The sequence below is a fragment of the Mauremys reevesii genome, linkage group 20 (assembly GCF_016161935.1).
Source record: "Mauremys reevesii isolate NIE-2019 linkage group 20, ASM1616193v1, whole genome shotgun sequence".
Classification (NCBI taxonomy): domain Eukaryota; kingdom Metazoa; phylum Chordata; order Testudines; family Geoemydidae; genus Mauremys; species Mauremys reevesii.
The window spans coordinates 5,288,119-5,397,820 of record NC_052642.1 but is presented as its reverse complement, the minus strand read 5'-3'; the positions used below and the strand labels follow the sequence as shown (position 1 = coordinate 5,397,820).

General features: G+C 46.7%; 2 protein-coding genes across 9 annotated transcripts; one reads left to right on the top strand and one right to left on the bottom strand.

Annotated features, from left to right (window-relative positions):
* Positions 1–15,224: 15,224 nt before the first annotated feature.
* On the top strand, positions 15,225–75,755 carry RAD51D (RAD51 paralog D). 5 transcript variants are annotated; one of them, XM_039507288.1, is made up of 14 exons: positions 15,229–15,306; positions 16,575–16,732; positions 17,903–18,014; positions 18,375–18,527; positions 19,378–19,459; positions 20,115–20,249; positions 20,829–20,924; positions 21,213–21,303; positions 59,257–59,447; positions 67,986–68,390; positions 70,670–70,753; positions 71,214–71,421; positions 73,277–73,300; positions 73,653–75,755. In XM_039507288.1, the coding sequence occupies exons 2-14, from the start codon at positions 16,651–16,653 to the stop codon at positions 73,841–73,843; spliced, it is 1,854 nt and encodes a 617-aa protein (XP_039363222.1). In that variant the 5' UTR covers positions 15,229–15,306; positions 16,575–16,650; the 3' UTR covers positions 73,844–75,755. The 5 variants fall into 5 exon arrangements, with proteins under 5 accessions (XP_039363226.1, XP_039363222.1, XP_039363223.1 ...); XM_039507289.1 differs by having other exon boundaries at positions 15,230–15,306; positions 17,953–18,014; positions 18,409–18,527; XM_039507292.1 differs by lacking the exons at positions 59,257–59,447; positions 67,986–68,390; positions 70,670–70,753; ... (1 more) ...; positions 73,277–73,300; positions 73,653–75,755 and adding exons at positions 22,616–22,686; positions 24,156–24,323; positions 25,385–27,446 and having other exon boundaries at positions 15,225–15,306; positions 17,953–18,014; positions 18,409–18,527.
* A 3,932-nt stretch (positions 75,756–79,687) lies between these two features.
* LIG3 (DNA ligase 3) lies at positions 79,688–107,630 on the bottom strand. Of its 4 annotated transcripts, XM_039507285.1 has the most exons (21): positions 107,473–107,629; positions 106,036–106,201; positions 105,620–105,927; positions 103,887–104,030; positions 101,145–101,342; positions 100,495–100,646; positions 99,542–99,708; positions 96,756–96,833; positions 96,465–96,633; positions 95,635–95,790; positions 93,778–93,909; positions 92,816–92,895; positions 91,977–92,064; positions 90,024–90,101; positions 89,034–89,157; positions 88,483–88,625; positions 86,412–86,486; positions 84,989–85,135; positions 83,883–84,057; positions 83,393–83,487; positions 79,688–80,138 (listed from the first exon to the last, which is right to left on the bottom strand). In XM_039507285.1, the coding sequence occupies exons 2-21, from the start codon at positions 106,179–106,181 to the stop codon at positions 79,905–79,907; spliced, it is 2,889 nt and encodes a 962-aa protein (XP_039363219.1). In that variant the 5' UTR covers positions 106,182–106,201; positions 107,473–107,629; the 3' UTR covers positions 79,688–79,904. The 4 variants fall into 4 exon arrangements, with proteins under 4 accessions (XP_039363219.1, XP_039363218.1, XP_039363221.1 ...); XM_039507284.1 differs by having other exon boundaries at positions 105,620–106,201; positions 107,473–107,630; XM_039507287.1 differs by lacking the exon at positions 107,473–107,629 and having other exon boundaries at positions 106,023–106,153.
* Positions 107,631–109,702: the final 2,072 nt, after the last annotated feature.

The window sequence follows — 109,702 nt, the reverse complement described above, 5'->3', positions numbered from 1 at the left end:
TTCCAGCTGTGCTGGAAATACAACATTAAAAGAGAAGTGGAAATAACTCGGACACCAGAAAACTCAGCTCTGGTTCCTGGCTTCTGTCTCAGTCTCCACCCAGTAGGCCTGGCTGCCCATACCTCAGCCATGAGAGGTTTGCACAGATGCCCCTGGCCCCTTCATGACCAACGCCCAAGCAGGGAAATGGAGGGACAATGCACCCCGTTCCCTAGCGAACCCCATGGGGTCTCTGATCTGCAGAGAGCCATGCTCTGGGGACTCGGGTGACAGCTTCTGGCAGAGAACCAAACCCTCCATGAACAGGTAGCCCAGGCTTGGGCCATTGCCTCACCACCTGAACAGGGCTTGAACAGTTTGACAGGAACAGTCAAATTGAAGGGATTGTTTCATCAGTGCTGCCTATCTGTGCTCTGTCTCCAGGCCTATCCCACTGATCAAGCCAAGATGGACTGGTGATCAGCCTGTTAACTGGAGAAGCCTTGGACTGGGGCTTTGCTTTGCAGGGGCATGACAGCGGGACACTGGCAGACCGGAATGCTTTCCTCTGGGCAGTGGCCACAATTTTTGATCACCCCCTGACAGGGGGTGTTCACCCCACGCTTGCCCTGAAAGGGTTAATGTGCACTGAGAAGGGAGCTAATTAACCCAACAGGCCACAGCATCAGCAATCCCCTGATTGATTGAGGGAGGGAGGGAACCACCAGAGCTGGGTCTATAAAGGCAGGAATCTGGCACCAGAAGGGGGCTACTGGGAAAGTCTGTGGTCACTCCCTGGGAGAGGGGAGGTGCGTTTGGGCTGGCAAACCCAAGGGAGAGGGGACAAGCGCATGGCTCGGCTCAGGGAAAGGCAGTAAGGTCTAAGAGGGACCAGACCTTGACTGCTGGCAAGAGGGTCCCTGAGCTGGAACCCGGAGAAGAGAGCAGGCCCGGGTTCCCCTGCCAGCCACTGAGCGAGTGGCACTATGAGGCAGTGAATAGGAAGACTGCCTGAGCCTGTCTGTGGGGAAAAAAGTACGCTAGATGGACACTGAGCTAGAGGACGCCAGCTTTAAGTGTTTAGTCAAGTTACTTCGTAGGTTGAATCATGGTGAACATACAACCAGAAGCACTACAATGAACAAAGGATCCTGTACTGAGGCGGGGTGGCTCCCCGCCGCCCCAGAGGGTGCCAAGCCCATCCGGAGGCTGGAGTGGGCGGAGCTAGGGGGCTCTGAGCCTGCCCCTCAGCGGGTCAGGTGGCGACTCGGAAGTATAAAGGCTCGGCCTCAGAGCTCAGTAAAGCCCCAGCCGCCGGAGACACCAGATGTCTCCAGTCTAGCCCGCGACTGGGAAAACCCCACGGCCCAAGCTGCAGGCCAGGACTGGCCTGACTTGCCCTGTGCTCGCTACCCAGAGGAGTTGCTGGGCCTGCCGCTCCCCCACTACCCTGAGGAACCTATAGTGCTGGACCCCCCAGAGGACACCACCCTGACCCAGGTACGACCAGAGGGGGAGTCTGGAAGTAGCCCGGGGGCAGCTGACCCTAGTCTGGCTGCAGCACTGCCAGAGCCCATGTCAGCGTGTTGCGGCCAGGATCCCCACTTCTGCTGCTGCTAGGGCCCTGGGCTGGGACGCAGCGGAGTGGGAGGGCCTGCGTCGGTGGCTGTCTCCCCCGCCCTTTGGAGGCTTGGGCCTACTACTGTTGCTCAGCCTGGCCTGAGGGCCTGAATTCTGACTCTGCACTGCCCCGACCTGACCCAGGGCCTGGACTTACGGTGTTTGTTCCTGTACCGCAAGGGCTGCCGAGGGAGACCCTGCGAACAGACTAATTCCCCAAGCGTCAATTGCTGTTAGTGAGCCGGTGTGGCTCCCCGCCACCCCAGAGGGGGTCGAGCCCCGGCAAACCCTTGTACAGGTCCGAAGTCACAACGCGCATCACAGGTGTCCATATGGGAGGAGACGGCAGTCAGAGCAGGGAGCAGCGAGACTACAGTTGACACAGATGCACAGACTGCTGGACGAATTATCAGGTCACACTATGGACGAGCTATTGGAGAGTCTGGACCCAGAAGCAGTAGAGGCAGCTCAGACCGCAGCGGATGATCCAAGTGACGAGATGGGCCTAACAGAGGCAAAGACCTCAGACCTGTTACAAAAGATTTAGCCGTCTAGTAAATCTTCTAGCTAAGGATAATAGCTCACTTGAGAGAGCCAAAGGATCTCCAAAATGATATGATGGCGATCAAAGCTACGATGGCCAATCTCAATGAGCAATTAAGAATTGTTAGCACTACAACAGAAAGGCTCCTCCTGTTGTTCCAGTGAGATTGCCATCCATTGCAACAAACACACTCAGATTCCTCCAATGCCTGCACCAACAATCCCATCAGCGCCCATGATTCAACCTACACCTTGGCAATCAGTCATACCTCAACCTCTCATATCCTTTCCAAACATCCCTGTAGTCATTGGTCCTGCAATGGGGTCTTTCCCAACTGGACAAAATCCCTGTTTGTGGGAGGAGACTTTCCAACCCAGAAAGGGGAAACGCAAATAGTGACCTGGCCGGAAGGCCAAGTCACGAAGAGGCAGGAGCAGCTCGTGGAGCAAGAGAGGGGCTGCAGACCCAGATGGAGAACTGGAGAGACGGCTTGCCACCGCGGAAAGGGTGTTGACCTTGTGACCTGTTCTCCAGAACGACCAAGAGGCAGCACCATCTTGGGTGGTGAGCGGAGGACCCTGTCACACCCATTTGGCTGAAGCTCCCCTGCAGATGTGTCAACAGGTAGGGGTTGGTTGCAATGTTTACCGCATATTTGTTGTCTGACTGCAGATGTGGAGTGGAATGAGGTGGTCCAGCTGCACCAGTTCCAAGTAGGATTGAGCGAGGAGGTCTGAGAGCACCTGGGACTTAAATAAGGAAGCAAATTGAGGATGCCAGGTAGCAGGGGAACGGCCAGAACGTCCTGAGGCAGGATGGAACCAGAGAGGCCTGAGAGAACCAAGCCAAAGAGGCCCCTGCTATGGAAAATGGATGGGCAGTGAGGTAAAACCCATGGCAAGGTGGTTCCGGGCCTCTACTCCCAGTCGCAAGAGACACTTTCAACAGACAGAATGGCAAGTCTGAGCTCCTTCCTGGGACACCACGACTGGAGCCTTCATTAATACAACACGCTGACAACTCACAAACATCAGCCCTCATCACCCTGTAGTGAGTTTAGAGTGCGCCTTCATAATGGCTCATGGAGGAGTTCAGTTTAAACAGTTAATCTGTCATCTAAAACAAATCTGTAAAGGCCAAATAACTGAAGATATTGGTTTATGAGCAGTTTGGTTGACTAATGTCAATGGGGAAAGAGGGTGGTTTAGGACAAAAGGAATACAGAGTGACACTTTTCGTTATGGTTATACTGAGTTTGCAGACGAAATTTATGTTGTGAAAGTCGAAGGTGCAGAGAGAACACAACAGCGTAATAGTGGATTATATTCAGGAGGACTGGAGACGTGAAAGGGAATTTCAAGGAGATTTTAAAGCACTAGGTAACGGTCTTTCAGAGAAGAACTACTGGTAACTCCAGGAGTCAATCCCACCGCAAGTTCTGTCCATGTCTGTAGCATCCCAGCTTCAAAGTGGAGCGAGAGACATCCAGGTACCTAAGCAAAACACAGCACCCAACAGAAAAAAAAAAGTTATGCTACTTTTAAGAGAGAGAGCCTGGCCATTGTGAGCTGTCTTAATTTTCTTTTAAACCTAGCTGTAGGGCAGGAAGTTTACAGGTGTACAGACACTCACCTGATTGCATTAAATGAAAATGGAATGGAAAACTAACACTGGAGTCTGGCTGTCCCAGCTTCCTATGGGAGAATTCATCACATAAAGGGGATGAACAAAACAGCAGGTGCTGTATCAAGTAAGGATGTGAGCGCTTCCAAAACCTGCCCGCAAGCATCCACTTCTGCGGTTTAATGTTAAAAGTAGAGCTGGGACATATAAACCTCTGTCCTCCCCCAAACAATAAAGAGGCAAGAGAGAGTGTTTTGAGAGAGAAGCTGCGGTCCAACCGAACCAGGTACATGAGTTAACACCTTGATAGTTGAGGACTATCCTGAAACAGGAGTGACACCCAATTCAAATACTCAATATTCTACCCACTGTAAGTGGCAGGAAAAGCAAAGACGTCTACAGAGATGCCTTCCACCAGGTATAGGCAATGGAATGAAGAGCAAGAGAGAAACAAGCTGAATATGGGGGAGAACTTCCTAACTCCGGGATCTATCACAGACTAGGGAAAGGGAAGTAATGGAGGCCCGTGACTTGAAGCTGAGAGCTGCACCGAGGAAAGACCCCTGCCATTTCAGATGGCAGGAGACCAGATGGGAAGGTGATTAATATGTTCAATGGGGATGAAGTTTATCAGTTTAGTCTGCATCTTTCCATGTGGCTGGGGAAGCGTTTGGAGATGTGAGAGGAACAGAAAGTTACTGTGCTCAAACTTTTAACATTCATTTTGCCTCTTGTACCCAGGTGCTGCAATCCAATCCCACATAGGTTATCTAGGCCCCGTCCAAGCCAAATAGGTTTCTTCCATCTCTAACTTCTAAGACTCCATGACAGAGCAGGTGTCTGCTGGGACTCCAAGTTAAGGTGACCGGCCAGTTTTGCCTGTAATACCCTATAAACCTGCCATGCAAAATGCACCTCTTTCAGGGGAGCAATAGTAGAAATAAGATCAAGGCTCCTGACTCCCCCAGCCAATTGGCACGTGCTTTGAAGTGTGACTGAAGGTTATTGCTCAGGCATCTTCTCCCTGGCAGCCAATGAGCTGCAACGTTTTTAAAAAGTGGTCTGAGGCATGACTGGCCAACCTGTTCACTGTTAAAACCCCCAAACGTAAATATCACCGATTAAATAGCCACGCTGAAACACAGCAAGATTTCTTTGGATTCGGTAAGGTTTTGGAATGGACCAATACAAGGTTAGGTTGTGGACGGGGTTTCACTTTCCTTCCTGCAGCTACATTGCTACTATTCCTTCTTGTACAGCATTGAAAATCCTCCCTGTTAGCCATCGGCTCAGGTAAGCGAGAGGTGGTGGTGGTTGGAGGAACACTTCTGGCCCGGCACCATGGCATGGAGGTAGATCGTTTCATTTTCCTTTGGGAGTCAGTGCTGCTAAACAAACCTCATCCCCTCCCCCCCTCCGGGAATATTAGCCACTGGGGAGAGGGGGTGTTGGTGGGACCAAGTTGGTGGCAGTTGGTTGGCTGGGCACAGGGGCTGGGTGCAGAATGGTGAATAGCAGGGGGTACCAGCAGTCTTCCCACTACCACAGTAGTCAACCGGAACTTTGTTTGATGTTAAAAATATGTATTTCCCAGGGTGGCCCTTTCACATTTACTGTTTTACTGAAACATATTTAGTGTTAGAGAATGGCACTGAAATTGACTAATACTCATGCCAAATGGTGTCACCATCCCATGGTCAGAGTTGGTTGGCATTAAAATTTGTCCTAGCAAAGGACGATACACAGAGGTGACATGTGGGGGTGGGGGTGGGGGTGGGGGGGAGAAACACATGCGGGGCCAAGTGGAGAGGGGCTCTGTCCAGGGGCGGCTCTAGCCATTTCGCCGCCCCAAGCACGGCGTCACGCCGCGGGGGGCGCTCTGCCGGTCACCGGTCCCGCAGCTCCGGTGGACCTCCCGCAGACATGCCTGCGGATGCTCCACCGGAGCCGCGGGACCAGCGGACCCTCCGCAGGGATGCCTGCGGGAGGTCCACCGGAGCCGCCTGCTGCCCTCCTGGCAACCGGCAGAGTGCCCCCCGCAGCATGCCGTCCCAAGCATGCGCTTGGCGTGCTGGGGCCTGGAGCCGCCCCTGGCTCTGTCCTCCTGCTGCGCCTGCCCCATGACATGCTTGGCCCCGGTCCCTGGCAGCCGGGTCTGGGCTGGGAGCGGAGGGGACAGGACCAGCCACTTCTTGTGCCGACCGCTCTGGGTTGCTGCTCCGTGCAGTGCAGCGGCTGCCTGAGAGAGCCTGGCTAATGTGGTGGTGGTGGGTGAGTGGGAGTCCCTTTGCCCAGCATGTTTCTGGGGTGGGGGGGGCGCAGCGGGAGAAGGGCAGTGTCCCTACCCACACAGGTAACATAGGACAGGGAGAGTGCAGCAGACCTGGGCTGGGTGCAGGGTGGGAGGTGAGGGGGTCGCTGGGCAGAGGAGACATGTGGGGCGGTCACGTATGGAGAGGCATGAGTGGTGGTGGGGTGTGTTACTGTCCTAGAGTCCAATATTTGCAGGTTCTGTTTTTTGCTGCTACAATGGGTAAGAGAACAGCTTCTGGTTCCAGATCCTCAAGCAAACAGGCCAAGTCCAGACAAAGCTACTGCAAGCAGTGGCAGGAAGAAAAGGTCCTGAAAATGCATTATGCCCATCGTAGGAGATGTTGGTCTGACTCGCTGCCAAGCCTACAAATGGACACTTTGTGCCTGATGTGGACGCGGCTCTTGTGAAGCATGTGAAGGTGGAACAGCACAAGAGAAATGCTGGTCCCTCTTCCTCAGTGCACTGGACTGACTTTGGGGTTAGAGTTTCTCAGAAGGTCTGTTTCATTGCATCAGGGGGGCCTGAGTGGCTTGCTTTTCAGCGTGCCATGGAGCTGTACAGAACAGTGGGTGGTTTGGGGGACATCGTGAGCTCATTATTCGATAAGGACAGAATTGCACCGGCATCACGATCCCTGCTAAAATTAAGGGTGATTGGAGAGAAGTGGATGGTTGCGACTACGGTTAACTTACCGCTTGACAACGTACAGAGGAGAAGCCTGTCCTACAGTTCTGGGTAGAGGTGTGCAAACCCACTGATGCAAGCGTGGAGAAGTGCTTTGGGGAACCTGCGGAGTTTCGCTGTCTTTGTTGTCAATGCAGCTAAGCTATGTGGACATGGAGAGGATTCTCTCAGAGGAACATAGTCCGGCACTGAGTGTGTGGGGCACAGCTCCTCTGCCACGCCCAAGGGCTCTGATAGAACTGGCAGATCCAGCTCCATCCGAATGGTCTCCCTTGAGACCTCTGAGCCGTGGCTGGTCTCTTACCAGGACTTCCCCGGGAACTGTGGGCAGGTCTAGTCTGGCTGCCGAGGGGGACAACCTCCTTGCTGAACCCCCGCTACACAAGCAGCACCTTGTTGGGAAGATGGTAGAACCCCCTTGGTGCACCACGGCTGGTGACAGTGAGAGGAGGAACCTCCTGCACTACAGTTGGAGGATCTGGGTGTACCCTGTAGCGCTAGCCCGGCACATAGGGCTGCACACCCCTCGTGGCGCCTGCTGCCTGCTCCAGGAGGCCAGAGCAGCTTCACCAGCTGCTTCTCTCAAGCAGGTCCTAGTAGCAGGTGCATTTCAGAGTTTCACACTTGTGCATTCTGTGGCGAGATGGAAACCCTGGCGCACGTCTCCCTAGAGCATGCCAGCTTGCAGCCTCTGTTCTGGCTACTTCGGGGCTTCCTGGAGGATTATTTTAATAGGGCTCCATCTGGGAGCTGGAACCCCTGTTACTTATTCAATTGTTCCATGCTCTACTGGGCTGTATATTGGCCTTTGCTGGATAAACTCCACGGTCTTGTTGTTGCTCCTCACTTCCCTCCCCTCCCTTTTGTGTGTGTGCGCGTGTGCATCATGTCTTAAAATTAGTGTGTGAGCTCCTTGGGGAAGGGATCACCTCTCACACCGTGGGGTACTGTTAAACAGTAACTAAGCTGGCTGAGGGTCACGGCTCTCCGCCATATAACAGTACTCCGAGGTAGAGGGAACCAGTAGGGTCAAGGACAGGATATGACTTGAGGCCTCCCAGCACTGCAGGGCTGTTTGAGCTCCCCCAGGACTGGTTTGAGAAGCCAGTAATCAGTTTGGAGCTGGGGATGTGGGCCAGACGTTCCCCCTGGGCCCCAGGTCTGTTTCCTCCAATAGCAGGGAGGAATAAGCCAGAATGTGGTGCAGAGAGAAGATTTCCAGGCCAGGCTCAGAGGTCCCTGTTCCAGACCCAGATGGTCTTGCCTATTGCCTGATCTGCTCTACTCTCCCCTCTAGCAGCATCTGCACGTGGTGCTGTGATTTATTCCCTCTATAGCAGTTTGGGAAGCCCAAGTGCCTTTAAAAGCACCTGCATGTGCCTCTAGATGTGAGCCCATGCCCCCCAGAGCCATGGGAGGGCATTGGGGCATGCAGGTACCTATTGTCCAAGACTGGCTCATTTTCCTGCCCTCGTGGTGGAGGTCTGGAAAGATCCCTTAAGTTCTCCTGGCCCTAGGAAGGGGGTGGGTTTGGGACAATCTGGGGGGCCAGGATGACTCCAGTGTTTTGTAATATTTGAAATGGACTGGAGCGACCCACGCCAAGGCACTGTCATTGTAACTGAAGTAGGAGGAGGAAAAGAACCCTGCATGGATAGGGGAAGCTGCCAGAGGGTAGTTTAACCATCTTGTGCCAACCCTCCCCTTACTGACGGCATTTCACCCTGATGCCAGCTGTGCCTAGTTTAATGCAGCTCTGCTCATTTTAGATTTCCCCCTGCAAAATACATCTTCCCTCCCTGTGGCACCATGGCAGAGGTACCCTGTGTAGCAGGATGGACCACTCTGGAGCAGAGTGAATCCCCATCAACTCAAGAAAGAACAGGTGCGGGGGAGAGGGAGTGTGGCTACTGAGACAGGGTAATTGGTGGCCCTGAGCTTCCTGGATGGGGTGTTGTGTGTCTCTACTCCAGGAATATATATTTAGGGAGGGAGATGGGATCGTCCTGCCCTTGAAAGGGGCAGTTTCTGACAAAGGGAACAGCAAGTTCTGGAGGCTGAAGAGCCAGTGACTAGTTTGTTGAGATCAGGGGGCGGAGAGGGTAAAAAAAGGATTCTCTGCTCCAAAGCACCCTTGGCAGTTCTGGGTCTGAAGAACAAAGAACTGCCCGAGCAGATGAGACCAGTGGGTCCATCCAGTCCAGTATCCTGGCTGGAACGCTGGCACATACCTGATGCTTCAGAGGAAGGTGCAAGAACCCCCAAGTGGACAACCATGGAATAACCTGCCCTACGTCAGATTTACACAAATCAGTGTTTCCAAGTGAGAGAGAAGTGGCTCACTGTGGTTTGGGGGACTTGCCTGGACTCTGCAGTGTGGTTTACACACAAACAAACTCCATTGTTTTCTAAGCACTGGTTTTGTTTATAAGATTGTCCTTTGCCTTCACCTTAGCTCTGTCGCCTCCATGCCCAAGTGGTGCCAGGAGAAACTCTTGCACCTAGCGGAGAGCTAACAACGGAGGGCTGTTAAACCCCGATGATCAGTTCAAATGGAAGCACCCGTGGACTAAGAGCTGGCTATTGCCTGGCTAGATTTCCAAGTCTGACTCCAGAGGGGTGGTGACCAAGCAACAGATCATCTGATGAGGGGGCTGATGCTGATTTGGGGTGGTAGGGTGTCACCTGGCAAAGGAGACTGGAAGTCTAGCAAAGGATGTAAAAGGGGGGGGAAAAAACCACACCAAGGGAGATGTCATGGTAGGGGTCTACTACCCACCGCCTAACCAGGAAAAAGAGGTGGATGAGGCTTTTTTATTTAAAAAACTACTAACAATCATCCAAAGCCCAGGATTTGGTGGTGATGAGGGACTTCAACTACTCATACATCTGTTGGGGAAACAACTCAGCAGGGCACAGATTATCCAACAAGTTCTTGGAATATATTGGAGACCATTTTTTATTTCAGAAGGTGGAGAAAGCTACTAGGGGAGAGGCTGTTCCAGATCTGATTTTGACAAATAGGGAGTGTGACGGAGCGATTCTGGCGGGACCCAACTGAGTGCCAAATCAGGACCAATTGCTTAAACAGGGCAGTCACAGCCCTAGGCTGGGGTTTTTCCACCTCTAAGGCAAACCAAACCAGCCAGACAAAAAGGACTTTGGTCTCACCCCACTGGCTAACCACAAGTCACACAAGCAATTCCCTTAGACACTCCAGTCTCCCAGTATCACCACCAGTGCACTCGTCCTGGGGATAAATGGTTAAGAAAACCAACACCCCAATAAAAGGAAAAGGTTCTCTCGATCCCAAAGGACCAAGCCCCAGACCCAGGTCAATATACACATCAGATCTTACCCACAAATCACGCTGTTGCCAATCCTTTAGAATCTAAAATCTAAAGGTTTATTTACAAAGGGAAAAAGGTGGAAATGAGAGGTAGAATTGGTTAAATGGAATCAATTACATACAGTAATGGCAAAGTTCTTAGTTCAGGCTTGCAGCAGTGATGGAGTAAACTGCAGGTTCAAATTGAGTCTCTGGAATACATCCCCCACTGGGATGGGTCGTTCAGTCCCTTGTGTAAAGCTTCAGTTTGTAGCAAAGTCCCTCCAGAGGTCAGAAGCAGGATTGAAGACAAGATGGAGATGAAGCATCAGCCTTATATAGGCTTTTCCAGGTGTAAGAATCTCTTTGTCCACACTGTGGAAAATTACAGCAAAATGGAGTTTGCAGTCACATGGACAAGTCTCTGCATACTTTGCTGAGTCACAAGGCGTGTCTGCCTTCTCTCCATGGGTCAATTGTGTAGCTGATGGCCCTTAATGCGCCATCAAGCCAGCTAGGCAGGGCTAACACCAGCTTGTCTGGGATATTTCCCAGAATACAGACAGTACAGAGCCAATACTTATAACTTCAACCACAAAATGATACACAGACATACAGACAGCATAATCATAACCAGCAACCCAGAACCTGGTCTTAGACACCTTATATGACCCCCTTTACTTAAGATTTGGTGCCACTACAGGACCTTGGTTGCAACCCATGTTCTATATGGTCCCAGTTTATATCAATAACGTCACAGGGAGGAACAGGTTGAGAATTTGAAAGTGGAAGGCAGCTTGGGTGAAAGTGATCATGAAATGGTAGAGTTCATGATTCTAAGGAATGGTAGGAAGGAAAACAGCACAATAAAAAAGACAATGATTTCAAGAAGGCGACTTTAGCAAACTTAGGGAGTTGGTAGACTTGCTTCCCATGGGATCTTATTTAAGAGGAAAAACAATTGAAGACAGTTGGCAGTTTTTCAAAGAGACATTAAGGGCACAAGAGCAAACTATCCCACTCCATAGGAAATATAGGAAGTATGGCAAGAGACCATGCTGGCTTAACCAGGACATCTTCTATGAGCTAAAAATAAATAAATAAAAAGAGTCCTACAAAAAGTGGAAACTATAAATGCTGGAGGCAAAGCAGGGTTTGAGGTGGAGGCTGACAGCTCGTGATCCCCCTCCATAACCACCTCACGACCCCCAGTTTGAGAACCCCTGGTCCAGATAATACTTAGTTCTGCCATGAGTGCAGGGGACTGGACTAGATGACCTCTCAAGGTCCCTTCCAGTTCTATGATTCTCAGAACTTCTCACTGCTCATTTCAGAGGGGAAGAAGAGACCAAGAAGGAAAGGGTGAGGCGATCCTGGTCTCCCAGAACCAGCACTGATCAAGTCCCAAAGAACTCGAGTGGTGAAGAAACTGAGGCAGGGGCTCAGGTGTTTGCTTTTGCACAGGTCTGCATCTCTTGTACTCTCTGCAGAGCAGTGTGATTGTTCTAGAAATCCTTTTGCAAAGTCTCTTTACTTCAGCAGTCACGTATCGCTCAGAGAGGATGACTATCTACTAGAATGCCCACAAGGAGTGCCAAGAAGGGTGCGCTTAGGCTTGTGGGGTGTTCACCACTGGTCTGGGGGTTAAGGTTTGGAAGTGGGGACCCCACAGCCCACAAGGGATACCAGAAAGTCTGGAGTGTGCCAGAAGCAGAGACCGTGCACAGTAATCTGGTAAGCATCCAGGAGGGAGAGCCTGACCAGTTTAAACTCCACTTTTTCTGGCATGCATCAGAAAATGCCCATGTTTAGTCTCTCAGTGAGGTAGGCCTCAGATTTGCCATTTCTTCAGCTCAGGGCTACCAGTTTTAGAGGATCTGACAGAGTAGGGTGACCAGATGTCCCAATTTTATAGGGACAGTCCCGATTTTTGGGTCTTTTTCTTATACAGGCTCCTATTACCCCCCACCCTTATCTCAATTTTTCACACTTGCTGTCTGGTCAACATACGACGGAGACAGTCTGCGGTTTGTCAGCATTCTCTGTATGGGAGTTGGGATTCCAGTGAGTGTCTCACCTCTTGGTGACAAGACAGACTGCCTGAAGAAGAAAGCTAAAGGGGACTATGCTTATTTCTAGTCTTGCTACATAGTTTACAGCGCAGTTTTGCAGTATTCCCAGCTCTGAGTACCTTCGAAGAACAAGTTTGAATAGGGCTGTGTGTCGTAAGCAGGATCTGGGGAGAGCAGCGTTTAGCAAGGTAACTTACTAGCCCTTTGAGCGCATCACAGAATCTGAGAGTTGACTTCTTACTGTACAGCCAACACATTAAACAGAGTAGCAGAGCTAACCGCCAGCCATTTCCAAAGCCGCACTACGGAAATAACCCTGCTTTGTTATAGTCCATGTAGGATTTTATACCATGCATATTGCCATAGTATCTGAGCATCTTCCAGTCATGCATTAAGCAGAGGGACTCTCCTTCCCCCCCGGGGGAGAAGTGTGTGCAGGGGAGTGCTTTGTTTTGTATTATCACTAGTGTGCACAGTGCTGTGTTTGGTATTGGTAGAGAAAGCCAGGTCAAAAACTCCTTAGCCTTAGGGTGGAAGGTGGGGAAACTTTGAGATAGACCTTGGATCCTGTGGCAGTTTGTTCCACAGGTTGGGATCTGTTTCCAAGAAAGCAGTCAGTTCTTTAAGGCTACTTGTCCCCATGGAACTAGAAAGGGAGATTCATTCAGATTGTCATTCAGCAGCTAACTCAGACTGTAGTTAAGATAGCCATTAAACAGGTCTGAAATTGACACTTTGAAAAGCAGGCAGGCTTCTGTGATACGGGAGTGAAATGAAACAGAGAATCAGTCCTGGGTTAGTATGTCTCAGCCAGTTTGGCACAGGAAAAGTATCCCTTCCTTGCTTTGTGGATTACACACTCTAGCCCTAGTGGACTCGAGGATGGGGATATTAGATCAAGAATTTGTACCGAAGTACTTCAGCAGCAAGCGTTACTCATTCTGACACTGTGATAGTATTTAAAGTCTCTAGAGAACCTGCAATATTAGCTAGTGATCGCTGCATGTTTGTAGAGAACTATTAACTGAACTGAGCCCAGAAATCAAACATTGCTTCAATATACACCTGAAGAGCATTTTGGTTACTTCTGCCTCAGGATCCTTATCAAGGACTTTAGCTACTTTGCTTTCAGGTGGCTATTAAGGTGCAGTGCTCAGAGCTGAAACTCTGCAGACCCAGCCTTTTAGATTTGCTACCTCAAGCTGCTGGAGCAATTTTAACATGAACACTAACAGACCACAAACTTGTTTAAAGCTACAAGTCCTTATATGAAGGAGCAACATCAGTAAAAGTAACTTGCATTCTGATCACATTTGAGTTGCCTGCTCCCTTACAGTGACTATTTAAGAGGTTTCCTTTCTGCTGCCTTAGTATGCTGCTTGTATCTACTGCATTTCAAGAACTTCTCCTAGTTAGCAGTTTATGCAAGAGAAAAAAGAGCAAGAGCTCCAACTTGCAATCCTTGCTCACTTGATACAGGCCTCTAGAAGAATGAATCTTTGCTCCTAACATTCAGCAGGGATCAGTCCAGAAAGAGAGAGACAGAGCCTAGTAACACTCATCCAGAAAAAGCAGCAGCCTAGTATATCTTGCTTTTCAGTTCTAAGCCTGGCTCTATTTTCTAGCTAATCTCAATATTAGTTTGCTCTACTTCGTTAACATTTGCTGCTACTGCTACTTTTCAAAATTTCCCACTCTCAGCCCTAACCCTCTTCCCTAACTATCCCTTCCCCAAACATTAGCGGTATCTGCTATTTTAGCAATCAATCCACTCCACAACCACCCCCTTCCCACTATTTATAGATAGGGGGAGGCAGTGAATGGCAATCACCTGTGCTAAATCTGGCCGGCAAGAGAGCCACATCCGTCCACAAAGCAGCTGATTAGAAATGTGTCCCAGCTGGGAGTAGGCTTGGATTTTTCTCCCCCCCCCCTCCCTTCTGCAGTTGTCTTGTTGAGCCATAGTAAAGTTGTGGTGCTTTTAAGTCATATACCAGATTCAGAGCAGTTCTGGGTCATTGACAAGGGATTTCTACAGCAAGCTGGTTAGTGCACTGCGATCTGAAGATACCTATAGTGTTGTATGCATGCCCAGGGGTATTATTGTTAACCAGTGTTTGTTTCTAACAGGGGCCCTGGTGTCTTTTTAATTTTTTACAAATTGCTATTAAAAACAGTGAGGAAAGGTTTTTCTTTCTGCTTTCTCAGTGAGGGGCATTTCAGCAAGGAAGAAAGACCCAGCCTTTCAAAGATATTCAGGCTCCCAACTTCAGTTGAAATCAATGGGTGTTTAGGGGTCTACATTTCAATGGGAGTTAGGAGCCTAAATATCTCTGAGGGTCTGGGCTAAACAATTAAAGCCCTGCTCACACGTGCGCTGAGTTATAGGCACAAGTGTAGCCTCGTTGCACGTGACGGGGCTGCCCTCGTGAATGAAGTTAAACACATGCAGGGTGGGGGGGTTAACTCAGGTAGCCGACCTGCCTGTGTGCACAGAAGCTCGTTGCAGGCGTGGGGCCCAACTGACTATACAGAGAAGCAATGAAAAGGGCTGTACGAAGTGCTGCCAAAGTAAACAACTGACAAAAGAGAAAGGGGGCGGGGGATCTGTTGTGAACTTATTTCAGTTATGCTAGGCCTCGATCGTACTGTGAGATTCCCCCGTGTGGATCTGACTGTAGGGTGAAAGCCATTGTCACCTTAGGGGTTATCAGTTGCTCATAAGGTGACCAGCTGTCCCAATTTTATAGAGACCGTTCTGATTTTTGGGTGTTTTTCTTATATAAGCTCCTATTATCCCCCCCAACACCCATCCTGATTTTTCACACTTGCTGTCTGGTCACCCTATTCTAATATGATTGCTTTGAGAGCTGGGAAGGCAGGGGCTATAGATGTGCAAAACATTTGTTATTCTAGAATGATTTCAAAGTTGCGGCCAAGGGAGGGACCAGGAACGCACACGTGGGTAGTGTTTTCCTGCTTCTGCTGGCATGTCCCTCCTCCTCCTCCTCCCCAGGCAGCCAGCAGGTGGAGATAGACAGCCCCGGCTGGGCTGTTTGCTCTCTGAACCCGGCAGAGGAGCAGGAAGTGGAGGCAGAGGCAGCCTGGGGGAGCTGAGCTGTGTGGGGCATGGTGTTTGCGGGTGAGCTCTGCCTGCCTGGGGAGCACGGGGGGGTCAGACGGGGTCTGTTCTCCGCAGGGCTTCACTTGTAATGCAAGCGGTGCAGGGGCCCAAGCAAGGTTTTTACATTCATAACTGACGCAGCAAGCCCAGGGTGCCGGGGCTCAGCCCTGGCACAGATTACGCTCTGGTCCCCGGGGATGCGCAGAGAGCAAGTGGGACCAATTGGGACAGGGGTGGAGGAGGGGCAATAGGTGCCTATATAAGATAAAGCCCGATAACTGGGACCGGCTCTCTGAAATCAGGACCGCTGGTCGCTCTCCGCTCAGGGCCGAGCTTGTTAGTAGCCAGTTGCTCTGCAGCTGTTCCGGGGCTGAGCTGGTTCCCGTCTCCTTTCGCCGTGGGGCTGTCCTGTCCTCGGGATGGAGGGGTGCCAGGCTTGCTAGCCCTGCCGTACAGCTGTTGCTTATTCCGGGTCCTGCCCTGGAAGCGAGGTGGGACAGGCTGCCCCGTGTGTGTGTGTCGGGAGAGCGGCTGGACAGGAATGGAGCGATGCCCCTGTTCAGAGTCGTGTTCTTCTGCCTGCTCGGCTGGGTGCTCCGGGAAGGGGTCTCGGTGAACCGGGCTCTTCTGGGATTCTTCATTATTTGCATGCTGGTTAGTCCTACACACTAGGAATAAGGTTCCCCAGGACTGCTTGTTTCCCTGCAGCCAGGCCTGAGATCCCCCTGCAGTCACAACCATCCTGCAAACGGCTTGGAGGTGTCGTGCATGCATGTTCCTCGCTAGCAATGTCAGAGCTGGGCACAGGCGCTCTGATTTCTGCCCTGCCAAACTCCCAGCCATGACTGAGTTAAAGAAAAGATGCCGGGACCAGCGCAAAGGGCTTGGAGACCTCACTCCTCTTGAAAAGATGGAGCAGACCTGGCTTTTCATTGTCTGCGTCCAGCGCCTAGCACACTGGATCCCTCACGACCGCCTCCAGGTGCTGGCACAAGACGAGCGATAAATAATAATTGTGCATGACCCTGGTAGTGACCTGCAGCTGCAGGATCCAGGAACCGCTGTGAGCTAGTGGAGGGCTACACAAACTTGGAGACGCTCCCTGGTGCGCAGGGCAGCAGGGCGAGCCCTGCAGTGGTCCTCGCTCGCAGTGCTGGCCGCGGGACTTGGCCGTGGCTTCGTTCACGGAGCTGCCACCAAGACGCAGGTGGTGGTACAGAGAGTGAAGGACAGTGGTGTTTCCATACCCCCGGAATAACGGACCCGCCCTCTTTTCTCTTGCGCAGGGTGCAGGACTGCGTGGCGCTCAGCCTTCCCACATACAGATCCCGGCCCCTTCCCTGCAGGGGCTGTCACAGGGACATGGTGATACTCCGAGCAGGCCTCTGCCCCGGCCTCACGGCAGAGATGATCCAGCTTCTGAAAGCCAACGGCATCGTGACAGGTAAAGGGGCATCCCGGGGTCTCAGCACTAGGATCTGGGAGAACCCCGGAGAGTTGTCAGGGCAGGGCACAGAGCTCTCTTGCCTGCTGGCCTGTGCTGTGGGGCCATGCTTCTGCGCCGACGGGCGGGACTGGCTGGGAGCTCAGTATTGCGCTCAAGGAGCATTCCCAGATCCTCCTACTGGACTCTGCTCTGTCGCTGGAGCAGGGTAGGGTAGGAGATGGGGTTCATGCCTTCCTCAGCAGTGGGAGGGGGATGTACCTGAAGCCCCGGCCCGTTAAGGCAGCCAGATACATGGAGCTGTGTCTGGCTCATCTCTGTATCTAAGGCGACGTCTGCGCTGCAAGTGGGAATGCAGCACGCAGAGACATAGCTTTGACCTAGCCAGCTTGAGTAACACTAGCAGTGACGCCGTGGCCGCTCGAGAACATCCGCGGGGTCCCAAGCGGGTGTGTAAGGCCTGTGCAGTGTGTACAACGTGCCGTGGCTTCATTGCTACAGTGAGTGGAGCTGGCGAGCTCTGTGCTAGCTCAGGTGTGTCCACGCGTGCTGCAGTCACACATCGTATTGCTGTGGAGTTGTGCCCTAAGGCTGTGGCGCTGCGTCCAGCACTGCAGCATTTTGGCACTTGGCACAACTTGTATATTTTATGCCACGCGTTGTCCGCTGGGCCTCTCCACGCTCGGCAGGGACACTGAAATGCTGCACTTAGGCGCGATCTGCTAGTCCCGTCTTGGGCTTCCACGCCACTCTGCCAACGCACTGGGATCCTGCCGTGTCGCGCTCCCTGCTGTGGCAGTCCCACGCAGCTCCTGAGCAGCTGACGACGACAGTGCCGTGGTTTGCCAGCGGGTGATTGATAAGCCCCAAAGGCCGTTCCCTTTACACTCCGTGCTCCTTTGCACACCCAGGAGTGAACGGGTCTCAGGCTAGCCCTGCGACACCTTCAGTGAGCGTTTCTTTGATTCACCGCTGCTCAGGGAGTCCTGCTAGCCATGGGGCTGAGCTCCGATACCACAGCTCGGGGGGGGGTGTGTGTGTACGTGTGTACAGCGGCATGTTAGGTCTCACTGCCTAAAGCTGGATTTGGCTCTTGTCTTCTGGCTCGGGGAGGATATGGCAGAGTAGTGTCACCGTGTGTTATATCTGAGGAGTTCTCTGGCATTCCAGGGCTGTTAGATTTTGGCCTCCAGCTGCTTATCTCTGAACGTTACTTGCAGTGGTGGACCTCGTCTCCTCGGACCTGGAGGAAGTTGCTCGGAAGTGCTCCCTGTCCTACAAGGTGAGAAGAGATTCCTTGGTGTTGATGTTTAATCTGGGAGCTAAAGCTGTAGCCTGCCAGAGAGAGCCAGGTTTAACCAAATGCTTTGATGTGGGTCGTCTGTCTGCAGAGACCTCACCCTAATGCACAACTGGGCTGACGACGCGTCAGTCTGTCTGCTGGGCGCTGTAGATCTGACCCGATGTTCCTTAGGGCCTTCCGTCCGTCTGCAAAGGCTCCTTCTCTGGGGAAGTCGTCATTCTTTGTACTGAGGTAGTCCCCTAGCTGCCCCAGTCATGGCCCACAACCCATTGTACTAGGCGCAGGACAAACCCAGAACAAAGATGATCCATGCCACAAAGCTCTCTCCGAATTCCTCAGTGTCCCATCTGGGGATGGCCGTCTGTCCACACAGGCCCTGGTCGCCGTGAGACGTGTGTTGCTGGCACAGTTTTCAGCCTTTCCTGTCAACGGGGCGGATCTCTACGAGGAACTCAAGAGCTCCACGGCCATCCTGTCCACAGGGAGCAGGAGGTGAGGACGTCGCACGCGAAGGGTTAAAGCTGAATAGTTCTTCCCTTCCCCACCCTCTGTCGCTAGAAGCCAAGTTGGATTTTAAGCTTCAACGTGGAGACAGCTCCAGCCGCTAGGCTGAGATCTGAGCTGACACGGTGTCTGTCAGGATTCCCTTCCTGCAGGGACTGAGCTGGCAGCAGGGCTGCCTCTTGAGTGGATAGAGATTCTGCTTTGCCGGTCCACAGCATTAGCCTGTTAGCACTAGTCACCTATTTCAAGCCACCAGCCTACACTCCTGCAGGTGACCCTTGCTCTGACCCCCCCATTGTATTCATCTCCCCGTGCACTTGCACAGCTGCTGCATCCTTGCCAGAGATTTTTATCCCATTCGGTTGCAGAACATTATAAGCATTTGCACAGGTGGCAATTTGAGCCATTAAGGATGGTTACTGCTGCCAGAACAGCACTGAGTCGTGATGGCCCTGAGCGTGAGGACCAGGGATAGAAATGAACAGTTCGATACTTGGTATCAACCACTCTCCCTTTCTCCTTCCCTACTGGTTATAATAATCAAGTGCGACCTCTCAGAGAAGCCCACCTGTCGCCTTTGTGCTGCGTTCAAACCTCCAGAGCAACAAGGCAAAGGCATTCCCCGTTCAGGACTCCGTTCCTATGCCTGCCCTGCTGTCGTTTTTCCGCCCTTGCCAGAAACAGAAAGAGGAGTGAGAGGAAGGGGGGAGAGTCTGTGGGGATGTGGATGTGCTGGCTGGGTATATCTGAGACACAGATACCCAGAGGCTGCTGATTTCCAGCCTTCATTAGCTCAGGATTGATTCTCTTTGTTGTTGTTGTGTGTTTCTCCTTTTAGCTTGGATAGGCTGCTGGACTCTGGCCTGTACACTGGGGAAGTGACCGAGCTCACAGGAGCACCCGGCAGTGGCAAGACACAGGTAGGCCATTCTGGGGCCTAACAGAGAAGATGTTATAATTCCTCCTCCTCCTCCCCCAGTTATTTAAGGTGACAGCTCCCTACACCCCATCCCCTGTGGCACATTCTGCATCCACAGGGAAGAGGGAGCTCGGACCTCATTTGTTTCTCCATCTTTCATTGTTTGATGGTTGATACTGTGCTCATTGGGGTGCTAACTGGGGGGGGATATTTACAACAATTGAAGACCAATAAACAGCTGTTGCCGGACATCTGGCAAGAATCCAGACTCATCCTACCCCCTGTGGCCACTGATCTTCTTCAGCTACTAGCCCAAAGAAGGAGATGCGTTAAACTGACTCATCTTGCACCATGTGTGAAACGTGGGGCTGTGAACCAGGCTTTACCTAGAGCACATGGCAGGTGCCCTGGTGGAGTCAAAGGCCTGGATCTGTTTGCTGAGGTCTGTGTCAATCTCCCTGCTAGCAGAGGTGAAGGGCCCTGGTGGCTCCGCTGTCCCGTCACTGTGTGACTGCGTGATAGTGGTTTGCAGACAGCGAGCCCGCTCCCTAGCTTGAGTCAGGTGTAACGGGCTGGGTTCAGTATGAAAACAAGCCCCTCTGCTAGGAAGGACGGCTGCAATGGGGTGAGATCCAGCCACGCGCTCTCCCTCCTAGGTGTGCCTCAGCATAGCCGTGAGCACGTCCCACGACCTCAAGCAGAATGTCCTCTACGTCGACTCCACGGGCGGGTTCACGGCCTCTCGCTTGCTCCAGCTGGCTCAGACCAGGACAGGGGATGAAGAGGAGCAGGTCAGTGTGGCTGCATCACTGACCCCGACAGCTTCCAGCATCAAGAGCAGCGGAGTTAGTGACTCCTCGGCTGCTGTCACTGACAGTGGCCTGCCCCTGAACCAGCAGGGCGGATACCCAGGAATCCGATTTTTCCTCTGACAGACTTTCAGGCAATTCCGTGCTCCAGCCTTTGGTCGTCTTCGGCTTCCCCAGGCTCCCTCTAGGAGCACCAAACCTTCCTTTCTCTGGGTGCCTGGCACCTCCTGAGAATCAGGCCACTTATTCAGGTCCCTTGTTATAGATTTAAGCTGCCAAACATTGGCCTTAATTATTCTGTGCCTCAGTTTTCCCACCTGTAAAGTGGGGATAATGGCACTGCTACCTGGGGGCAGTGGGCAGGGTTGAGGACCCTGGGATGAAAGATGCTTGTAGACGTGTTGGCTGGGAATGCTGGGCATCAGGTTCAAACATATTGTAGCCACCTGGACTTTGAAAGGTCTTGTTTGGGTTTGGATGATGGTGCGGTTCGTGGAGAGGGTGAGGCTGGATCTGAATGAGCTGTCTCTGCGTGATGCTTCTGCTCTCCTTTCCCTGCAGGTGGAGGCTCTGCGGAAGATTCAGGTGGCCCGGGTGTTCGATGTCTATAAAATGCTGGATGTGTTACAGGAGCTCCGGTGCAGTGTGTCCCAGCAGGTGGGGCTCTGGCTCTCTCGCTGTGATTGTGTAAAGATCCACCCAGTCAGAGCGGTGGCCCGATCCTGGGAAGCCGTGGGGCTGCTCACTTGAGTCCGAACGTGCAGGATTGGGTGGACTGTTCTGTTGACATCAGGATTTCCAGGCTTCTTTAGGACTCTGATCTCTTCATCCCAGAGCTGCTGGTGGCCACACATCTTGTGCTGGCATAAGTTCTACTGGTGCCACTCTGCATGGCACTTGGTGCCCTGTGTGTTGCCCTCACACACTCTGTGCTTCGCTCCCCAGGTCCTGAGCTCCTCGGGGCCGGTGAAGGTGCTGGTGGTTGACTCCGTCTCAGCAGTGATTTGCCCGCTCCTCGGAGGCAGGCAGGCGGAGGGTGAGTGAGGGGCGCCGCGGAGCGAGCACGGTTCGAGGATTCGAAACTGGGTCTCTGCAGCAAAGAAACACTGAGCTACTCATGGTGGGGATAGACAGTTCCAGTATTTCTTCTGGATCTCGCTAATTACCTGCAACATTTCCGGCTGGTATTCTGTGCTGTCGATGATCCCCAGTATAGTTTGATCCCTGAGCCCCCATGACCCATGGAATGGGGAGAGGAAAATGTTGTTGTGTTTTATTCCAGGGTGGTGTGGGGTTATATAACAGTGCAGCAGATACAGTGCACTGGAGACCACCTAAAATGTACCATTCAGACACCCCCTTATTTACGCCCTCCCAGATAAGCTCGAACACCTAGCTGATTTGTTACTCGTCAGAATTTTGTGGGGCTGTTGGAACCTGGACAGATTTTTGTCACTGATTTCTAGTAAGCTGGGGGTGGCGGGGCTGGATGCTGCAGGTGATTGATCCTGGAAGTGGATGGCCATTGGTAAAACACTTCACATAGGTCAGAGCGTAACTTCTAGTCACTACTGACTTGGGCTGCATTTGATTGCGCCTAAGAATGAGGGATCCCATTGCCAGTCCTCTGAGCCATCTGGCCTGTAGTTATTGGAAGTCAGTGGGGAAAATGTCACCTAGTGGCTGTCTGGTGGCCTGAAACAAGCAGGAGACTCGCAGTCCGGTGTCTAGAGGACAAGTGTGCACGCTGGTCACCATCACAGTTAGGGCCGGGCGGCAGTCTCAGCAGAGAGGCAAAGGGTTGAATGGGTCATGGGAAGGCATTGTGGCCTAGTGGATAAAGCACTCGACTGGGATTCGGGGGAGTTCTATTCCTGGCTCTCCACTTGGCTTATGGGGTGACCTTGCACAAGTTGCTTTCCTTCTTAGTTTCCCCGTCTGTAAAATGGGGATATTACTACTGACCTCCTTTGTAACGCACTTTGAGATCTGTTCATGAGAAGCACCATCGAAGAGCTAGGTGGTGATGTTATTCTAGCTCTGGTCCTCCTGGTTCAGGGGTGGTGCCTGTTAATGGGGTGTATGGTGTGGGTGGAGGAGGGAAAGATGGAACTGCTGCTGCCTATGCTAGGTTTGTTCCCTGGATACGAGAACTATCCAGGGACTGACAAATAAGCATGTATTAACTGCACTAAGTTCACGTAATATATCAGGGTCACCTGCCTGGGTGGGAGTGCGGAGGACTGAGGGAACTGCGCCAGATTCATTCTCTCAGGAGAGGGTCCTAGGTCTCAAAGAAACTGCCGATGGAAGCAAGCCCTGAAATGCTATTGTATCGTCATCCCCAGGCTTGGCCCTCATGATGCAGCTGGCCAGGGAACTGAAGACACTCGCCAGAGAACTTAGCATGGCTGTGGTGGTGAGTTCGTTGACCTTCGCTTTGCTCTTCCTGGGCTGGGAGCAGGGGGACCCGGAGTTGAAAAGAATTTGGGGGCAGAGAATTATGACAGAGGTGAACCTGTTCAAAGCTGCACAGGAGCAGGCAACGGGACTCCTGCTACTCTGCAAGCATCATTGGCCTGGGACTGTTCTCTGAACTGCAGCTAAACTTCCACAAACTGCCTGGCGAGAACAGAGCTGAGCAAACTGTGGCTTTTATTAACTCTGCCAACAGGCTGTTTCTGCTCATGGATCCCGAAGGAGTTCAGGACAGGTTAGATGACAGGGCTATTTGCATTGCTCTCTGATGCAACAACTGATGTAGATTCCTATATAATCTAGGTGCCCGGCTAGTTACCAGAGTGGCCCTTGAGCCAGTCGTCTTTGGGTAGGTACGGGGCATTACAGCATTTATAAACGGATGGTGACTGGAAAGGCCTCTGTGCTCTGTCTTTCTTCGGTTCTGGGGCTGGGCGTTTGCACTGAGGATTTGACTCCTAGGAGGAAGGCCGTGACCCTGATCAATGTGCCGAATGGGGAGGTCCTGGAGGAGAAGCATCATGAATAGTCAATATACTGGAGCGGGCATTAAAATGTATTGGGAGAATCCGGCTCTGCTGTTGCTCTGATCACCCGTAAAGCAGCAAGCAAAGAAGCAGAGGGGAAGAACCACCACAGATTCAAGGTTAAACTCACCGCCTGGGAGGCACTGCAGTCCCCAGGAATGAGGGAGTCAGCTATACATTGGCCTCTCCTAGCTTCATTGCCCGTCTGGGGCCAGCAGTCATTTTAAGCCAATGCACAGGTCTTACCGGAGCAGTTTGTGTTACCCATGTGAACACACTGTGGCGCTTTGTCTCCCTCTGATGGCTAGAACATGTATAGTCAACTGAGCCCGTTTGAGCTAACAGACCTGGTAGAGGTTCGTGTTTCTAAAACATAAAGTGGTGGCCAGGCAGGGATTTGGACTGTGGTGGACTGGAGAACTGCCTGCCTGGGGAAGCTTGTCCAGCATTGCTTGAGCTAAAAGATAAGCTTGGAAGCAGTAACGTATTTGTAAACCTGTATACATGGCATAGCCACTGGAGAGGCACAAAGAGCCACAGCGGGTGATATTTCGAAGGGCACAGGGCTTAATTTGTGCCAGGCCTGAGCCCTGGCATCTCTAGGCTTGGCAGTTCATAGCCCCGGCACCTCCAGGCCTCCCGCGTCAGTTATTAAAGTAAAAAAACTTGCTTGAGCCCCAGCACCTCTTTCATTACAAATGAAGCACTGGAAGGGCAGCATGGACAGTCATGACAAGGGGCAAAGGAAGGAAAGGAACCAAAATCAGTGGAAGCAGCTGGTTGCATCCGTTAGCTCCCGAAGTGTCCCAGTGTTTCATGGCAAGAAGGAGCAGTTATTGCTGCTAACTGCCTGGAACTGATCAGCTGGTTTGTTGCATTCCAGGTGACTAACCACGTGACCAGAGACGGCAGCAGCGGTCACCTGAAACCAGCCCTAGGTCGCTCCTGGAGTTTTGTGCCCAGCACCCGGGTGCTGTTGGAGAGCAGAGAAGGCACTTGGGGGAAAGCTAGCACCCGCCGCATTGCTTCCTTAACAAAATCCTCCCGGCAGGTGAGACATCCCTGGAGAGCCCATCTGGGGATGGGGAGGGTGGCCGTGGAGAAGGTGGTTTGGAGTTAAGTCAGAGAGAGGTTGCCAGGCAAGGACTGAGTCCTTGGGGATGTAATGGAAGAACTCTGGCTTCATTCAGGAGTCACCGGCAGGACACTGTGATGAGCTTTGGGGACTTGAAGAAAATACAACCAAGCTATAAACTGTGGAAGTGCATGCATTTTTCCCCACTTCTAAATAGCCCATTTTATAATTCCCGACATAATAAATCAGTTGCTCCATTTCTGATTTGGGTCACACTGACTCAGTTGTTCCATCAAAACACTCCTGACTACGCATGGTCGTTAAAGATCCCATACAGCTACTTGCAAGAGGAAGAACATTGACTCAGATGTCCTGGTCAGTTACTAACATGCGTGACTATGTTGTATTGTTCTCACTGCAGCTTCAAATTAGATACTACATGCCAATTCCTCAGATGGTGTAAACCCTTCTAACTCCATTGAAATCACCGGATCTATGGTGATTTATACCACCTGAAGATCTGGCCCTATATTCTGTTTCCCTTCCTGAGCCAAATTGCTGTCTAATGTATTTGTATTGCAGTAGTGTTGAGAAGCCCAAATCAAAATCAGAGCCATATTGTACTGGACACTAAATAAAATAGTTAGAGACAATCCCTGTCCCCAAAGAGCTTACAGTGTGACGCTGATAGTAGGTACAGATGTGACCTTAATTATGGACTCTTAGGGCTTGTCTACATGGGGACATAGAGAAAAATTAATCTGAATTAACTAAACGTGTGAATTTGAACTGGATCAGTGAAACCACATTAAATCCCTGTGTGTATTTACTTATTTCACTTTGGAAGTGAATTAAAATAAACTGAATTAAAGCCACTTTAATTCTGAATGAGGGTGTTCACACTGGGATTTAATACAGTTTCAGTAATCCAGTTCAAATTCATGCCTTCAGTTAATCCGGATTAATTTCCCTGGATGCCTCGGTATAGACAAGCCCTTAGATATGCGAGCTTAATTTCCTCTTGGCTTCCCTTACAGCCAACTGGGATTGAGGTGGAGCTGGACATCGGAAGCTGTGGGGTATTGGAAGAGAGCCCAGCTGCATCCGGAGAGGGATGCTGATGGAGGGTGAAAAGTGAGCAGCAGATTACAAGGGCCTTTACTATGGGCACCTTTGCAGCTAATGTTACTGAAGACTGCAGAACCAGACCACGTTAGCCAAGCCATCTTGGGGGCCAGGAGAGATGCTTGGAGTCCCAGAAGAAAGGACTGTAGAAACAGGGCTGTTTCCTATTGTCTTCGCCAATTAAGGAACTCCCTCATCCTGGACAAGGGAGGTTTGGGGTTCCAAGGAGATCTCAGAGGAATGAGTTTGAGTCAGACAAGCACTGTGTGTGGCTGTAGCACTTTTCTGGAGTGCATTAAAACCACAGGCCCTTTCCTGAGGGTTCTGTGGATTATCAGCGGAATCTTTGTCTCAGGGTGTCATGGGTAAACACCAGACTGTTGGTAATGTGGCCAACTGCTACCTGATCCCAGAACCTCTAGCTCTCTAGTGAGGGTCCCTGGGAGGCCTCAAAGGATACCATCAAGACCTTCAGAAGTTGGAATTCCATCTACTGTAGCTGCCATTAGTTTTAGTCCTGTTATACCTCTATAGGATCATCACTACAGCAGCCTTCAGGCCTGGGTCCCGCTCTGCTTATTCTGTAGCAGCGCTAGGGTGGACACAGGCTGCTAAAGGGAAACCACATGATAAGTTCTCAGAGCTTTTTATGGTCACATCTTTTCTACCCAGAGTAATCATGGGTAGTTTGTAGGTGGGGGAGGTGGGATTTTAGTGTATATTGCATAAAGAGTTGCTGCTACCTCAGGGAAAAAGGTATGTGTCTTGGGCCAGAGCCTTAGCTGGTGCAAATTGGGTGTTGCTCGTGATTGACAGCACTGGAGGATCTGGTCCTGCGTTTACGCACTTTTTGGCTGATGTATTTGATATCACATCTTGTATTTCTGTTCCTTTGACTTTTTTTTAAAATATTATTATAAGGACTATTTTGCTTGGGAAACAGGAACTTTGTTTTAATGAGGTTATTCTACACCTGCTGCTGCGCCTGCAAATGATCCTGATTTCGAGTGAGGACAGATGGACTCTAAGGCCTTGCCTGAACTCGGGGAATTGTACAGAAAAACACCCACCTGATCTAGCCAACTCAGTGTTTGCACCAGTGAGAACATTAGTGTAGACAAGGCTCTGGTCTCCGGATCCATTTCTACCATCACATTGATTAGACTTGCTTTTCACTAACGCTGCAATGTAAACAGGTCCAGCTTCAGTCTACACCCTGGTTCCCATTCGTGCTGGCACTGCTGCAGTCAAACTGGTGTTTGACTCAGTAAGGAGTTTTTGTAAATTTCCCTAGAGTACACATGGGCTTAAGGTCTTCTATTTTTGTCTGTAGGCAAATGTCCCTGGTAATGAAAAGGGCAAAGAAACAACAAAACGGATCTGAGATCTCGATCTAATCGCCCTAAATTGCATGTTTTTCAGAATTTCCCAGGAGGCAGCAGCAGGTCTGGGTTTTGCTACCATTCGATTTTGTTTCACTCACCCGTGTGTTGCTACAGTGCTTGTGAGAACCCCAGATCTCTATTCTCTCAGGGATATAATTTAACAAGAAGGTCTACGCCACGTCCCATTAACTCAGCCAACCAACAATTTAATGCATATGCACTGCTGTGTAAGATAACAATAAGCACAGTCGCTAAGTCAACCCTGTAGCCTAGGAAAATAGCAAAGAACCATGTGATCAGATATAAATAAAATAGGTTTATCATCATCATCATCGGAAGCCATTTGTAATTATTGTTATTTGTATTGGTCAGGCACCAGGACCCACATTAAATGAACACAAAAAGAGAACCCCTGCCCCAAACAGCTTGCAAACCAACCTTTGTCTAACAATCTTTCGGTGCAAATAGTCGTCATGCGTGTCTGGTGGAGATACAGTGGGCCAAATTCTCTGCTGCTGTCAATTGCCACAGCTTCCTTGAAGTCGGTGGAGCTGTTCCAATTTACACCACTACCAAATCTGACCTGTTATGTCTTTTGTACCAGCTGTGTTTACACACCGATTTATAAAGATTTCTGGTAAACTCCTATCTGGCACGATTGCTTTATCCAGTTAGTTTGGGAGTCCTAGGTGGAGTACAAATTGGGAGATGTGGAGTAGGAAAGGAAACAAATCTAAAAATTTCCAGATGCTGTCATAGATCCATCAAGGTTAAGACTAGAAGGGACTATTAGATCATCTAGTCTGACCTCAACCTTATGTAACCTGCATTTAGCCAGAGATATTTAAAGCTACCTAAGCAATTTGGATGGGCATTGGGCATCCGGAGCCCTAATGTGGCTTTGAAAACCTCAGCATTATACCATGGACATGTGCCTGCAACTTTAACCTCATTGTAATGAAGTTTTGTGAGTGTTCTCAGATTCAGTGCCCTCTCGCATTTTCCAGGGAGGTCCAAGTCATTAGGGCAGAAATGGAAACGTCTCCAGGGGCAAAAACCAATTTGTTTCTTGGCAATTACTGTGCTCTTTCTAGCCACCACCAGTGCCAGTCAGAGGAAAGCTTCAGAGGTGAAGTGACTTGGTGGGAGGGAAGGAGGAGGGGTGGGAACTCCATCTAGCGGGAGCAAGTCCAGTGGAAGAAGGTTCCACAACTGGAGAGGGTGGACTGTGGGGAACAAGTGGGTTGGGAAGTAGGGGATGTGTGGTTGGAGGTGGGGGGAGAATGGAGGGTGGACATGAGGAACTATATGAAAGACCATCTCCAAATGTCAGGGTGACTATTTTGAGTGAGTGGGTAGGAAGTAGGCAGAACGGTAAGGAGAGATTGGAAGAGTTCTCTCCTTCCTTTCCTGTCTCCTCCTAAACACCCCAAGCCCTGTTGTGATATTTTGACTTGACTTCACAGCTTCCCCACACCATGTATAACAGTAAGTGACTCATCTCATGCACCCAACTGGGGTAGAACATATGGAAATATTTGAAAGCAAGGAAATGAAGAAACTCGACGCAACTGCTATTTCTCAGAGTATGTTTCACAATCATGGAGCGGTGATGCAAAAGGTTTGGAGCAAATTGCTAAGGAGAGAAGTCTTAAACCCCGTAAAGCCGAGCTATACTGTTACAAACTATCAATCCTTATACTTCAGGGAATAAGCTGCTCACCAGAAGGGGTCAGACAGAAATGTCCTTCCTGGATCAATGCGCTGAGTCTATTTGGTGTTTTCTGTCTTCCTCTGAAGCAACAGACACAGGCTACTGCTGACAGCAGAATACTGGACTAGATGGACCATTGCTTAGGATGGGGCAGTTCCTACCTTCCTGGTGTTGGCTGTAAGGTAAATGTTGGGGGAGGAGGGAGAGGGTGTTTCATGACAGAGATAATGTCCTGAATCTTCTGGCTGCATTTCAAGCACTTTGCACAGGAAAAGTGTGATTATAAGTGGCATGTATTGTTTTATCAGTGATGTTATGATGACAGGGTCTTGCCTTCAGCTGAAAGGTAGGGGCCAGTGCAAGAGGCAGGGTATTGGATTCAGCAGCCAGAGCCCCGTGGCAAAGCATGTCTTCCTACCAAAGTTGACTTTCTCAATATTTATGATGAAATCATGGTTGAACGTGGCTTGTGTCCTAAATATTATGAGAATCTGGCTAATCTTCATCTCCGTGCTCAGACCCAGCCCTGCTCTAATGCAAACTATGCACTGTGTTCCTTGTACAGAGTGAGATAAGGCAGCTTCGCTAGTTTTCCAAATGCAGGAGATTAAATTGAAAACAGAGGGAAAAATGCCTTCTGAGACATCCCTGTCAACAGAAACAAATCTGATGGGGGCTGCTTCTGCAAACAAGATGGTCAAATAGCTCCAAGAAGTGATCTTATCTTGCCTGTACTTAACAGTACCTTTCTGCAGGGAGGACTCAGTAGCAGTCACCACTGTGATTTGTGCATACAGCTGCAAGTTAGGGGAAAACCGCAAAGTGGCCAGGGATATTTAATATGCACCCAGAGCAGGCATGATCTCACTCTTTGCTCCCCAAAAGCCAGCAACAGTAATCTCAATGGAACTCCATTCAAAGAGAAGGAAGAGCAGCTGTGACTGCTCAGGGTCTGAACCCCCCCCACAGGGCTGGGCTTGGGTTCAGATTTATTCCCCCGGTTGAGTCCCATGCAGGGGTTCAAACCCCAAGCCAGCTCTTGCTTGGGGTAAAGGGTTGAACCCAGATCCATGCCCCACTGGTCAGGGGAGTCAGATCTTAGAGCCAGGTCCTGCTCTGGGGGGATGATCTTGTAGCCTGGGGGCATTCAGCTTTGATCCTGAAACAGGGCCCTGCCCAGGGCTATGAAGCTCCAGCTAGGTCCTGCCTGGGGGCTCTTGGAGCCCAAGGGGGGGATTTGCAGGGTGCAGGGACCCTGGCACCAGGCTCTGTAGTGGGGTGAGGATAGGGTGACCAGCTGTCCCAATATTAGGGGCTTTATTTTATATAAGTAACTCTACCCCCCTCCCTGGAAAAACAAATCCTGCTTTTCCACACTTGCTATCTGGTTGCCCTGGGTGACGGGACCCGCCCCTGCCTCGGGCGGGATTCGAACCGGCTTTCCCAGGGGCTAGTTATTTCCGCCCTGACGGTCTAAGCACGGCTCCCACCGTGAGTTGCGCTGCCCCCGCCTCCCCACCAGAGGTCGCTGTGGCGGCGCCGGCTGGCAGGGCCGAGGGGCCGCTCTAGCCCGCCTCTCTGTGGCTTCCGCCGCTCTGGCCCCCGTCTCTTTGGCTGGCTCCAGCCTGGGTGGGGAGTTGTCATAGCGCCGCCGCCGCGCGGGGCGGAGGGGGAGGTTCGGTGCAGCCGCGCGCGCCGTCCCCGACCCCTTCCCCTCCCCCACCCCCACCCCTCCCGCAGGGGCGGGCCCGGGCCGGGCCATACCGGAGACACCCCCCTCCCGGGAGCGAGGGGCAGAGCAGGTGAGGGGCGGGGTGCCCGGGGCTGGAGAGAGGCGGGGTGCCCCGGGGGCGGCAGGAGAGAGGCGGGGGCAGGGTGCCCGGGGTTGGGGGGCAGGGTGCCCCGGGGGCGGCAGGAGAGAGGCGGGGGGTGCCCCGGGGGCGGCAGGAGAGGCGGGGTGCCCGGGGTTGAGGGGACAGAGTGCCCCGGGGGCGGCGGCAGGAGAGAGGCGGGGTGTCCGGGGCTGGGGGCGGCAGGAGAGAGGCGGGGTGTCCGGGGCTGGGGGCGGCAGGAGAGGCGGGGTGTCCGGGGGTGGGGCGGCAGGAGAGGCACGGGATGCCCGGGGCTGTGGGGGGGGCATGAGAGACGCTTGGGGGTTGTGTGTGTGTTGGGGGGGTCGTTGGGCTTTGTTCTCTCTAGGGCGGGGGTGAGGAGAAGGGGGCTGTATTGCTGCAGAGGGGTTGGGGAAGGGTTGGGCAGCCCCTTAACAAAGGCTGGTGGGCAAAGCCTGAGATTGTGGGACTGGGAGTTAGGAGCTGCTGTGTTTCTAACCCCTGGCTTCAGTGCTGGCAGGTAAGTCCCGTTCCCGCTCTGTGTGCCTCGCTTTCCCCATGTGTTCAGTGGCCACAGTGACACTGACCCGCCTCGAGAGGGTTGTGAGGCTCGGTTGGTTACTATGTAAATGCTATAAGATAGTGGAGTGGTGTGTAAGTGTCAAGTGTTGTTATTTTGCCTAAGCTGTTTGCTCTCATGTGCATTTTATCACATCCAAAGGGCGCTCGTTTGGTACAATGCCAGTGGCACTAGGATGCTGTTTTCTTGATGTAATGGAGCCAAACTAATTTCTCAATGAATAACTGTACCCTTATAGTTGAAACACCCTCCCTGTTTTTATGTCATAAACAAAATCAGGCAAAAATTAAATATTTATCTTAAAGTGTAAACAATGATGGAAATGTAGCAGGAAGGCATTATCTGTGAGCCAGGTGAAAAGTAAAGGTAGTTTGACGGTTCTTCAGAGGCTTTTTCCTGTAAGCTAGACAAAGTATTGCCTATCTTGTTGGGGAAGTAATGATATGCCTTGTCAAGGTAGGCTTCTAACAAACATTACAGTATTATGTTTAATTGTAAATAAGTTTGAAAACTCACTTACTCACAGTCCAGTCTGAATTTGTACAGATTAGGCATTTATGGGGAGAGGGGAGCACGTGCAATCACTTTACATGTTTTGAATGTTGATGGAAGGACTCTTGCACTTCGTGACAGTTCATGTATCTTAATCTAATGTATCTTTATGATAGCAGAAGGCACTCCAAGACTGTAGAGGTAAGCATGATATAAGAACTTAGCTAGCCAGAAGAATTTAGCTTTACCGTTCACAGATTCTAGTAGTGTGCAAGGTGATGTTATGGAAGTGTCATTTATGTATTGTTTACTAAGACTCTGCATTGCCACTGACTTTTTTTCACACAATATGTATACGGTATGTCCTAGAGCATGTTGTGCAATTCTTAATTAGATTTTCTCTTTGGAGGACTATTATGCTACGGTGTATTAAGTTGTGTTACTCGCTTGGTCTTTCTCACTTGACTGGATCAATAAGGATCTGGACTAAGGGAAATACGTCTCTAGTTTCAGCACTCCCTTTCATTATGCTGGTGATTGGAAAGTACAGTAATTGTTTATTTAGGATTATCTTTCTGCAGGTTTGAAGGTAGTGGGGTTTCTTTTTCTTACAATAACTGTACTAACTGCAAATTGATATGGCATAGATGGCTACATTAGTCCTTTTTGGTTTTGTTTAAAATTTACTCACTATCATAATTTTCACGAGTACCATTTTATTTTGCCAGATCCAAATAAATTGAACCCATATAAGTATTAGCAGAAGAGTAGCGGGGGTGAACTATCTGTGTTTAAACAATATTTCTATATTATTTCCTGCATGTTCTAGATCAGTGGTTCTCAGCCTGTTTATCACTGTGGGTCACACATGCAGCTCTCTGTGTTAGGTGGGCCTCATCCACACATAACACAATATACCAGGAGTGGCCAAACTAACTGACCCTCTGAGCTGCATGCATACGATAATCTTCAGAAGTTCGAGAGCCGCAAGACACACACAACCTGCCCTGTGGGGCAGCGCCTGCTGGGCTGTGGGGCTTCTGTCCCGATGCCCCCACCCCAGGGCTAAAGTCCTTAACCCCGCCCCCGGGCTGCAGCCTCTAGTCTCACCACACCACCCCAGGGCAGAAGCCCTGTGCTCCCCCTTGCCCAGTCTTGAAGGTGGAGAATGGGTGGGGTGCCTGGGGGGGGTCCAGGAGCTGCACTTTAACTGTAAAAGAGCCGCATGTGACTCATGAGCCACAGTTTGGCCACACCTGTAATATACGCTACCTGTATGGCCCTGAAAATGTCACATGGGCCACAGCTCTGTGCTGATTGGGCTGTGGGTTGAGAACCACTGTTCTAGACCCTCACTTCTCTCATTTTCAAAATACTGTGTCCCTATAACAACTTCTGTGTTTACAATGTTGGTGGTGAGAAGGATTTGTGGTTATAGCAGCAAGCTGCACTATGGATAATCATAACGGGCTTTAATGGAACAACTGGGTCCTATGAAACAAATTGATCCAGCTAAATCCATTATCTTGTCTAGCACACTGGCCAATGCTGGCTGCTTCAGGATGCATCCTGAGAGTGACTGGGGACCTGTCTAACTATAGAGTAGCGTGGTTTGGACATTTCTTCTGTCAGTATTAATCAGACTTTAGTGAAAGCAAATTTGTCTTCCACTGTCATTTATGTCTGTAGATAAATGTTTGTTTATTCATGCCTTTACTGAGGTGAAATAGAATAACTCAGGTTTCCACAAGAGTTACGCCCTTTGAATGGAGTGTCCCTGTACTCTCTTCTTTTTTATTTATTATAATAATAAATCTTTGTTGTTGGCTTTGGAAGTATATGCTTTTAATTTTTGTAGCTAAAGATGTACTGATTACTTGTAATACAGTAGCCTTGTAATTCAACCCACCAAGTTTGTTGGTTTCATTTACTTATAATGACCAAGGGTGCGCAAACTACGTCTCGGGGGCCACATCTGGCCCTTCAAACGTTTTAATTTGGCCCTGGAGCTCCCGAGGTGGAGTGGGGTCTGGGGCTTGCCCTGCTCCCCACGTGCCGTGGCTCTGTGCGGCTCCCGGAAGCAGCGGCATGTCTCCCCTCCGGCTCCTACGTGTAGGGGCAGCCAGGGGATTCCACACTCTGCCCTGCTCCAAGCACCGGCCCCGCAGCTCCCATTGACCGGTAACTGTGAGCATGCATGGCCGACCATACAATTTTCATACCCAGATGTGGCCCTCAGGCCAAAAAGTTTGCCCACCCTTGACCTAGACTGCAAATTCCTTGGGGACTGGGACTGATTTAAATTTATGTTCAGTGCCTAAATATTTTGAAAGGAATATTAAATCTAATGTTTCAGGCCTTAAGCTTGCCTCTGTAGAGATCATGGTGAAACCTCATGTTGAGGCAGGCTATCCTACAGCTGTCTACTGTGGGGATCATACACCTTCCTCTGAAGCACCTGGTTAGACTTACTCAGTTTCTCTAAACTGGACGTGAGGCTCATCGATCTGTAATTCCTGGAAATTTCTCATGGCTTTTTTTCTAGAAGATACATTTCCACATTAGTGACTTTCAAGTCTTTAGAAACAATTGTTGCTTATAGAGACAGGATGCATCCTTTTCAGTATCTCCCAATATCTATTGAGTACCTAGTTATTTACTGCATTTGAGTTTCTCAATTTGCTCTAAAATACTAATTAGATTTCCTTTTTTTGGTAAAGCCACACTGACTTCCTATGTCAGGTAACGTTCGAATAGGAATTGGTGTGCCTACATTTGTTTAGCTTGCCCCAAGAGCTAAACTACGTAAGCCAGGTTTTAACCTATCTAAGAGTGCTCACACACAAAAATGCATTGATTTAACTACATTAGTGCAACATCACACTATTAGGTACACTAGTGCAACTTGTATGTGTAGATCAAGTCTACGTTGATATTGTCATCCTCCCTTGTCAGTCTCAAAACAATCTGCTCTAAAAACAGTCATTTTATGGCATCAGTAAATCGCTTCTTAATACCATACTATACCATTCAGTCAGTTTTCTGGTTGTTAAAATCACCCACTGTAAACATTTGCTAATGAGAGGTTATTTATAGTGCTTTCTGTTTATGCGCAATGATGACATGCTTTGTAGGCTTGCATCATGCATTCATAGTTTTCTTACACATTCACGTCAATATTCCTTGGGAACTTTTTTTCTCTGTAGATAGCGGTGGCTCAGGCTAGCGGCTGAGCAATGGAATTCTTTGGATGGGAGGGGTGGTCAGTAGCAAGTTAAAGCTGCATTGTACTGTGCAAGTAATGCATTCTGATACAACACAACTGGTAACTCTGCTGTGGTCTCAGTGAGGAGTCCTTCCTATAAAGAGTTGGATTGGTGGACTCTTTGTCCTTTAACTATTTGCAATGAGCTACTTTTATTCATCACATCTCTAATGGGGTCTTCACAGGTACCTGGTTTTGTAATTTTGAACACAAATGGGTCCTGGAGTCCCAAAATATTTTTTTTAAAAAATGATCAGTATCTCTATAATTATAGGAAGATAAATGGCTTCTGTGTTTAGACAATTAGCATTTTTCTCATGTGAATCCAGGGAACTCTTCCCATATGTGCCTGACATTCTAGGCTAATTGCAGAGATGGGTGAAATGTGAAGCTTAATAGATTGTTGGAGGTTTTTTGGGGGGTGGGCTGGTTAAACAATAATGAAACTGTTAGATGCCTGCAGGGAAACACTGCTGCCTGTGTGTGGACTTTGCACTGGAGAAAGTTTCAATTGTTCCCAAGCAGAGCTAGCTCTAAAATGTCGCTTTTGTGGCTGCTAGTAGCTTAGTAGTCTAAATGACTGACTCTCTTGAGGCCATTATACAAGCATTGCAAAATATTTTTGGAAACAGTTTATTTTTCTGATTCAAATAAAGCTTTGTCTTAAATGGCCCTTCCCACTTTATACTCAAAAGCCTAGAAATTGACGGAGATAATTCTTATGTTTTTTAACTCACAGAATGCTGCAATTAAAAATTCAAGTTCTTCAAACTGGAGACTGATACTTGCATAGTTCATGCCTTGTAGTTTTAAAAGAAATTGAAAAACTTGTCAGTTGTTGCATGTGATCACTTGTTTCCTTATAAGATCAGTCAGCTTCTGGTCTGTGTCGCTGTTTCATATTCTTTTTGTGCACAGGGACATCTGTTACCATAAGTAAGTGCAAGTTTACACTACAAAATTAAGTCGACCTAAGTTACGTCTACGTACAGCCGCCACAGTAATTAAATCACTTTTACATATCCACAGTACGCTCCTTGTGTCAGTGGTGCATGTCCTCATTAGCAGTGCTTGCACTGTTGCAGAGAGCAGTGCACCGTCTGTAATTACCCCATTGTGTAACTTGCCACCATCTAGCGCAGAGTGTTTTGGGAAGGGTTTGCACTGCCTCTTGGGGGGAAATGAGACACACAGGGCTGACTGGGAACATGGTGCAGTTTTCTCTAACCCACAATTTTATCTCCATCCCATAATGTTTTGTGCCTCTTTTCAAAAGCCCCACAAACCCACTCATCCTTCATCTGTGTGAGAAGCATGGATCCTGCACAGCTTTTTGTTGTGATGAGCCTTGCGAGCATGGCGCGCCTGATTCTGCAGTATTTGCAGAGCTGCCAGAGGAGCTACAGGGAACATGACGACTCCTTAGAGGCTAGGTTGCTGTGGGACATAGAAAGAAACAAGTCAAGGTGTTGGATTCACAGAGCAGTTGCAGAGGTGGAGTACTGGTTTGGAACCTGAAAAACAAGCACTGACTGTTGGGACCACCTTGTTATGCAGATATGGGATATCTAGCAGTGTCTGCAGAATTTTCGGATGTGCAAGGCCACATTCCTGGTGTGTGTGTGTGTGTGTGTCGCTTTCCCAAGCCCTCCAGTGGAGCGACACCAAAATGAGAGCTGCACTGACCATGGAAAAGCAAGTGGTGATTGCTAGTGATCAGTTGGGAATCAATTTGGAGTAGGGAAATTCACTGTGGGGGTTGCTGTGATGCAAGTGTGCAGGGCCATTAACTGCGTCCTGCTATGAAGGACTGTGACTTTAGGCAATGTGTAGGACATAGTGGATGATTTTGTACCAGTGGTGTTCCTGAACTGTGGTGGGGCAATAGATGGCATGTGTATCCCTATTTTGGCACCAGACCACCTTTCCACAGAGTACATCAACAGAAAGGGCTACTTTTCTATGGTATTGCAAGCATTGGTGGATCACCAGGGATGTTTTACTGACATCAATGCAGGATGGTAATGGAAGGTGCATACACATGCATCTTTAAGAACATAGGCTTGTTCAGAAAGCTGCAAGTAGGGACTTTCTTTCCAGACCAGAGGATTACCATTGGGTATGTTGAAATGCCAGTAGTGATCCTGGGAGACCTAGCCTACCCCTCACTCCCATGGCTCATGAAGTCATACATCAGCCACTTCAACAGCAGCAAGAAGCGCTTCAGCTACAGGCTCAGCAGGTGCAGAATGACAGTTGAATGTGCCTTTGGCTGTTTGAAAAGCTGCTGGTGCTGTCTACTCATGAGATTTGATCTCAGTGGAAAAAAATATCCCAATGCCTGCTGTGTGCTTCATAATATCTGTGAAGCAAAGGGGGAAAAGTTTCTGCCAGGGTGAAGGGCGGAGGTGGAATGGCTGTCTGCTGATTTTGAGCAGCCAGATACCAGGGCTATAAGAAGAGTTCATCAGGGAGTCTTTGAAACACCATTTTAATAGTGAGCCACAGTAAAGTATGTTGCTGTAGTGTGCTGTACCTGGCACTGTTTTTTTTTTTTTTTGCACCCCGGTATGAACCCTGTAATGAGCGCTCAGTGTGTAGTAATATAACATTGCAAATGAATGTACCTATTGCTATTATCTGCGAATGATGTCAGACCCAGCCAGCATATGTTGTAAACTAATAAAGATGAATTAAGTTTCCATAAATAGACTTTTATTCCAAACCCATGCAGACAGATTTATAACAGAATGAAACATTATAAATACAAGGAAAAGAACCTTTGAAGGGGAAAGAAGAGTCATTTTCATTTCACAAACACATACACCAACTGTCTCTCTCTCAGGTCTGTGTATGTGTGCCTGTGATTGCCTGTACCCTCCCCCAGGGTGGAGTGATGGGGTAGTGCATCAGCTCTGGATGTCTTGGGGATGTGTGGTATGTGTGTAGGGAGGTCCCGGAATGCAGCTATCTATGGGCTGCAGAGGAAGGCGAGCACAGATCTGTTGAACCTGAAGATCAACAAGAGTCTCCAGCATCTCTGTTTGCTGCTTGAGAAGTGCTAGCATCTCCTGCTGCATGTCTCTCTCCTTTTCCTTTGCTTTTCTCCTCTCCACTCTATCCCTGTCCATTCTGTCCACGAGGGTGATCCTCCAAGCCTTGTGCTCAGTATCTGAAGCACCAGAGGCTTGCAGGATCTCTTGAAACATGTCACTACATGTCCTCTTCCTCCTCCTTCTTATCTGACTGAGCCGCTCCACTGGTGTGGATGGAGAGACCCTCAAGGTCACATTTCCAGCTGCAAAAGATACAGTGCACAGAGGTACTATTGAGAGTGTATTCACAAGATAAACGGAAACTTGGTATGCTGAACTCACTCCCCTCGATCCACACAAGTTACATTCTCACTTCTCCTAGGGATTCATAGAGCACAGTGACTGTCCCAGCCATGGTGAATACGGCCCAAAGGCAGGGGGTGAGTTGGGACAATAGGGGTGTGGTAGCGCATGGGCATGACTATACGTGGTTAGAGGAATTGAACTGAATACTGGCACCGTTTTCCACAGGCAGTGGTGATTCTAGCTGAGATCTCACTCCTGCAGGTAACGGAGGCTGAAAAGGAACAACTCCTGCATGTGTCTGTCTGCAGATTGGGACCCTATGCTGCTAGCCTGTGTGCTGCAATGGTGCCTGCTGAAGTAATTGCTGAGTGGCGTGGGAAAGTGTCCTACTGTGGCAGAAGAAAGAAGGCAGCCCCGCCCAGAAACCTTCAGCAGAGGATTGCAGATTACCTCCTGGAAAGTTTCCTTGAGATCTCTATGGAGGATTCATGGGACATCCCCGTGCACATAAACTCTTGTGCAGGGCCCCCTCGGCCTAATTGTACAAGGGAGTGAGACGCAGATAACCAATAGAGGCAAAGTTTCTATTTCACAAGCATGATTTAAAAAAGAGTAAATGAACAGATGTCCCTGCAGTTCTAAAGCAAACTGCCCACTTACGAGAGGTTCCTTCCCCTGCATTAGGCTCGCCTATGCTGGACTGCAGGGACTAGTTCGACTGCTCTGGAATAAACAGGTCCTGGCTCGCTTTACCACTGGATCCCCCGATCACCTGTCCCCCATACTACTACTCCCTCGTCCAACACCACCACCTCACTATTCACTCTGGGGGCCCATGACTCTGACTCCTCTGAAGTACCACGGGGCTCTTGGATGGTCTCCGCCGAGGATGGCATGCAGCTCTTTGTACAAGTAGTGTATCTGTGGCTCTGCACCAGAGCAGCTGTTAGCGTCCCTTGCCTTCTGGTATGCCTGCCTCAGCTCCTTGGCTTTCACATGGCACTGCTATGGGTCCCTCTTTTAGCCCTTCTCCCTCATACCCTGAGTGGTCTGCTCGTAGATATGGGTGTTTCTACAGCTGGATCATAGCTGTGCCTACACAGCCTCCTCTTCCCACAGACACGAGAGATCTGCCACCTCCTGTGTACTCCAGGCAGGTCTGCAGCGTGTAACCAGCATGGTCAGCAGTTGCTAGGTGAGCAGAAAATGGAATTTCAAAAATTTGTGAGCATTTAGAGTGGAGGGGTGTACACCTGTGTGCCTGGCTGCTGGGCAACAAAGTTCAAAATGGTGACCATGGCGGTCACAGTAGGGCATTGTGGGACATCTCCCAGAGGTCACTAAAATCGACACTGACGCTGCGTCGACCTAAGAGTGTCGACCTAAGCACTATGCCTATCGGGGAGGTGGAGTTATTAAGTTGGTGTAACGGGCGAGTTACATCAGCAGGAGCGACATTTTAGTGTAGAGGCTTACAGAATTAGGTCAACATAAACTGCCTTATGCCAGCCTAACTCTGTAATGTAGACCAGGCCTAACCCTATTTATTATAGAGACTTCTTTTACACAGAGGGGAACTGCAAGACTCTGGATGCAGGCACTTTTACAAAAAGCAGCTTACTCTAACTTGCTTGACTATTTTTGTGTTTATGCCAAGACTTTCCCCCTCCCAACCTATCTTTTTTTTCTTCTGTTTAATCATTGAAAGCTCACAGTCCTCTGTGTATGACATCACTATACTGCCACAAAAATTACACAAGTCATTAAATGAGTATTGTGACCTCTTTCTAGGATGAAGTGAGAAATGGCTAAAAGGTGTTCTTACATTTACTTGCCACTGATGCTCTTAAATAGACTGGAGCTCTAAAAGTGAATTGAAATATTTAAAAAATGTAAGTAATTATGTATATTGAAATATTACAAATAATTAATGCATTTTGGAGCAAAATACTTGGAAATCACTCTTCTTTTGGGTGCTCCCACCTCGGCTTTCGGATATCCTTGTCTAGTGCTACAGTTAATGCTGGTAACACCTTAAAGCTGTGTAAAGAATGTCTTTTACCTGATTGCTGTAGAGGTACTGATGTCATCTCTGAACGCCTGTTTTAGTGAGTGAAAATCTTTGTAATGTAAGTCTGTGTGTTTTTAAAAATTTGAGATCTCAAAAATAGCGTGTTTGATATTATTTATGCATTTCCATTCTCTTGACTCTCATCCATTGCTTTACATGTAAGATCGCCCTTCCCACCGGTGATGACATTTTAAGTGATTTACATGTCCTGTGACATTTCCGGAATGCCAAGCCCTTAGAGATGTGTGTGTTCTTATCCTGATGGCTGCATGTTACTTCTATGTTTAATTCCAAAATAAATGTATGTTTTCAAAGTGAAGATCCATCTTTATGTAAATAGGCAATTCTTAATGAGCCATCAAGTTCAGAAACTAGAAGTCAGACTGGATATAAATTAATTTGATGTTAAAAGGCTGTTTGGCTAAAAAGACAACATAATATAGCGCTTTTTAATGTTAGAACTGTCATCTGTTTTTTGTGTTAGGATGCCAGATAACAGCTGTCATTTCTGACCCACCACAGAATGCTGCCTGTGCATAGGAAGAGATTAAATTGACATCTTTAGTTGTTTTAGAATCGAATGAGTAAGTACACTGGGTCAGTCAAAAGTTATGTTTACAAGAGTGAGAGAGATTTTCCCAAGAGAGAGAGAAAACAAGATAGAGATTTTCCCAAGAGTGAGAGAGAACTCCTGCCAACTTTCATGATATTTGGTGTTTTTCTTTAAGCCCCAATTCCAGAAATCATTATTATTTGACAATCTCAGCCATTGTCTCCCGTCCCCCTCCCAAAATCAGCTTTCAGGGTTGCCAGGAAGAACTTGAAAATGTGACTCAAGAGTACCCTAAAGTTTAAGAACCAGAAGACAAATAAAACTCCACAGATTTTTTAAAAAATATCTCATTATTTTTAAGCCACTCATGATTTTGAGGGTGTGGGGTGTTGTTTATGAGTTTTGAATGTCTGGAGTTGGCAGTACTATATCAGGTTGGAACTAAAATATGAACCCGTTCTGCCTAATGACTTGGACTATATATGAGGGATTTACTCTCCATGATATAGGTCTGGAATCTCATTGATGTTGGTTATTGTGGGACACTTGAAGTGATCAATAGCTACTATCCTCTCTATCTTTTCTAGAATTGTTGGTGTGGCTTTTGAATAACTTGGCATGGTGACTTAACCCGGTTTGTCAAATTCATGTTATTTACTGGGCATGCCTCTATGCATGCATCTTGTATAACCAACCACTGTAATATTGAAATACAATTTTGCGGGGATATGCGTTCCAGTACCTTTGGTGAATCATAATTCAGAACTGCAGTATGATTTCCTTGTGCTCCTCTTGACATTCTACATTGATTTTTGTAAAGTATGTACCAGATCACTGTAGTGTTCCACCGTAGTACAGGTGCAGTTGTTACACCATGCAGGAAATAAAAAACTTAGAAATCAATTTTTATTTCTTGCCAAGGTTGTGGGTTACCAGTGTTTTGAAACTGTTACTGGTCTTCAGAGCGTTTGTACTGATCTGCCAGCTAAGCACCTCTGGGTAGGTCTGTACTGCAGCTGGAGGCGAGCTTCCCAGCCAAGGTAGAAAGACTGGAGCTAGTGTTGTAAAAATAACTGACACCCTAGGCTTGAAAACCTGAGCCTCAGAGTTCACACTATTTTTAGTGCCCTAGCTAAAGCCCTCCTAGCACAAGTCTGTCTGCCTGGGCTGGGAAGGTCGCTCCCGTTTGCACTGTATACATACGTGAAGTGCAATGTTTCCACAAGATTGTAGCGATGGTATCTTTCAAACTGCTAGGTACCTATTACTGCTTTATACTCTTTGACAGTTGGGTTTGCAAGTTTCCAGAGGGTATAAAGCACTGGTTTTTAGCTCTAGTAGTTCACAGGTTACCAACCATTAATATCCTGCTGGAATTGAGATCGGAGAAAGACAGAGAAGCAAGATGGCAGTTGAAAATATGCTGTTTTAAGGTCATCTGATGCATTTTTTTCTAGGCCTGGAAAATTCTGAATTATATTACTAGAAAGCTGAGAGATTCAGCTCTGTAATGGATAGTGGTGTAAATGTCATACATCTACTAGCCCTAGTGACTTATATCAGACATCATATTCATTCCTCTTGGGGGTTTTCTAGCAGTTGTCCGAAACTGAACAGAGCAAATCTTGGACTTCAAAAAGTTCAGTGCTAAATGGATATTGTTTTTGGAGCTATAATGATATTTATTATTTAAAAAGAGCACACATAGAGCATAGCTTCAGAGTGTCTGCACTCTTTTACCCATACAGCACTACTGTATGGAGGCAAGTATTTTCATTCTGACTTTATAGATGAGAAAACTGATGGTATGTTTATAATACAGGGACTATACCAGGATAGCTATGGTGCTGTAGCTATGTTGACATAGCTCTATAGTGTAGACACTGCCTACACCACAGACAGAAGGGGTTTTTCTGTCATTGTAGGAACATCACCTCCCCAGGCAACTGTTGCTAGGTTGATGGAAGCATTCTTCCATTGACCTAGTTATGTCTACACTGGAGGTTAGGTTGGCATAACTGCAGTGCACAGGAGTATGGATTTGTGATACCCATGAGTGATGTAACTATGTCAACCTAATTTGTAATTGTGGACCAGGCCTGGTCTACAAAAGTTAATTCATTTGCCAAGACCGCACAGGGTATTGGAGTTAAAATCAGAACTAGCATACAGGATTTCTTGTCTTCTAGTACTATGGTCTGTCTACTATATCCAGGTCTCTTACCTGTTGTACACTTTTTAAAAAAAGGCATATTATCCATTATCTGAAAACTCAATTTTTCCAACCATTTTAGATGCTGTGAAATAGACTCTGCTCTCTTTTTGGGCTTGTCTACGCTACCTGCTGGATCGGTGGGCAGGGATCGATCCAACAGGGGGTCGATTTATTGCGTCTATACTAGATGCGATAAATCGACTGCTGAGCTCTCTCCCATTGACTCCGGTACTCCACCAGAATGAGGAGCGCAAGCGGAGTCGACGGGGAGTGTCAGACACCGCGGTAAGTAGATCTAAGTACATCGACTTCAGCTATGCTATGCTATGCACGTAGCTGAAATTGCGTATCTTAGATCGACCCTGCGTGGTAGTGTAGACTAGCCCTGTGAGTCATACTGAATGAGTAGTGTTTAGTTTGCATTTACATTTCCCTTTGCATTTCAGAGTCAGTTTGGGTATGATTTTCAGGTATATCTTGAATAAAACTAGTTAAGCAACAGGTTTGCTGTATTTGTAAATAACTAGTATTGTCTCTACAATACTGCATCCCTCTAATTAAAACTGTGTGCATATATTTCAGGTCTCATTCAATCCAGCCAATTAGAGTAAGAGCTCACAAACATTAGAACAAGCTGACATCAGATTTTTATCAGAATACAGATGAACAGCAGGGCTTTAGGTTATGCTTAAAAATCTACTTGAGTTTTATGCTTTGTTGCACAATTCTACTGCAGTATCATGGATTTTGACTCTTCTCTGTTCCAGCATCACACTTCCCTCAAATTTGTATTGTATCATTTTTCCTCTTCCAGTGTACAAGTGTGAAAAGAAGCACATTTCATGGATAACTAGCATCATTGCTCTTTATTTTTAACTTAAAAAATTATTTTAGAAGTTGAAGTTTAACAAAAAAACAGCTCTTCCAACCCCCCGCCCCCAAACCTGGCTTGGAGAATGTTTTGAAGATTTTTTTTTCAGCTAGATTTATAACCAACAGTGCAAGTTATTCAGTGATCTCTCTTGACTCCTGGTGTGGAAGAGGAAGTGAGCACACCAAAAAGAGTCTTTAGAGAATACGTAGTCTCATTATTATTTATTATTCATATTACTGTGTTGCCTAGGAGTCCTAATCATGGAGCAGGACCCCATTGTGCTAGACAATGTCTCCTTGGAACTCTTGTACACATCTGTATCATAGCATACACGTACGTCTTCCTGCCTCTGCTTGATCAAAGGCTTGGTTTAGTAAGCTCGGGCGATATGGATGACACGTTTCCCATTACTTTAATTACCCAGATACCTGCATTCAAGAAGGGCAGCCTTGTACTTTTCTCCCCATTCTACTGAAAATCTGTCCAAAGATTAACTGTAGGTGAACATGTAACTTATCCACCTGGATAGAAACCACCTATCATGATGAAACAATATGCACAACTATCAGAGATCTTGCAGGCCAGGAACATCAATGGAAGTAATTCAGTCTCTTGGTATCTGTAGTGAAAACCATATTAATATGGAGAAAATTCAACTTAAATGGCATATTTTACTCAAATGAGGGGGAACCTCCCCTATTTCTCCAGTAATTTAGGATGACAAAGAGACAGAATACCAGTGAGGTTAGCCAATGATGCTGAGCTTCTGTTATCCTCAAGTCTTTGGCATTTTAAAGCTATCTATCTAGGCCCTTCCTTCGCTCTCTAGTAACCAGAGAGGAACTGCATAGTTCTTCCCCTCCCTCCCTGCAGCTCCTTTCTGATCTGGGCTTCCTCCCTTTATGCTCACCACCCAGCTCCTTCCCTAGCTGGGCTTCATCATCAATTGGGCTTGGCCCACCTGTCAGATGTAACGACGTGCCTTAATTGAGTGCAGTAGCTCCAGTTAAACTTCTTAGTCCTAGTATAGGGTATATATCACATCACAGGTGCATGGTCTAGGAATCCTCCTGAACTTCTATTTGATACTAAACTCTCAAACTGAAACATTTTCCATCTCTGATTTGCTAGGAGATTACATCCTGTGGTGATCCGAATGGACTTTGAGATTGGACTGTTGCAACATGTTGTACTTGGATAGGAATCCACAGATACTAAAGAAACTCCAGCTAGTGTAGAATGTAGCAACAGGCCTTCTGACAGGCAAGTCAAGCGTAGATTGTTACTCCACTGTTGTGTTTGTGGCGTTGTCTACCAATCAAGTTTAAACACCTGATGCTGATCTTCCAGGCCCTCAGTGGGCTAGGTGTGATCTATTTCACAGATCTTCTCTTCCTCTTTTCATGATGTTTGTAATAGTTTCATTGTCCCTTAATATCAGCTGATAGAGGCTAGTTGGAACTGGAGATGGAGACTTCTTGGCAAGTGGTCAAGGTCTGTGAAACACCCTTCCCAAGGAACTGAGGATGACCATAAAACTGACTGTTCAGAACTAAATGCAAGCCTCACTCCTTTAACATAGGCTTCCCATAGGTATGTTTTACATACACAGATGCAGAGAGGGAGAACACACACTTACTTGCATTGTTATTATACCCTGATTAGGATTGGGGGAGAGGAGAATAGTTGTAAAGTGAAGTTTCTAGCCATCCTGCCTGCTCCAGGGTTTTCTCTTCTCTCCATGCTGTTCTAGATGTATGTTTTTATATATATAATTTTTTGTATGGAATAAATACCTAGATAGTATGAGCAGCAAAGAGTCCTGTGGCACCTTATAGACTAACAGACATATTGGAGCATGAGCTTTCGTGGGTGAATACCCACTTCGTTGGATGCATGTAGTGGAAATTTCCAGGGGCAGGTATAAATATGCAAGCAAGAATCAGGCTGGAGATAACGAGGTTAGTTCAATCAGGGAGGATGAGGCCCTCTTCTAGCAGCTGAGGTGTGAACACCAAGGGAGGAGAAACAGCTTTTGTAGTTGGCTAGTCTTTGTTTAATCCTGAGCTGATGGTGTCGAATTTACAGATGAACTGAAGTTCAGCAGTTTCTCTTTGAAGTCTGGTCCTGAAGTTTTTTTGCTGCTGGATGGCTACCTTTAAATCTGCTATTGTGTGTCCAGGGAGGTTGAAGTGTTCTCCTACAGGTTTTTGTATATTGCCATTCCTAATATCTGATTTGTGTCCATTTATCCTTTTCTGTAGGGACCGTCCAGTTTGGCCGATGTACATAGCAGAGGGACATTGCTGGCATATGATGGCATATATTACATTGGTGGACGTGCAGGTGAATGAACTGGTGATGGTGTGGCTGATCTGGTTAGGTCCTGTGATGGTGTCGCTGGTGTAGATATGTGGGCAGAGTTGGCATTGAGGTTTGTTGCATGGATTGGTTCCTGAGTTAGAGTTACTATGGTGCGGTGTGTAGTCACTGGTGAGAATATGCTTCAGGTTGGCGGGTTGTCTGTGGGCGAGGACTGGCCTGCCATCCCAGGCCTGTGAAAGTGTGGGATCATTTTCCAGGATGGGTTGTAGATCCCTGATGATGCGTTGGAGGGGTTTTAGTGGGGACTATATGTGATGGCCAGTGGAGTTCTGTTGGTTTCTTTCCTGGGCTTGTCGTGCAGCAGGAGCTTCTGGGTACATGTCTGGCTCTGTTGATCTGTTTCCTTATCTCCTCGTGCGGGTATCGTAGTTTTGAGAATGCTTGGTGAAGATTTTGTAGGTGTTGGTCTCTGTCTGAGAGGTTGGAGCAGATGCGGTTGTACCTCAGTGCTTGGCTGTAGACAACGGATTGTGTGGTGTGTCCGGGATGGAAACTGGAGGCATGAAGGTAGGCATAGCAGTCGGTGGGTTTTCAGTATAGGGTGGTGTTAACGTGACCATCACTTATTTACATCGTGGTGTCTAGGAAGTGGACCTCCCGTGTCGATTGGTCCAGGCTGAGGTTGATGGTGGGGTGGAAGCTGTTGAAATCGTGGTGGAATTTTTCCAGAGTCTCCTTCCCATGGGTCCAGATGATGAAGATGTCATCAATGTAGCGTAGGTAGAGAAGAGGCGTGAGTGGACGAGAGCTGAGGAAGCGTTGTTCCAGGTCAGCCATAAAAATGTTGGCATATTGTGGGGCCATGCGGGTGCCCATAGCAGTGCCACTGATCTGGAGATATATATTGTCGTCACATTTGAAATAGTTGTGTGTGAGGATAAAGGCACAGAGCTCAGCAACCAGTTGTGCTGTGGCATCATCAGGGATACTGTTCCTGACAGCTTGTATTCCATCAGTGTGTGGGATGTTTGTGTAGAGAGCCTCTACATCCATGGTGGCTAGGATGGTGTTCTCTGGAAGGTCACCAATGCATTGTAGTTTTCTCAGGAAATCAGTGGTGTCATGGAGATAGCTGGGAGTGCTGGTGGCATAGGGTCTGAGTAGAGAGTCCACATATCCAGACAGCCCTTCAGTGGGAGTGCCAGTGCCCGAGATGATGGGGCGTCGAGGATTTTCGGGTTTGTGGATCTTGGGCAGTAGAGCGCCTGGTCAGGGCTCTAAGGGTATGTTGATTTGTTCCGGTGTTAATGTAGGGAGTGTCCTGAGTAGATGGTGCAGTTTGTTAGTGTATTCCTCAGTGGGATCTGAGGGAAGTGGCCTGTAGATAGTATGGTTATATTAATATGAAAGGATATTCCACAGGAACAACTTGCATATCTTTAAAATATAAATAATTGAATAGTCTCTTTAATATGATACCTATTTGTTCCTCAGCATAGTCTAGGGGAGAGGGGAAGGGAGACCATCATTGGTAGGGCTCTACCAAATTCATGGCCATGAAAAACATGTCATGGACCGTGAAATCTGATCTTTTGTGTGCTTTTATCCTATCCTATACAGATTTCATGGGGCAGACCAGTATTTCTGGGAGTTGAAGGGGGTTGCAAAGTTATTTTAGGGAGGTGGTCTCGGTATTGCCACTCTTACTTCTGTGCTGCCTTCAGAGCTGGGCAGCTGGAAAGTAGATGATGTTGGCCGGGCACCCAGCTCTGCAGGCAGCGCCAGCAGCAGTGCAGAAGTAAGCCTAGCAGTACCACAGCCCCCCCTCCAATAACCTTACAACCTCCCTACAACTCCTTTTTTGGGTCAGGACCCCTACAGTTATGACACCATGCTATTTCAGATTTAAATAGCTGAAATAATGAAATTTGCCATTTTCAAAATCCTGTAACCGTTGTGAAAGTAGAATGAATTATATTGTAAAAATAAGAATGGATTAAAGAAATGTTGTATGTACCTTTAAGCAGAAATAAGAAATGTTGAAATACAGGTGCCAGGAAAAGAAACATTAGGCATAAACAATGGTGCTAATGGCGAAACATTAACAGAAGATGGGTAATAGTTAGTAAGGAAATAAGATATGCATGCCTAGCCCAGGTAAACTTATCTGATTCTGCTTCCTTTGTTATCTTGTTAAGTTCTCACCCTTTTATTTAGGCAATTTCTTTTGTGCTGGCAGTTTTCACCTTCCTTTATCAGTTAGGTAATTTGCATCAACACAGGCTTGGCTTTTGGATTCAAAGCCATCAGCAGAGCTCAGAGACTCTGTCTTAAAAGGGACACAATCCGCTTCCACCAGAGTTTTAATTTCTTTCCACTTTCAACTCCTGCTTACAAAACACACAGAGATCTGAAAAAGAAAACAGTCTATTGCGGCTCTTTTTGGAGCCCTAATAGGATTTTAATTCAGTAGCATATTTCATTTGTATTTCTTTTACCTCTTTTTACAATATACACTGCACATGTCCTAGGGAAAAAGCACATTCCTTCTATACTACAACTTTTTTTTTAAACATTAGCCATATCAATTTTTACATACAATGTAACTGTTTCTTTTTTCTTATAGAGTTTTCATGTACCCTTATCAAAAGTGACAGTCTGATTACACAGAGCCATTTTAAGGCTCAGTGTTTTTAACATTGCGTCTTTTTGTTTTGTGCACCTCACCTCTGCTGTTGCTTCAGAGGGGCACTGTTAAATTTTTTTTTTATTCTTTCACTACAGCTCTTATCTGCTATTGTTACCAAAAAAAAAACCACAACCAACCAAACAAAAAGACTCCAGAATCTCTCCCTATTCTCCTGATTTTGACTGCCCTATTGCAGCCATGACTTGGTTTTTATTTAATTTTTTTTTTAAATTTTATAAAGAATCAAGTTACCCCTTAAGGGTTAAATGCTAAATCCCAAACCCAAACAACACTAATTACCTGTGTCTTGCAAAAAGGTCTGTCAGTTTTGCAACTTTGAATTAAGAGTCAGAATTTTTAGCGGCATTAAAAACAAAACCAAAACCAATTTATCTTACACCTACAAAACAGGAGTTTTACAAACCAGATGTGCTGGTTTAGATTCTTAGAACTTTACATATTTTCACAGACAAATAGATACATACACATTTTCTTTTCCTTAACATTCCTTTACACTGCTTTGTTTTTACATAGCTCTCTATATATTTGGATTATTTACAGGCATTCTTTTGGAAAAGGGCCCATTTTCCCTTCAGAATGGCTGCAAAGAAACCAAGCATTCTCTCTCTTTAACATGGTCCTTTTTAACATTTTCACAAAGTTTAACTGCTTAATTCTCTCCAGCCTCCAAATTGTCAAAGTTAGACTCAGAACTCTCAGTTTGTCAGACCACTCTGTTTTATTAGCACAGCGCTCTGCTAATAACACCCAGATAATGTGAGCACCATGCAAGACACAAACTATCTTATTTATACAGATAAAAGGGTGAGAACTTAACAAGATAACAAAGGAAGCAGAATCAGAATCAGATAAGTTTACCTGGGCTAGGCATGCATATCTTATTTCCTTACCCATCTTCTGTTAATGTTTCGCCATTAGCACCATTGTTTATGCCTAATGTTTCTTTTCCTGGCACCTGTATTTCAACATTTCTTATTTCTGCTTAAAGGTACATACAACATTTCTTTAATCCATTCTTATTTTTACAATATAATTCATTCTACTTTCACACCGTGAAATTGACCAAAATGCACCGTGAATTTGTAGGGCCCTAGGCATTGGAGGTGAGTGGGAGATCTTTGGGGTGGTGGTGGTGGTGGAATGAAAGAGCTCAGAGGAGGTCAGGGAAAAAAGCAAGACTGGGTGAAATAAGCCAGTTCTATTTAAAACTGCTCAGATACCGATAACAGTATTCCTCTTTAGTATTTTTGTATGTTTTGAGTTAACTTGCTCAAAAGAACCTCACTGACTTACAAAAAATTGTCTAATTTTCCAGTTTCCAATATTTGCAGATTTCCAGGGACCCTAATAATGATTAATAGCCAGATGAGTGCTTTACTTAAACATTTCTCAATAAACAAAACACAACTTCAGGTCAGTAAAAAGTTGTTTGATTCAGATTTAAAAAAAACTAACCCTTAGTTTTCCTTTCTGCTTTTATGCATCTTTTCTTCTGTCTTCAATCAGACAAGGCTGCAATTTGGGTATTGTCCAATTCCTTCTTTATCTTGTAAAAAAAAAAATATATTATTGCACAATAGGCAGTTCTTGCAGCTTCTCAGTTTTTCACTCCTTATTACAGAAGTTTCAATGGATACCAACTGCAGATGTTTTTGGGAATGTGTGCCAGACAAACATTTCAGAGATGTGATTTAAATATTAATGCCTACCTCATTCTCTATAGAATCCAATATCAGCTTAAGTCTTCTGTTGTGTTTGGTTCTCCAATAACTTAAAATTCTACTCCCTCCTAAGTGGAAAGATTTAAAATATGTCCATTGAGGCAGCATCCTGTAATGCTTTTAGCTTTTACTAATGCCTCGTCTAAGCATAGAGTTATGCTGGTTTAACTAAAGATGCAATTTTAAACCAGATTAGTTTAAATGGATGTAACTGTGTGTGTGGATGCTCAATAAAACAAAACCCATATAACTAATTTTAAACTGATATAAGTATGTCCACACAGTTGTTTGCACCAGTTTAAATGGGTTTTAAATTTACATTAAACCAATGCAACTTCTGTATGTAGAGAAGCCCCACAATTTCAGTGCTTGCAGTAATATCTCATTTTTGAGAAATGAAATCAGTAAGGACATGTTAAAAATCACACATGCATTGAAAAAAAAATCTTACTACAAATGCATTATGTAATTAAACGTGAAAAATTTTAAAGACACAGCTTTCTTTTCACAATGTTCTTTGCTTACTGCACCACTACCTCAATATAACGCCACCTGATATAACATGAATTTGGATATGACGCGGTAAAGCAGTGCTCCGGGGGGGCGGGAGGTGGGTCTGTGCACTCTGGTGGATCAAAGCAAATTCAATATAACACAGTTTCACCTATAAAGTGGTAAGATTTTTTGGCTCCCAGAGACAGCATTATATCGAGGTAGAGGCGTATTTGCATTTCATTCAGTTTAGACAGTTTACAATATTTCTCATAGATTTTGTATGACAAGGGTGTGACCTTTTGTAACACCAGTTGATGTCATGTAACAGGTGCAAGGAAGTAATTAGTATTTTATCAACTCTCCTGTGCTTCCCACTTTGTCAAACTGGTGAAACTTGTTTTAAGACATACTATAAGAATAACAAGCCATGGAAGCCAAAGTGCAAATGTAAGCATACAAACCTTAGGCTAAATAGGATCAGAACCAAATAAAGTTAATTGGCTTACATAGGCCTTGTCTACACTACGCGGGGAAATTGATCTAAGTTACGCAACTTCAGCTACTTCAATAACGTAGCTGAAGTCGATGTACTTAGATCTACTGACTGCGGGGTCCACACTACACTATGTCAACTGGAGATGCTCTCCTGTCGACTCCCCATGCTGGTGCTTCAGTGATGGCACAGCATCGACTGTACGTCAGTCATTTGAACTGTGGGTCACAGAAGTTCAAATTCCTAGGAAAGAGTTCTGGTAGTAAGGCAAACCTGGGTTCCTCTCTCCCCCACCCCAATATTTTTAATTTTGACATTTCTGAAGAATTATGAGTGAATTTACATGCACCAAGTGAACAACATAAATCCAGTCAAGCCATCATCTGATAAACTAGATGTGAAAATGTATTGATAAAACAAAGCTTCATCTGACAGTTGAAAACCTAACAGTATTTTAAGTAATCACAGCTGAAACGTAACTGTTAGCAATCTGTTAGCAAAAGCATCATTCCCCCCCTCCCCCAATGGCCACACAACATCACAGTGAGGGAATAAGGCTAACCTAGTGTTACAATCCAATGCTGCAATACTAAAGATGGGGTGAAAATTAACGTACAGTATACATGAAGGGCTGTTTGCTGTATCATGCAATATAAAGCGGAAATCACTGAGTAGACTTTGCACTCTGATTTTATTATCAGCTCTGAGTCATTGTACTGTGTAAATCTTAGTCCATTGCTGAAGTAATATTTGCCAAAGATAAGTCACCAGGTTTTGCCAGTCACTCAGCTGGAAAGTTGCTGACTGTTTCTCATGTGGTGCAGTTATCTGAAAGCAATCTCAGGATTCTTCTTTGTATGGAGAACTTAACAGGAGCAGACTCACAGCTTGGACATGTTTTGAAATTTAAAAATATTATATTCCTTATGCCAACTCCATGTACTCTTCTTCCTTCAACCGATGCTTTTCTTTCCTTACTTTTGTACTGCTGCTCAGGAGTATATCTGTATCAGCAAAACTTGTAAGTTTAGACAAGCTCAGAGAGAAGATACCTGATACTATGGGGCTTTTGAAAGTGATAGACAAATGGGGTTACAAGATCCAGCGGCTGGAAGTAAAAATCAGCTAAGTTTTAAACTGGAAGTAAGATGCCTATTTTGAACAGAGAGGGCAATTAACAACTGAACAGATTACCAATGGATCTGGTAAATTCTCCATCGCTTGGAGTCAAAACTGGATGTCTCTGTAAAAAGTATGTGTTAGTTCAACCAGAAGTTGGTTGAGCTTCATGCAGGAATCATTGAATGAAGTTCTGTTTGTGTTATGCAGGAGGTCAGGCAGGAGGTCACAGTGGTGTCTTCTGGCCTGGAAATCTATGAAAAAACATAAGTAACTGAATTCTAAGTTTAGTTACCATATAAACAGAATAATTAAGATGAAACCTGCACCTTATCTTTGAACTATTCTGCTGCCAGCTGGTCTGTTTGTCAATGTCCCAGCAAGGGCAAATGTTCTTCACTTCCATTCTTTTCTTTTCTAGTTCACCGTGGTTTGGCGAGGCTAGGTGGTGGTGTCTTCATTAGCAAGTTATAGATCACTTTATCCCTTAGTCCACACACCAGTACAAGTAGATTTACATTTCAAGCTGGCAGTATGTTTGATTAGCTTCCTTTATTCCTTTTTGTCACGTAAACAATCTTTCATTTACTTCTAATTTTTTATCTGTATTTCAAAGATTTTTTTCACCTTTTTCATAAGAACGCTTTGAATTTTGAAAGTTGAGTGGTTTAAATTGGACATACATAAATATTGGGCATAAAACTAATTTGCCCAGGAGATTAAGTTTAACACCTTGGAATCTTAACCTATCTCTTTGTGTGTCTGACAGCGTACCTTCTTTGATGCAGTTTTTGTTAGCGTGTTAATGAATACTTAACGCTATGGGTTTACTCTGTTCCATGCCAGAGTACGGTCTGGAATATTAAAGTTTATAGAAAAATCCATCATTCTGCCCATTGGAAAAACAGGTTGATTTCATATTCAGTGGCAAGATATTGTACCAACTGTCCTAGCCAAATCATTCCTTTTCTCTAGAACTTCCTGCTCAGAGCTGCTATTGTCATTTCAATTTATAAGCTTCATTCTTTTTCCTTTGCAAAGAATATTCATCATCACGCTAATGTTTAGAAGCTAAGTGACTTGAGATGTCTTGGCAGGCAAAGGTACGATAAAAGCGTTTCTTGGCCAGCTACCAAGAGGTTACATACTACTGACCCTATATTCTAAAACTGCTGCTAAAATATCCACTTCTGCTAGCTAAAGTTACCTGAGTATAACCTTATGAGTTTTTTGCACATTGTAAGGATATTGGTCTGAATTCTGAACCACATAATCTACTAAGATGGAAACCTTAATGTGAAGCAGATCCACTTTGAACAATGTCTATGGGAGCATCATAGAATCATAGAAATGTCGGGCTGGAAGGGACCTCAAGAGGTCATCAAGGCCAGCCTCCTATGCTGAGGCAAGACCAAGTAAATCTAGATCATCCCTGACAAGTGTTTGTCCAACCCGTTCTTAAAAATCTCCAGTGATGAGGATTCCTTAGAAGCTTATTCCGGAGCTTAACTACCTTAGAGTTAGAAAATGTTTCCTACTGTCTAAACTAAATGTCTCTTGCTGCAGATTAAGTCCATTATTTCTTGTCCTGCTTTCAGTGGACATTGAGAACCGGTGATCACTGTCCTTCTTATAACAGCCCTTAATATATTTGGAGACTGTTCTCAGCCATCACCCTTCAGTCTTCTTCTCTCAAGACTCAACATGCCCAGTTTTTTAAATTTTTTCTCATAGATCAGGTTTTTTAAACCTCTTATCATTTTTGTTGCTCTCTTCTGGGCTTTCTCCAGTTTATCCACATCTTTCCTAAAATGTGGCATCCAGAATTGCATAAGAATCAGCTAAGAGTGTCTGTACTCTGGCAGCAGCGTACTGTTTGCTGGGGTGTACATCTGGCCGGCTGAAGGTTCAGAAGCAGTTTTAAAATAGTCTCATCTCTTCTCCCCTTGGAGTTTGACAGGCAGGTTCCTGAAGATGATTTTCAAATACTGCATTTTTGCTAATAGTTTTCTCCTCTGATGTCCTTTGCAGGAAAGCAACGAGGAGTCCGGTGGCACCTTAAAGACTAACAGATTTATTTGGGCATAAGCTTTTGTGGGTAAAAACACTTCTTCAGATGCATGGAGTGAAAATTACAGATACAGGCATCAATATACTGGCACATGAAGACAAGGGAGTTACCTTTCAAGTGGAGAACCAGTGCTGACAGGGCCAATTCAATCAGGGTAGATGTGGGCCTCTCCCAATAATAGATGAGGAGGTGTCAATACCAAGAGAAGGAAAATTGCTTTTGTAGTGAGCCAGCCACTCCCAGCCCCTGTTCAAGCCCAAATTAATGGTGTTAAGTTTGCAAATGAACTGTAGCTCTGCAGTTTCTCTTTGAAGTCTGTTTTTTGAAGTTTTTTTGGTTGCAGGATGGCTACTTTTCAATCTGTTGTTGAATATCCAGGGAGATCGAAGTGTTCTCCTACTGGCTTTGGTATATTACCAATCCTGATGTCTGATTTGTGTCCATTTATTCTTTTACGTAGAGACTGTCCGGTTTGGCCAATGTACAAGGCAGAGGGGCATTGCTGGCACATGATGGCATATATCACATTAGTAGATGTGTAGGTAAATGATGGTGTGGCAGTGTGGTTGGGTCCTCTGATGTTGTTGCTAGAGTAGATATGGGGACAGAGTAGGCAACGGGGTTTGTTACAGGGATTGGTTCCTGAGTTAGTGTTTCTGGGGTGTGGTGTGTAGTTGCTGGTGAGTATTTGCTTCAGGTTGGGGGGCAGTCTGTAAGCGAGGACTGGCGTGTCTCCCAAGGTCCATGCATCTAAAGCGTTTTTTTACCCACGAAAGCTTATGCCCAAATAAATCTGTTAGTCTTTAAGGTGACACCGGACTCCTCGTTGTTTTTGTCGATACAGACTAACCCGGCTACTCCTCTGATACTTTACAGGAAAGAGAAATCTCTTCCCTCCCCAACCGGCCTTCTTTGAGGGCAGCCTGTTTGTTTCTTTAAAACGCGAGAATTTTTCTTGCTGCTTATAATAATCTTGGCTTGCTACTACTAAGGTATTTGTGCATTTTCCTAATTGCAGCAAATTATATTTCTTGTGGTAAATTTGCAGCAAAATTAAACTTTTGTTGTGCTTTCTTATAATCTTACTGTCGAAATCCATAACCAATGATCACTATTTGTGTTATATTAATGGCTGTCATTTGTTCTGCAGTACGCTTACTCATTTCTCTTAAACCTGGGAAGCAGCTTCTTAAGAACCTTACAATTCAATGAACAACAGTAACTGTTAACTTTTTCATATATAGAAGCTATTCTTTCAGACTTTATCAGCTAAGCAGATTTAAGGATCTTCTGAAACTATATCCGAGTCTTATTGTCAACCTTCTGCTAACTCTAAAACAAAGCGTAGGCTTAATAACACTGAGCTCAGTCTTTGTTTCTTCTGGTTTGCTCATTCCTTCTTTGCAATATCTGAACTGGTGCAAAGTTTGAGTGAGTTGGCCTATCTTTTTAAGAAAAATAATCAGGACAAACCATAGACATTTGTATATGCTGCTAATGTGGGTGGCCTCCAGTTCACAGGAGTCCTTATGGGCTTAATGTGGCTGTAGTTTTAATCTCTTGTGGAGGTTATGAATGCTTCTTTCAGTGTTCACAAGGTTCAGATCTCAGGTCTGTAACCTTAGGATCAAATTAAGACTTTCAAAACAGTTTAGTCATGCCTTAAAATAGCAAAACTGCAAAAACGTTGAATTTCCAAAATACATAACTTCTAGCAGAAATTTAATGCTCTGAAATTAGAGTTCAGAAAAAAGCATAGGTAAATTCTGATGATTTGTATTTTATTTACAGTCTGTGCATTTATAGTCATTACCACTGTGGTTGCAGTTTAAGGCTAATACACACGATGAAGCTAAATACATTCTGTATTATGACTTTGTACCATGGAATGCTTCTGTTAGACTGTATTCCTTGAACACGAGGTGTGTTTTCTTTCTTTGGAATGAATACCATGAACACATAATATAGAATGCTGGACTGACGACGCTCCTCCACGAACATACTGGGATCTCAGACCTTACACCATGTCGATAACAATTTGTCCTGCTTTTTGTTGGTCATTAAACTTGTTTATAATTTGCCATAAAAAACATTTAAGGTTAAAACCTTTTGGTTCCAGGTTTTACACATTGAGCTGTAAACCAGTCTATATTCTTTATTAGCCTAAATGACCAGGTTATTTTTCAGTATGGTATTTATCCCCAAATATTTGCTAGATGGGATATACTGCCCCCACCCTCCGTTTCCCATTGTACTTTCCTATTTAAAAATATCTGGTCAGAAATAAAGCAGACTAGCCCCCTCAGCATATTTCAGAACAGCTTCAAATGGTGTAGTCCGGGCACTTACACAAATAGTTTATTTCTGTGGAAGTTAGAAAGAGCACGAGGTGATGTGTGTAGACATAAGCATAATAGACTAATTCAGTTAACCTGTAATATGTAAAAATAGCATACATTTGCTTTTCCATCGAAGCTGAGACGTCTAATTGCTGTTCTAAGTGTATAATTCACAGCATGACATACTGTATTAACTGTTTCTGCTGTGTCATCAAGACTCTTGTTTTCTATTTGAACATTAAAATGTGCTGAACTTGCAAGCTTACCATTGTCATGCTCAGGCATGTGTCCACTCTAGCGACAGTGCTAACTTTGATAGCCCAAATTCACCTAGACTTTGAAAGGATTAAAGAATCCAAGTAAATCTGCAGATTATTGGAACTGCACCAAACTGCACATCGGCCCCAAAGGGTTGATTGTGTGAAACGTTCAAATACTGCATGTTAGCACCTCATGCCAAACACTCCTCAGAGCTTGTATTGATTCACAGATTTTCAAAATATGGTTTAATCATGTCATAAAATGTTATGTAGTGAACATGCACTAACAGCCTAGCTAAGAACAAAGGTTGACTCCAGAGGTTTGGAAAATGGAGAAACACGGAGTGAGCTGGTGTATACCGACACTGGAAAATTTGAGGGGTGGAAGCTCGCTGTGAATCAGGGGTGTGGAGGGGCAGTGAGGGGAGCTACTGAGAGTTGGTGGGGAGCAGCTGGGAAGGGGGGTCCTGGCAGTTCCTACTGCCATTCCTCAGTGCCCAATGCTGTGTGTTCCCTCTTTCCGTTGGCAGCTGGCACCTTGTTCCCAATCCCAGTGGCTGGCGCACGTGCTCCTGTCCCTCCCCCAGGCCAGGTGCCTAGGCCAGGACCTGTGGTGGCTGGAAGGCGGGGAGAGGAGAGCAATCCTACCTGCTCCCTGGTGGTTGGCCTAGTCTGCTCTGATCTCTCCTCCAGCTTCTGTTCTTGCCTCTACCAGATATTGGGGCAGAAGTATACCTCAGCCCCCCAATATTTCCACGGTGGGGGTGCTAGCCCCCTGCTCTGCCCCCTGCTTTCCCGGTTCTGCCGCATCTGGACAGAATAGACTGAAAGATTTAAAAGAAGCTTTAAAGTATCTGTTAACTATAACACGAATGCAACAAATCCAGGGTGGGAAGCAGTGTGTATTCCTTATGCTAGTGACTGATGACACAGTATCACATGCTCTGAGTTCCCAGAGGAATGTGTCCAGGCCTATGTGCTTAGTAAATTACAAATGAGTATGTTACAAAGCACCACCACGTTTTGGGAATGTTATTGCAGACGTGGTTTTGCTCCACAAATACTGAGGAAGCATCCTCCCTCCTCTCTTTGCTCTCCCCCAACACACACGCTGTTTCCTCAAGGAGTTTAGGTAGGGGTACGTCTCTTACCACCCGGGGCCCAAGCAAATAGATATGTGGAGACATTCATTATTTCTTACCATTTAGCTCTTCTGTATTCAACTGTTTGTCTAAATAAGTGACCAGAGGTTAACACTGATTCATTGTCTTACTGAGGCAACTTACGGTAGCTGACTGTTAACGTTTCAGCTGAGTCCAAGGAGCCCTGGCACTGCCTGTTCTTGTCTATTTACAGGCCTTCAGCAGTAGCTTTATATGTGGATCCAGGTTGTAGAGGAAAACCAGCTGGGGTCTCGCTGTTGATCTTACATAAGCACCATGTGAGAGAGAACAAGAGTCTCTAATATCTTTCTGAGGGAGAAATTAACCAGTGCCCCTAAACTTTCCCTTACTCCCTGCTGCAAAGTAACTGAAAACAACTTCACTCCGTTGTAGCTACATAATGTCGTACAGATGGCTGTGCTGTGATCATAGAGCTCTGAACAATGCCCAGGCACAAGAGTGGAATTTAAACGGAATCTTCCTCCTACCCTAACAAGAGTCTCCGATAAATGGCAGTAAAGTCCATTCTGAAACTGCCCGTGCATTTTCATTAAGGGTTTAGAACATGTTGTGTGTTACAGATATGTACGTTTTTGGCATAGGCTTGCACTCGGTCAGAGAAAAGATCCAATCCCCCTGCTACTTGCTGTCAAGTAGCTTAGTGAAGAAGCATAAACATTCAGCTCATGCCTGGCCCTCACTTTGGTAGCAAACATGTGGCTTCCAGGATATTATTTAACTCATGTTTTTTTCCTCACCCTTTTAGTTATTATGTGGGCAACCTGTTGTAACTGGTTTTGTCTGGATGGACAACCTGAGGAGATGCAGCAGCGGCCGCAGCAGGGTGCCAGACCCCAGGCATATTCCAACCCGGGTTACAGCTCCTACCCGTCTCCTACAGGTTCTGAACAGAACTGCAAGGCATGTGGGGTGCACTTCGAAAATTCCTCCAGGAAGGTAAGGGGTGAATTTAGCCACTGATTTGGGCACCCGTTTGGTTTGACTTACATAAATGATCTGGGAGTCAGATTGTGTATTTACAGAATCAGTTTCAAGAGCCTGCAAAACACATAACCAAAGGAGGCCCTTGATTTAGGGACATAATGTAGAGCAGAAGACAACTTGCCCTGCTTCTTTATTTCTTAGTCACTTTCACAATTAGCTGGCACAAATGAAAACAACCAAGTTATTGTTAGCGCACAGTAGACTTGGCTGTACTAGATGCTTTAATAAAGGACAGCAAGCTACTTATAATCAGTTAAAGGGATCCCAGCTTAAAAATGTGTGGCCTACTGTTATTGCAATTACCACCTAGGATTACTGAGTTCATTTGTAGATTTACTTGGTGCATTTGACAGCAATTCATGTTATAGTCTGTTTTTCCTGGTCTTCTTGTGGGTCTTTACGCAGTAACGGGAGAAGAAAACATTTTAAAAACAGGAAACTGTCATTGCAAAATCACAATTAGGCAGGTGGTGTACCTGAAATCATCATAACTCATTATTTTCAAATTAACTAGGTTTGAAGGGGTGTGTCCCTTTAAGAAGCAGATATGGCAATAAGCAAAATCCATCATGCTTACAATGAAAAAAAGAGCCAACTCTTTAAAACATTAGTCTTCAGCTAAAAAGCCATCCCTGTTTGTAGGGAGTGAATTGCCAGTTTAACATTCATCCCTGAATTTCTGCGCTGCTTTTTGTGACAATCTTTTTGTTTTACTTGTTATCCCATTTTGTGTACCGGATCCTTGTGCATTGTAGCTGCCAAAACTATTAGTGTCACAAGATTCAAAATTAATCAGCAGCCTCTGGCCAGGGAAATGATTTGAACGGGGAAGTTCCCAGAGTGCTTTCTGAAAGTCTTTAGGAGCTGGTTAGAATCCACACTCCATGACTCAGCCAGTATCTGATCTGTACCATGTTCTCAGAGTTAGGGTGATGAATAAAGAATGGAGGCATTTGACCTGGATAAATTAAACTTTTTGAAAGCTCTATTTCAAGGTGCTGCTTCATGACATAGTCTTCAAAAAGAGCTATAAAACCTACAGTCAACTCAGCAACTGCTAAGGAGTCGTATTCATTTTGGTTCTACCCCTTTTCAGGCATTGGAAATTTTGGACTGGGAAATTCATGGAATTGGACTTTGCATTTCTGGCCACGTTTGGATGCTCATATGTGTTTGGGAGAAGATAACTCTTGATAAAGCTGTTTTACCTGTCTGCCCGTAGACATGGATATGTCTGTTTTTTGTATTGTGAGAATCTTGCCTAGCTTAAGAAACTAGTCTAAGGATTAAAATTTTGGAAATGTTTTTTTTTTTCCTAAGCAGGGTTCAGGCACATTTGTACTCAGAACTCTGTTCTGAAAGTAGGCAGTTTATCTGTGTATTGTAGTATATACCACTGCACTAGGCATCCTCTAAATCAGGGGTTCTCAAACTGGGGGTTGGGACCCCTCAGGGGGTTGCAAGGTTATTACCTGGGGGGGGTCGTGAGCTGTCAGCCTCCACCCCAAACCCCGCTATGCTTCCAACATTTATAAGGGGGTTGCACTCAGAGGCTTGCTATGTGAAAGGAGTCACCAGTACAAAAGTTTGAGAACCACTGCTCTAAATCAGGGGTCAGCAACCTTTCGGAAGTGGTGTGCCAAGTCTTCATTTATTCACTCTAATTTAAGGTTTCGCATGCCAGTAATACATTTTAACGTTTTTAGAAGGTCTCTTTCTATAAGTCTGTAATATATAACTAAACTATTGTTGTATGTAAAGTAAATAAGGTTTTTAAAATGTTTAAGAAACTTCATTTAAAATTAAATTAAAATGCAGAGCCCCCCGGACCAGTGGCCAGGACCCGGGCAGTGTGAATGCAGCTTGCATGCCGCAGGTTGCCTACCCCTGCTCTAAATATTGTCCCCTGTAAGAGAGCCTCTCTCTCTCTACAGAATACATGGCAAAAGAATTATTCAGAATCAAACTTTGACTCTTTTCCACAACAAGGAATAAAAGGTGAGGAATAGGTGATTTTTGTCAGTACAGTGAAAGATATGAACGAGATAGAGGCAGCCATAGTCCCGAGGGTGGTACATTATTGGTAATGACAAAGACTTTATCTCTTTGCAAAAATCTAATACCCAAAGAAAGGAACCCTGATTTTTTTAAATGTGTATTTTAATAGAATCCACCCTCAAAGTGATGGCCTATTAAGTCATCAATAGCATCCCATAGAGTCGGTGTCAAGTTCACTGAAGGTAGAATTGTTCATTGATTCACACAACTTGCATCCGACGAAGTGGGTATTCACCCACGAAAGCTCATGCTCCAATACGTCTGTTAGCCTATAAAGTGCCACAGGACTCTTTGCTGCTTTTACAGATCCAGACTAACACGGCTACCCCTTTGATACTTGACACTACTTGAGTTACTTATTCTGTACAGCAAGACTTCGGACTACCCACTTGCTCCATAATTTACTCAGATTTGTGCTTCTAAATAAAACCAACAAGTGTATGTAGTGTTGTGAAGATTATATTTTACTTGTTTGTTTACCAACACGTCATTTAATGTTATACAGTTTAAGGTGGTACCGCTTTAGGCCACCATCAGGGAAAGATGGAGATATGCCTATCTCATAGAACTGGGACCTTGAAAGATCACTGAGTCCAGTCCCCTGCCTTCACTAGCAGGACCAAGTACTGTCCCTGACAGATTTATTTATTTCTTTATTTTTATTTTTTTACCCCAGATCCCTAAATGGCCCCCTCAAGGTTTGAACTCACAACCCTGGGTTTAGCAGGCCAATGCTCAAACCAATTAAAGGACATGTTAGAATGTTTCCACTGCAACAGGATCACAGAAAACTCTGTATCGTATCCTATCCTAGGATGGCTGAAGCAGTTACTTTGAACTGGGATACCCAGTTAATATTTAAATCAAGCCACTTGTATATAAAACAAAATGAATATGAAAGTGAAATCCTTTCAAATTGGAGGCCACACAAATGAATGAGTTTGTTAAAAGTGAGATTCAACAGAACGTTGACCTCTAAAGAAATACATTTTTTCAGGGTATTCAACCCCTTTCTCTCTCTCTCTATATATATATATAAAAATCAGTCCTAATACATTGGAAAACTCAGATACTTGTTAAAAGGATCAGGGCAGAGAACAGTGAAGACATTTGCAATAAAGTAAGTATGGAAATTTCTTTGTATATAAAGGCATCTTATTAGATAATCACTGAAGCATCTTTAAAGGACGTTAAATTGTTCTTGGTAGTGAAAACAATCTTGTTTTCCCTATTCTCCAAGCTAACTTCTGATCCTGGCTTCCTGTTTTCACAGGATAATCATTAATTTAAGTCAGGCTTTGCTGATTTTTTTCCCTGCTGTTAGCAAGGTATGCCAGGCATATTTTGGGACAAGGTCAAGTTCTCCTTGCCTCCTCCTCTTCCGCCCCCTAACAAAGATTTAAAGTGTCTCAGACATTGGCTGACATTTTCAGGAAGACCATTTTCTCTGAAGCATACTTACTGAAAAAGCTCCAGGCAAGCTCAGGTGTAAGATATAAAACCATAGCTCTAGTTAAAGCTTGAATGTTGGCATTGACTCACTTTTATCGCAAACAAAATGAGCCAAGCGAATTGAAGAGAAATTCTATCATCTCTGGAACCCTAGTTGTTAGTGCAAACTGAACCTTTCACAATTGCCAGATATGGCAATTCCCTGCAATAGCCTTGAAAAAAACATATTGAATTACATTTAAGTATATTTGGAGTCCATTGTATTAAATGCAAAGGTTATGTATTATTCTGGGCTGGGACTATATGTCCCTTCTCTAGGGAGATGTGATGGAAGGCCGGGATGATCAAAGGAGTATACTAAACAATATATGTCAGACAAGAATGGACTTTTGGGGCAATAAATGTGAAATGAATTTCCTGGGAAGTATCTACAGAGAGGTGAATGCAAATTCTCCGCATCTAGTTATGCAAAACCACAGCCTTTTGAAGCTACGCCCTGAGGAGTGGGCCTTTATCTGCTGATCGTGAGGCCGAGATCAAAGGCGCAAGCTGTATAAAGGCAAGACCGGTTGTTCTGGTTCTGAACTGGCTGTTATGAACTTGTAATCACTGGAATAAACCCTTTGTGGGGTTTGAAGGACTGACTCCTACCAGAGACCTTGTTGGAGTTGAGGGCTGATCTCTGCTAAGCTTTTAGGATGCGTATAGGTTATTTTATTATTTTCAATATATTTTCTCTAATGCTTTCACCTTAAAAATAAACACACTTGCTTAGAAAAAGCTGTGTGATAACTTGTAACTGTTGTCAAATACAGCTCATAGTCTTCAGAGAGAAAGCGAAGCACACTGGCCTGTTGTAGGCAGTCTGATTTGCTGGGGGAACTCAGTGTAGGTAGGTAACTGTGCGGTCCTGAAAAACCCTGGTTGGGAGGGAGGGTGGACACTCATGTCTCTCAAGAGAGGTGATGACTGAGGAACTGGGAGCCTAGAGCAGGTGTGCTTGAGGAACCATGGAGGGGGAATACAGGTTCAGTTGCTCTGAACTGGGACAGTGTTATTGCTGCTGGTCCCTTGCAGAGATCAATTAGATGATGTCTTTCTTGTACTATGTCACTGAGGTATCTGAACACCTCTGCGCTCTGGAGTGTTAAATGCAGGGACATTCTAGGCAAAGGGCCCTCAGCTGTGGAATGAGGTCCCGCTAGTGTTCCTTCAGAGCCAGTCTGCCAGGTTTTAGAGTATGGTGAAAAACTCAGCTTTTCAGATATGGCTACCAGATGCTTCTAAACTAAAGCATTATTTCCTCTCTCATCTTCTCTGATGGCTAACTGGAAGAGGGAAAGTATTGGCCAGATTAGACGTTCTCCATTAATATTTGTGTAACGTATCCAGATGCCCCTGTGATGAGCGCACACACTGTAGGTTGTTAAAATAGGATAGGGATTGTTTGCTCCACTAGTCTAGACGGTGCACAGAACAGCACTCCCCATCTTTGCACTGAACAACGTTACATTGACTAGATCCCTTCAGGAATCCAGTGTCCAACAAATCAAACAAGCAGTAATATTTTATATTAACAAGTGTGTGTGTGTGTGTGGGGGGGGGAAACTCGTGAAGCTGGACAGTGTGCAGAGACAGACCTTCCTGCCAGTAACTCATCTTGTAGTTAATGGACTTGAATTACTTTTGTCCTGCATAGGAGCGATAGTCTCCTGAGACAGATTGTGTGCTTTGGTGAATAAGAATCTTGAGACGCGATTTACAATCTGTACTGATTATGTGATAACCTCAGGATAGGTATAAAGGGGTGGAGATGATTCTGATCTAGAAATATTTATGGGAGGAGGTTGTGCATCTTTCCATCGAGCCCCATTAACAGGTCTTTTTATGAAGTTCTAGAACATCGGCAGAAGTCCCACAGATGTCACTGGCCAGGGATTCAGCTGGATATTTACCCTTCAGTAGGGTAAAATGGGGGAGCAGTGATCTAGGTTGAGAGGGAGCTTATGTCAGTGAGTGTAGTAGTCATACCTCTCAAGGCATTATCCACGAGAGGAAAACATCTGAACAAATCAAGCTCAAAACCCACACCCTGAATTCAAGTTCTAGAACAGCTGACTCAGTAGTGTGAATTTGTAAATCTGCTTTCTTTGAACTTTACGCACAGTGGAATTGAAGATTTTCTCATTCACAATAAGTAATTCATAAAACAAAAAAGAGTTTTGTCTTTGGTTCAAGAGTTTCTATCTCTTGCTTTCAAGTCCAAGTTCCGATTCCTTATTGCTAAGGCTACAATTTAGTCATGCAGGGCGTGGAAGCCCCGGAATCCGTGACTTCCAGTGACCTCCATGATTTCAGCCTGCAGCACTTGGGAGCTGCAGGGTCCTGCATTGCCTGTGAGGGGCAGGGAGCTGCGGGGTAAGTGGCAGGGTCCCTGGAGCTCCAAGCCGCCACAAGTGGTAAGGGAACCCCACAGCTCCTGACCCTGGCAGGCAGCAGGGAGCCCTGCAGCTCCCGGCCCCCATGGGCAGCGAGGAACCCTGCAGCTTCTGGCCACCGCAGGCAGGGGTGGAAGCCTCAAGCCCCTGGCCATGGCGGGCACCCCTGGAGCTGTGGGCGGCGGGGGCAACCCGCAGCTCGCAGCCACTATAGGATCCCGGAGCAGGGTGGCAGGGGCAGCTTGCAGCTGCCACAGGCGGTGGGGGAACCCAGTAGCTCTTGACCGCCATGGGCGCTTGGAGCTGTTGGTAGTTGGGGGACCCTGGAGTGCGTAGCCACACGTGCAGCTTCCCCACTGCAGGCTGTATGGGAACCCGCAGATCCCCATTTTGTCACAGATAGTTTTAGTAAAAGTCACGGACAGGTAACGGCTTCCATGAATTTTTCTTTATTTCCCGTGACCTGTCTGTGATGTGACAAAATCTTAGTCTTATTGCATAACTCTAAAGAGCCTGGATGGGAGTGCAAATTTATGGTGAATTCTAAAGGAAAAAAGCCAGTGACTAAATGGATGTGGGAATCAGGGGGATTAGTAATAGAATACAAATCCAGTTCAGGTTCGTTGTGATAGAAAAAGATCTAATGGCTGATCTGTTGCATAGGCCACCAAAGTTTGGTCTCAGTCCAACCGCCAATGGATAATTGATCTTGACACAAAAAATCTCCTTCATAACTGGCAGTCTCAAGAGAAGGGCAAAGCACTGAATCAGCTTGCTGAGTCACACCCCAGACACTCTAGAGGTTGAGGCAAACCGCCAGTCTTAGGAGGGGACCGAAAGTTTGTACATTACTGTGTATGCTGTACCTATTTTGTAGAGAGGGGATGTGTCCCAAGTATGGTTGAGCTGGCACCTTTTACTAGCACTGAATCCATCCACTGACCTGGCACCTTTTACTAGCACTGAATCCATTTAAAAAGGCAGGAGAGAGGAAGGACTCAAGTGACTGTCCTAATTATGATCCTATTGTAAATACTCTCACCTGACTTTCAGAAATGCTGAACAACAGAGTTCCAGCTGTCAGCAAGAGCGGCAAGTATTCAGAACCTCTGAAAATCAAGCCCCTATGCCCAGGGTGATGAGGGTAGTAGAAAAACTTAGCTATGAACCAATAGAACTTAAACATTAAAATTAATTTTGATGCTCGAAGCCGCCGGGCTCTCAGAAGAGCTCAGATTTTCCAAAATGCTGAGCACCCAGCCGCTGTCATTGTGACATTAAAGGCCAGGTTCTCAAGCACTTACCTTGTTGCCAGTGTGCTGGGCTTCTTTGAAAACCCGGCTACTTATTTTGATGCCTAAATAGAAGCTGAATTACAGTATTTTGAAAAAACTGGCCATTGTTGTAAAACTTGTTTTGTTTTTTTTCGTGGCAGAGGCCTCCCCCAGCAGATAATTTATGCATGCTACCTGTTTAAAATTTTAAACCAGCACACAGATCTGATTTACTTTGGAAGGTCTGTTACCTTATAGGATAGATAGATCTGTTGCATTCCATCTGTGATTTACCTGGGCAGATGGGTTCAGAATAAACCATTGAAAACCGTTGCAATGTTGGTGGAATTCATTATTGTTTAAAAACATTTTTGTGATTTGTGTAACAGAATTTATCTAATTTATTTTATAAGAACTGTGTATTGAATCCAGCCACATGTCAGAAATGCTTCTTTGTTAATTTTCTTTCAGTCAACAGCACACATTGTGTGCTTGTCATATCTTTCATAAATAAGGTTTGATTTATCTAGGAAAGTGGTTTTCAATTTTTTTTTCTGGTGACCCAATTGAAGAAAACTGATGCCCGCGACCCAACGGAGCTGGGGATGAAGGGTTTGGGGTGCAGGAGGGGGCTCCAGGCTTGGGGAGGCTCAGGGCTGGGGCAGGGGATTGGGACGCGGGCTTACCTCGGGCAGTTCCCACTCAGCGGCGCAGCAGGGGTGCTAAGGCAGGCTTCCTGCCACCACGGACCATGCTGCGCCCTGGAACTGGCCAGCAGCAGATCCGGCTCCTAGGCAGAGGCACGCAAGCAGCTCTGTGCAGCTGTTGCCTGCAGGCACTGCCCCCCCCCCCCCCGCTCCCATTGGCCGGTTTCTGGCCATTGGGAGTGTGGAGCTGGTGCTCAGGGCGGGGGCAGTGCACAGAGCCCCGTGGCCCCCCCACCTAGGAGCCAGACCTGCTGCTGGCCGCTTCCAAGGCGTAGTGCACAGTCGGAACAGGTAGGGACTAGCCTGCCTTAGCTGGGCAGCACCACCGAGGGGCCTTTTAACGGCCTGGTCGGTGGTACTGACCAGAGCTGCCGGGACGTAGTGCCGTACATTCCGCAACCCAGTACGGGGTCACGACCTGCAGTTTGAAAACCACTGATCTAGGACATGGGCTTCAATTTATATTATCTCCAGCTTGCATGTTGTGTTAACCCCAATACTGTTCTTCTGTAATCACTTGTGGCTTGGTGTCTTTTCTCTCCCCCTCTTCTCTTTGAGCAGCACATCTGCTTTGACTGTAAAAAGAATTTCTGCACTTCCTGTTCAAGCCAGCCTGAAAGCAGTCCCCTTCTCTGCCATCTCTGTCAGCGGTTCCAAGCCACAGCCTTTCAGCGGGAGGAGTTGATAAAGATGAAGGTGAAGGATCTCCGCGACTATCTGGCACTCCACGAGGTTTCCACAGAGTTGTGCCGTGAAAAGGAAGACCTGGTGATTCTGATTCTTGGGCAGCAGCCTGTAATCACCCAGGAGGATAGAATACGAATCCCGCCATTAAACTCTGGCACATCTGGACAGCAGAGCAACGTTGTTCTGCCACAGACTAGCACAGCATCTTCTACCTCACATGATGCCTCTCCAATGTCTGCAGACTCCAGCTTGAGTCCAGTAACTCAGGAACATCAACAGGTACACCAGTGTCCAGTTAGAAGCACCTTTCGTGTACTTCTTCCCTCTTGTTGTCAGATTAATTATTGAGGCGCTCCTTGTGTTTTCCCCATCAAAATTCACTACATATCTTCCTTTATTAAAGATCAGTGCCACGAGCATGCAGGGCTTCTATTTACCACAAATGACAGTGCTTCAGCTGCATATTACGCACGGCTGTCCCCATGTTCATAACAAAGCTAAATTCAGGGGGTCAAATCCTGGGGTCCTTGCTTAGGAAAACACCCATTGACTGCAGTGTTTGAGTAAGGACCTCAGGCATTTTGCTGTAGAACGATTCAGAAACTAAAATAATTCATTCTAACTTGTGGGTTTCATTGTTGCTGTTTGTCAGTTGTGGCATTTGTCCTTCCTGCATTAATGGAATTTAATATTAATCTTTGGACATTCAACCTTATTTTTGGATCAGTTTGGATATATTGGATACTTCAGTCGCTGTTTTAAGGCAGTCTGATCATTGCTTTGTGTTCCACCCTTACACCAGCACTGGATACCCCTGTGACTAATAAGTCATATGGATATTTAATATCTATAGTGATGCTAAAGCGTATTTTACTTCATTTTCTAGCTAGAATGTTGATATCATACTGACAACTACAGGCAGCTGTTAAAATGTTATACCCTCATTCTGTATTTCCTTATTTCTTGTGCCAGAAAGCATCCAAAATTTCAAAGTGATATTGGAGTTGAAACAGTGGAGGAGGAGGATGGCTGAGGGGGGCTCCTGGAGCCTGATCATCTACTGATTTAGGTCTGCAGAAATGCTTTGACTGAGGCCAAAAGTTATTAGCCCTGGCACAGAGACTGCCAGAAACTGTCCAGCTGAATTCTGTCAGAGGAAATCAGTCATCTGATTATTTATATTGCCTTGCTTTCTACTGACTGCGGGGGAATGTTTCCTTAGGACTTGTCTATACAAACACTAAGTTCACAGCAAGCTGGGGTGTAAATCTACCTCACATTAGCCTGACACATACTAGGAGTTCCCTACTGTGCTTTAATCTACTCCCGTTTCAAAGTGTGCACTGTGGAACTTTGAGTGGCAGAGGCTCAGAAAGTGCGCCTCTTAGTTTCTCTATAGGTGTATCATGAGGCGTGGTATCTTGTTTAAAAATGCAGTGATTCTTGAGGACATCTTTCACGTGTGGAGGTAGAAGGGCTTTTTACTGTCGCATTAGCTCACGTTTGGAAATACCTGTGTTCACCTATGAGTTCTAAGTTTTTGACAGCAAATTTCAGCTCCTGGCTTCATCCGCTCACCTTGTGGGAATTCTCAGTAATATCAGCTCTTAAAATGCTTTTCATTTTACAGATACTAACTAATCACAGCTCCCCTAAGTAGTAGGGGAACGTTCTCCCCATTTTTACTAAAAGGCAAACTGAGGTGGAGAGGATAAATATCATGCCCAAAGCCACAGATGGGGAATCGATATGAACTGGGATTACAGCCCTGTTCCTTTCACCCAGTCCAGTGCTCAGAACTCCTGCCCTCCCTCCACAGATGCCATTGACCTGTCCCCATTGCAGCTTCTCAGGCCGCTCAGCTCTAGGGAAGCCGTAAACTCCAGAGCAGCTTGAGGTGTGGGAGCTGGAGGAGAGAGGCAACTAATCCCTCACTTAACATCTCCAACACAATACCCCAAACGCAGCAACACAATACCCCAAACGAGCACTGTTCCCTTATGGTCATTGAGTAACTGATCTGAGCTGTCTTGAAGGGCGCCATCAACTGGGCTCTCAATGAGCAACACGGCACCAATTCTTGACATATTCTAGTGATTGTGCTGTCATGACATCACACATGGATGCCACCTCACAATGCAGGATTGTAGAGTAGTGTTAAGACTTCACATCATGATAATCAGGTGGCTTTGTGCAATGCCATTTTGAGTCTCTGGACCATCTGTCTCTCCCAGTCCCGACTCGCAAGCCCTGTGAGAACAACATGTGGGGGTATATTGTACATCATCAAGTTTCCTAACGGGGCTCAACATATAATAAGGTGGGACCTGAAAGGGCCAATGTAACAACACTAAAGTTTCAAATTGAGTTTTACTTGTTTAAGCGTCAGGGATGTGGTAGAGGAAACCTACTTTCTGCTAACGTGGCTCTGTTTTGTCTTGTAATGACTTCCCTAATTCCACAGTATGTAGTGCATGCTCTGTGCTCAAGCCCATTCATTTCCCCTCTGGATATGCAGGGAGAATCACTGCTGGTGAAAGATTTATTTCCTCTTCTAGGCAAATGGCCACGTGCCTCCGAGCCAAGACGATATGACAGAAATTGAGAATGCAGCAGAAGCACCAACAGAGGAGGAGACACAGGTCTGTGTGTGTCCCCTAAAATCAGACAATAGAAATGGGAAGGGTTCTTATAAGGATTATTTCGTCCATCACCCAGCTAGTGCAGAATTGCCCCTACTGAGGACACTGCACAGAGTAGCAGAATAACAGTGTGGAATACAGCCACCAGAAGACACTTTTGTGTACATGGAAAATGGCAGGAAGACCATATATGCAGAGAGCCTGGTGTCACTTTAACACAAGTGTCCTCTATAATGGAGGACATTATAATGTAACTTTATAATAGGAGGAGGTGCTTTTATCTCCCTCCTAGATGGCCCTTGTGTTCCTCATAACTGGAAGGATTCACATTGCAGTATGGAGGGATGAAGATCATTCACCTTCATGGATGAGTTCCTGCTAGTCAACCTAAGAAAAGCTGCTTTGAGTTCTGTCATCACATTGTGAGGTCAAATGTTAGCCTGTCTTTGTTCCATTTCAGTCTGTTGACTCGGAGGATAACCTGGTGCAGGGACGGAGGGCCTCTCTTTCTGACCTAACGAGTGTTGGAGACATTGATGCGCTCTCTGTGCGACAGCTGAAGGAAATCCTGGCTCGCAACTTTGTCAACTATAAAGGCTGCTGTGAGAAGTGGGAGCTGATGGAGAGGGTGACCCGTCTTTATAAAGAGAAAGGCCTTCAGCATCTGGGTAAGGTGGAGGAACGAGATCGCTTTGCCAGGCTAACTGTCTGTCTCAACTCTCCGCTTTGGCAAGCAACAAGTCAAAGGGAGAAGGGGCTATGACAGGGTTGGCCACCTATGGCACGTGTGCCAAAGGCAGCACGTGAGCTGATTTTCAGTGGCACTCACAGTGCCCGGGTCCTGGCCACCGGTCCGGGGGGCTCTGCATTTTAATTTAATTTTAAACATTTTAAAAACCTTATTTACTTTACATACAATAGTTTAGTTATATATTATAGACTTATAGAAAGAGACCTTCTAAAAATGTTACAATGTATGACTGGCACGCGAAACCTTAAATGAGAGTGAATAACTGAAGACTTGGCACAGCACTTCTGAAAGGTTGCCGACCCCTGGGCTATGGTCTCCTTTCTCTTCTTATTCTTCCTTCCTTCACTCATCTCAAATGGCTCCTCCAAAAGTTTCTGCCTCTACTCTTTGCAAGCGAGAGTTGGAACAGAGAGGAGGCATCAAGGATTAAATAAACAAGGCAGGAGCGTGTCAGAGCGAATGCTGGTAAACTATGGTCAGGCTTAGAGAGACAAGGTGGTTAAGGTAACACACAAAAGATACAAAGTAAATATCCTTATATCAAACTCTTCAGTTCTAAAGCAGCACTATCTTACTTTGCTTGTGTGTACATTTTGCTTATTGATGAAAATATTTTTTCATCAGTTTGTACATAATGTGAAACCTGTTCACCCATATTTACCAATAATCTAAGTATGCCTGCCAAGCCTATGGTTTACCACTGCATGTATTTACCCACATAAGAGCTTTGTTAGTGTGGTTCAACTCAGGAAAGCGACTGCTTCATTGTGTATTGAGAGTGAGAGTGGTTGACTTGAGTGACAAAATGCATTCTTCCTGCTTGTTAGCCCTGCCAGAGCCAACATAGCTGTGGATGGTTGAGCTACCACCTACTTCTTGTGCATCATCACCAGAACTGTTATGTTCCAACAAGATGCATCCATGCATACCTGTGGCCAGCAGTCTGCACAGGTTATTACTGAGGGGCAACTGGAAGATAGTTGAGTTATACAGGTGTCACTGAGGGCTTTGTTAGCTCTGCAGATCATTTGTTCCTGGTGGTGACTTGCAACAAGGAAAGAACCCATTTTAATTCTCAGAACTCAGGTTGAGTTTCAGGGCTAGTAGTTAAAAAAAACATGTATTTACTTGTAAACTGAGGCTATCTGTTATGGAATCTGAGAGGAGATAAACATGGAAACCCACTATGCCAGTTGTTCAGAGTCGTTTTAAAAACAGCAAAGAATCCTGTGGCACCTTATAGACTAACAGATGTTTTGCAGCATGAGCTTTCGTGGGTGAATACCCACTTCTTCGGATGCAAGCAGAATCTGTTTTAAAAACAGAATCTTTAATTTTCAGGTTTAGAGCTGTATTTATTTTTGATCATCACTTACAGGGGAATATCAAGTTAAATCAAACCTCTCTCTAAATTTTTCCACCTACTATTGTTAAAGTAAGATTATAACTAAAGGACCAGAAGATTTCCACCCTCCCCCCCATTTTGTTTACTTTGTGCTTTAGACAAGCACTTTGCATATAGTCACTCAGTTTGCCTCCTCTGGGGATCTTTCATACCGGAATATAGTGAGAAAAACGTTTAGAGAAATTGTGTAAAATCACAAAATTGGAGTTCAATTGATTTGTTTTTCTATAAAATACAGAAATAATTTAAGATAGTCATTTTGCTTTGTAAGGTCTTAAATTAACCGTACTTGAAGTAGACAGTCTATTAGCCTACCCGTCGTCCTCTTGCATAATGCAGCTTTTCTCCTCCTCTTTTTATATTGCAGTTTCTGACACGGATGATCAAAATGGTAAGTAATTTGTTTGTTCAACGATCTCAGCACAAAGATTGTCAGGACTAGTTGTTGCTGTTGTGCGCCCAGATAGGGGAGTGTTTGTTCTAGGCACAAATTTTCTGCTCCTCCTCCCCAGATGATCAGGCAAATAGTCCCACATTATCATCAATGCAGGAGCAGGACTGTTTACAAGTCTCCAGTTATGAAAAGATGGAGCTTCTCAACTTTAGTCTCCCATAATTATATATAATTTGATATGACACTGAAGCCACTATTAATGTGTGTATTGGATAACACTGAACATCCTGTCCTAACGCCATGATGTTGTTTCCTTAAATCTAATTCGTAAACCCCTTTTTGTCTTCAGTTTCCTCAGGCAGTGCTGGGCTCCCTAGCACTGAAGAGAATCTCTGCAAAATCTGCATGGACTCACCCATCGACTGTGTCCTGTTAGAATGTGGCCACATGGTCACCTGCACCAAGTGTGGAAAGCGCATGAGTGAGTGTCCCATCTGCAGGCAGTATGTGATAAGAGCTGTCCATGTATTTAAGTCCTGAGTGAGCAGCAGGAAGACCAGTGTTGCCTTAAAGCCTCATCTGCTGTTAGAGACGGTCAAAATCTCTACAGGTAGGTCAGAGACTGGCACGTCAGACCTCACAAGAAACCTGAAGTTCATAGGCGAGATGAGGAACTTGGGGAATTGTTCTGATTGAAGCCATGTGACTGGCTGTGCCCTTCACACCACAGTGCTTTAACCCTGCAGTGCCTAGACTCCGGGAACCCACTGGCCGCAGCAGACACAGACATCATTAACAGCTTGCATTCTGGGCTAGCTTGATCAACTGCTGATGGGGGACAAATAATCACTTGGCTTTCCAAGACTAACACCCGATTCTGAGGCTTATTTCCTCCACAGTAATAAAGAAGGTGGACTGCGGTTTTGGCACATGACGTTTTCTTTTGTTTTGCTGCTACTGAATTCGCCCGTTCTGTTTCCCTCTTTAATTGACTCTGTTCCAGGCCACACCTCTGCTGATACTTTTATTTTCAGGGAACAAAATCTTATTGGGCTGGTTCCCTCTCCCTACACTTTTTTTTTTGTGTAACTGCATTTTTCTCTCTAGTTCCTTATGTTTGCAGGCCAGGCTGAACTTTTCTCCTCTGTTGCCTTTAGCTTTTTCATATCCAGAATTATTTTCTAAGCCTGGCCCTGTAAGAGCATGGTGAAACAGTCACTATTGCTACACATTAATATGAAAAGGAAGCAGGACTTCATACTGTTAAAGATACATTCTTTCCCTTTGAAAGATAAGAGGCAGTGAAGGCGCTTAGGGCATAGAGCCTCCGCTTGAAGCTTACCCAGTGTAGACCGTGTTTGTCTCCCTCCCTTGGGTTATTCTTTGTTATAACACCACGGGATGGTGTGTCGCCTGCAAGGTACGCAAGCAATCCCTGGATAACTGAACTGGCTGTAGAGTCAACCTCCTCCAGTGCCTAACATTGGGGCCTTGAGGCACTAGTCCCCTACAATGCGTTGCTTTGCTTGAACACTAGTGGAAACCACTATGGCTGGAGTAGTGTGATTTTGGTCTAGCACTGCCTACGTTCCTAAAAAGGAGTGGGGAGACATTTCAATGGTGAAGCCCTCAGCGGTGTAGTCTTATCATGACCTCCTAAGGCCTAGAGATGAAGCTGTCAAAGAGAGAGAGACTGAAGTTTGGAGGAAAGTGTAGGATGACTTTTCCTACTGTGAATCTCTAGAGCTGGGTTGTGTATTTTCAGTCTCATTTCTTGCTGTCTGCTGATTTGTCTTATGATTTAGTGATCAGTCCCCAGCCTTCCTTTTTCCGCCTGTTTACCAATTCACCGTTCCACAGTCCTGATGCGTTGCCAAATATGCAAAGACTGTTTGCTGAAGAGCACAAGATAACGTCTCCATTTTCCTTTTATGGGGATGAGGCTATAGGTTCACTAGGCCAAAGAATTCTACAAGGTAGACAGGGGCGCACAAGCTGTTCCTGACACCTGTGGGTTAGAAAGGCTCAGGGGAGCTAGTGCGTTGTTTTCCCCCTCTATGGAGTATTAAACAAAGTGATCTTACAAGGTATCCTGGAAATACTCCATTCTGAACTGCTAGAAAAATAATCACTTTCAAAATCATCCTATTAGGCCTTAAATGATACTTTTTCCCCCAGCTAAATCATGGTTACACTAGTGTCTGATCCCATCCCAAAAGGCTACTGGAGCCATTTAAGGCTTAGCATTTGCTTCAGACTGTGTTTCACACATAGCTGTAGGCCTTACGATAATGATGTCAGAACTACTCCTGTAAGCGCTTGGGTATTCAGAAGGAGTGTGCGCACGTGCATACGTGGTACGGTATTGGGCCAGGCACAGCAGCTATATACAAACATTTCTGTTTGCCCACTCTAGTAAGAGTGGGACATTCCTAGGCTCTGCAGCACTAGATACGCATGTAAAGAAGCAGCCTCTATTGCTGTATCTATGCACACTTGTAACAGCTGGTAATCTTAAGTAACTGCAAATTTATGTAATCTTTGCAACTATTTAACAGTGCTGTACAACAGTAGTAATGCCTCTGCTGCAAGAAATGCATGGCCTGTGTGAGGAGGGTCTTTTCTTACAGAGTAGCATTCACATATTGAAAGGAAGCTTTACCTCTGCCCTGTGATCTGCAGCACCTGCACCGTAGAGAGGGCCCTTACTTTTATTGGGGGTGATTCTGTAGAGGAAAGACAGGAGCCTAATCTTGTCTCGGGGATCTATGCCTTTGCCCCTTCTTTCTGTGTTTCTCTTCAGTTCCTGTTAATAGAGCTGCTACTTCTGGACATTCTGACGAGTGTTATAATCTGTGGCTCAAGGTCTAGCATAGACTTTCTTAACCAGAGGGGTATTGACACCCCCATTATGCCAGTAGCTAAATTGTATTAAGTTAAATATTTTTCCCATGTAAGTAATTGCTGTAGTTACTATTGAGCTGTTCAGTCATGAATGGGAAGAGGTTGTTTACATCAATCTCTAGCTATGGGCTAAACTTACGAACCCCACTATCACATTCACTGTGAAAAATAATGCATCTACAGTAACCATGGTCAGCAATAACTGTAGGAGAGGGGGCTTAGGTGGGGAAGACACTTTCCCTGTTGAGTGAGCAAATTTACTATGTCTGCCTCTGTTCTACAGCAGAAAGGCCCCAGTGCAGATCAGACTCTGCAGGGATGACTAAGAATGAGATGTACACACACTCCTCCCGCTTGAAATTTGCCTTCCTTTTCCCATTGCAAAAAATGATTCTTTGCTGTGGGGGTGACTGATAGGATTTCTTTTAAAGTGGAACTTTAAAAGAGCCCAAGGAAACTGGTTCATAATCCAAAGGAATATACTGATATGAACTAAACTGTATCCAAGTGCTTTATGTACATTGTACACTTGTTCAAATATTTTGAAAGTTAATGTTCTACTTGAAATGGCTTCTATTATAGTCTTTAAATCCTAGTTTAAACAACTAGTTTTGGTACAGAGTTCTGCTTTATAATTTTATAATAAAGTGAAAATTTGATTTATCCAACTACCTCAGTTTTCTGAGTGTCTCTCTTTTTGGGAGCAGTAGAGGGAGGGGCAGAGATGTTTGATTTACTTATGGTTTTGAAGTTTAAAAGATAAGGATAAGCATGAAACAAAATACCACTATGCTGTGTAGTATAAGAACTTGAATATAATGTAAATTCATCACTAAGCTCCTGTTTCCCTGACCCAGCGTGAAGCTATTCTTCAAAAGTCTGAGGAGGAAAAGAGAAAACTCAACTCTCAACCGTATTCTTAACCTTTATAGCAAAGTAGTCACCATCAACTACCATTGAAGTCAATAGGACTTGAAAATGGCAAAGGCTGATCACCCTCATGTTACACATTTGATGCAGGTCTGTGTAAATATTGACAAGAGCCACCACAACAGCGGCAAAGCAATTTGTAACCAACATGCAAAGTCAAACTACATCCTACAATGAGCAAGGAAATTCAAATAAAAACATACAGCAACAGGCCTCACCAGCAGATTTCTGACGTAATTTTGAGTGGCTGGCTAAATTGATTCCAAGAAGCCTGTGGTAAGGAAACACACTGGTTTCTTCCTGTTCCAATTCCTGAGCAAGGTTAACATGTCTTGGGCTAAGTTTATCAAATTGCTTTATTTACCCAAGAGCTGAGTGGCAGTGGGAAATGCACATGCGCACACACCTGACTATCAGATCCATTAGACCAGGGGTTCTTAAATTGGGGGTCAGGACCTCTGAGGGTCACAAGGTTATTACATGGGGGGGGGTCATGAGCTGTCAGCCTCCACCCCAAACCCTGCTTTGCCTCCAGCATTTATAATGGTGTTAAATATATATGTGTTTAATTGATAAGGGGGAAATACTCAGAGGCTTGCTGTGAAAGTTTGAGAACCACTGCATTAGACCATCTCTAAGATGACCTTTTGAGAGGCAGTTTGGTTAGTCCACATCCAATGGAACTATACTTCAGACAAACCTCTGAACACTGCCTCACTTGAGGTAGAAACAACAAATCCGCCTGTGGATTAGAGTAACATTCCTAGACACCAGCAAGCCAGAGATCTCTGGTTTATGCTAGAATGGAAAAGTCCTTAAGTTAGAGACAATGTCTTGAGAAGCAAGTTATTACAAAATGAGCTGGGTGGAGTTAGCATCCCACCACATCTACATGCTTCCACCATTTGCTTTATAATAGGCCTAGGAAAATCTTCAGTGAAACAAATACAATTTTCCTTATAGAACCTTATTTAAATGCTGCCATGAGTGTGAAACAGTCCAGTCCAAACCTTGGGGGCTGAGTGTCCTTCCCTGGGCTAAAGACCTCATTACCCTGCGATGATAGAGAAACCCCATGGTGCCTTCACTGCTCTGCATTACAGGAGCTAGAGGTTGAGGGGAGAGCATGGAGGCTTCATGTTATACAAGGTGGGGCAGGGGAGAAACAGCATCTGCTGCTTCACACACCATGGCACTAGGAGCATAAACATCATGTTATCACTTTAACCTGACCCAGCAGCTGCAGGTTTGGCTCTTGCGCGCCAGCTTTGCTTGTAACACACTAGGACTGTCACAACAGTATTGTGGCAACTTCACAATAAGGCACTTGGACACCAAAATCCATGATTTTTTACTTTCAAAGTTATCAAACCTCCATTAAATACCCATCTATTTCTCTGCAACCCTATTTTCTAGCCGAGTCCCACCCCCAGGCCATACATGAGTTGTCTATTCATAAAGTTTAGTGTCATGGAATAGACTGCAGTATATTTAGATGGCAAAACCAGCAAACAACTTCTCCCAAGTTTCGCTCCTTGAAATCTGAACAGCAGCCAAGAGATTAGATTACCTCTACCTGGCACTGATGTGACCGACTACTACTGGAACAGTCTGGTGTCCACACTTCAAGGAGGTTGAAAAACAGGAGGGGGTTCAGAGAAGAGCCATGAGAATGGGAAAAGATTGGAAAATATTCTGGATCTTGATGGGGATCCTGGTGTGTTTAGCAGAATCTTCTCTTTTAAGGGATGACTTGATCAATCTCTAAGTACCTACATGAGAAACAAAACTTGAGATGGAGCTCTTCAGTCTAGCAGACCAAAGTATAGCAAGATTCCAGACACATTCAGACTGGAAATGAGGCACAAATGTTTACAGTGAGGGTAATTAACCATTGGCACAACTTACCCAAGGCTGTGGTGGATTCTCCACTGTTGGCCCCTTTAAGACTAAATATTTTTTTCTAAAACCCATTCAGACACATTAATTCAGGGAAATGCTGTTATATGCTCTGTTATATGGTCACAGTGGTCTCTTCTGGCTTTACAATCGATGAATTCCAGGAGACGCTGGGCAGAAATTAGCTCTTCACTAACCTTTGACTCCAGCAGCCTGGAAAAGAATATCCTGGTGACACAAACCCTTAACGGAAGTTCATTTGACCCAGTTTTAAAATGAAACAGGGTCTAACTGTTTCTGGATGCTGACCAATAGCTTTGATTGTTAAAACAGATTAGCCAGCAACAGTCTTAAAATAAACCCCAGGAGAAAATACCATTTATACTGCTTGGTAGAGTTTAGACTAGCCTTCCTTTGTTTGAATTATAGTAGTGCAGCAAGTTCATACTGGTAATAGGAAGTTATACACTGCCAGCGTTTGTCTTCTGTTCAGATACAGAACAGCCTGAGAAGAATATCTGTCCTTACCGGAAAGGAGAAGACACGGTGTAGTTTTTATTTATAAAAATACCCAAACTTTAGAACAAAACAGATGAAACCAGCACCTAGATCGAATGGATGGGTTCAAATGATGGACAGAAAGAGAACGGATTCCAAGGGTGCCATCTTTTAGTGAGATCTCTGAATTCATTCCAGCTGGCACTGATAAAAATCAAAGTGGTTGCTATGGATCCTTAGAACCCAGCTGTGAGGCTCCAGCCATTTGACAGATCGCAGCCTTTCTTCCACCTGCCTAGTCTCTGCTGTTCCCTTCGGGAGTTCCTTCCTAGAGCTCAGCAGTGTTGGGCCAGGCAGCGGCCTAGAGTTTTTAACAGGGGGCCACTAGCCTCCGTTTCCGGATACACTCCCAGATCCAGTCAGGAGACACGCGTTTGGCTCCAGGGTTCTCATCAACGTCCCCTATTACGTGTGTTGCTGAGGCGGTGTCGAACTCTTGCACAAGGTCTCCGTCATACGCCACAAAGTACCGGCGGATTTTGCTGAAGTCCTCCACGGATGGCGGTAGGTACAGCTTCACCCCTGTAAATATGTCCAGCAGCGTCTGCAAATTGTGGGGAAATAGAAAAAAGCTGGTGAGGCGAAATAAGAGTGGGAAAGACTAGAGTGGGCTGGGTGCTTTACTAGATTAACCGCTCTTCAGACATGGACAGCTCCCGATGCAAGGGGGCTGACGGAGGTCTTTGGGTGCTACTGCAACACAAATAAGGATGAAGCTTATTTAATAAAAGCTTTGGGAAGAGAGACTCTTTTCCTCAATGCTGAAAATGTTCAGTGTTTCAAATGGGACCTCCAAATCAAAGGGGCTCGCCCAGCAGGGATCATGCTGAGGCAGCAAGATGTCCCCGAACCCAGATGGGGAGGAAGCACAGGGCCTTACCTTCTATGCTGCCGCTGTGCAGTGGGAACGCCGCAGCAGGACAAGACAAACGACAACTCTTTCAAGACATGTAGTGGTGGATTTGCAGGTGGTGCTGTTGGCCCTATAACCCCCTACCTACCCCTTACCCCCACTCTGCAGCAATGCCTGCTAAGAACCCAGCAGGACTCCCCAAGCTGACACTGTCAGACTGAACAAACGCCCTCCAGTGCCCCAATCTCAGTTCTTTGAAAGTATTCAGCAGGTTCCAAGCACGAGCCCCTCAAGTACAGAGTCCTGTGAGCTCAGAAGAGGGGGCTGCAAACCAAGAGGATCTTGTTCTAATCCCAGTTCAGAGGCCGCCTTACCTTTGTAAATCCCTCACTCTTTGGGTTTCAGTTAATCCATCTGCACTGGGTCCCTCACACACAGACACATTCCTGGGAAAGTTGGATGCTGCAACTGAACTGTACGTCCATAGCTAAGTGCCTTACTACGAGCTACAGAGCCGCTGTATTAGCCCTCTAGCCAGCTGCTCTCGGGGCCCAGTGACCAAAACAAGCCTGCTGCGGAGATGCCCAGTGACTTCGGCAGCTGGTGTTTTTCAGTTTATCTAGTGCAGCATGGTAGCCCTGAGAGTTAGCACTTGCTATTCACATCAGGAGTGTTCCAGCCGACCCAAACCCAGGGACTGTTTTCCCTGCATCTGGTCCCTCCCTGACCCACAGCTCGTACAGGGGCTTTGCCATTTCTCTCCATGCAGAGGCCACAAAGCTCAAACCTTCCTCAAAGAGCTCAGCAGGGCCAGCACAGTCTGCTGCAGGAGCCAGCACACTTGCTCGTTAAAGGGTTTACTGCAGATTGGCACAGCAAAGCCCAGTTTTTCCAGCCCCTGTTCCTCATCTACCGTGTCATGTGACAGCTCCTTGTCCTCACCTGCACGTTCCTGATCAGCTCTGCCTGCATCTCCTGTCATACTGGCCCCTCTGCCAGGCTCCACTGCCAGGCAGCTCACGGGTGGCTACGCTTTCTTCTGCACCGTGCTCTCCGCATGGAATGCCTCCCCAAACTGATCCATGACGCCATCTCTCCTGCAGACCCACCTGGCAGTCACCCAACTAGTGGCTAGGGCTGAAGATCAGTCGATTTATTTAAACCCCCCAAACTCTACAAGCCTTTCAAGGGCCTAGGCCGTGTGACTTTATCCTCCCAATGATGAGTCACTTACATAAGCTGCACAGGTCACTAGTTAATGCAGAAACTGGAATGGCCCAGAAGCTTCATACTGCAGGACATAAATGTGATCCCCAGCTGGGATCAGGACAGACAATTCCTCCCCTCTGCACCCCGACTGCTTCCACACACAGCACTGCACCAACGAGCAGGTGCAATAAGAGTAGCCGTGCCCTCCGTCACGGCATCTAGTCCAGCCCGCTGCTGGAGTCAGGACGATGGGCCCTGAGCTGCTCCGGGATGACAAGCCCCGTTATCTCAGCCACTCTGTACTCAGTGTGAAAGGACGGGGAGGAGACAGAGGCTCGGTCGGAGGAGCTTGCTGCTACCATTTCTGCTTTTACATTTCACTGAACTCTGGTTCTCAGACTGGCTTACAACCGATCCGGTGGGCAAATACTGAGTCATCACTGCTTTGCTCAGGATGGAGGGCAGAGGCGGACAGAGAATGCACACTGCGTAACGGACACCACCTGGAAGAGAGCCAAGCTCCTGAATGAGTCAACGTGCCTGCTCACCGCATCTACCAGAAGCCTCAGTAATTTCCTGCAAACCCAGCTGCAGTGCAACACATCGGCGGGCTCTTTCGCAACAGAAAAATCCAGTCAGTTCGCTTCAGTCTTTAATGACTAGCTAACGGGCTGCTCTACGAGGGTGGCTGGAAAAAGCTCTAGCTCTTCTACCATGCTGATCTGCTAGCACCTTCCTGGGTGCCCAGCTCGCCTGCTGGTTCTCTCTCCACGTCTGCTCTGCAACAACAAACAACAGCCCCTCTGAGCAGCAGTTCTGCTTGCACCAAGTCTGCTTCCTAGCCGAGGTTTGGCTCTGCATGAGCTGGCGGTACGAGGCCCCAGCTCCTCTGGAGTAACTCACAGCACATTCCCATTCACCCTTCCTCATGGCTCCTTCCCCGCCCTACTGGCTTCTCCAGAAGACTGAACGTTCCTCCTCCTAGCCTGAAGGGTCTGTTGGCTTGGCCCAGAGATTGGATACAGTTCTGGCAGATCATCCTCCACTGGGTGCAGTGGCCAAGAGCAGCCTGATGCTCAGGTTGAGACAGGGAGGCTTGAAGCACCCACCTCCACATGCTAGGCCTCACGGACTGCAGCTTGGCAACCTTTGTTTTCCAGACAGCCGGCTGCAGCCATGCCGAGGAATATGTCCCAAAGCAACAGACTCCACTCTGCTGCTCCCTGGAGCCCACTGTACTGTGCAGAGAGTGAGCAGATCCCTCAATGCTGAGTTAGAGGAAGCGCCTCCCTTCCCTCCCAATCGCTGGATCAACTGCACAGGAGGCCGCTCTGGAGCCTAATCTCCGTGGGGTGGGGGTCTGGGTCTCCACAGCTCCTTGGCTGGATGGAAGGTGGAAAAGCTGGAAGTGAACCAATAATGATAGCACCCCCACTTGGCAGTGGCATGTCCAGGCCAACCCTTAGCCCTTCTCCCCAGGGCATGGCTGGCTATTGCTGGCTGATTTACTGGTCACCTGAGAATACTACTGTTACCCAAGGTTCAGGGGAAGGTTACATCAGGCCCATACACTCCAGTATGGCTGACACCATAGCAGTCTAGCTGCCCCCTGCACAGCACATGGCCTCTGCTTCAGATTTGTTCTGGAACATTAATGCACCTTAGTTTTCCTTGTCTCTTAACTGCCCTGCAGCTCCCGCACTGGTCTGAAGCCATCCCCACCCAGCCGTCAGTACCTTCTTTCTGTTGTCATCCAGCTCAGCTGCTTTCCGTTTCTCCCCTCGCTTCTCCTCCGCCTTCTTCTGGGGGGACCGACCAACTGCTTTGCTGCCTGTCAACAGGAATGGCCTGGATTAGTGCATTTTGCAGAGATGGGTTTGGATGCACAGATGGAGAGAGGAGAATAAGTTCCCTGCTCTAATCACTGTATCTTGGAGTGTTTTTATTATTTACCAGTTTGTCTCAATACTGGGCTGTAGCATCACATCAGCCTGGCTTCCACCTCCTCTCAGCCCCAGTGAGCCTCAGAGCCACAGTCATTCACTTGACGTGAACTGCAATGCCCCAACCACAGGCGCTCACATCTTTGCACAGTGCGACTGACACTAACGTTAGGTACAGGGTGCTGCAACACATACACCAGTGTTAGCTGAAGGCAAATGAAAGCCCAGCCACCAAACCCAAATCCCCAGAGGCCCTTACACTCTGTGGAGGGCACCCTCTTACCTTCTGGCTTCTTGGTTTTTGCAGGCGACTTGCTTGGGGGGGTCTTAGCAATTTTGTGGGGTGTGGAAGACCTAGAATTTCCCTCATTCTCGCCACTGCTGCTGGCTGTGGACCCCTCCTCCTCTGCTACAATGATATTGAAATCAGACTTCTCCTTGGAGAGCTGGTACAGCTCCTGTCCCGCAAGGAAACAGATACTACCAGTTAGCCACAGTGAAATTCCCTGACATCAGATGTGAAATGCCCAGAGACACAAGCGATAAACCAGGCACCCCCTAGGGCTCCTCTCTCCAGCACCTGCCCTCTGAAGCCCTTTCCTCACGCTCTCCACATCCTCCACCCTCTCCTGAATTCCTATCAGCTGCTCCACACAAGACACTAGGAGAACTTAAAGGGTCATGATTAAACACCAAATGACAACGGTGAGGCCGAGAACAGCTGACTGGTGAAGGCAACGAAGAACCCATTTCAATCAGTCAAGGACGTGACAGGTACAAGGACGCAGTCAGGTTGTGCCCAGCGAGTGTGGTTCAGGCTCTTGGCAGACTGCCATTCCGACCTTGCTGTCACACTATGATCACCCCTCCCTTACAGTCAATTCCCAGATGTCTCCCCATCCTTTATTGGGCATTGGTAGAATGTGGTAAGACTGGCAGAACTCAGAGGTTGGAGACTTTCCAGAAAAAAGTCTTCCTCCCACATCCTGGTTGTTACAAGAGCTAATGCAATGCGTTGCCAAATATTTCCCAACAGTGCACAAACGCTCTAGTAACTTGTATCCGAAAGCCTATTGCTGTCCGGTATTATTATTAATCACATTTATTAAACTAGTGCTTAAGAACCAACCAAGAATGGGGCCCCACGGTGCTAGGTGCTGTACAAACAGAAGCACATGGTCCCTGCCCCGAAGAGCTTACAATCTAAATAACCAAACTGATCTCAAAAGCAGAGCAAAAGTGCAGCCTGTCACCACAAACACCACTTCCAGCAGATGTCTTTGTGCACACGATGCAATCAGAATTTGCCTATAACTTTATGAAAGCGTTTCCCTTTGGCTTGATGATGTCCTTACTATGCTACACCTGTGAACAGATTACAAGTCTCACCTTGAGCTGAGGGAGGTTGGTGGCTGTCTTCCAGTCTTTGTCATCTCGGATCCGGGTGCAGCGAGGGAAGCGGATGGAGATCCCATCTGCAGTGTGGGCTTCTGCTTTAGAGAACTCAGCACCTGTGATCTCCCACACTGGGGCTTTCTAGACAGAGAATATTGGAGATCCATCAGCAAGAAAGCCCAACATTATTTTCCTTTGTAACCCTCTCTCTCATCTACTAACTGAATGCGTGTCTGAGCCCCCCATCCCTTTCACTGCAAGAGATCAGGCCAAACTAAGCTAAATACACACAAATTAATCCTTTGAGTGTTGCCGTTAGATCGTCTACCAAACACCTACAGGCAGCCATAAATAGTAACTGTTGTGTTTTCAATTATATGACCAGAAGTATCACAGATTGTGTGCATGTGTGTGTCAACTTTGAGATAATATAACAGATATGCGTGGCACTGAAGCTGTCTGCAAAATTATGGAGTGATAGTAGATATTTAAAGTTGCAATTCAATTTTCACAAGCCATTTAACTTAGTAAAGTTCCTTTCTGTCTGACATTTCATGTGAGGTCCCTCACCAGGATGGATTTGTTGGGAAAAGTGAGTTTGCTAGGATCAGGTGTTTCAGAGAAACAGGATTTTTCCTGAAGTAAATGAGTCCTCTAAAGTAGTGGTTTTCAAGTTTTTCTGGTGACCCAGTTGAAGAAAATTGTTGATGCCCACGACCCAAAAGGAGCTGGGGATGAGGGGTTTGGGGTGTGAGAGGGGGTTCTGGGCTGGGGATGCCAGCTCTGGGGTGGGGCTGAGGGGTTTGGGGTGCAGGAGGGGGCTCTAGGTTTGGGGGGGACTCAGGACTGGGGCGCAGGAGCGGGGCACAGGCTTACCTCGGGCGGCTCCTGGTCAGCAGTGCAGCAGGGGTGCTAAAGCAGGCTTCCTGCTGTCCTGGCAGTGCAGACTGTGCTGCGTCCTGGAAGCGGCCACTTCTGGGCACAGCGTGGTGTCAGAACAGGTAGAGACTAGCCTGCCTTAGCTGGGCAGCACCACTGATGGGACTTTTAATGACCCAGTTGGCGGTGCTGACTAGAGCTGCCGTGACCCAGTGCCTTCCATTCCATGACACAGTACTGAGTTGCAACCCGCAGTTTGAAAACCACTGCTCTAAAGGTTTCTGTCAATTCCTCTCTTAACAGCAGCTTGGGCTGGAAACCTCAATTTTAAAAAATTTAAATCTTAGATGAGGTTTGATGCACCGGAATATTTTTCCCAAGACAGGCTGCAAATGCGACATTGAGAACTTGTGCTACCACTCAGAGCCCCACCGCAGAAACTACTCTGTAGCATAGAAAACCGCTACCTTTACTAAGAGATTAGTGCATTGCCTCATGCCAACCCTGGAAAGCATGTTCTGTCCGTGGAAGCACTTGCCTTTGGGTCTGGAACAATGAAGTCTGGATAATAGATCTTGTTAATTTTCAGCCAGCTTGGAATTTTACTGGGATCCTAGGAGGCCAAGAGGACAGGATCAAACATAGGAAGGGTGATTATTACAACAATATGCCTGATAAAACACAAACCTGCAAACACGTGTTGAAGGGGACGTTAGCCCTTACCCTGGTTCTTGGCACGCAGACAGAAAGCAGAAGAGCAGACGTCCGAAGTGCAGGCCGTGCCATGTTTAGTGGGGATAAGCAGGCAAGCATATCCATAGCTCTGCACACCGGCAGAGCCTTTTCCCCCCAGGGCCCCCCTTTTCCCCTTCCTTAGCAGGCATAATTCTACCTGCAGTGCACGCCCTTGGTCCCGCCCCTTACAATTTATGGTCATGGTTTATTTTGAAGGGTCTTGGGGCTTTGGCACCACCTCTTTTGTATCCCATGAGAGGGGTAAGGAGTGAGGTTGTGCTTCGGTCAGAGACAAGCATTTCTTTGGCCTTTCAGTGTCTCTTATACCTCCCCCCGCAACCCTCCTTGCCCCTCCCGACTGGTTGCTTGACCTTATCTCAGGAGAGGAGTTTGAGGCAGGACTGTCCTTCAAGCGTGCGTTCGTATATTACACTCCCATTCTGCCCAGCAACACTGTCTCTCTTACCCCTCCCCCAAAATCTGCTTGTGGGCAGATGTAACAGTGTCTTTGTTCACACGTATTAGTAAGAATATAAAAATATCAAATGGGTACACAAGACCCAAAATTGTATCTCAGGCAAACATACAGGCCTGAATACAACATCACCATCACTAACACCTGGTAGATTAGCAACAACTCACTGCATCTCTGCACAAGGGATCTCTACCATTAAGAGGCCAAGACACTCCCTCATGCCCCAGGAAAGCAGGTATTGGGAGGCAGTGTATCCCTTAGATCGGCAGCAACCCCTCTGCTGATTTGGGAGACTTGGCTTCCATCTATATGTTCATCCCACGTGAAAATTAAGTGTTTCCCCAAATGGTTTTAACTCGTTATAAACAGATTTGAGTCTACGCAGATGTGCCAGGCAAAATGAATTCTCAACCTTCTAAAATGCCAGGTAAATGCTCCAAGCCCAACATTTGCAGACTTGATATTTAAAATTCTGCACCTAGATGACACTTAAAGTGACCTGAGAGATTGGATTTAGGCAGGGGTGGGCAAACTACGGCCCGTGGGCCGGATCCGGCCCCTCAGGGCTTTGGATCTGGCCCGTGGTGCTGCCGACACCACATCCCTGCAGCCCCCGTGTTTGGGGGGGGGGGAGAAAGAGGGCTCCATGCGTTGCCCTTGCCTCCAGGCAACACCCCCCGCAGCTCCCACTGGCCGGGAAACCTGGAGGTGCGGCAAGGGCCCTCCGCGTGTGCCCCTCCCCGCAGGGGTCACAGCACTTCTGGTAGCAGCAGGGGGCCAGGGATAGGGCAGGCATGCAGGGAGCCTGCCCCAGCCCCGGTGCACGCTGCTGCCACCCCTCCTGTACCTCACACCCCCTAACCACCTGCCCTAAAGCCCCCTGCTTGCACCCTGCACCCCTGTGCACCCCAACCCCCTGCCCTGAGCCCCCTTGTACACCTCGCACCCCTCCTGCACCCCAACCCCCTGCCCTGAGCACCTTCCCGAGCCCCTCCTGCACCCCACCCCCCTTCCGAGCCCCCTCATGCACCCCACACCCTCCTCTGCCACACCCTCCCACACTCCGCACTCCCTCCTGCACCCCAACCCCCTGCCCCGGCCCTGCATACAATTTCCCCACCCCGATGTGGCCCTCAGCCCAAAAAGTTTGCCCACCCCTGGATGTGTGTGTCAAAGGCACGTGCATTTGAAAGTTGTGGTCTCAGCGTTTGTGAAGCAATGCTCCCATCTAGTGGCTAGTGAGGTTAAGCACAGCAAATCACACAAATCGCTCTTTGCAGCTTCTCATCGGAATGTCCAGTAGCCTAAATGGGAACTGAACAGCAAGTAGCCTCACACACTGAGCTTGGATCCAAATATAAGATGTGCCCTCCCAGGGACATGCCAGAGCCCCCCTCACCTTGCTGATCTTCACCATGTCCAGCTCCTTCTGCAGCCGAGCCAGGGTGGCATCATCGTGCCCACCAGCGCACTTTGTCACCGTGCACCATTTCTGGCTCTTGGGGTCATAGCAGCCCATGAGGAAAATGGACATCATCCCACCTGGAACAGGGAGCAGGGGGTTTCAGCATCGGAGTGCCAGGAGGAGCCCACCACTTCACGGCACACAAAGAGCCATCAAGCTGAACAGTGGTTCCCTGTCTCTGTGATCCTTGGGACTTTAGGCTTGTGACGGGATTTCAGCCAGGCAACCCTCCACCCACAAAACTTAACAATGAGCATCTGTCCATTGGGCCACAGTGCAGCAGCTGCCAACTCATCCGGCTGTGCACAATCTAGCCCACAATGGAGCTTGGCTGCTAGCTGTATTATGGGTTACAACACAAACACACAGTAAGTGGCAGGCAATAGCTAGTACAGCCAGTTGCCTGGAAATCAGTGAGCCAGAGATTTTTCTCCCACCTGAAGCATAGGCAAGTTATCGCCTCACGTTAGTTCGAGGAGACACACCTTTACTGCCTTGTCCATAGAAAGCTCCCAGAACCACCAGGTCTGCCGTGTCAGCCATGGCACCTTCATTCAGATAGTCCTTTTTCACTTTTAGCCAGTGACGTTTACCAGGCTCATACGTACTCTGCAAATAAGCAAGAACGCTGAATCAGAAAGGAGCCCATTCAGATTTCTGTGGGGAACCATTTAAAAAAGTGGCCCAACACTTTGATCTGTACTTGATCAGTGTTTCCACGACCGGTCCGTGGACTAGGCTGGTCCCCGAGAGCTCCTTCACATGCAGCAAGTCAGTCCCTGGTATCAGAAAGGTTGAGAAAACACTGTCCTAGAGTACTTCAGTACTCCAGTTCACAAGGAAAGGTTTAGACTAAGGCTTCCTTGTTCATGAAAACAGCACCTACCAAAATCCAGGATGACATGACACTTCAAAAACAGGCTAATAATAAATAAGTGCCACATAGTGTTTTCATCCATAGGTCTCAAATCACTTTCAAAGGGAGTTAAAGTATCATTATCCACATTTTACAAACAGGGAAACTGAGGTATGGGGAAATGTAGTGTCATGTCTATTGTCACACAGAGCCATGACTAGAACCCATGTTCCCTGACTCCCAGTTCGGTGCCCAGCCACTGGACTGCAGTGCTATAGGCACAAGAGCACAATACAGCCCTGCTTCAGAGACATCAAACGCATTTAGATAACCAGGAGACCAGATGGCAGGAAAACAATACGTGAGCGGGGAAGGAAGTGAGAACAACACTGGTTTAGGTAAGAAGCAGTGAGTAATCTGGAGCTCAGATGAAATCCACTGTACGGCATTCTCGGCATAGTTCAAAGGCTTTTATCTACTTAAGAGCAGAGTTCAAGGTAAGATAAGATGAAAACAATTGTACATTACACATGGTGCAATCTTCTCCTGAGAAATTGTTACTCCCAGGTTCCAGAGGACGTCTCAGCAAGGAAAAGATCATGACCACCAGCAGACTTGCCTTTATATCTTTCAGCACCAGTCCTTCCAGCCCCTCGCGGATGACTCGATTGATCATATCTGCCAGATCTGAAGCTTTCTGGAAGGAAAAGGAAACTGTTGTGATAAGATTACCCTACCAGATGGGGCTGTGTTCATGGACATTCCCGAGCCTACCGTTACAGCTCTCAGGCACAAGCAGAAATGCATAAAGAAAATGAAGTGACTGCAAGGGAAATGAACAAGAAGCCAGATTCAGCAGGTGATTTTCAGAGAGACAAGTCCCACTACCTGCTTTTCTCTATTGTCAGTCTGGGCATGTAATGACTACTGCCACCAATATCTCCAAACACAAAGAACGGTCATTGACCTTACAGTAAATGTGGTTATGCTAGATGTGTCATCCAAATGGATTCCAATTCTGGTGCACATGACTCCACACATGCGAGAGCAGAGTCTTTTGGCTGGCAGGGTCTCTTGGGGCTGTACTTAAGTCTTTGACATCCTCATGCTCCTCACCTACAGGTATAAGATGGTGGAGCAGACCCAACTGTCCCTCAGTTCCTTCGCCATATAGCATCCAGATGATATAAGACTCTGTTATAGTGGAAGAGGAGGAGGGCTGGTCGTGGAATCCATGTGGTCTACACACTCACTAAGGTAAGTAACTGTTCTTCAGGTGATTGTCCATATGGATTCCACTTCTGGTGACTAGAAGGCAGTAATCTCATTCAGTCCTATTTAAATGACAGCAGGACAGCTCTACCGAAGCAGGTATCAGACCTTGATGCCTCAGCTAAGGTATAGTGCTATGTGAAAGCATGGATTGACGTCCACCTGTTGAGACATCTCAAATCTAGAATCAGGTGCTAGCTTCCCTTGTTATCTAAACCCCAAAAAGATCAGTAAAACCTCTTCCCTCTGATTTCCAAATGCACCTCCTTCCACCGCTCCAAGATTTAGAAGGAAATCCACTTGTTTTAACAGTAGCGACAGGGAATGAGGTGGGAAGGAAGCAACTGAAATTGGATGGAATATCCCTTGTTATAATTTCTAAGAACCATTAATCTGAGTCCAGGCCTCCCAAAAATAAGAAAAGGTGTTGCCAAAGAGGGGGCAGGGGAAAGAGGCATAAATCTTGGAATGGTTCTGATTGGTTCTCAATGATGGTGACAAACTTGCTGTGATGTAGACACAAGGTGTGCAGTAGGGGAGAAAGAGGTAGAGGGCCTCCTGTGCTGGAACCCCTGTTTCTCTCAGTGGCTCCGATGTCCTTTGTGCATTGTAGTAATAAGCAGAAAGTCACTGCTTCCTCCTAGGAGCTGGTGTGCAAACTCCCAACGAGTGGAGAGTGGCTCTTGAATCTTTCAAAGCATGCAGGGATTCATCAGTAAATGCACTGAACAGATCACAGCCTTCAAATGGAAGGTCCCCAATAGTCATTTGGACCCCTCTCTTTCAGTATTTCCAAAGATTAGAGCCATGAAGCCTTGCTCATGTTGATGGAAGGGGACACTGACAAAGCTGCTCTATCTGAAGCATCTACTGCAGCTAGCAGTGATGTTTGGGCTACTAACTATCTCTCACTCGCATTGGATTTCAGCTTCTCCCTATGTTCCTGCAGGAGCTTCTTTAACTATACTATTAACTAGTCTACGAAAAATTGCACGGTGCATAGAGTAAGCAGACGGACACAACAAAAGTTCCATATTGCTGCCACAGATAGTAAGAAATGACGAGCCCACTCCACCCTTTATGCCCTCAAGCAGGAGAGCAGGTGCAGCACTGAAGGCCAAAAGAATCTGAGCACACCAGAAATGGAATCCAGGAGGACAATCACTCGGATAACAATCACCACAATTGCACCACTAATTATACTGCTGCTCCATTAATCATGGGGCTGCAAAGTGCCCAGTTCATAGGCCAGAGAGATTACGATTTAAGATGCCTTTTTACTCGTTGAAACTGAACTCACTGTGACATGCTTCATCTCGGAGAAGAGTATCCGGTTGGGGATTTCCACCATGTTATCATGGAGAAACTTTCGACGCTCACGCAGGGGCCTAAGAAACACAGTACAGACACATCAACCAATGAGAAGCAAAAGATCCCCATCGACACGAAGTACTAGTCACGCGAACATTTAAACAACACTTAGCAAATGCCTTCCTACATTTATTTCCACACAGAGAAGTGGAAAGTTCTGTTTTTAAAAACAACTTGCACTTATAGCATTGATAACGCAAGGATCTCAAAGTGCTTTGTCAATACTGAGCAAGCCTCTCGACCCCTCTGTGAATTAGGTGGTCTTCATTACACATAAGATATCACGTATACGTTATACAAATGAACTGTGGCAACAGGAGTGACCTGCCAAAGCTCACAACAGGAGTAGTTAGTGGCAGAGTTCTGAACAGAACCAAGAAGTCTTGGCTTCTACTCTGTTGCTCTTAAATGTTGACCACATTATAAGTAGCACTAAAAATGTAGGGTGTTTTATTTCCTTCCCAGAATTCTGGCTGGAAATCTGTGTCCTATATTCCATTTGCGAGTATGCCAGTCAGAATTTTGAGGAGGAAAATATGTAGAGCTATCTTCAGACTAGGGTTGATATTTTCAAAAGTGCCTCACTTAAAAGCCCAAATCCCGTTTTCAAAAGGGACTTGGGTACTTAAGAGCCTAAATCCTTCAGTGGGACTTAGGCTCCCAAATGCTTAAGTCAGTTTTGAACATGGAATTTAGGTGCTTTAGAAAATGTTGCCCTACACCTATTTCTCCATCCTGAACATCAGTGAAGCTGTCTGCCAAACACACCTGTCCATCAGGCTGGTCTCATTGAAATAGATGCAGTCAAACACGAACAAGCAGACATTGGCATCCTGGAAAGCAGCTTTCTGCAAAACAATTAAGATCAAAGAAATCAATCTGTTTTTACCATCAAAAGTTATTACGCAAGCAGGAACACAGGAGAAATGTGACTATAAGCAAAGTGCTCTCAAGCATACAGAACACTAAACAGAAAAATATTTCCCCCCCTCTTTAATCTTTCATGCTAAAATTGTATTTTGCAACAGCAATAAACATTCTTACGAAGCCTGATTTAAATTTACAGCGTCTCTTTACGCACAAAATAGGAAAATAAAACATGTTAATTTCCAAGTGACCCGGTAATAAAAGCTACATGATATTAATGGCTTAAAGCAACCCAAGTAAAAGGAGTTACTGCTCTGAGGAAAATCCAAACAAACCTTCCATTGATTTCAGATAAGCGGCTCCTTAGAAATCAATAAAACAAACAGTTCCAATTTAATTTTCAGTTTAAGGCCCTGATCCTCACCTCAGTCTGAGCTTTAAAATCATACTGATGTAGACCTAAAGCTCAGGTCAGTATCATTCTGTCCTTTTTCACCTGCTAAAGAATGTTGCACGCAATGGCAGAGAAGCCTGTAAGTGACTGATTTTTCCTGGCAATCTTTTTTTGATATCCATCCTGGGCTGAAGTTTCCCAAACCTCTGGACCACCATTTGATCAGACGATCTTTTGATAATCTGGTGCACTGTGCCTCAGCTGTACCTTCTAATTTACACTATCCCATCCTTGGGCCAGGGACCAGATCTTCCTCTCGCGTTCTATTCAGCACTGGGTATGTGAATGGCCCTAAGTGATACGAACTGTATGACAAAAAATTTTAAGTTGACAGACTAATCGCATCTAAACAACCAGCTTTAACCTTCAGACTGCGGCAGCCACACATGGCAAGTGCCCACTTTGGTACCTTATGCACTCCAAGGGTCCCGAAGGGGAGCGGTTTGCCGGCTTTGTTGTCAATCAGAAGAACTTCCGCATCCAGGATCATACTATGTCCACCAGGGAAAGCCTGGGGGATGAAGTCCTTAAAATGGGCTACCTGAAAAAGCACATAGCGGTGACTTACTTTCCTTAGACTCTCTAAGTCTGCCTACGGGTCTGTCTCATTCTTTTAGCAAAGATAGGGCCCCCCCCCACCCTTCATGCAGTCCTGGGAGGAAAGCAAACACAGCAACACACAATGTTTTCCACAATGTTCAGAATGCAATGTGCTTGGCTGGACAGCTTCTCACTATCCCAGCAGCAAGCGATTGTACACTGGAGAGAGAACTGAATCAGAGCTATAAACACATGGGAACACACCGGCAGTAACCTGCAGGAGGAGCAATTTCCCCTTTTCAACTCTGTGTAACAGATAAGGCTGTAGTATTAAACACACTGCAACCATCCATAACACAATGCTATTTACAAACCCCACCACATCCTACTGAAACTAACCCATGCCATGATGGCAGCCAAAGCATCCCTGACAAAGAGGTGTAGGAGAGACTGGAGTAGGTACAAAGGAGAGGCAGAATCATAACCCCTCAGACTTTCCTGGGGCGGGAGAGGGAGTTATGGAGAAACATGGAAAGGAGAGGCAGGAGGGAGGAAGCAGGTTTGTATATAGGACACGAATTCTAGATGATGGAGAGTGAGTTCAGACTTAGGCTTTCAGAACTAAGTCTGAGCCTCTCCCTGTGCCTCACAGTACGAATCAGTTTTCTCACACGCCATAAATACTCCTCCTAATGTAAATCTTACCAAATGGGACAAGTGTTCAGCATCATTCACCTGCTTTCACACACGGTGTCTCTGAATCAAAGCAACCACTGAACGTGTGGTGTCAAAATGACACAACCCTCAGTTCCCAGCAGTTCCTGGGCATTTCCCACAAATTACAGGATTAGAAAACTTTATACACTTTATAGCGACAGACTCAAAGAGCTCAATCTATTTATCATAACAAGGGTTAAGGGGTGACTTGATTACAGGCTACAAGTAACTACATAGGGAACAAATATTTAATAATGGGCTCTTCAATCTAGCAGAGAAAGGTCTAATATGATCCAATGGCTGGAAGTTGAAGCTAGACAAATTCAGACTGGAAATATGGCAAGAATTTAGAATGAGGAGAGTAATTAATCATTGGAACAATTTACTGAGGATACTGGTGGATTCTCCACCGGACAATTTTTAAATCTACATGGGATATTTTTCTGAAAGATCTGCTGTAGGAATTATTTGGGGGAAGTTCTCTGGCTTGTGTTGTACAGGAGGACAGACTAGATGATCACAACGGTCCCTTCTAGCCTGGGCCAAGATCTCACACATCCATACTGCACTATGCAGACCTTTTGACTCGGATGTGCAGCTTGAGCTGTATCCACACTGCAAAATGACAGGGCTTGCACCCAAGGACTCAAGCTGTGACCCAACCCCCTAGAAGGGTCCTACGGACCCAGGTCCTGAGTGCTTGCTGACCCAAGTCTGACTGCTTTGGGTGTGGAAGAAAGCAGGGCTTAGGCTCAAACCTGAGTCAGAGCCCGGGCTTACTGTGCAGCATAGACATGCCTCAAGAGGTTAACAATGAATTCTGCCCACAGGGTTGAATGCAGCTGTCAAAATTCATAGAACATTTGACATGCTACACAATGGTCTGCAACAGACACTGGGCTTCTTGGCTCCAGGAACTGCTGGGGAATTCACAGTTTATCACACGAGCCCGGAGAGGGAAAAGCAAACAGAAGGCAAGTTACAAACGGGAGCTTAGGACTCTGCTTACTTTGTGAGGGAGGACGGGTTTGAGGCTTCGGCTGAAGTAGCTGAAGTGATCTCCATTCTTGTGGACCTGAACTCGTTCCCCATCGTATTTGATCTCTGCATACATCCCATTGGGGCACTTCTTCATGGCATATTCGATTGACTTGCAGGCTTCAGCCTTACAGAAGACAGGAAAGAAGAATCCCATAAAAACTTCACGTGTGAAGGTTGTGACTGGAATTACTTTAAACTAGTTTCTTGGAATGACAGATTTCCTGCTGACGAGTTCCCCTTTAAACAGATCGTGTTATCAGGGAATATCTCCAGACCTTCAGACCAAGTTCTCTGTTTCTTAATTTAACTCAGTCAATCTTATTTAGAACTCCGTCTCACTCCATGTAACTTCACCTCTTCCAAATATTTAGAGGCTGTAAGTACCTTCTTCACCTCTAGGGACCACTTAGCCAAGATAGAAATATTTAATTCTCTTTTGTTCCAACAAAAGAAAAACAAACTATCTGAAGCATTGTGCCCCAAAAGAGCAGAAATGATTTTCTACAAAACTTCCCAAAGAAAAGCCAGAAGAAACCGAAGAAACGTGAGTTCCAGAGAGAGATTTTTGCTTGTGTCACACATCACTACAATAACACTTATACAACACTCTTCGTGCAGGCCTCTCCATGGAAGAGAAGTTTAAAGCTAGGTACTATATCTGTGCCTCGCACCCCATCACCCCATCTTGCATAACCATTTATGCATCTATTGATCCTTAAAGGTCAGAATCTCAAGACAGTTTGTATAAGGATCCTCATCTCTCCCTCCTACGTAAGGTACTGAGGAAATCCACATTACCAGCATGGGCTGAACAGGGGTCATCAGTGAGGCCTGCACGCTGAGGGTTCGCTTCAGACCTGGCAACTTCTCAGTCTCCTGCTGGTTCCTCAGGACTCGCTCCACCACATTCTGGAGATTGCGTGAGGCTTTGAATGCCTCATAAGCATTAGGATCTAAAGCATCCAACCTTTAAACAATTAAGGGGGAAAAAAGAAAGTCACTCTCTCAAGCCAAGCCTCTCTGCAGACAGTTAAGGAGGCTGCTGCCTGCTTCCATTTTTACGTCTCAAACAGTAAATGTGGAACTCACACGTGCTTTGCACCAGCATTCATTTTCAGATCATGCTTTATTAGCCGGATGATGCATTTCAGGTCATTCCCTGTGCACCTAAAATGAAAAGAGGATTCAATCAGAAGATGTTCATCTGAACTATTCCTTCCCTTAATAACAGAGAAAGGAATCTGCTCCAAACCTCAGCACCACAGGATAAACAACGCAGCAGAATGAGAGTATGACTACACAGAAGCAGAAGTTAAAGATGAGGATCCTCTTCTAATCTGAGTCCCATAGAGTTTTTAGCTTATATAGTGTCACTACAATAGCAGTTACATAACACAGTGTGGGCCTCTCTGCAGAAGAGCAGTTTAAAGCCATGCCACCAGCCCCCCAGTCACTGCAACATACTTTCTAGAGCTCTGAATGACTGAGGAAATGGCGCTCCCATCACTTTCCTTGGAAAGCGAGGTGTATAATTGATCTCATTGTTACATGCGTGTTATGCAAATTGCGAGGCAGATTGCATGGCTGCATTTCAGCAATACCATCACTGTCTGCTGAAGTTAGAGCAGATACAAGCCACACACTCAGCAGGTCACAGTACTGAAATCAGGGTGTCTGGTATTGATTGAAACACTTGCTCAACTCCCAACAATCTATGCAAATAATCAAAAGAAATGCATTAAGGGGATAGCTCAGCCAGTGAGCTAAACTTTAGAATAAGGCTCCCAAACTCTCCAGAAGCGTAGGTTCAAATCCCAGCGGGGTGAAAGCCTTTCATCCTTCAGCGGGAAACTGAGTTCCACGCAATTTACTGCCATCTGGTGGTGAGTGGGCTTTTAGAAGAGACGGTGTGTGAAATGTCTAGATATTAAAGATGCCACGGGATTTAACACAGGGATTTGCCCTTTTCTCACTGTTGCACAATGGGTTATTTAGCTGATACAGTCATCTCTGGGAGGGCTATCCAGTGCTGTTCTACGCATATAGTTTGCAATGATGCTACATAAGAGGTCAGAGGATAGATTTCTTTGTATCAACCTTTAGACCAGCGTTTCTCAAACTGGGGTCTGCGAGGGTATTCTGGGGGTCCGCCAGCCCCTCCCTCCCTCAACTCCTCTCCATCCTTCCCACCACCTCCTGCATGCTGAGGAACAGCTGTTCAGTGGCATGCAGGAGGCACTGGGAGGGAGGGGGAGGAGGTGATCAGCATGGCTGGTGGACCCCGTAGAGTACCTACCCTCAGTTCCCCAGCATGCAGGAGGCGCTGGGATGGAGGGGGAGGAGTGGGGATGGGACATGCTCGGAGGAGGGGGTGGAAAGAGGCGGGGAAGAGGAGGGGCAGGAGGGGAGCCTTGAGGGAAGGGGTGAAGTGGGGTTGGGGATGATTCTCTCAAGTCAATATTTTCCAGTGAGGGACAAAAGAGACCAACTCCAAGACAAATTAACGGAGAGTTTAAAAAGATTGAGAACATGTAGAATCTGGGAAAAAACGGAAAAACTCCAGAAGGTCTCGCTGCAAACTCCAAGGAATCCATTCTTTTGGCAATAACTAGCAATAGAATAAGAGCAGATTTGCAGAAACCAAGAAACAAGTACTTGACACAGCCATTAGGAAAAGCAAACAGAAAGCTGGCCGAAGTGGAGCTCTTATCACACATCAGTTGAGAAAAAACTGATAGTGGTAACAGTTCAGTCTCACTGACAAAGAGGGTAAACACTGACTTCTGCACTATGTAGCATTCCTATCCACGTTAGCTGAATCATGAACTAAGTATAGATGGAACGAAGTATCAAATATTTGATTTTAGACAGATGAGTGACAAGTCTGTATGGCATGGAAAATATCAGGGTATAGATTTTTAAAAGTAATTTTGTGTGTCCAACGTGAGATGCTTTCACGGATCTGATTTTCAGAAAGTGCTGGGCACTGCAAATCAGGCCCCTTTAAGGTATCAAAAGTTAAGCACCCAAAAATTGAGGCACTAAAAATAATTTGCTACACTGTAACATCTTGGCCCAAGTGTTTATCATTATTCAGGTCTGGAAGGATCAATTCAAAAGCCTTACTATGGTCAAAGAACAAAAATGTATGAGATTTTACACTCTTACAGGCCCAAAAATATATGGCTTGAAGGATTTCAGTGTCCTTCAAATTTAATCCCTACAGTAATTCTATTTCTTCATATACAGAAATTGTAGAAAGATAGTTGTTACATTAATTTGTTACATTTCAAAATGAAGTTAAGTTAAAAATACAGTAACTGGTCCATAGCCAGAAACCTATATGGTGACTGAGCAAGACACATGCTCAGGTTTAGTTTTCTTCCCTCACAGTGGCTGAGAACAGCAGCTTTACATACAGATTAGATCAGAAGTTTCTCTGTTGACCTTCTGCTCAGTGCTGGTGCTAGATACTGACTTGATAGTCAAGACTGAAATTCTTTACACACAGCATGAGCAAAAGCAACACGCTCTCCACCCACGCTGATCAGTACTCAAATGAGATTCAACTCTGCCATTGAAGGACCCTTTATAGAGGCGAGGAGCAAGTTCAGTCTTAATGGCCTTTTCAGTCAGTAACAATTGTGGTTATAGTTTTTAATGTGCACACTTATCCACTAGGAACTGCACTGAGGCCTACACATTTCACACAGACTGTCAAAAAGCCAGAGTGCAAAGACTACCAACGTGGGCTGGATTCAAACCAGTTATCTAAATGCAAGAGACAGATCCTTATCCCCTTAAAAAATAACCAGAACCACTCACTGATTTGTGTTTACGGCCTCAGAGTCAGCTTTACCAGCGTCTTACCCTACCTGCTAGCGATATCCTGCAGCACACTTTGCTGCTCGTCCTCCTTGGAAAGCTTTGAAAGTTGAGTGAGGAACTCATCCACCTCCTGGATGGTGAGGAGACTTTTGGCAGCAGGAGGGCAGGACTTGCTCTCTTCAAAAAAGATGCGCACAGTTTCGGAAACATCTCCCTGTCTCCAAAACAAACAAAACCAGGGTGTTTATCAAACCTTTGGCAGGAGACTAAGGCAAAAGGGATGGAGATGAAGTATGGGTCAATAATTAGATCTTTAGTAGGAGGGGAAAAAGGGAGTCTGATGCCTGACCTCTATGACTGGGTCACAACCAAAGAGCAAGGAAGGGCAACAGACAGCACTGGGATGGTCTTCCTAGCCATTTCTTTTTTAAGTGGTATACGCAAGACACAGACATTGTGTCCTGCTGTCATTATGTTTTCCACCACTACAACATTTGGGGCCTTTAATTTCCTCACCATGAATCCAATCTTGTAGCATTTATGTGCCGTGAATTCTTGCTGCGTTCACTGGAAGCTAGTACACTCTAAGCCTACAGAAGTGCACCCATCGTCGTCGTTTGGGTTATAATTTTGCTTTTATTTTAAAGTAAGTCCTTGCAAAACAATCAGTTAAATGGGACAAAACAAGAACCCCTGGGGTAGCGGCAGCAAACATTTCAGTGTGTCAGGTGTGACCAGTGTATTGTTCATAACTTTTGCATAGCTTTAGTCCTGGATGCTAGGGATTAACTGATGTGCATTGTAATGCTAGCCTGCATTCTGCTGGAATACCATTATACATTCCCAGTTTGTGGGAAGCTTCATTATGAAAGAGAACCACCAACTCCAGCTCTGAAATCTTACAGTCCTTTCAAGTGAAGGAAAGTGTGCATGGTTTCAGTATCAAGGGGCTGAATAGTGAGAGATGAAATTAACATGCAGCCTCCATCCCTTTACTGACCTGCTCTAGGTCTCGGACCATCTCCTCCTGGCTGCAATTGAAAATCCTGCTGAACAGCTTGACAATCTGCTTGTCATTCAAGTTGTAAACACTTTTAATGACACCCGGTAAGAGCAGCTTAATAGTCAGGTAGAGGTCACCATGGAAGCCATCTGGAAAAGGGCGTGTGCATCATTAGAAACTGTCAGACATCGGTCTCAGTGACAGGCCATAGATTCATGTACGCAGGGGCCCGGCAGGTAAATACTAACTCTAAAAGACAGCAACACAACCATGGCCCACCATGTGTTGCCCTATGGGGTACTACTCTACATTCAAGGCACCTCCCCGTTGGTCCCCCATAGCTAATTCTGTTACTGCAAATTTAGCACCAGCTACCAACATTTCTCCTGCTCCCACCACGGGACCCAGTCTTATTGAACTTATTATCTAGATAACAGACGAGAGCAAGGCAATCCACACTGTAGGCACTGCCCACATCACAACAGAGACAAAAGTGGTGCAGCGCACAACTCTGTGAATCACATCTTACTCATGGACTTGACTGTCCTTTGTCCCCATCCCTGACATAAAGCTGGGTGGCCTTTGCAGTTCATTATTTTCAGATGCCCTCCCAACACCGAAAAATGCCAAGCAGGAGTCTCACACACCTCCCGCAGTTCCTTTTTGCAAGAAGTCCTGAATGATCTGCGTCTTCACGTTATAGCTGGGCTTCTCGGCAACCATGGCGCACAACTTTCTGAACTCCCGCAGCAAGCAATCTTTGTGCTTTGGGTCACACTTCTTTGCAGAGAGGCTAGACTTGTGGGGAGAGCTTTCAGGGACTTCATCAGAATTGCCCGGTTTAGCTGTACAAAAGGAGACATAGCATTTATTTAACTTTTAATAAGTAGGTTGGGATGATATGGTACAAACTTTGAAGGCAAGGGTCACTACTGTCCAGGCAAATGAAAAGCAAGAACAATCCCAACAAGCTGGCAAAGCTTCAGACGTGAGTAGTGAAGGGCACAGCAATGAGATTTGTAAAAGCATGATTAAAAATCGGAATGTGCATTTTTAACAAAAAAATTCAACGACTTTAGTATGTACTTTGCACTCAGAGCACATGAGAATTTTGTGGAATTTATGAAATAAAGTTAAAATCTCAATGAAAAATGGTCATGCTGACAGATCCTTTCATTTTATTCTCACTTTATAGGCAATTCTCCACTCCAGCATCAGGTTTCCCCAATATTCTCACAGCAAAAGGCAACCTTCAGTGGAAGGAAAAGGCTTGACAAAGCTGCAGGCTCCCTTACGATCCCTCCCTAACCATTTTTCACTTCTTCCCACTCAACTTCCAGAGGCAGGTGCCAAGATGGAGCCCATCCCATGAGCCACGAACTGGATCTGGACTCCTGAAGTACACTACAACCAGTTCATCCAAATAAAACAAATTCCAAGTCTCTGAATTTAACTAATTTGAAATTTGTTTTACTATGCAACAGGTGAACTTAAGGGGACACAATCCAATTTCCAGTTGCCTATGGATAAACTAGGTTCTGCTGTATAATGTAATTACTCTGTGTACCCAGTGAGCATCTGTTTGTCTTGATGTTACAGAGACAAGAGGATCAATACCCTAGCAATAACTTAATTAAACCCAGGCCTCTTTACTGCTCACAAGGTGATCATTCCCCTCTATTGGACATTGGTGAGGCCTCATCTGGAGTATTGTGTCCAGTTTTGGGCCCCATACTACAAGAATGTGGAAAAATTGGAAAGTCCAACAGAGGGCAACAAAAATGATTGGGGGCTGGAGCACATGACTTATTAGGAGAGGCTGAGGGAACTGGGATTGTTTAGTCTGTTGAAGGGGGGGCGGATTTGATAGCTGCTTTCAACTACCTGAAGGGGGGTTCCAGAGAGGATGGAGCTTGGCTGTTCTCAGTGGTGGCAGATAACAGAACAAGGAGCAATGGTCTCAAGTTGCAGTCGGGGAGGGTTAGGTTGGATATTAGGAAAAACTTTTTCACTAGGACGACGGTGAAGCACTGGAATGGGTTACCTAGGGAGGTGGTGGAATCTCCTTCCTTAGAAGTTTTTAAGGTCAGGCTTGACAAAGCCCTGGCTGGGATGATTTAGTTGGGGACTGGTCCTGCTTTGAGCAGAGGGTTGGACAAGATGACCTCTTGAGGTCCCATCCAACCCTGATATTCTATGATTCTAAGTTCAGGAACTAACCAGCAAATACTCAACTTATTACAGAAGCTTTCAGTTAACAGGATACTACTCCACTTGGGAGGGATGAAGCGATCTGCACAGCTTCTGGACAGTTATATTCTGAAAACCATGAGAAATTTATTTCTATACTTGCCAACTCTGTGGTTTCCCTTCCATCACCCACAAGAAAGATGGATGCTCAATTCCTTAGAGCTACACTGGACAAAACTAGAAAATAGCATACGAGAATCCTATATGGGCAAGAAAGACTGGGTGAAATAATGGAGTCTTTCCATCGCTAGCTTCTGTTATACAATTCAGAGCACGACGAAATAACCTACAAAACCAGAGTTTGTCAAATACAATAAAACATGTTTACTGAATTTTCATTTAGAAATGAAATTTTTTCCAGGGGTACCAAGGCAAAGAAGGGCTGTGCCCACATTTCTGCAATTTTGAGGGAAAGTGATTTTACTTTAACAAGTGTCACTAAATATTAAAAAAAATCCCAGATTGTGCTACCTGGTTTATTTCAGCCTCTCTTTCCGTAGAAAAGGGTGCAGTTTCCAAATCTAAAAGGCTCTTCAAAGAACCAGCCAGGTAGCCAGTGTAAGTCACAAAATAAAAACACTCTCCACTTCAGTTATAGGTTTCAAAATATCATCATTGTTCATGCATACAATTGAATCCAGATCCTGCTCCCCCTAATTTCAATCAGAGCTTTTCCACTGACAGGTGCAGCTCCTTTTGATTACAGATAACTGGAGTCCACATTTGATCTAGATCAGTGGTTTCAACCTGTAGTCCATGAGCTCCTGGAGGTCTGCAGACTGTGTCTAAGATTTCCAATGGGGGCTGCATTTTTTTAGGGGCTCACAAATGAAAAAGATTGGAAACCACTGATCTAGACTTATAAATACAGTTCTCCAGTCCCCTTACTCTTTCTGGGAAGAAGATTTGGTAGTACACATCACCAAAATAATGCAAACATCAGTTCTTTTATGACTGACAGCTTAGAAAACATAACTTTGTCTACACAAAGTAAATAAAATATGAAGTTTTGTTCGTATTAAATCATTTCTTATTCACTAGATATAAACTACTGAGGTTTGACTTAAATTGAAGCTCCGCTGCTAATGCTAATAGTATAAGAGGAATGAAGATTCCCCCAGCACCAGCATAATTCCCACCTGTGAAGCCAGAGAATTTCTTTGGTGATGGATTGGGGGTAGCTAGTAGCTCCTTCTTGGGACTGGTTATCTGTCCACTGGGGGAGAGCTTTGCCTGGATAGTCGCCTTTTTCTTAGGTGTGTTCGCCGCCTTGGAAGTGGCCTCTGTAGAACACAGTAAGAGGTAAAGCATCGGGGTCAAAGCAACCCGTAATCCAATCAGGTAAGTAATTTACAACCCTTTGCAATGAACAACTTCTGTCAGAACTTACAAACAATTAACCCACATAACACCTGGAGGGAGGAGACAGGTAAACATTTTACAAATAAGAAAACAGAGTGGTTAAGCGATATTCCAAAACTCACAGCAAAACAGAGCTAGATATGAATGTTAGCCAAGATTTGAGGCTCCCAGTGTCTTGCTCTCACCATCAGACAACAGTGCTTCCCTCTTCCACTCTCTTAGTGCTTGAATTCTGAGAATATATCTTCACTGCAGAGTTAACTCAGGCACTTGTTTAGCTGTTGCCTCTAACCCCACCGATCCACACGTAAAACACTCTCACGTGAGTTTAGGGATGCTTTAAACTTGGGTTAACTGGCCCATCTGTGGGGACAGGCTAGAGTCTGGGTGCCACTTTCATTCAGGCTGGTAATCCTCCCCAAGGGCAGACAAGTTCTCTCAACTCACTGGGAAATCAGAGCACCTCAGCTCACGGCAGTTCAAAGAACCATGGGATATGTTCCCAGAAGTTCTAGTGATACACAAGTGAGGGTGCAGCACCAGTGAGGACACAATAACTCAGGCATGCTTTGTGGTACGGCTTCTCACACTGAAACTAGGCTAACCCAGGCAATCATCCAAGTTAACTCTGCCATGAAGACATAGCCTGAGGATCATGGAGCAATGAGGAAGGATCCACTCCAAAGCCTTAGCTGCCACAACCTCTTTGGAAAAATATTAAGTTTTGATTCTTAGATGGTTTCTAAGCTAGCCAGGGTCTGTAACAACCGCAGAAGCGATGCACTCAGCCCCAGTGGAATGACACAAGGCTCCTCCTCTTTCAACAGTGACCACCGTCAACTGATTAAACAGCTAAATTATATGACAGACTCCAAAAGGTGAAAAGCTTTTCAAGGAGAGGGCTTAAAGATGAGAAATTTGTCAACAAAAGTCCTCAATTCAGACTGGGAACAGAAAAAAAAAAATCACAACTCAGTGGAATAACTGGTGTTGTAGAAAACAAAAGTATAGAAGCAATACTGATGTTTGAAAAAGCAAAAGCAAATACTGCCAACTTCAGTGCAAGCAGGCCATTTTTAGGAAAAATTAGATGGTAAAGGCAGTGGCAACTAGGTGACAGCAACTGAAAATGGTGTGTGGAATTACAGCATACAACACTAGCTTCCAATCCTTCTTGGGCAAGTAGATTAATTTAACCAAAGAATACTTGCTAGCACCTGACACCTCCCATTCGCTTGTACATGAGGGAACTTGGGCTTCTCCAAATGCACGTCCTCACACCTCTGAATCTCCAGGATGGATTACAGCACCACTGACTGGAAAGCAGCCCATCCTAGAGACTCATTATAATGCAGAGGAAGAGACAACGGACCTAGTCACAAAGAACTGCAATTCCATTTACTGGTCCCTATACTGTTGGGTAGGAATCATTGACATACAGCATTGCCTAATATTACAGATTATTAAGGCCCAAGACAATGGCACAGAGCTTCTCCCTCAAGCATCTCACCTGAGATATGCTGGTTTATCATATCTTTCTCCGGATCCTGGAGCTCTTCCCAACCCTCCAAGTCTGTGATGTCCTCAATCTTCTTTGTTGTGGCTCGAGCCCTCTCTAGCTTCTCAAAAATGCACTTCACATGGTACCACTCCTTCATCTCCCCGCCTGACTCTGTGAAGGGGTTGGGGACCACCTTCCCAATGCGCACCATCCCCTTCAAGATCTTCTCCTTACATTTCTTGCAGCCGGCTGTGCCGCGCTTGGCGTAGTCCACGCAGTACCTCTGCTCCGCCATCTCATCAGGGACTGTGCAGCGCCTACGATGCCAAACATGCAAAGCTGAAGGAACAGCAAAGTCTTCAGCACAAGCTCCCCGGCTTCTGCTGGCAGAAAGGAGAGACTTATTTCTTACTAGCAACTGGTACCAAGTAAATGGGTTGGCCACAGGGAGACCCAGAAGGCAACTTTCAAATCTCAGTAGACAAGCCTGTCTCTGGGGCAAGCAAAGTCCTTCCCTTCTGCTTAGTGTCCTGGCAGTCTGCGAGAAGAGGATCTTGAAAACAGCAGGCATGCAGCTCCCTCGATGAACCACTAAGTCAGAGAAAAAGGGGAACGAAATAAGGCACCTTCCTAAGTCTCTGAGCAGCGTAAGTTGCCCCCAAGTATTGTCCCAAGCACTTTCTCTGGGCTGAGCGCAGAGACACGTGAGTGAGCCATGCGCATGCAACCGGGGAAGGGCTGTTTCCATGCCGGCCCGCACTCAGCGCCCCATGCCAGGCCAGGCCCCACCTGGGGAGCAGCCACTCGCCCGTGCCCAGCTTGGGAGGCCGGGGCCCGGGGTTTGCAGCAGCGCCGAGCGCTGCCCGGCTGGGGAGCAGCCACTCGCCCGTGCCCAGCTTGGGGCCCGGGGTTTGCAGCAGCGCCGGGCACTGCCCGCCTGGGAAGCGGCCACTCGCCCGTGCCCAGCTTGGGGCCCGGGGTTTGCAGCAGCGCCGAGCACTGCCCGCCTGGGGAGCAGCCACTCGCCCGTGCCCAGCTTGGGGCCCAGGGTTTGCAGCAGCGCCGAGCACTGCCCGCCTGGGGAGCAGCCACTCGCCCGTGCCCAGCTTGGGGCCCGGGGTTTGCAGCAGCGCCCAGCACTGCCCGCCTGGGGAGCAGCCACTCGCCCGTGCCCAGCTTGGGGGCCGGGGTTTGCAGCAGCACCGGGCACTGCCCGCCTGGGGAGCAGCCACTCGCCCGTGCCCAGCTTGGGGCGCGGGGTTTGCAGCAGCGCCGGGCACTGCCCGGCTGGGGAGCAGCCACTCGCCCGTGCCCAGCTTGGGGCGCGGGGTTTGCAGCAGCGCCGGGCACTGCCCGCCTGGGGAGCAGCCACTCGCCCGTGCCCAGCTTGGGAGGCCGGGGCCCGGGGTTTGCAGCGCCGGGCACTGCCCGCCTGGGGAGCAGCCACTCGCCCGTGCCCAGCTTGGGAGGCCGGGGCCCGGGGTTTGCAGCAGCGCCGGGCACTGCCCGTCTGAGGAGCAGCCACTCGCCCGTGCCCAGCTTGGGAGGCCGGGGCCCGGGGTTTGCAGCAGCGCCGAGCACTGCCCGCCTGGGGAGCAGCCACTCGCCCGTGCCCAGCTTGGGGCCCGGGGTTTGCAGCAGTGCCGGGCACTGCCCGCTCTGGCGGCCCGGCGGGAGCCGGGGAGGGGCCCGGGCAGTCTCACAGCAGAGGCCGCTCAGCAGACTCCGCAGCCGGGCCGGGACCAGCCCCGCGGCTCTGGCCGGCGGCGGGAGACAGGCCGGGCCCCGGAGAGGGGCCGCCTGAGGGAGCGGGAGACGTGCAGCCCCAGCCCCCTCCGCCACTGTTCCCGGGCCCCAGGCACCTGGTTCCGGCCGCCGCGCGCAGGAGAGTCCGGGGACTGACAAGCCCAGCCCCCCTAGGCCAGCCCGGCCGCCTCCGCGTCCCCTTTAAATCCGGGACTCGCGGCCACGCAGGCTGGCACCGCGCATGCGCACGGGCCCCTGAGACAGGGCGGCTGGGCCGGAACAGGAGTAGGGCCCGCGGCTAATCCCGCCCTCTGGAACTGGCCACGCCCCTTGGGAGTGACTCCGCCCCCAGCGTTCGCCGCGCTTCTCTCTGGGGGCGTTTCGCCCCCCTCCAGGAGAGACCCCCTTCGATAGGGCCGCCAACCCTCCAGGATTGTCCGGGAGTCTCCAGGAATTCAAGATTAATCTGTAATTAAAGATTATGGCATGTGATGAGACCTCCAGGAATTCCACCAACCAAAGTTGGCAACCCCATCTGTCAACAACTCCTGTCTCATAGTAGACCCCACCCCCTCAGCACAGACCCACCCCTTCAACACAGACCCTGCCCCTCATAACAAACCCCTCCCCCTCAACATGTACCCACCCCCTCAGCACAGACCCCACCCCTCATAACAAATCCCTCCCCCTCAGCAGAGACCCACCCCTCAGCACAGACCCTGCCCCTCATAACAAACCTCCCCTCAGCACAGACCCGCCCCTCATAACAACCCCTCCCCTCAGCACAGACCCCGCCCCTCATAACAAACCCCTCCCCTCAGCACAGACCCACCCCTCAGCACAGACCCCGCCCCTCATAACATACCCCTCCCCCTCAGCACAGACCCCGCCCCTCATAACAAACCCCTCCCCCTCAGCAGAGACCCACCCCCTCAGCACAGATCCTGCTCCCTCAACACAGCCCCCACCTCCTCAGCACAGACCCACCTCTGTCAACACAGACCCCGCCCCCTCAAGGCAACCCCCCCTCAGCACAGACCCCGCCCCTCATAACAAACCCCTCCCCCTCAGCACAGACCCCGCCCTCAGCACAGACCCCTCCCCTCAACACAGGCCCCACCTCACAACAAACCCCTCCCCCTCAGCACAGACCCCTCCCCCTTCAGCACAGACCCACCCCCTCATCAGAGACTCCGCCTCAGCACTGAAAACCCCGCCCACTCAGCACAGACCCCATCTCCCTTATGGCAAATCCCACTCCCTATGACAAACCCCTCCCTCTCACCAGAAACCCTACTCCCTCATTCATAGATTCCAAGGCCAGAGGGGTCCATTGTGATCATCTAGTCTGGCCTCCTAGCACAGGCCAGAGAACTGCCCCAAAATCATTCCTAGAGCAGATCTTTCAGAAAAACATCTGATCCTAATTTAAAAATTGTCAGTGATGAGACTCTACCAGCGCCCTTAGTAAATTGTTCCAACGGTTAAATACTCTCACGGGTAAAAATTTATGCCTTATTTCCCATCTGAATTTGTCTAACATCAACTTCCAGCCATTGGTTCACGTTAGCCCTTTCTCTACTAGACGGAAGAGCCCTTTATCAAATATGTATTCCCCAGGCAGGTGCTGACAGACTGTGAATCAAGTCACCCTTTAATCTTTTCTTTGTTAAGCTAAATAGATTCAGCTCCTTCAGTTTATCACTGTAAAGCAGGTTTTCTAATCCTTTAATCATTCTCGTGACTCCTATCCGAACCCTCTCCAATTTATCAGCATCCTTCTTGAATTGTGGGCACCAGAACTGGACACAGTTTTGCAGTAACGGTTGCACCAGTGCCAAATACAGAGGTGAAATAACCTCTCTAGTCTTACTTGAGAGACCCCTGTTTATGCATCCCAGAATTGCATTAGCTCTTTTGGCCACAGCATCACACTGGGAGCTCATGTTCAGCTGATTATCCACCGTGACCCCCAAGTCTTTTTCAGAGTTGCTGCTTCTCAAGGTATAATCCCCCATCCTGTAAGTATGGCCTACATTCTTTGTTCCCAGATGCACACCTTTGCAGTTAGCCATATTAAAATACATATTGTTTGCTTGCACTCAGCTTACTAAGGCAATGTCTACGCTACCACTTCTGTCAGCAAAACCTATGTTGCTCAGGGGTATGAAAAAACACCCCCCATCCCCGAGCAACATAAGTTTTGCCGGCATAAGTGGTAGTATGCACAGCGTTATGTTGGCGGGAGAGCTACTCCCACAACATAGCTACTTCTGCTTGTTCCGGGTGGTTTAATTATGTCGACGGGACAGCTCTCTCCCACTGGCAGAGAGTGGCTACACAAGA

Coding starts and splice junctions, on each gene's coding strand:
- RAD51D (XM_039507288.1), top strand. CDS start 16,651: ATGGTGATACTCCGAGCAGGCCTCTGCCCCGGCCTCACGGCAGAGATG. Junction 20,250..20,828: donor CAGGGGATGAAGAGGAGCAG/GTCAGTGTGGCT, acceptor CTTTCCCTGCAG/GTGGAGGCTCTGCGGAAGAT. Junction 73,301..73,652: donor TGACACGGATGATCAAAATG/GTAAGTAATTTG, acceptor TTTTGTCTTCAG/TTTCCTCAGGCAGTGCTGGG.
- LIG3 (XM_039507284.1), bottom strand. CDS start 106,181: ATGCCTGCTGTTTTCAAGATCCTCTTCTCGCAGACTGCCAGGACACTA. Junction 83,488..83,882: donor AAAAACCAAGAAGCCAGAAG/GTAAGAGGGTGC, acceptor TCCTGTTGACAG/GCAGCAAAGCAGTTGGTCGG. Junction 80,139..83,392: donor TGGATGACAACAGAAAGAAG/GTACTGACGGCT, acceptor CACAATTTGCAG/ACGCTGCTGGACATATTTAC.